Here is a 141707-nt window from a genome sequence, read left to right on the forward strand (position 1 = left end):
TAAGGACCTTGATCCCATCGTGGGCTCCATCCGTAAGACCTCATTTAAACCTAATCCCCTCCCAAGGGCTTCCCTGGTGGTGCAGGGGTTAAGAATCCGCCTGCCACTGCAGGGGACACGGGTTCGAGCCCTGATCTGGGAAGATCCCATATGCCGCGGAGCAACTAAGCCCGTGCATCACAACTACTGAGCCTGCACTCTAGAGCCCGCGAGCCACAACCACTGAGCCTGTGTGCCACAACTACTGAAGCCCACGCACCTAGAGCCCGTGCCCCACAACAAGAGAAGCCGCTGCAATGAGAAGCCCGCGCACCGCAACAAAGAGTAGCCCCCGCTCGCCGCAACTAGAGAAAGCCCAAGTGCAGCAACGAAGACCCAACACAGCCAGAAACAAACAAATAAATAAATATATTTTTTTTAAAGTGTTAACAAAACCCCCCAAAACCCAGCTCTACTGGGGCTGTGGGTTTCAACATATGAATTTGGGGGGATGCAGACATGCAGTCCATGAAAGGGTCCCTCAGTGTATTCAGCAGACAGCTGCTCTGGACTGGAGGGTCCAAGATGGCTTTGCTCATGTTCCTGGTGGCTTGGCAGGGTGGCTGGAAGGCCAGGCTCCACTGGGCCCCTCCCCACGTAGTCTCAGGGCATTTGCTCGTGGCCTCTCCAGCGGGATAGTCTAACGTCTTACCTGGCAGCTTAGGCATCAAGAGGGACGGCTTCAGGAGGCCAGAAGTAGGAGCTGCAGTCTCTTCTTTGCTTGCTGTGTTCCCTTGCTGAAGCGGTCACAAGCCTGCCCAGGTTCAAGGGGAGGAAACGGAGACCTGTCTGTTGATGAGAGGAGCAGCAGAGAAGTGTGCCCATCTGTTATTCAGTGTCTGTCTCCTAGGGCTGGGGAATATGATACCGTTTATACCGCACCTGTCCCGCTGACTGGCACAGAGTAGGTGCCCAGCAGATAGGAGCTGCCCTTCCGAATGTTTGTCTCATCATTATTATTACTGCTGCTACTGTCATACCCCCAACCCCATTGCTGGCCGCCCTACACATATGTTGTGTGTCGTGAGGGGGCCGGAGTGAGACTGACTGAAACCGTGAGCCTCTCTACGACGCACCTGCCCTCACCCATCAGGTAGCTGACAGGAGTCGCCTTCCACCCCCTCCTCCCCGAGGCTCAGCACTGCCCGTTCTTCCCCAGGTGTGATGGACCTCAGCTTCGAGGCCGAGAGTCCTCTGGCGCCCCCGGCTGAACTCCTGGAGAGGCTGCCCAGCTGTGACTGCCTTCTTCAAGGGGACAGTGAGTCTGTGTCCCTGGGGGCTTGGGTCCCGCAGCTTCTTCCTGGGGCCTATGCTGTTGTGCGGGCATCTCTGGAACAGGCCGGGCTGGGAGAGCTCCCCTGTCCCCTGGGGGCCCTGGGAAGCCCCTTGTCGCCATTGGGAGGGAACGGGAGGATGGGGCGTAGGCCCTGTGTCCATGGACATTCCGTGACCACGTCCATCTCCACCTACGACCAGGATGCTGCCGGTCTTGGAACCCAGGATGCCAGATATTCTTCCCACCTTCGGAGGCCCCGGGGAGGCCCCGGGAACAAAGGTGCTGGTCTTCGTTTCTGGAACACAGGTGAGCCCTGGCAGCCCCCACGGAGCCATTGCGCGGGGTCACGCGAGATGATCCTCAGGTCACCTTTGTCCCCCGACAGCCCTCCTCGGGGATCTCAGGGGCCACAGATTTCAACCCAGACAGTGCATCAGGACTCCAGACCCAGTGGACCAGAGTCTCCAGGGATGGAGCCTGGGAGTGTGTATTTTTCCAAGCTCTTCAGGTTGTTTGGCTACCAAGCCAGGGTTGAAAACTCTAGTCTAGATCAGGGGTTGCAAACTACGGCCCCCGGGCCAGATCCAGCTCACTGCCTCTTTTTGTCTGTCAGGTTTTATTGGCACACGGCCGTGTGTTTTTGTTTCCTTACTGTCTGTGGCTGCTTTTACCCCGTGACAGAGGAGCTGAGTGGTGACACAGAGGCCACGTGGCCCGCAAAGCCTAAAGTATTTCCTATCTCGCCCTTTACCGAAAGTCCGCTTGCTTGGAGGACCTGGGGCAGGGCTCCGGCTGTCCGGCCAGCTTTGTGCGGACAGGAGGAGGAGCCGTGCCCACTCTGGGTCCAGGGTGGCCGTGTCCTGCCGTCTAGGGTGCCTTCCCGGTGCTTCTGGCCCCGCTGCTGCCTGGACCCCCTCCCTTCTCCTCCCTGGCCGCCCTCCCTGCGTGCCTGCAGACGCCCCTTCTTCCGTGGAGTCGTCCTGGCCACTGCTGCGCCCACGCCCTCCATCTGCTGGGCACTGTCTGTGGGCACACGGGCCCTCTGTGCGCTGGGCCGGGGGTGTCGGCGACACAGCGTGCGTTGGTGAGGGCTTACATTTGGAGGCAGGCTGCCGTGGAGAAGAATGTGAAGATGGGAGGCAGGGCGGAGGAAGGGGCCTCAGCTCATGGCATTGGCGGGAGGGCTTTGCCGAGGAGGGACAGGGCAGTTGGGCCTCAGGGGAGTCTTCCAGGAGGAGGAGAGGTGTCCCGAGAGGGGGCCGAGAAAGGGTCCTTCCTAGTCTGCCCTCCCAGCCTGCACCACTGCCGTCCAGCAGGCTCACGGCGGGTCTCTGTGGGCGCCACTGTCAGAAGGTTCTCGGCTGGGGTCTTCCCCTGGGCGTTACTCACAATTCCTCTGGCTGAAGTCAACGTCCCAGAGGGCAGGAACCTCGTCTAGTCCTAACTCTGCCTCCTCCTAGCTGTGTGACATCTTCTCTGGACCTCAGTTTTCCTTATCTGTAAAGTGGCATAATTCATCTTTCAGTGTTTTGTTTCTGTTTTTTCATTTGAGTTCTAAGACCCCATCAGCCCTTCTCCGCAGCTCCAGACCTCAGCTAAAGTGGTTTTGCTGTCCTCTAGAAGGACCTGCCACTTTCCCACTGGGCATCTGTTCACACAGTTCCTGATGCCGGAGATGCGCTCACCAGCTGGATGTCCGAGGGCTCTACCACTGCTGTGGACACGGCCGGGGGACCCCTGTCTCCGGGCCTTAGTTTCCATTGGCACCGTGAGGGGGCTGGCTGGCCTGGGTGAGCCCGCAGGCTCTCCCCGACCCACCGCCCCTCTGCTCGGTCCCCACCAGAGTCCCCGTGGTGACAGAGGAGGTGGCCCGGGAAGCCCTCCTCAGCTTCGTGGACTCCAAGTGCTGCTACAGCAGTGCGGCCGCCGGTGACCTCGTCATCCTGGAGCTGAAGCAGCAGGTCCTGCGCAGGGTGAGGGCTGGCCGGAGGGCGCCTGGCGAGGCCGGGGAGAAAGGAGTCTTGGGGAACAGTGCGTGTGAATAGCGGTGACATTGTAGTGAGTTATAATACGAGGAATCATGGTTGTCAATCACCAGAGAACAGCTCGAATGCCCTAGGCGTCATGGATAGCGCATTACCTGTATGTCGCACCGAATCCTCATAGCTACCCTTCATGGTAGGTATCATCGTCACCAGTTAGGAGGAATTGGACATTTAGAGAGGTGGAGTTACTTGCCCCCAAACACGCAGCTAGAAGTGACCGAGCTGGGATTCAAACACAGGTTTGCGGGCACCGAAGCCCTGTTTTTAAAGACACAACTTACCTGCTTCCTGGAGGGGTGGCCTGGAACGGGCCGTCTCCTCCCCTGATCCCAGCTCCCTCTGCCTCCCCCAAGTTTCATCTGTGCCAGGGGTATTTATTCATCACCCCCAAGCCGGAGGCTCCAGGGAGGTCCTGTGCTTGGTACCAAGACCACACAAGGTGACCCCACCTGTGTCACCTTCTGCCTTGACAGGGACAAGTTGAAGTTCACATTTCCTAGTGTCACTGGCATAGCCGTCCCCTGGAGGGCACACAGTTGCAGAAATCAGCCTCGCAGGGAGTGGTCAGAGCAGGGATTTGAGGTACGAGGTCTCTGTGTAGCTGTGTGACCTTGGGAAAGTCACCTGACCTCTCTGAGCATCCCTTTCCTCACATGGAAAAGGAGGAGCCAGGCGATGTCCGAGATCCCGTGGATGAGGATCAAGAAGGAGGATCTCGACCTCAGGCAGATACATTCCCCCAGGGGTGCTCGGAGTGGCTGATTCCAGCAGCCTCCATCTGTCAGAGGGCAATTTTTGCTTCAGAACTTGCCTCATAGACCGTTTCTGTGTATAAAGAAATTATACACATTATCCTGAAGGTGCCCAGTGGTGTGTCTGTCAGGGGAGGTTTCCTGGGGCTGAACGACCCCCGGCAGGTATGTCCCAGGGCATCTGCGACGCGAGTCCTCGCTGCTGCCAGCCTGTTCTGAGCAGCCCTCGGGCGCTGGCCGTGCTTGGGAACTTCTGTTCTCCCTGCTGAGCCCAGGGGTGGGGAGCTTCATCCTTTCTCATGAGGCTCTGTCTTCTAAGGGCACGAGTGTGAACACACTATTTTTCCTTTGTAGTATCGACTAGAAACCTTCAGTGAATCCAGGATAAGTGAATGGACTTTTCGGCCCTTTACCAGTAAGTGAGTTGTCTGAAATCAGTTTAATTCGGAGTGAATATGGCCGGGATTGGTGGAGAATGTCAGGACTTGGCTTAGCCGCCAACCCCGAGGAAGATGCTCTGCTGCTCGGAGCCTCAGTTTCCCATCCCCCATAAAAAGAGAGGGTGGCCTTTCCTCCTGGAGACCTTCCAGGGCTGACGTTAGCAGACGCTTCCTGTCCAGGAAGTGGCTTGCAGGAGGTCCTGCAAAAGTCTAGTGTTTGCGTTTGGCCACAGGCTGGTGCTGCCACACGGGGCCAGACTGCAAAGGCAGCCAGCGTGCTCGGGCGTCTACCTGCCTCCTGGGCCACCCCCAGCGCCTCCCCGAGTCTCTAGATCCCCACCCCATTCAGTGTGCTGTGTCACCTCTGCTGGACCCCGTAGAGGCTTAAGGCTCTCTTTCTGGGAAGCTCTGTGCCCTATCTGTTTTCTGGTTCATCCTTCGAGACTTAGCTCAAGGGTCCCCTCTTTTATGAAGCCTTTGAGGATTTCTTCCCTGCTGTCCCCTCCCCAGCAGAATGAGTCAGTCTTCTGAGTTTTTCAGAACGCCTTATGCAGCTCTTGTCCAAAGCACTTACCATGTCATATTCTGTTGTATTGTGATGTAGTCTCTCTCCTTGGACGGAGGAGGAGAAAGAAGATGGTGGGGATGGTGACAGCAGTGAAGACAATCCTGGTTTATTGATCCCTCGGCATGTACCAGCCCTGGGCTAAGCTTTGGTACGCCTTCTGCTGTTCAGTTTTACTACCGTTCTCCATGGTAGGTGCCACCGTTATCCCTGGTTAGAGAGGAGAGGATTGCAGGGCAGAGAGGTGTATATAGGTGGAGGAGCTGGTGTCGAGTTCCGCAGCCAGGAAGTACAAGAAGCAGGAGTCAGCCGGGTCTGTTCAACTCCGACGCTTGGCTGCCCAGCCACAGGCTCTAAGGGGACCCTTACCTACCAGTCCCTCGGCCCCAGGTTCTAGCTTAACGCCTGCACCAGGTGAAGGCTCCGTACTATTTTGTGAATAAATGAAGGCTGGTCCTTGCAGCCATTTGCTGCTCTTTGAACAGCCCCTTTCTCTGTCAGACCACTCCGTGGATGGGCCACAAAGAGGGACCTCCCCCAGGCTTTGGGACATCAAGGTCCAGGTTCCCCCGATGTTTCAGGAAGATACCAGGAAGTTCCAAGTCCCTCACTCATCGTTGGTCAAGGTAATGTGTTCATTGGAGTCTCTGCCCTTCTCTCGGAGCTGGTTTTCCGGGCACCGTAGTTTCTTCAAACTTTATCCTTTGAAAAAGGAAACCCAAAATCCAGGCTGGTGGTTTATTCCTTGCCCATCAAATAAGCAGAATTGTAAGAAAACCCAGCGTATGGGATGTAGTCCCCTACGAAATTCCGTGCAAATTAGGGAGCGTTCACATAGCAACAGGATGGTACGAAATTGTCACCAGATTTAAATAGCGAGCATTCACGTTCCTACACCATCTGAGGGTTTTTGTCTTTTTAATTTTTTTGACCTGTTGGGAAACAGCTGAATGAAACATATAAAATTAAAGCATCCCTGGGATTTTTTTTTATGGAAGTCATTAGGGGAGTAGAATTTGACATTCACGCTGTTTTACAGAAATATAATCAGGACAGGTAGTGAGGGTAACCTAATGTGTTACAGAACCACAGCTGAGATGTTTTATGTTATGTGCTCATCTAATTAACTGCCTTGTTTTCACTTTAGAACTTGATTCAAGCGTATCATTTTACCCTCTGAGTTTTCATAGCATCATAAGACGAAGAGGACTTTGAGAGATCAAGAGAGTGTTTCATTCTGTTCTCCAGGGTGGAAAAGCTGTTTTGATTCAGCCATTGAATTCCAGTAGCTCGCTCGCTGCCTTTTGCAAAAACACCCTCTGTTTTTTTATGGCTTCTATTCCCAAAGACCACTTTAGCCACCTAATGGGCAAAGGATACTGGCTTTTGTGGTTTAGGCTGGGAGTGTGAGTTAGGACATGGTAGTCGGAGACCTGGTCTCCCCGTCTTAGCATCCAGGACCGACTGGGCTGAGGCTCTGAGGGGATGGTAATGTGATCTCCTTGGCTTGGTGTTCAAGGCCCTTTGGAAGCCTAGTCACAAATGGTCGTCTTCCCACCATGGCCTGAATTGTTATACCTCGACGTGGGATGCTGACATCATGGGGGTGGGGTTGGTGAAATCAGGAGCTGCTGGTACTTGGAAAACCAGACCAAGGAGAGCGTTCACTCTCAGGAATGCCACAAATGCCACGGGCACGGGCGCTACAAGTGCAGCAGCTGCCACGGGGCCGGCACGGTGAGTCACATGTGGCCGTTGGTGAGTACGTGATGTGGAGCAGGGCCATGTGGGGATGGAGGGCTGGGCTGGCAGCCTGGGGCTCCCTGCGCCAACAGTGGGCCCTCCAACAAGTCATCCTCCCTCTCCGGGCCTCCATCTCCCTACCTGTAAAATGGGAATGTTGGAGTGGGTGGTCTCTATTGACCTTATTTCCCTTTGATGGTTTATGATTTTCATTCTTCTCTCCTTTTCTCCTCCACCTACAAACATGTATTGAGTACCTGCTGGGTGCAGGAGGACTGAGACCTGGGGTCCTTCTCACAGGGACCCTCTGTCCGAGGGGCAGACTGGCAAGTGACCAGCACTTGTAGTGCAGGGGCCCGTGCTGGCCGAGAAGTGAAGTTCAGGGCCTTTGAGGGACACAATAGACTCGGGCCTTGGATTAGCTTCCTGGGGCTGCCGTAATAAATGACCACAAACTGGGTGGCTTAAAGCAGCAAATTTATTCCCCTAAGAGTTCTGGAGGCTGGATGTCCAATACCAAGGTGTCGGCAGGGTTAAGAGCCATCTCATGCCTTCCTCCTGGCTCCTGGCAGCGGCTGGCAGTCCTTGGCTTATAGCTGCCTCACCCCCATCTCTGCCTCCGTGTTGCTTCCTGGCTTCTCTGTGTGTGTCTCTGTCTCCTCACGGGCTTCCCATAGGGACACGAGTCATTGGATGTAGGGCCCACCCTTCTGCAGTATGACCTCACCTTTACTAATTACATCTGCAAAGATGAGTTCCAAATAAGGTCACATTCTGAGGTTCTGGAAGATGTAAATCGGAGCGGGGACAACCACGTATACTATTCAGCCCCGCGCGGGCCCCTCAGCGCCAGCCAGGCCCTCGTGGCCTCAGCGTTCTTTGCAGGATCCTCTAGGCTACTAGCCTTCCCGGCAGTAAGTCCACGCCCCTCGCGTGTTCTCAGCTCTCCCCACCTCCCTGTTTGTGCCTAACCCCTTGGACACACACTGACCACTTGCTGCAGTAAACCGGCCTCCTCTGTCCTCTCTCTGCCCACGCGCCCTTGCACCCACCTTCCGCCTGCTGCGTGCTCGTCCCTCTACCCGCTCCGCACCCACCGTGGGGCTCCGCGGTGGCTGCACCTGCTCTGTGTCCTCCGGTGGCCTTTGCTGGTGGCCTTTGCTGGTGGCCTTTGCTGCTCCCTCCCGCCCCTCCTCCTCCTCCCCCCTTGTCCCTCAGGCTTTCCCTGGAATGTCTCCGGAGCACACCCCAAGCCCACTGTGAGGGCATAGCCTGGTCCATCTCTGGGGGCTTCTCCAGCACCAGGGAGGGCCAGCCTGCCCCCCTCCCCCCGCCCCGGCCGTGGCTGTTTGGTCAGGGGACGGTCCCAAGGGTCATGGGGTTGAGAGAAGAGCAGGAGAGGCTGAGGTCTCAGGAGAAACAGGGATGTGAGGATGCAGAGTCTCTGAAGCTACAACTGGAGGGGTCCAAAGGTACACTACATTTTACAGACAAGGGGCGAGGCCCAGGGAGAGCAAGTAGGGAAGTGACAGCTTGGGGAAGGTCACAGGCTGGCTTGGAACCAGGTCTCAGGTTGCCCTTTGCCTGCTCCCCGGGAGGCGGGCGAGGGCTGAGGCCACGTGTGTCCGCAGGTGCGGTGCCCCGCATGCAGCCGGGCCAAGCGCAGAGCCAGGCCCGCCCGGCGGTGTCAGATGTGCTCGGGGTCCGGCAGGCAGAGGTAAGACGGGGCTCCCCGGCCCCGAGCTGAGTGCTCTCACGGGCGGTCTTGCTTTTTACTGCCTGCCCTCAGGAAGGCAAGCGGGTGCGCTGTCTTGTCACCCCTGTGTCCCCAGAGCTCTGTGCATTGTAGGTGCCCTGTCACCTCAGTGAGTGTTTCTCGAGACCAAGTGGAGCCCATCAAGCAATCTGTGGGTCGGGGGCGGGGGGAGGTACGAGGGTCTGCAGGGAGGAAGGGAGGCCATGGGTTCAGAGAGGAGACCGCTTCATGCTCACCTGGAGGGGAAGTGAATACAGAAGAGCACCCAAGGTGAGATTCTTATCTCTCTGAGGATCCGGGCCCGGGCAAACCCTTATTTATAACCCATTGCAGGGACTAAATGGAGGAAGAGTGAAGGAAGGTTGGTTGATTGACTAAACAAAGTGCCTGTTCACAGGGCTTTGCAAACAGTGGGTTGCTGCCTTTTGGGCTTGACGTCCTTTCATGTATTTATAAATCTTTAAAGGGAAACAAGAAACCATGAGGAGTGAAACTCTTCAAAGTTGTGTTGGGTTAATGATACCTGTGGCTCATCCAGGCCCAGGCCATCCTTCTAACAAGCCAGATGGCGAAGCTTTGGTGGACCTGCCACCTGTGGTTGGTAAAGGAGCTCTTTGATTTGGAAAGAAACTTAGATTTCTTTCACTTACAAGTAAAAGAACTCCAGTTCAAACTGGCTTTAGCAAAAGAGTAAATTTATAGGCCCATGTAATGGAAAAGTCGAGGAATAGATTTCTGGGATGACTTCAGGTACAGCTGGATCCAGGTGCTTAAACAATGTCACCAGGAATCTGTCTCTGTCCCTCACTCTGCTTTCCTTCATGTTGGCTTCATCCTCAGGCAGGCTGTCTCCTGTGGTGGCAGAGGAGGCCACCAGCAGCTCCAAGCTTGGTGACCTCAGTGGAAAAGGATGGCCCTTTCCTGATAGTTCCAGCAAAAGTTGTGGGGTGGATCTCAGTGCACTCCCCTGGGTCATGTGTCAATCTCTGTATCAGCCACTATGGCCAGAGAGATGGAATGCTCTGATTGGCCAGGCTGAGGTCCCAAGCTGGTCATAGAAGGGATGGGGGCAAGCCCACAAACCATGTCTCCAAAGGGAGATTGGGGCACTGCTACGAGGAGTGGGAGGTCTAGATGGTGGGCACGCGGAAGCAATCCGTGCCCACCACAGTGCACCTCTATGAGGAAGGATGTGAGGCAGGGGCCTCCGGAGCCACTGGGACACCACGACCATCTGAGTGGTACTGATGGGGCCCCTCTCAGATGCAGCACATGCTCAGGGAGGGGGAACAAGACCTGTGCCACCTGCAAGGGCGAGAAGAAACTGCTGCACTTCCTCCAGCTGGTCATCGTGTGGTACGTAGCACCTCTGAATGCCATGGCCTGGCGGGGTGGCCTGGGGGGACATGGCCTGGATTGGTTTCTGCAGAGAAGCTCCACTTGGTTGGGGCTTTCACAGTGCAGGGACCTGCTGGGAGAGACGGAGTCCCAGGGTCCTAAGGCCCCACGTCAGGGAAGCTCCCACGCATTAAGGGTTTCTCCTATCGGGTACCTTGCTAGAACAGAACTGTCCGTACTTTACTAGTTTTCCATCTTACGCGCGAGAATGCTGAGGCCCAGAGAGGCTAAAGCACTTTCCCAGGGTCCCACCGGTAGCACGGCAAGCCGTCCAGCCCCTATCTGCCTGATTCCAAACCCAGGGCTTAACCCGACCCCCGGGCTCTGTCTCTCATCCTCTTCACTTCCAGGAAGAACAGCCTGTTTGAGTTTGTGTCTGAGCACCAGCTGGCCTGCCCCGGGGACCTGCTTGCTAAAGCCAGAGGAGAGACACTCTTTAAGGATGAAAACACGATGGTAAGGAGGGCTTTGCTACCGCCCTAAAGGGAGCTGGGTCCCTCCTCCACCTGTGAGGCCGGGTCTTCTGGTTCTGCAGGCGATGCATTCATTCAGAAAGGCTGGGCGGGGACAGAGGCTGCTGGAACCCCATGGGGCAGTTTCTGTCTTGAATTTTACATATTCAACCCTCCTTTCTTCCCCTGTTCATTTTCTCTCCCTCTTTTCCTCCCTCCTTCCCTTGGACAAATCTTGAGACCCTCCTCCTATACCAGGCACCATTCTAGGCCATGGGGATACCATAAAACAGAATCTCTGCCCTCCGATCTCACAGTGGGTGAGGGAGAGGGTAATAAGAGCATTTTCACCACACTGTCAGCCATTGAGAAATACACAAGCGAGGCAGAGAGACAGGAAGGGGCAGGGTGTCGGTGGTGGAGAGCGGTGCCTTGGGGGAGTGGATGGTGTGACAGTATGGGAGTCAGGGTGTCCAGCAGAGGAAGCAGCACGACAGAGGCCTCGAGGAGCGGCAGAGGGCAGCGAGCTGGGCGGAGCAAGGAGCTAAGACATGACAGGTGCCAGCAGCCAGATCAGGGAGGGTCTTGTACACTAGCAGTTGGCAAATTCCGGCCCTTGGCCTGCTTTTATAAATAAAGTTTTATTGGAGCACAGCCCACTTGTTTATGTATTGTCTGTGGCTGCTGTCGTGCTTCGAGGGCAGAGTTGAGTAGTCGAGACAGAGACCCTATGGCCTTCAAACGTGAGTATCTACTCTGGCCCTGTGGCTCCCTGCTGTCGGCCTGGGAAGGGAATTTGGCCTTTTGGGACATCCTCAGTTTTTTTTGGTTTTGCTTTCTTCCTTCTTCCCACCCTTCCTTCCTTTTTTTTTTAACAGTATGTAGCTGTTTCAGATTGGCTTATTAGTTTCAGGTGTATATCATGATTTGATATTTGTATATTACTGTGAAATCATCACCACAATAAATCCAGTTCACGTCCATCACCACACAGTTAAAATGATTTTTCTTGTGATGAGACATTTTTATGAGCTACTCTCAGCAACTTTCAAATATCCAATCCAGTATTATCAACTGTAGTTACCATTCTGTACTTCACACTCCCAAGACTTATTTATCTCATAATTGGAAGTTTGTACCAATTGACCCCCTTTCACCCCTTTTGCCCACCCCTCCAATCCCCATCTCTGGAAACCATCAATCTCTTCTCTGTATCTAGGAGTTTGTGTTTAATTCCACATGTAAGTGAGATCATAGGGTGTGTATCTTTCTCTGACTTATCTCACTTAACATAATGCCCTCTTCCATCCATGTTGTTGAAAATGGCAGGAATTCCTTCTTTATGGCTTCATAATAGTCCTCACCTTCCTTTCTTTGCCCCAATCACTAGGCTCTCTAAAGGCTCACTTCAGGCATCACCCCTCTAGGAAACCCTGCGCCCAATCCTAGCCTGAGTTAGGCAGCAGGGAAGGCGCGCCGGGTGGGCGGGTAGTCTGTCTACGGCCCTCGTTTATTGGCTGGAGTTCCCGACGCTATAAGGTGGATGATCAATGGTCCGCTTGGGTTTAACAAGCCCCACCCATCCCGCTCGCCCCTGGCCCGGGCCCGTCCCTTTCCGGCCTCGTGCTCCCATCAGCCCTCCAAGGCTCCAGGTGCTGAGGCTCCGGGTCAGGTGGTCTGCGTCTCCCCCCAGGTGTACCCCATCGTGGACTTCCCCCTGCGGGAAATCTCTCTGGCCTCCCAGCGGGGTATCGCCGAGCACAGCGCTGCGCTGGCCTCCCGAGCCCGCGTGCTGCAGCAGGTGAGCTGAGGGGGGTGGGGTGGGGACCGGGGCTGGTGGAAGGTGAGGTGCCGGGTCTGCTGGGGCTCCAGGACACTGTCCCCGTGGACGAAAAGGAGGGAACGGGCTCCTCCCTTTGTGGGGAGGTTCCTTCTTGAGAGTGGCAGGGCAGAAGGAAGGGGGGGAGGGGTGGAGCACCAGTCGGAGGAGAACAGAGGTACTAGGCACTGACGTGGGGCCAGAGTGACCGGAGGTCAGAGAGCAGGGCTGGTCAGACATAAGGCCACGGGGAGAAGTTTGGACTGTTATATCCTGCGAGCGACAGGGAGCTTACAGGGTTTCACGCAGGAATGTGGCTCAGTGTCGTTTCGATTCTCACCACCCCCCCCCCCGGTATTCAGGGAAGGGGAGGGAAAGCTCGAGATATAGGGTGCAAGGGCAGGTTTGGAACCCAGCGTCCGGCCCCCCGGGGCACTTCCCAAATCCCAGGCCCCCAAGGGCAGGGCTGACGGCCCGCGCTGCTGTGCGGCTGTTATCCTGCTGGCCACTAGGTGGCGCTGGTGCCCGTCGCGTCCCCAGGAGCCGCGGTGGGCGGGGCGTGTGCGGCAGGGGACGGGGTAAAGGAAACGGGGATGGAAGATGGGGCGGGGGGTTGGCAAGGGAAAGCCCAGCGCCTGAGCTCCGTGAGGGCTCTGTCGGGGGTCCGAGTCTTACAAACTGGGCGCAGATCCTGGCTCTTCCACGTCCCAGAGTGGTCCCGGGCCAGCTACAAACGCCTTCCTGAAGTTCAGTTTCTCACCCGTGAAAAAGATATTACTACCGCCTCAGAGGGCTTGGTAGGGATGAGATCATTTGCTTTAAGTGCGTGGAACCCGGTGCTCAAAATGTCCCTGTGCCTTCCGTTCCCTTTGCAATGAGTATTCCGCTTCTCTTCCTGCACGCTTACCCTGTTTGCAGGAGAGAAAAGGATGCATTTAATTTAAAATTAATAATGACCGTCTTGGAGCTGGAATGCACCTCAGAGAGGATGAAACGGGGGCACTGCAAACTGAAAGGCCTGGGTGGGGGGTGCTGTGAGTAGGAGGCCCCCTTACCCAGAGGGCCCCGCCTCCCCTCAGCTCTGTGCAGTGCAGGGGCAGAGATTTCAGACCTTCTGAAATACACATTTTTACATGAAATCTTCCAGTTTTTCAATACTGAAAGCAAAATTTTAAAAATGCTAAGAGCACTGTATGGACTGCTGGGCCAGCTTTGGCCTGTGGGCATCCTTGGCTACCCCTGGTCTAGTCCAAAGCCATGACTTTGCCGATAAATCAGAGGAAGCCGAGACAGTGGAAGTAATTTAGGCAAGGTCACACAGCTTCTCAGTGGAAGAGCCCAGGAGTAGAACTCAGATTTCCCAACTCCAAGGGAAATGTTATTATCTGCCACACTCAAGGCACACAAGCGACTGTGAAAGCCAGCGTAGTTTTGCAGGGCTATCAGCCGGACGAGGCAGTGCCCTTGTCGCCTGGCAGATACTGCAGGGGCGAGTCACTTCCCAGGTTATGTCCTGCTTCCCAGCTCTGGCACATAGTCATGGCTCCTGGCCCTTCCATTCACGGGCCTCGATGTCCTCATCTGTAAAAGGGGCGCGGTTGGACCTTACCTTAGGTTGGGCTCCGCAGAAGCAGCTCTGAGACGAGGATCCGTGTGCAAGTCATTTTTTGTTTATTTATTTATTTTTTTTGCGGTACGCGGGCCTCTCACTGCTGTGGCCTCTCCCGTTGCGGAGCACAGGCTCCGGACGCGCAGGCTCAGCGGCCATGGCTCACGGGCCCAGCCGCTCCGCGGCATGTGGGATCATCCCAGACCGGGGCACGAACCCGCGTCCCCTGCATCGGCAGGCGGACTCTCAACCACTGCGCCACCAGGGAAGCCCGTTTGTTTTATTTTTTATCAATTTATTTTATTTTTGGCTGCGTTGGGTCTTTGTGGTGCGCGGGCTTCTCATTGCGGTGGCTTCTCGTCGTGGAGCATGGGCTCTAGGTGTGCGGGCTTCAGTAGTTGTGGCATATGGGCTCAGTAGTTGTGGCTCATAAGCTCTAGAGCACAGGCTCAGAGCTTAGTTGCTCCACGGTGTGTGGGATCTTCCTGGACCAGCGCTCGAACCTGTGTCCCCTGCATTGGCAGGCGGCTCCCTAACCACTGTGCCACCAGGGAAGCCCAAGACATTTGTTAAGGAAGGGCTCCCAGGGGAAACAGGTAAAGGGGTGGGGGAGCCGGAACAGGAAGAGGGTCAGACAAGGGGGCGGTGAGGGTAGTGACGCTCTGAGTGTCAGCCATACCTCAGCGGCTGTTTGCCTGGAGCTGACGTTTGTTCTTCAGCCCCATCCACGGAGAATCCCAGCCCGGTCTCTAAGGGGCCTTGCTTCTGCAGCCCTGGTACAGTCTGGTGGGCATTACAGTGAAGACCGCCCAGTAGTGAGCTGTGTACTGTAGCACTACTGTAGGACTGGCCAGAGGACGAGGCAGGATTGCAGCAGCTTGCGGACACAGGTGCTTCTCCTGGGACGTTTCTGCTGCTGAGGCTGACAATTTTGAGTCCTTTTTGGACCCTTCATTTGGCAGAGGGGCAGTGCCTGCCCAAGATCACACTGCGTGTTGGCAGCAGGCCTCTGTCTAGACCCTGGGGCTCCCGGGCTTTCCCTGATGGTACAGCCCCATCTCGGGCGACACAAGCCATCTGTGGACCAGACCTGGAGCAGGGAGGGGTGCACCAGGGGCAGACGTGCATGTTTCTTTAAAAGGGAGCATAAAGGGAGAAGAGGCCACTTCTGTGACTCTTTGTCCTAAATCGTCCTTGGGCCCAGGATCTACAGACAAAGGTTCATGCCGATATTTTGTTCAGGGTTAGGAAGTTAGCGAGTAGAATCCAGGGAGGGACCAGCTGTCACACGCGGGGCCCCGGCCCCTCCTCTCAGACCTGGAATCTGCTCGTCCCAGGGGCACAGTCAAGGGGTTCCAGCAGATACACGTCCGATTACGAGATGACCACTGGATGGCCGTTGATGTCCTGGCCAACCTGTGGTCCCCAACCTGGAGACCTTTAGAATCCAAATGGAGGCACGTGGGGTGGGGCTGCTGTGGTTTTGCTCTGTGTCGGGTAGTAGAAGAGTTTGGAAACAAGAGTGGTCTGACCCGCGGCCCAGGCTTTCTGAGCAGAGGCTGGCTCCCCTCCCCTCTTGCCCCGTGGTTCCCACGTTGGGTCTCCTGTGCCAACATGGCAAGAGGGATCGTCTACCTTTTCGTTCCGTAGTTATCCCCCTTGGAGGCCGCTTTCCGGCACACGGAGAAAACTCAGTCTCACCGTCTCATTTGGTTTTCTCAGCAACTCCATGACATAGAAGTTTTTGTACCCATTTCACAGATGAAGAAATGGAGGCCCAGAGAGAGGAAGTGGGAGGTCACGCAGACGGCTTCATGGGAAGTGCGTGCCCTGACCCTGAGTCCCCCGCCTCCTGCTACAGTGTCACTCCCTCTGCCACCCCTCCAACCCGCACCTCCCAGCGTAGGGAGCCCTCTGCTCAACATCCTCTCCCGGCCTGTTCCCCACTTTCCCCAGGGGCCTCAGGACCATCATCTCCCACGAGAGGACTTGGGCTCTTTTCCCAAGGAGGGGATCTTCCTGCAAGTAGGAGGGTCTGACCCTGGGCCAAGCACACCACCTCCCTCCAGGGTTGGGGTCCCCACATCCGAGTCTGGGACAGGGGAGCAGCTTGTGCACAAGAACTTAGGGTTTGGGCACCGAGCCTGGCCCACGGTACGTCCCGAGAAAGCTTTGCTGGGGCTGAGGAGTCACTTTGCTCTGTGGGTTGCACCCGTAGTTTTCCGTAACAAATCAGTGCCAAAGCCAATGACCTGGGTGTCTCAGCAGGAGTCAGTGTCAGCTCCGAGGCGGCAGGGCATCCCGTTCACTGCCCCGTGATTCTGGAAGATTGTTGAGTAAGTGCTCCGAGAAGGGGCTAGAGAACAAGGGATTTAGGACCCCTCTTCATGGGGGGAGTGAGTGCCCCGGGCTCTCGAGTAGACAGGGATGCCAGGGAGGAGGTTTGAGCCTGAAATAGGTCCAGCCAGGAGGTGGGGCTTGACCTGGATGATCTTGCAAGCTTGAAATTCCATGGGCCTCAGTTTCCCCATGTGTGAAAGGAGGGGAAAACTTGAGAAAGACTTTTCTCAAAGGAGGGTTGATGCAAAACTCTGGTGCAGGGAGGGAAGCGTCTGAGAAAATAGCCTGAAGCAGCCCACCAAACTTTGGAATTTCTTTGGTGTCAACATTTTATCTTAAAATTTAATTCAAATTGCATAATACATTCCCTAACATCTCCATGGTTGTTTTAATAGAAAAATTTTTAAAATGACTTTGTCCTCCACTTTTCTCCACTCCACTCTGTCCACCCTCCCATCTAAAAATTACCGCTTCTGGAAGATGTCCTGTTCGGCTGGTGGAGTTCCATACATCCTGCAACTCCCCTGGGGATTGCCTGTGCGCCCCCTCCCCCCACCCCACCGCTTCATGAAACTTAGAATGAGGTGGTGGTTAAAGACGAGAAGTCGGTTTGGGCCAGAGCTTAGGGTATGTGAAGGGGCGTAGTAAGAGATACATCTAGGAGGCAGGTTGGAGGCAAAACGCCAAGTCCAGAGCCTGAACTTCATTCCACAGGTAGTAGGGAGCTACTGAAGGTTCTTGAGCAGGCGAGTGACTTGAACAGAACCCTGAGGTTTTTCTTGGCCAATTGTTTCCTCAGCGCCAGACCATTGAACTGGTCCCCCTCACGGAAGTTCGTTACTGGTACCAAGGAAAGACGTACGTCTACTACATCTACGGCACCGACCACAAAGTGTACGTGGTGGATTACCCCGAGAGGTACTGCTGTGGCTGCACCATCATCTGACGTCGCACATCTGCCCCCAGAGCCCGCCACTCACGTTTGCCCAGGAGATTGGCCGAGGTCTCTGAGTTGACTCACTGTTGGCTCCTCTGGACAATTGCATGCAAACCCGGGTGTGTCCTTCCAGAGAATTCAGCTCCTCTGTCAAGCTACAAGTCCTTCTGGAGCCCGTCTGGCGGAATCTATCACGTGTCTAAGCTACAAGAATTCATCTACACACATTGCTTTAGGAGAAATAACTTAAGCAGTGGGGGCTTTGCCTCTGGCCTGTGAACTAAAGCCCTGATTGAGCGCGGGGTTGATTTTACTTTTCCCTCGGTCAGTCTCAGTTCTGGTGTGTCTCTGCTAGTCTGGGCCTTTTGTGGAGCTGAGTGATTCTGAAATGTTGAAAGATAGACAGAAATTAGCTGCCTCTTACGCACACCAACTAGTGCACTTAGGCAAAAATGTACACCATTTTACTCCTCATTCTGTGGGTCAGGAATTCAGACACAGCCATGGTGGGATGGCTTATCTCTGTTCCATGACATCTGGTGCCTCACCTGGAAGTATCAAAGGCTGGGGTGGCTCAAGGGCAGGGGCGCTGAAGGCTGGTTCACCCAGATGCCTGGTGGTCGATGGCGGCTTTCGGCTGGAACACCTACATGGGGCCTCCCCGTGCGGCGTGGGCTTCCTCACAGCATGGCGGCTCTCAGGGTAAGCACCCCACACGTGTGCCCCAATTAAAGAGACAGAGCTCTGTTCCCAGACTGGAGAACGAACCCGCTGTGTTGGATAGACCAAGGGTCTGTATGCTAATCTCTAACGTGGTGCCTGTGCATGGGTAAATTTTAGAGAGTGCTTTTGGGTATATGCAGGTTCTTACATCACGTGCTGACCTTAGAACCTGCGCACCGAGTAGAAGGTGACCTGGATGTCCTGTGTACCCAGTCCCAGGCAGGAACTCCCACCTGGTGCAGTGAGGCTGGGTGGGTGGAGGGGACACCCTGCACACTGAATGCCCGGTTGGCTTTGGAGGGGTGGTTCGGGGGCTGCGTGAGCCACCGTGTACCTGATTGTGAGTAACCGGATGTCCCTGTCATCTTACAATGCCTGCCCCCACCCGGAAGGGGAGTGCTACACCCCAGGAGGGCCAGTCCGTACCCTCTTGATCCCCAAGCTCCTGCTGGCCTGCAGCCCTCGTCCCCCATAGGGCAGAAGCACGTGGACATAAGAGGCCTGGCTGGGGAGGCTCAGGTGGAGGAGGGGTGGTCTGAGGCCATTCCCCTGGGGCCTCGTACAAATGGAGGGGACGGTTTTTGGCTGTTGCCATCGTTGGTGGACGGAGCCCAGGAAAGCGGCGCATCCCGCAGTGCTCGGGGACGTCAGCGCAGTGGAGTGGCATTCCACGGGTTACGGGGCTGGCAGATACCCCGCTGACACTCATGGAGAAATTACTTCTACAAGGTCTCATCGGTTATTGCTTAATGCAGTGCGGATTTTTATTTGGTGTTCGCCTCTGTTCTTTGATTTTCTGCTGTGTCTTGTTTGAAACGGCTTCTGATCCTCTCCCTTCTCTCACGTACAAACTTGGACCTCTGGCACCTTCGCTGGGGTTCCGCGGGCCGCCGTGCTTGAGCTTCACAGACTGAAATACATGTATTAAAACACTGCTTTCTTCTTATTTCTCCTTTATGTTTCCGTTTGGGCATTAAATTGCTTTTTAAAAATGGTCTGTAAGTGGGTTATGTCTAAATGTCATTTTAGGATAAAAAGGGAGCCTCACGTATGTTAGGGTTGAGGCCACGTGGCCCGTACATGCTGTTGGCATGTGAACTGGACCCAGCAAGAAAATCTGGCTGGAATAAAGTGGGTCATGGGGACACTGTTCTAATTGAGCCTCAGTGAGCCACCAGCCGTAGGGCCCCTTAGTTCTGGTGGTTCTGGCAAAATCCCAGATGGTTACTGGGTCCTCCGGCTGTTTGATAACTGTTGCGTGGTTTCCCCTGCAGTGTTGTCTGTTTTTATGACCTTTGCTGCAGCCAGGATCTGACTTAATTTGCTCTTTGTGCCTGTTATCCTAGGGCTGAGTTGGCTGTTGCTGGTAAGCCCAGACCCAGCTGAAGTCCCTGGAGGGCAGAGAACAGAATGCAAGGGCAGCTGTAACCCCCAAACTGGCCACTGCAGAAGGCGGCTCTGGTCCCGATTCAGTTTTGCTGGAGAAGGATGTGAGCCTCAAGCGGCTGGCTGTTTCTTTATGGCCCTGCCAAAGGACAACACCAGCTCTGTTCTTTACCAGTCACTGGCAGACGCTGGGCCTCTGCCTGGCGGCCGGAGCCACTCAGGCCTTGGTGAGGGTTTCCCGCGGATCTGATGTCTCTGCTCTGAGACTACAGGATGGGAGGAGAGGCTGTCTGTAAGCAGAGGATAAGGAAAGAATCCATGTGAGTCAGGTGGCTTTACAAGATGAGGATGCTAAGAGGCAAGATGGTGGTAGCGGTTACAAGCATGTGTATGAATGTGCCTGTGTGTATATATGTGTGCATGCATTTGTACATGAGCATGTGCATATGTGTGTGTGTGCATGGTGTGTGTTGTGTGTGCGTGCATGATGTGTGTGTATTGCATGTTGCGTGTACATGGGGAGTGTGTGTGTGTGTGTGTGTGTGTGTGTGTGTGTGTGTGTGTGTGTGTGTGTGTGTGTGCGCGCGCTTGCCAGGGGGAGAGGATCACTGCTTAGAAGGCAGGAGGGACTTCCTCCCCCACCTGGTTTTCCTCCCTTCTCTCCTGGTCCCTGTCATTCGCTCTAGTTCCCTATACCCTGGCCTTCAACACCTATCAGCTTGTTGTACCACAGCCAACTTCAATTTCTAGTTCATGTTCAACCCTTGATACGGAACATGATGAGAGAATTGTGTTTTCTCAGGACTGTGGCATTACGTTTCTCAGCAGGAAAGACCCTTCTAGATTCAGTGGCTGGGACCTTCAGCTTGAATTCCAGTCTCCTTTTGCTGACATTTCATAGTCAGGGATTGTGGAAAGAGCATATACACTCTGGTTCAAATTCTGGCCCTGCCCGTTAATCAGCTGTGTGACACTGGGCAGTTCTCTTAACCTTGCTGAGCCTCAGTTACCTCCTCTGTGAGATGGGATGATACCACTTGCTTTGCAGGGCGGGTTCAAGAGACATCAGGCGGGCAGAGCTCAGCCTCAGTAGGTGCTCAGTACCTGGAAAGGCCATCTCTTCCCAGAAGGAAACTCCTTTGTGGCGATGGGCAGGGCCTGAATGCTTGTCACAGCGCCTCTCCAGGTGACCCTTGAGCAGGGCCTCCTGCACCAGAGTGAGTGCGAGTGACCTCTATTCCGCCAGCTCCCCTTCTTCATCCTTCAGCTCAGCTCACACGCACTACTTCCCCGCGTCGTTTTCACCTTGCCCTCGGGTGGGCGGCATCCAGCGACCCCTCCTCTGCGCTCATGCGGGGCACAGGTGCATGCACTGGTCCCTGATTTGCCTTGTCTCGGCCTCCGCTGGACCGCCGGCCGGCCGGCGGCTGGGTTTTTGCTTGTCACTGCCTTACGTGAGAGTGGTGCGTGTCAGTGATGACCGCCAAGCATGACCCAAGGGCTAGGAGGAGGTGCCACACGTTGATTTAACACAAAAGATACCGGATTTTCATTCCAGTCTGGCCTCTGTCAGCTGTGTGGCCCTGGACGAGTCGTTCAGGCCCCTCTGGGGCTTCAGTTTTCATTGTGTACTTTGGAGAGTTGCATCTGATCCCAGTTTTCCTTTTAAAATGTCACCTTTTCTCCCGCAAATCTGTGGGACCCAGATACATAAACCCGGCTCACAGATCAAGTGGGGCTGCTTTGGTTGGTGAGGGGGGCCCAGTGGCCTCCCGGGAACCTGCACCCTCCTCGCCTCCAACCTCCGGCGTCTGGGAGCCCACGGGACACGGCCAGGCAAGCCTCTCGCTCCTGTTCTGGGAGGTGGGCTGCATCTCTAACAGACCACAGGCCAATCCTGAGAAATTTCTCTTGTCTTTTTTTTTTTTCCTTCAAAGAATTAAACCTTTGACCTGAGCTTATGTTCTGACTGTATATTCCTCAGAGTGAAACATGCGTAGAGGAAGGCACCATAGAATGTTCTGTCTAGCGGTGCTCTAAGCAGTTGATAATTTTCCTGTACTTTGGAGCAGAATGGCCCTGGGGCGTTCAGACTTGGGGTCCCCTCCCTCTAGCCTGGTCCCCAAGCTGTAGGAGTGTGTTGCTACTTGTCTTTATGTCTTCAAGTCTGGGGCATATCTTTGCTTTTTCCCCATCAGCTGATGGAATTGGGATTTCCTGCTAAAAGAAAGATGGGACCTGGACATGGGGAGCTCATCTTTGAGGCCAGAATAAGTCACTGTCATTTTAGTGACCATCTGTTTTTGTCCCACGATCAGAAAATCTGGCAGAACTTTAAGGGGGCTGGGACACAGGATGGGGCGATACAGGGTGGCACAAAGCCACACAGTGTGGTCTCCGTGGTCACGGCCTGGGGTTCACAGCTTGCAGCTCACTCGTGCTTGCCCAGAGGCCTCCATCTGTAAGACGGGAGTCCTGACCATTAGGGCTGTGGGGAGACTAAATGAATAGTGTGCACGGTATGCATGGCACACGAGTTCTCAAGGGATTTGGGCTGTTAGTAGTATGAGGGGATCCAGGGAGAGGCGCATGTTGGGAGGAAGAGATTAGACCCTTAGCATTGGGGGTAGAGCACAAGGAGGGTGCTGTAAACTGAATGTTCCCCCCAAATTCGTATGTTGAAATCCTAACCCCCTAATGTGATGGTATTTGGAGGTGGGGCCTTGGGGAGATGCTTAGGTCATGAGGGCAGAGCTGCCATTTATGGGATCAGTGCCCTTATCAAAGAGACCCCAGGGAGCTCCCTTGTCACGAGAGGTTAAAGCTAGAAGATGGCTGTTTCTGAACTAAGAAGCAGACCCTCACCACACGCCGACTTGCTGGCCCTTTGGTCTTGGACTTCCAGTCTTTAGAGCTGTGAGACATGCATTTCTTTTGTTTGTAAGCCACCCTGTCCATGACACTCTGTTCTAGCAACCCACACAAACTCAGAAGGTGTCTAAGCACAGAGTCTGAGGTGGTGTGATATCAGGCAGTGTTTTCCAAAAGCCATCTGCAGTCAGGTCCAAAAGTATCTGGACCTGACTGCACTTAGTGTCACCTAGAAAGTTTGTCGAAAATGCAGATTCCCAGTCCCAGCCCTAGGTATTTGGGGTTTTAGTGGCTGAGATTCTGTAGTTTTACCCAGTGTTGTCCCAAGATGATTCTTACAAATGGCTAGAACAGGAAATTGACATTTGGAGTCAAAAAACAGCTTTGGAATCAGAACTTGGAGCCTGAAATTTCAGTTCTTAGCTCACCGTGGGTTGACCTTCTCTAAACCTGTTTCTTCATCTGTGAAGTGGGGAGAATCCCTGTCCTACCTCCCTTGCACGGTTGTTTGAAGGCTCATATAAGACAGGGAATGGGAAAGAGCTTTGCAGACGACAGCACTGCACACGTATGTTTCATGTTAGGAGTGGGAAAGACAACCTCCACGGTTTCCAAGGCTTCCTGCTGCCTTCGACTCTCTCCACCAGGGTGCCACAGGTGCACACACATGAAACCTCAGAGCGTTTCTCCTGCACGCGGGAGGAGCACCTTATCCGGTAAAATCAGAACCTGTGAGGGCCCCTCACTCTCAGCGGTCCTTGGGCTATCGGGTCATCTCAGGGAACTCAGGGTGGCTCCAGGAAGTTTCTTCAGAGGTGTATTTAGTATATCTTCCATTATTCATTGGTTGCAGTTAAAACTGCTTTATCCTTCCAAAAAGACACCATGGAAATCAATAGTGACGTTTAGGAAGGCAGACTTGAGATGCCGGACTGGAAGTTAGGGCTTTAGGTCAACACATTAGCTCTCGAATCTAAGGGCAAGCAGAGGTGGATCAGGCCCTGATCTCGCCTTGAGGACCCTCGGTGTTCAAAATGATGGTGAACGTTTCGGGAGTACTGCCCACGTGTCAGATGCTCTCTGGGCTCCTGACGTGTCGTCTGATGTCAGTACTGCAAGGGAAGTATGAACCGGACCTCCACTTGAGAGAGGAACGACTAAGGCCCAGAGGAGTTAAGTCAGAGTCCCACATCGAGGGGAGAAGCAGGGATTTGGACATTTGGATGGGGGCAGTCTGGCTCCAGAGCCCATGCTCTGTCTTGTTTGGTGGGGGAGGGAGATGTGACCGTGACTTAGCGATAAGCATGATGGGAGACTCATGCCTTTGTCACTCCTTGTCCCCAGGCCTGCTCCTGACGGCTTCCTGAGCTAGACAGTGGGGCCCTCATCTTGTGAAGGAAGGTAGCTCGGTGACTGGCTGCCCACCTTCACCCCCCTCCCTGGGTGCCGGGTAACCCTTCAGTCTGATCCTTGCCCTCCCTGTGGCGCTGCGGGTTCCTGCAAGGGATCAGAAGGAGAGAGACGCTACTTCTTGCTTGTTGTTGTTGTTTTTTTGATGTGGACCATTTTTTAAAGTCTTTATGGAATTTGTTGCAATATGGCTTCTGTTTTATGTTTTGGTATTTTGGCCACGAGGCATGTGGGATCTTAGCTCCCTGATCAGCGATCGAACTCACACCCCCTGCATTGGAAGGTGAAGTCTTAACCACTGGACCGCCAGGGAAGTCCCATTCGTTTTTTTTTTTTTTTCGGCTGCCCCCAGGTACCTGGTAGAAATCCAAGCCTCTCACCTTAGGGGCTTGTGGCCAGTCATCGCAGTTCCATGCAGGAGACCCAGCCCAGTGTCTGAACCTTGTTATACTGACAGAACTGTTGTCTCTTCCCACCTCAGTCATATTACAAAGCTCTGTGAGATTCCTCTAATCTAGCCTTGGGAGGTGGTGCAACCCCTCCCAGTTCCTGTTTCGCTTTTTTACTGATTGCAACCGGGAGTAATTATGGCAAATATAAGACTTTACTAAGCTTATCATGTGCTGCTGTAACCATTTTATACGTGTTAGACTCTAAATCTTCTCAACAGTTCTAGGAAGGAGGGAGGTTTTTTTTCTTTATCATGATTAATGTAATCCTCCAACACTTTCTATTGATTATTTAAGGTATTCCTAAACTGTACTGTTTGTTTAGGAAAACCAGTCCTCTTGTTCAAAGCCTTAATTCTAACTTTATTATTATTATTATTATTGTTGAAGTATAGTTGACTGACTTCAGAAATAAGTTGATTACTTATTGTTGAAGTATGGTTGTGTTAGTTTCAGGTGTATAGCAAGGTGATTCAGTTATACCTATATATATATATCTGTTCTTTTTCAGATTCTGCTGTATTGTAGGATATTACAAGATATTGGGTAGAATTCCCTGTGCTATACAACAGGTCCTTGTTGTTTATTTTATATACATTAGTGTGTATCTGTTAACCCCAAACTCCTAGTTTATCTGTACCCCCCTTTCCCCTTTAGTAACCATAAGTTTGTTTTCCGTGTCTGAGTCTATTTCCGTTTTGTAAATAAGTTCATTTGCATCATTTTTTAAGATTCCACATATAAGTGATATTATATGATATTTATCTTTCTCCGTCTAATTTACTTCACTTAGTATGATCATCTCTAGGTCCATGCATGTTGCTGCAAATGGCATTATTTCGTTCTTTTTTATGGCTGAGTAATATTCCATCGTATATATGTACCATGTCTTCTTTATCCATTCATCTGTTCATGGACATTTAGGTTGCTTCCATGTGTTGTTTAATTGTAAACAGTGCTGCTGTGAACATTAGGGTGCATGTATATTTTCGAATTAGAGTTTTTGTCTTTTCTGGATATACACCCAGGAGTGGGATTGCTGGGTCATATGGTAGCTCTATTTTTAGTTTTTTAAGGAACTTCCGTACTATTCTCCATAGTGGCTGTACCAATTTACATTCCTACCAACAGTGTAGGACGGTTCCCTTTTCTCTACAAGGAGGGACTTTTTTTTTATCCCCATCTTACAGGTGAGCAGATTGAGGCACAGAGAGTTTAAATCACTCTCCCAAAGTCACAGAGCAAGGGCGTAGAGCCAGGCTATCTTTTGATCCTGGGTACATATGCAGTGTGCCGGTGTAGCTGGTATGCTTCTGTGTGGGTGTGAGAAGGGGCGAGCCCCCGGCACTCCTGGGGATAAATGTGCAAAGCAGCCAATACGACAGCAGGCTCCCCGTCTAGGGCCCGCCCTCGGCTGGGTGGGCAGAGCAGCCCGGGGGTGACTGGGGGCAGCTGCTGAGTGGAAGTGAGTTGTTCTTCTTGGGTAGAGGTTTGGGCCCCAAGTTTCTCCAGGTGGGTTGGTTCCAGGTCACCTCTTCAGCTACACAGGAACGGCTTCATTTTGGAACGCACATAAGGGTCCTGTCTGTGGCTTCCTGTTGGTGTCATTGTCCCGGGCGAGGTGGCTGACAGAGCCCCGTGTCATCCTTCTCTTGCCCATCATTCTCGGGACTAGAATTACTTAGGTATCAGACAGTATATGATAGCTGTAGCACACACGCTCACAATGTACATATGATACATTGGAGAACCAGCCCTGCATCTGAGTGAATCCCAGCTGTGCCGTGCTTGGCCCTGTGACCTTGGCTTATCAATGCCTGTGAACTCAGCCTGTCCAGCTACAGGATGGGGAGTTAATTAGTTCCTACTCCTCCTAGAGCCACTGGGGGAACTAGAGGTAGGAATTGCCTGGAAAGCCCTTAGAACGGGGCCTAGTGCATGGTGAGTGCTCAGTAACGAGTACTGTCATCAGTCCAGCGTCAGCGATTGTCGTTATTACTACCGTTACATCTGGGAGCGTTGCTGTGGGCCGTAGGTGAGACAGTGCCTGGCCCAGAGCAAGTGCTTATTAAAGGGTAGGTACTACTCTTTTTCTGTTACTGTATTTTACTGAATTCTTTTGTCTTCATTTGGTCCTCACTCTAGATCTGAGGGAAAGCTGGAATTCTTTTTCTCACTTGAAAAATGTTGAAACAGATGCAGAGAAACCCAAAATGTCTTGTTCCAGGTTTCCTAAAGAGTAAGGGTCACAGTCACATCTAAAATTCACAGTACTCAGACTCAGAATCCTTCGTCCCTCCTCCCAACCACCATGCATTCCTACTTTGGGATAAAGCATTGACGGCTCCTTCAAGGGGCCCTCCTGTTAGGCGGGAAAGAACGTTTTAAATCATATGGGCTACCAACTGCCTATTTACAAAACGTTTTTCTTTCTGCCGTCTCAGTCTGATTCACTTTTTAGTCCTCTGAAGCCCATTTACTTTAAGACCCATTTCAAAAATGAGAAAACAGGTTCACAGAGGTTGAGCTTCCTGCCTGCAGTCATGTGGCAGGTCGGACTGGGGCCAGGTCTTCTGGTTTCTAGTTCCCTTGTGTGGATTTGAAGGGAGCTCCTTTAAGCCCAGAGGAGGCTTGGGACTTCCCTGGTGGTCCGGAGGTTAAGACTCCCCGCTTCCGCTGCAGGGGGCGCGGGTTCGATCCCTGGTCGGGGAACTAAGATCCCACATGCCGCGCAGCACGGCCACAAAAACGAAAGGCTTGCGTGTTCCAAGAAGCTCCTGCCTCCATGGAGCATGGTGCTTCCTTCCCCGTCTTTGCCTCCCTGGCCACCCTGGCCGCTCCGATTGCCCGTGAGGTCACTGCCTCTGATTCTAGCTCTGTCCCCTCTTGTAACTGATGACTCCTGGTGAGCCAGCCATGACCTAGAGCCCAGACTCGCCTCACTTCTCAGGGCACAGACCTCTTTGGACATCCCCAGCCTCGTTTCCTGGTGTCTGACCCCCGACCATCCCTGGGTCCAGCTTCCATGCTCTCGTCCCGGAGCCCCCAGCTTGCTGTCACCTGTCCACCGTGTGGCTGAGCTCAGACTCGTGCCCATCACGTCCCACTGCCTGTAGATCAAGGCAGGATACCCAGAGATGAAAGAGGACGGTGCGCAGAGGACAGCTGTCACTTAGAGACAGAATGAGGTCAAGCTGGGCTGCAGAGCCAGTGTGACGTGGCGCTGGGCAGGTGGCTCCGGGTCTGTGTCTCTTGGTGGGTGCCAGGGGATCTAGATTCTTTCAGGGACAGACCAGATCTGATGATACCAACATGAAACTCTTTCCAGCTCCAAGCACCTGCTTATTTTTCTCGTTCCTCCAGCTTGTCTCGGAGAGGACTTTCTCAAAGACAGATCCACTGAGCCTGCTTGGCGTTGCCCTGGGGTGTATAGCTGGAGACGCAGCAAATGATCCGTGAAGGGATGGGATCTGTATCGACAGACACATGTTTATCCAGATCAATTAGGGAAAATACGTTTTGCAACACTCCCCAGATAAGGCTTTGCAGCGAATAAGGAGTTTGAGCTGTGCAGCGCGAATGACAGCAACGTGAAATGAGACGAGAAGATAGTTTGCCAGGTTGCCTCCTGAGGAGAGCGCTGTATGGTCAGGAAGACAGGCATGGTGACCCCTTGGACCAGAGGGCAGGATGCTCTCTAAACTGCTCTGCATGATGAAGGAGGGAGGGGTTTGCAGCTGGGGAGGGAGCGACTGGTTTACAAAGCTGGCCACCAGGTGGAGGAAGGGCAGGAGAGAGGGAGAGAAATAGCGTTGCTGAGGTGAGAGGGGCCTAAGGAACGTAGACTGCCAGGTGGGGAACTTCCCAAGGGAAGCTCAGGGTGTGCTGGCTGACGTGGGCCTTCCCTGTGAACACACACGCTGCCGTTAGAAATTATTAAGAAATCTCCTAATGCTTGGTGGGCAGCATCTCTTCTCTTTGCTCCCCTCGCCCCGGGAGGCCAGCCTGCATGGGCTCCTTGCCCTCTGGCTTCCTTTGGGTTTGGCCAACAGGGAGGTTTGGGTTCGGCCAGTGGGGCGTCCCCATTTACATCTGGTCAGGGCATCAGGGGGAAGGAGGAGAGCGATGAGGGGGGATATTTGTTTTCCTACATCCTCATCACCTTGGGTGGGCTGTTGCTAATGACAGAGAAGCACATGGTCCCTGGGGGTGTCTTTGCACCCTGCCCACACCGTTGTAAAATTTCCCTCAATTAAACATTCCCTAAATGATCCTAATTTGAGCATGCTGGCTGTTTCCTGCCGGGACTCTGGCCAACCCACATGGGGTGAGTGCATTTCTCTTGGAGGTTTGTAAAGCGATGGCTTCTGCATCCCAGGCAAGAGGCTGAAGCAGGAGTTCACTAGATGAAGGAAGAGCTGACTTGGGTTACAGCAAACACATTCAGAAGCTCTCCGGGGATCTGCTGGCATCCTGGCTGCCCCTCGCGGCCATGGTCACTTGGAAATGTGAGTCACAGAACATCAGAGTGGCTCCGGGAGGTCACCCAGGCTGGGACACCTTGGGCCATTATGGAGTGGTCCTCCTTTGACGGAGGCTGGGAACAGCCAGGATCTTAGTACACAGAGGGTGGGGAATTGAGATGAGCTGGGTGTGGTCATTTCACTGATGTGGAGACTGAGGCTCTAAGTGGTTCAAGGTTACATGTCAAGTAGAAGACAGCATTGAAGGAGCTGGAGTGAAAACGGGGCCTGGCCCAAGATCAGAGGAGATGTCAGACGTAAATTCAGAATGGGGCCGCTGGGAGTTCCCCGGGTTTGATCCCTGGTCAGGAAACGAAGATCCCACAAGGTATGGCCAAAAGAACAAAACAAAAAAAAACCAAAATAAAAAACCCACCCAGAATGGAGCCCCCAGGTAAGGGAGGGGCAGAGCCAGGGCGTTTACAGGGCTTGCAGGGTAGGGCAGCTCAGAGGGCTCTGCGGTGCTGAGACTGAAAAGATGTTCCTCCCTTTTTCTGATTATAAAAGCAATTCAGATTCATTACAGGCCGTTTGAAAACCACAGCATAAAATAGAAACCATCCAGGATCTTACCATCTAGGCATACCATAGTTACTATTTTGGTTTATTTCCTTAGAGGCTTTTTTCTTCCACAAAGTAGTTGTTCTGTTCTTATAACTTTGCATTCTTTTTCTTTCTCCTGGTGTTATGAGCAAACATTATAGATAAACATGATTTTTTAAGCTTTCAAAAATTTTAAATATCATATAAATTGACAAAATTTGTTTATGTAACTTTTCCTGTGACAGGAGGCATCTAATTTTTTTCTTTTCTAATTTTTATTTTTCTGTTATTGTAGATACATATATATATGATATCTATATATGCACATATATAATATATATTGTTCAATATATAATATATGTTGAATATAAAATATATATTGAATATATAATATATATTGAATATGTAGTATATATTGTTCAGTACACATATATATGCACATGGCCTTTGATGCCGTCATTCCACTTTTAAATTCTGAATGAAGGAAATAATCAGATAAACACAAAGTTTGTGTGCAGCATTGTATGTCGTTTTTGAAGTCCCCTGTTGTATGCTGATGTCATGCCTTGCAGAGGAGCTGTACTAGCCCCATTTCAACTGCCTGTCAGCCAGGAGGGTGCAGGTCTCCAGGTAGCTTTGCCTATGGGGAATTTGGTACAACCTCTCCTCAGGGCCTGGCCCCGCCCCCAGGCCCCAGCCCCGCCTCCCCCAGGTCCCACCTCCATAGGTCTTGAAGAGGAGCCAAATGCCTGTCGTGAGGTGAGGTGGGTGAGAGCTGCTCTGCTTCCAAGAGTAATACGTATCCGTTTTCTACTTTCCAGATGTTTCTTCTCTCTGGGGCCAATTCCATGGCTCCCTGGAAAGTGATATGATGACCTTGGGCTTGAGCCCAAAGAACACAGGAGATTTTTGGCAGGTTGAGAGTGGGTTGGTGCCAATCCACTTAGAACAAAAAACACTGTATGTTGTGCTCACGTGGCAGAACGTGTCTGCACCTGCCTCCCATGGGCTCGGGCATACCAGGAGACTGAGGGGGCAGCCAATCCCCATGGAGGAGAAGCAGCGGGATGTGTTGTAGAAAGAATTCATGGGTGGGAGTTTTATGAGAGAGCAGGCACGCACTGGCAGTGGAATCAGGACACCTGGGCTGTAGAGACCATTGGTGCAAAATCAGTGGTCACGTCAAAAGCAGGTATTTGAGACTTTCTGAGTCTCAGTTTCCTCACCTGTGTGGGTTAGTGCTGGAAGGGTTTCTAGGGCCTTTTCCATTGAGTGCACATGCACTCACGCACGCATGTGTGCAAGCACACACGCGTCCAAAATATATGTTCTAAAAAAAAAAGAAAACAAAATATATGTTCTATTGTATAATCCACTTGCTGGATAGTAGCTAGATCCCAGCTCATTCACCTGTAATTTTCAGCTTCCTCCTGCTGCCCTGGTGCTGTAAATGCACCTGGTGGATTCTTAGTAGCCGCTATGGAAACCCAGGGCCACCTTTCCCTGAACAAAGCCCTCTTCCTGTGAGTGCCCGCCGTGGCCCCATCGTTTCTCTTGGCTGGGTAGAGTTCATTTTAATGAACTCTAGAGTTTATTTAATTTTAATCAAATGAGTTTATTTTACTATTTTAATAGTAACTCAAAATACAAGTGAGAAAGTTGATTCTCAGAGCTTGTGTTTGGATTTATCCAGGGTTTATGCAATTACACTCCATTACTTTTCCCTCTGAGCACCGGCAACTTGGAGTTGCTGGATGTGTCCATCTTACAGATGTGGAAACTGAGGCTGAGAGAGGGGACGTGTCTAGCCCAAGAATGCCCACCCAGTGAGTGGTGGAGCCAGGACTAGCGTGTAAATCTCCAGGTTCCAGGCTGGCGCTCTCCTTATTTTACCTGTGAATGTTTTCTGGGAGTCCTTACAACTCAGAAACAGATGGGAGTAGTGGGGAGGGGGCTGCGTGTGGTTCAGAGCCTCATCCACTGGGGGCTTTTGAAGCAATTCCAAATCGGACTAAACACCAATGGTGTTCACCAAGCAGCCTGCCCTATTCATTCTCTTATTCTCTCATTCATTTATCCATCCAGCAAACGTGAGATGAGTGCTTATTTTCTCTTTGGCCCCATGCTTAAGTGAGCTACCTCGTGTCTTTCTAATACATTCCCTGCCCTTGCCTTTCTTCCTTTCTTAAATTACCCAGAATCTTTGTATCACTTTCTATCAAGGAGCCCCAATAGGTGCAGGGGGTTTATACCATCTAGTGGTGAAACAGCTTTGGAAGGTTTTAGGCAGGGGAGTCTCTGGGGCAGATTTGAGTGTTATATAGGTCAGGATGGTGCTGAACAGTGGATGGCTTGGTTCCTGTGGGGATAGGGGTGGGAGATAGGAGGCAGGTAGATTGGTTAGATAGTTTTGATGACCGGAAAAGAAATGCTAAAGGCCTAAGCTAGGTCAGTGATTGATTGCATTAAAGGCGGGAATTTGTCATGGTTAAGAGCTTGGTCTCTGATGGCAAACCTGGGTTCAAATCCTGACTCCACCACTTACTTGGTGTGTAAACATGGGCGAGTCACTTAACCTCTCCAAGTCTGTTTCATTATCTCTAAGATAGGCTGGATGCGATTATCTCTGCTTGTGGAGTGTTGGGAGGATTTAATGAGATAAGTGCCTGGCTCTTAGGAAGCATTCAGTAGATGCCATCCATTGCTGACGGTGATGCTAGTGAAGATGACGGTAATGGTGATAATGATGGTGATAACAGGAATGGGAATGGCAAGTGGAGTTTGAAAGAAAAGTCAGGGATGACTCCTGGAGTTGTAGGCCTGGCGACCGAGAAAATAAAACCCAAATAGAATATATTCAGATGGTTCTATACTTTTGTAGAATTTGAAAAGTTGGCTGTGGGATATCTTAACCCCAGTCAGCGAAGATGCCTTCCCTGTCCTCTCTGATCTCTGCGCACTGTCCCTTGTGTTGGGTGGAGGTGGGGCAGCTGCTGGAGGGGCCCGTGCAAACTTCATTAGCTCCATGTTAATTGTGTCTGTTTCTTCACACTTTGCAGAACACCTGAATTATATTTGCTGAACATTTCTTTGCCTTGTCTTACGGTTGTGCATGGGATGCCAGCATCATTTCCATACATGGAAAGCGGCTGCAGAATTAGACATGATAAAAATCAAAGTTGTTCTATCTTAGGTAGATCTTGTTGTCTGCAAGGACCCCAAACCTGAGGTTTGCTCTCTGTTTGTTAGAAGGGAAATTAGCTATTCTTAGAATTAAAGACTTACTGGCAGCAAAGTGAGACTTTTCCTTGCAGTAACCAGCATGATTTGGAGAGAACTGACGATGAGAATGGTAAATCTCCTGCTGTGTGAGCCAGTGTCATTTCATGCTGGGTCTGTGGACCACCCAGAGCCATCCCTGAGCTGCCAGTGGAATTCACCCTACACCAGGGACAGTCCTGTCCTGAAGTCAGGCTGTCCTATCACCACACCACATGGCTGCATGATTCAGGACCTCTGGAAATTGACATTGACAGGTGGATGCAGGTAAAAATAAGCTCAGGATTAATCAGCGTGGCCTGCCGGCCTGGCTTCCTCAAGCAGGCAAAGGGAGGCATCATCACACAAGCTTTCTATTTAGAGAAGGCATCTGAGCAACTGGGTTTGGATGGGCCAGGCTCTGTGGAGGGGTTGCTGGAATCTCCAAATCAGGCTTGCTGGTGACGTCACTGGAGCCAGGGTACAATAGCCCTGCTCCGAGACCACCACGGAGCGATTAAAGGGACGGGAGACCCGCCACATCTTCTAGGAGCTTCCCCAGAGGTACTCCCTTCCTATGAAGGAGGCTGAAACCAGCACCTTGGTCTCCTGGAAAAGAGAAGTGAGGATGAACGACGCTTTGGCCGTGTCTTTAATGAGCGCTTTTCTCAATTCCCGTCCTGCTCAATCGGAATGTGCTCACATGCCTTCCAGAAAAACTAATAAGCGCTAACATAATCACGGACCCCAAAATTGACCTTTGCACAATATTTGCATCCTTTACAGATTCTCTTTCTAGGCTGTGACATTAGCGGTGATGCTCAAAATATTGGCAACATCTCCTTTCTAAATCTTTAATTAGAATAAATTCCAAACATATCCAAGAGTAGAGAGAATGGTAAGTATAATGAGCCCCTTGCACCCGACACCTGATCTCAGCAATTATTAACGCAGGGCCAGTCTCGTTTCATCTCTTACCACCTCCCTCCTTCTGTTAATCCCACTGGGTTATTTGGAAGGAAATCCTAGAATTGTGTTATTTCATCCACAGATACTTCTGAATGTACAGTATTAAACAGAACCATATGCAATCGCTAATCGACAAACATATTTCTGTATAGTTGGTTTGCTTGAGTGAGGATTTGAACGTGGTCCTTCATGTTGCTGCTTCTCCTCCCACCACGTGTCGTGTCTCCATCCTTTTTCTCATGTCCCCCAGGTTTATAGTCATTCCAAGATGGGAATTTGGGAAGGAGGTAGATTTGTCTTTGGAACCCCCAAGCTCTTCTGGGGGTTATCTGCTCTGCAGGCTTCCCACCCACCTCCTTTACCTGCTTAGGAACTTTGATTCCCAGCAAATTCTGATCCCCTGAAAAAGAAGAGGATCCAGGGATGAGAGAGCCAGTGGATTGCTTGGTAGAAGGGCCTTCTTGGTACTTCTGGGCCTAGTGGGGCTGACAGTTCTGTTTAAGAATTGACTGAGGCCTCGGCACTGCTCTGTGACCCTCGCCAAGTTACTTAACCTCTCTGGGCTTTAGTTGCCTCAAATGTGGCAAGAGAGAATATCTGTTCACTGGTTATTCCTTTCTTTTCCTACTGTTAGACTCGAGTCACTGTAGCAGAATGCCTAGCACGTAGGGAGTGCTCACTCATCCGCTGGGTGAGTGGGTCAGATGCCCAAGACGCGCCAGTCCTGCCCCGCTTCAGGATGTTTCTCGTCCTACTCCTGGCTCTGGGGCATCTCCCATATCTGACTTTGCTTGGCTGATTGAGGAGAAAACAACTGCATACAACAGTGGAGGGAGAAGAGGTAGGCAGGGATGTTGGAGGCCACGTCCCCAGTGTCCTTGACTGGACGTCCCCTTCCTGGGTGACAGCCTGTATCCCAGCACTCAGCTCTATTTCGGTTGCCGTTTGGCATGGGTCGCCTTACAGGGTCCTGGGCTCTCGGGGACAAAAGGCCAAAATCCGCTACAAGAATGGTAATTTGAGGACCCTTGGCGCCTTGCCCCTGAGGCTTCGGTGTTCTTGGGACAAGTCAGTGCTGATATCATGGACTTAATTACTTTCTAGAGCACGTAGGGCCCTTGTCTCTGGTCTCCAGCCGGTGTGAGGCCCCAGGGAGCCTAATTTAGGAAAAGGAATCAGTGGGATGGCAGCTGTTGAAAGTGCTTGGCTCCTGCCTTTAGCCAGGGAATTTAAGGGCAAGGCCTTTGGAGACATGCCGCTCAAGAGAGAGGTCTTCCCTCCCGAGGTCTCCCAGGAAAGGCTCAACTCGGAGATGAAAGGTCCCACAGAGGTCATCTTGGCTGGCCAGTACCCTTCCCAACACCCCTAAGGAGGTGGTCATTCTTCTTGTACTTGATTACTTCCAATGACGGGGAACTCATTCTCTCTGGAGACAACTTGAAGTGCTAGACAGCACCAACCTGACTTCTGACAGGCCAGTTTGCCTTGATGCCACTTCCGTTGCCCTGGTTTCACCCTGTGGAGCCACAGGGAACCCACTAAAGTCCCTCTTCATTGTGACAGCCCTTCAGATACTGGAAAGCTGCTCTCCTGTCCCCTCTGAGCTGCTTCTCCAGGCTAAACATAGCTCTTGCTGCCATCGCTCGTATGACATGACTTCAGTCCACCCCACTGTCCTCATCATTTTCCTGTGGATGGGTACCAGCTCTTTGCTGTCCTTCTGAAAGCGTGAGGCCCTGGAGGCGCTGCTCGGAGCAGAGAGAAGCCGGGCACTTCCTTTATTCCGACTCTCGCGTAGCTACGGCCACAGCCCTGCTTGGCAGACACCCCGGCTCTGGACACACAGCGCAACCCCCATGCCTTTCTCACACACGCTGCTGCTGTCAGGTGCTCCGCCCCCTGTGGGATTTGGGCAGCTGCATTTCGGGGCCCAAGTACAGGGCTCCCGAGCATCTGTCCCATTAAAGTTTCGCCTTGTTGGATTCATTCTCTTCAGGCTGTCTGGATATTTTTGGGTCCTAATTCTCTTGAGGTTGGCAGCCCCTCTCAGCTCTGTGCTGTCCACGCCGTGGATGAGCACGCGGCTGTGCTCGCCCCGTGGCTGAGAAACACGATCTGTGGGGCTGGGCACGTGCGTCCCTGTCAGGCTCTGGTGAAGCCATCATTCAGCGCCCTTTTGCTGGGTGGTCATTCAGCACCTTACAGGCCGGACATCACGTAGCTCCCGTTTCTTCACTCACCCACGGGTGCTTGGGGAAGCCGGGCTGTGAACCAGGTAGTCTGTGTGTATGCATAACCCCCACCAAAGTGACTTGTCGTTGTGTTAAAGCAGGGAGGGGGTCGTCCTGTGCACGGTTAGCTGTGCTATTCCTGGTAGCCCTCGCCATCTGTCTGGAGGACCAGGTCTTCAGGTGGCCCTGGAACCCAGAGGGAGGCAAGCCCGACACAGCCGCCGCCTGCGTGGGTCCTGGGGCCTGAGGTCACCAGGAATGGCTGGGTCGGGGGTGACAGATGCAGGGAAAAGGGAGCCTCCTGCCTACAGGTCTGTTCACGTGTGGAACCTTTTCCAGGGGTTGGACTCAGTGGTTTTATAACTAGAGTGACTGTAGGTCTCACATTTCTCGGGTTTATTTTTTCTTGCTCCTTCCCTCCTTTTCCGCTTTCCCTGACTTCCTTTCCTTTTTCTCCTTTCTTTCAGTGTCCCCATCCCCAGCGCCCCCAGCACTGTTTGTCTCTGTACTCGCCATCACCCAAGATGCCTCTGTCCTCCAGGTTGCAGGCCATTGGGTGAGGCACATGTCAGTCACCAGCATCCATGCCCCGGTGAGAGGCGGGCCCAAGGTGTCACAGGATGCTATGGGAACGCGGGGTTCCTGGGTAATCCCAGTGTCTGAAGTTCTGTCCCGTGGTCTTCGTAAACCGTTGAACTCTCCCTGGAAGCATCACACTTTGGTGTCCAAATGACACCTTCCTAGATTGACTTCAAACTTGAAGGAGAATAAAATTCATCTGTTAGACTCTGAGCTTGTTTTTTGGTTTGGAAAATGTGTCCCTGTAATAGGTGACCTTAAAGTCAGCCCAGGTCATTTTGGGATTCCGAATGCTTTTGAATTTGGGAACAAAGCCTGATAAACTCTAGGTCGCTGTGATAAATTGGAACCAGGACCTCCTAGGTTGCTAGGAGCCTGGGAGAGCCAGGAACTCTTAGGACCTTATGGAAAGGATACGGATTCTGACATCAGTCTTGGGTTTGTATCGTGGCTCTTCCTTTCACTGTCTGTGTGACCTTGAGCCTCTTAACCTCTCTGAGCCTCAGTTTTCCACATCTGTAAAATGGGGGTAGTACTTTGCAGTATTAACTGTGAGGATTAATTGAGTTAGCGCAGTTTCTGGTATATAGCAGACATTGTATTTATAACTTCACTCTTATGCCTCTAATAACACTGTGAGCTCTTTCAGAAAATCTGACTCTTCTAAAAAGAAAACAAAATGTTGGAGAACATGAATAATATAGATCCCATAGGGTGCTTGAATTACGGTTTCAAAGTGATTTCTGATTTGTGTTTTTTATGCAGGTAACTGTAAATTGGCCTTTCTTTGCTCTTAGGTTTTGTTAGAGTCTTTTCAGAGGGGAAAGTACAACTGCCTCTCAAAAGAAAAATGCAGGCCTTGCCTTTGTTTGGGACAGCTGGACACCACGGAGCAGAGGTCTGGGAGTTTGTCCTGATGACAGCGACAGGTGGGCCAGGGCTTGCCCTGACCTGTGCTATGAGATTGGGGGAAATCAGGGCGCCCCCGGGGTGCTGAGCTAGAAGAGCTTTTGCATGGCTAGGACAAGAGGACAGATCAGTGCCACGGGGTGCCACACAGGAGGGACTTGGGGTTTCGCCACTGACTTCTCCTGGGCTCCCCTTGTCTAGGGTTTGGGGTGGAGGAGTGTCAAAGTGGGGACTTCCTCGTGCTCCTCTGACCTTCACCTCCCTCCCCCGTTTTCAAGGCCAAGATCTGAGTTCCATGTTCTCCATCCCAGCCACCATCCCCACTTATCTCCTCCCAGGACTCAGCGCAGCCTGGCTGCCAGTTCGCCGGAGGTCAAACGGACCCTTGTCTGAGGGTCATTACTCTCCTGGAGTCACCTCCTTCCTTCCCCTTGCTCCTGGGTCCCGGCCGTGCACCATTTTATTAGCATTTCCCAACTCCGAATTCCATGACACGGTCAGCCCATGCCATTCCTCACTGGGCCAAGGCAGCAGATTTCATCCTATTTATAGGATGAGGCACTTCAGACCTGGCAGCCACAATGGACTTTGTTTTCTTTCCTCTTTTTTCTTTATTCTCTGAGGTTTTAGAAGTAACTGTTCTCACAAGTGATATGCAAATATATTCTCACCAGAAAAGATTTTAAAGATAGAGAGATGGAGAAAGAAAACAGTGAAATATTTAGGTTACACTTGCTTCTATTCTGACTGTGCACAGTCTGTAAGTTTCCTTCCAGTCTTTCTTCTAGGCATTTATATACGTATCTGTGTAAGTACAAGCAAATACATGTGTGTATATGTAGTCAAGAGTTTCGCCTTGCCCCAGGGGAGCTCTGACCTTTACCCTCGGCTCCTGGGAGGCGATCTTTGTTTGCCTGGGTCAGCCAGACAGTAACAGTGTGATTTAGGGTGGGGCTGGCCATTCCAGAAAGACCAACAAGGTGATTTAGGGTGGGTAGGTGGGTCTACCAGTTGACCCGAAGATTAGACCAACCACGGGGCAGTCAATCAATTAATCAATCAGGTCTAATGGCGCCACAGTGAGCGTCCTCAACTCTGAGGCTTGGGTGAGCTTCCCTTGCTGGTGACCCTCTGCATGTCGTCCCATGTCAACGTCGGGCGAATGAACTGCCCATGACCCCGTGCAAAGGGGGCAGTGGAAGCTCCACGTTTGGCATTTCTCATGGGCTCTGCCTTACGCACTTCCTCTCCTGGCTGATTTCAGTCTGTATTTTTCCTTGTAGGAAACCATACCTGTGAGTCTAAGAGCTTTCATGAGTTCTGTGGGTTCTAGCAAAGTGTTGAACCTGAGGGTTTCGGGAACCACTCCGAGTTGGCAGCTGGTGTCAGAAGTGAAGGTGGTCTTGGGGACAGTGCCCTCTAACTCTATATTTGACTTACACTCATCGCAGTGTGTGAATTTACATGCATGTGTGTGTGTTGAAAAGTGCATAATTGGGAATTCTCTTCATAGTTCTGGGACTTGAATCCTTTCATCTTTCATATGCTAGGAGACCTTCTTTAAGGCTCCTGTGTCTTACTTAATGTGTAAAATGGGGTTAATAGCAGCACAGGCATCCGTAGGGCTGCTCTGATGAGCAGATGAATATTTGTAAAGCTCTTAGGACAGTGACTGCCATGGAGGTAGAGCTACATAAGTGACGATGATGGTGATCATGATGATTTCCACATCAGATCATTGAAATCTAGCTTATTGCTTTTATCAACTGATGAAAGGATATCACTTCTGTTAGTTCCCTCTGGGCTTCCCACAAAGAGAGTAGTAGGTTGGGGGCTGGACTGCTTTATGGGAAAGTAGTCTTTTTGCATGACAAGGTCGGGTGAATTAGCCAGCTGGTCTCGAGCAAGTATTGATCAAACACCGATCATCTATTGAGCAAACATTAATTTGCCCCCTCTCTGTGCAGAGGCCCCGCCCTGATAACTGTGAGGTCATAAGAATAGTGTATTAGGGGAAGAACGAGGAGAAGAGAATGACCCTCCGTGGGAACTTTGACTAAGCGTCACACACTGTCAATCCCTGATTTCATTTTATCCTCACAACACCCTAGGAGGAAAATGTTATGACCCCCATTATCCAGTGAGAGTTTCAGATTAAGAAATGGACCCATGTTGACACAGCCAGAATATGGCAGGGATAGAACTGAAGCCCAGGTATGTCTTGTGTCAAAGCCTGTTCACTTTGAGCTGTGTTTCACTGCTAGATAAGCCATGGACCTGGCCCTGAAAGAGCTCATTTTTTCTTTGGAGGAGGGGTGGGAGAGGGGGGAGACATGAGACAGTTAAAGAATGCCCAAACTTGGGGAAGCAAGGTCCCACTTCTAAAGTTGCCTTGTCACTCAGCATGTCATTGGACTGCTTAGAACACCTCTGACCTAGGCAAGCATTATGATTCCCATTTACAGATGAGAAGACTGAGGCCCAAAGGGCTAAGCACCTTGCAGCTGAAACATTTCATAAGAACTTGCAGTTGAGTCTGCCCGCTGTGTCATGTGGGGGTAATAATATTGTGAATGACCATCTCTGTGACCGGGAAGGTCATGCTCCTTCAGGCAGGGGGCTCTTGTTCAGCCCCAGGACCTCTCCCGCTGTCCCTGGAAGGCGGTCTGCATCTTCTTTGACTCCCAGCTCCTTTCTCCTCTGGTCTAGCTGCTCAAGCCCTCAGGACCCTGAAAGTAGATTCCTCTGGGCTCTTGGTAATGGAGCATTCCAAGATTGAACCCAAATTAAAAATAAAAGCCTTAATTAGGTTCCTTTGCAGCTTTATCTGACGACAAATAAATGGCTGCCTCTGGAGGGTTTCCTTCGTTTTTTCCAGGCATGATTCATTGTCAGATATACACATCCTCAAGATACAGTAGAAAACTAATGAGAATTTAATCTCTGCTGAGCAGAGTAGGAAAAACCCAAGTTGAAAGCAAGGATGGCCACAGGGCAGCCAGTGAGAGAGTTAGAATGCTTCTCTACATGACCTGAGTGTGGGCTTCGAAACAGGGGCTGAGCTCTGAACTGCTAAAATAAGGTCCTGAGTGACATTGGCGTTTAGTTTTCTATGTGAACTTCAGTTCATGAGGCACCCCATAGACTCTCCCCGCCCTGTGGAGGGGGCCTCCGAGGGCAGGCGGGGTACAAGCGCCACGGCCTTTGCAAGGATACCAACCGTTCCTCCCTCTGGCACAGCTGCTGCCGGCAGAAAGGTGTCCTGGTCTCTCCTGGATTTTTCCTCTTTGGAATCACAGCTAGACCTGGGACAGATGTTGTGATCACCCTCTCAGGCTCTTGTCCTGAGAACCACAGGATTGCTGGGATTTGGGGAATTATTCAGGAAACTTCCGCTCTGAGCAAAACAATTAATTTGCCCATTCATCCAGCTTCTTTAAATTGGGTACCTGCTACATCGCCATCCGAAGTGCTAGCGACTGGGAGCACAATCAGGAACACAACAGATGCAGACCTCCCAGGCAGCTTGCGTTCTCTTTCATCATGACAAAGTATTGCACAGCCACAGTCTCAGCAAGGACGCTGAGGATGCAGGGATCGGTTACTCCCAGCTTCCAGATGAGGAAACAGGCTGGGGAGAAAGCAGAGTGACTTGCTGACAATCACAAACCAGTGTCGGAACCAGGTCCTCCAAGTCACAGCTTTTTCTAAACCCTAAAATTCTCAGCCAATAAACTGTGCAGACTTCGGGGAAGTTTATTTAATGTTTCAAAACCTGAGTTTTCCCTCCAATAAGGGGGATGATAGAATATGTTCTGCAGAGTTGCTGAGATGGGTTTAATGAGGTAGCTGGATATTAATAGATAGACGTCTATCTGTAGAAAGAGAGAAAATAGACAATGATATGCTTAAAGCCCTTGACATACTGCTGAGACCGTAAGAATAACCACCAATGGGCTTCCCTGGTGGTGCAGTGGTTGAGAGTCCGCCTGCAGATGCAGGGGACGCGGGATCATGCCCCGGTCCGGGAGGATCCCATATGCCGCGGAGCGGCTGGGCCCGTGAGCCATGGCCGCTGAGCCTGCGCGTCCGGAGCCTGTGCTCCGCAACGAGAGAGGCCACAACAGTGAGAGGCCCGCGTACCGCAAAAAAAAAAAAAAGAAGAACCACCATTACAGTAATAATACTAGCTAATAGTTATTAAGTGCTTCCTATGTTTCGGTCAAGTTCCACTAGTATCTCCGTTTTACAGCTGAGAAAAACTAAGTGTAAGGAAGTGGGGTCACTTGCCTAAAGTTACACGGTTTATAAGGTGATAGAGCAAGGATTTAAGGTTTATAATACAGGTATATTATATATGTATCTCCATCACCTCCTTCCCCTCTTATTTGTCCAGTGGAAAGAAAAGGCAGGGCTTCCCTGGTGGCGCAGTGGTTGAGAGTCCGCCTGCCGATGCAGGGGACACGGGTTCGCGCCCCGGTCCGGGAAGATCCCACATGCCGCGGAGCGGCTGGGCCCGTGAACCATGACCGCTGAGCCTGCGCGTCCGGGGCCTGTGCTCCGCAACGGGAGAGGCCACAACAGTGAGAGGCCCGCGTACCGTAAAAATAATAAAAAGAAAAGAAAAGGCAGTTATTTTGGAACCACCAGAGGAAAGGATACAAATTTTCCTCAAATAATTTTTAATACACATAGAGTTTCCAGGGCTCGTGTAGGCTCCCGAAGGAAGACTGAGGCCTGTTTTCTTATCTGTTCCATGGGGACTATTGTAATTCTCTCAAGGTGGTTTTGAATATGAAGTGAAAATGCCTTGCCCCGGAAGTGCTGTCCACGCTTTGTATGTCTTTGCATGTCCAGCTCCCAGGACCACGACGTTTTGTGTTCTAAGTGGGTAATGATACCATTTGACACAGAGAGAAATCATTCTTCTGAGTCTATAGCCCAAAAGATGATACCTTACTGGGGCAAAGGGACACCCAGCTGGCCACCCTGGGAAAGTTCAAGTAAACTATTTAAATTAAATAAAGTAGATCACCGAGGTTATTGATGCCCCCGCTAGTCAAACGGAAGACCTGGCTTTTTTTTTTTTTTTGGCGGTACGCGGGCCTCTCACTGTTGTAGCCTCTCCCGTTGCGGAGCACAGGCTCCGGACGCACAGGCTCAGCGGCCATGGCTCACGGGCCCAGCCGCTCCGCGGCATGTGGGATCTTCCCGGACCGGGGCACGAACCCGTGTCCCCTGCATCGGCAGGCGGACTCTCAACCACTGCGCCACCAGGGAAGCCCATTTCAACCATTTTTAAGTGTACAATTCAGTGACATCTGTAAATGTGCAACATTTACAGTGTTGTACAACTATCGTGACTATCCATTTCCAGAACTTTTTCATCGTCTCAAACAAAATCTCTGTAACCGTTCCGTACTAACTCCCCATTCCCCCTGCCCTCAGCCCCCGTTAACCTCTATTCTACTTTCTGTCTCTATGAATTTGACTATTTGGGGTACCTCATATAAGTGAAATCACATTAATATTTGTCCTTCTGTGTCTGGCTTATTCGTGTAATGTTTTCAAGGTTCATCCATGCTGCTGCATGTTAGAGCAGGATTTGGTATCTCTCCTCCCCGCACCTGCTAAAATTCATAAGCTGAAGTCCTGACCCTCAGTACCTCAGAATATAACGACATTTGGAGAGTGGGTCTTTACAGAGGTACTTAAGTTGAAATGAGGTCATGTGGATGGGCCCTGATCCAGTATGACTGGTGTCCTGACCAGAAGAAGGAATTTGGACACAGACGTGGACAGACGGAAGACCATATAAAGACACAGGGAGAAGAGGACCACCAAAAAGCCAAGGAGACCCTTTCCTCACAGCCCTCAGCAAAAACGAACTCTACCAGCACCTTGATCTTGGACTTCTAGCCTCCAGCACGGAAGAAAATAAATTTCTGTTGTTTAAGCCACCCAGTCTGTGGTACTTCGTTATGGCAGCTCTAGCAAACAGCATGTAATAGAAAGTCCTTCCCTTTTATGCCTGAAAAATACTCCATTTGTGTATAGACCACGTTTTGTTTATCCATGTATCTGTTGATAGACACTGGGTTATTTCCATCCATTGGCTGTTGTGAATAATGCCACTTTCAATATTGGTGTACAGGTGTCTCCTTGAGTCTCAGCGTTTGATTCTTTTGGGTATATGCCCAGGAGGAGAATAGCTGGATTGTATGGTAATTCTATGCTTAGCTGTTTGAGAAACTGGCAAACTCTTTTTCTGCAGTGGCTGTGCCATTATACATTCCTGCCAGCAAAGCACAAGTTTTCTAATTTCTCCGCATCCTTGCCAACACTTGTTATTTTCCTTTTTTTTTTTTTTAAGATATGTTTCTTTTAAAATTCTTTGTTCCATCAGAGATGTTAAAATCAACAAGGACTTCCACTTCTGGGATGGCAGAGTAGGCTCCTAACAGGCTGATCCTCCCTCAGAGAACAACTATAAACTGAATAAAATACATAACCATGGGCTTACCCGGTGGCGCAGTGGTTAAGAATCTGCCTGCCAATGCAGGGGACACAGGTTCGAACCCTGGTCCGGGAAGATCCCACATGCCACGGAGCAACTAAGCCCGTGTGCCACAACTACTGAACCTGTGCTCTAGAGCCCTCAAGCCACAACTCCTGAGGCCCACGTGCCTAGAGCCTGTGCTCCGCAACAAGAGAAGCCACCGCAGTGAGAGGCCCACGCACTGCAACGAGGAGTGGACCCCACTCGCCGCAGCTAGAGAAGGCCCGTGTGCAGCAACAAAGACCCAATGCAGCCAAAAATAAAATAAATTTATTAAAAAGAAAAAGAAGAAAGGTCAGCCAGAGGAAAGCTGACTGTTTAAAAACAAAACAAAACATAACCAGGACCTCAAGCCTCTGGAAAGTGCACAAAGTAAGTAGATTTTGGAGAAAACTTGAAAGAAGGGACCCAACATTGAGTAGTTTCCAGTTTTTATGGCTTTAGCTTGAAGGTACGGTGCAGTCATGGTGAAATAAACAGTAGCTAAAACTCCAGTAGAAATCCTGCCATATCTCTGGGCTGGGAATCAGAGCTTGGTTCTGTGGGGCTACTGTGGCCACTGGAGAGTGACGGAGTCCTGGGCAGGAGAGAGCTGGAGGGGAGAACCCCTAAATTCTCCATATTCTCCAAAATGTCTCTGGCTGAACCTGAAAATACATGTGCAGGGCAGATGTAGGCAGCTTCCAGCTAAGGCTAAACAAGATCACCTGTGTTTTTATGTATTGGCAGTAAACAATTAGAAAATGAAATTTTTAGAAATTACAGTATCACCAACAATTTAGGAATAAATTTAACCAAAGATAGCCAAGACTTTTGTAATGGAAGACATCTGCAATAAGAGAATGAAGGAAGACCTGAATAGATGGAGTGGTATACCATATTCATGGATTGGGGTACTCAGTGTTGTTGAGATAATTTTTCCCAAATTGAGCAACATAGTCCCAATCAAAATCGCAGCAGGTACTTTTGTAGGAATTGATGAGCTGATTCTAAAGTTTATACGGAAATGCAAATGACCTAGCATCAACCAAAACAATTTTGGAAAAGAACAAAGTTGGGAAACTTCCTTTTCCTGGTCTGAAGACTTACTATATCAGAACAATCAAGACAGTGGTGTAGTATTGGTAAAGGGTAGACACATAGATCAGTGGAACAGAAGAGAGTCCAAAATAGACCTACATACATATGATAACTGATTTTCAACAAAGGTGCCTAAGCATTTGGGTTGGGAAAGAATGGTCTTTGCATTCTGTTGGCCAAAGCAGGTCCCAAGGCTAATCCAGGTTCAAGGAATAGGGAAACAGACTATATCTCTTGGTGGGAGGGCAGCACATTTGCATTGCAAGAAGTGTGGAGACAGGCAGACACAAAGGACTGGAATCCTTCATGATGAAGGATGGATGAAGATCCATCTTTAAGATTCATTGGGAGCACTCAGGAGATAACTCTGCCCATGCGAGTTTCAGGTCAAAGGCCACCACCTCTGAGAAGCCTTCCCAGATGGCTCTACCTCAAGGTGACCCACAATTACCATTTATCACACTGCCCTGTTCAGCTCTTTCATATCTCTTTTATAATCTTGTTCATTTGTTTCTTTGTTCATTGTCTGTCTTCCACATTAGGATACGATTATAGTTTAAGATGGCTTTGAAGAAAGCCAGAAGAATTGAGGCTGGAAAAGTAGCCAGAGGCTGGGCCACAGCGGGTTAGGATGCCCCAGTAAGGAGTTTAGATATGAAGTTGTAGAGAAACAGAGAATCAGAAGTTCACAGCAAGGGCGTGACCTGACACAATTGATATTTTCTAAAAGGTTCTTGTGACAAGGGCAATGGTGTAAAATTCTTCTTTGGGAGATGTCTCAAGGGAGGATTAGAGGGGGTGAAAACAGGGGCATCTGAGGCTGTGACAGTCTGAGTGAGGGTGGACAAAGAGTCAGTGGGAATGGGGAGGCGGGTCTCTGAGCTCTGATAAGACCAGACCTTCTGATTTTTCAACAGAATGTGGACATTTAAATGTTTTCTGTGGAATCTCACAAGTTTTCATTGTTGGCAGCTAAAAAATGCTTAAACTCTGTTGGTGGGGAGTGGGGCTGGGCTATGGCCTGAGTCCCATTGGACAGCCTCTCTGCCAAGCATAATATAGTCATGATTTCACAGGCGTAATTGTAGTTTAACTTGAACACCCGGAATCCAGGTCATTGCTCCGAATGGCTTGTGTGTGCAGCCCAAGATACGGCACTCAGGAGAGCAGGTCAGGAGGTGGGCGGGCGAGGAGCCAGAGGGGGCTGGGGGCCCTCAGGGGGGTGGAGGCCCAGCTCTTGGCCCTGACTGGAGGAACCTTGGATTCTAATACACGATGAATAGTCAAGGTACAGCTCTGCCACTTCTTCGCTTCAATGTCTTTCTCTGCAAAATGGGAATAGTAGTCTGTCCTCAGAGCTGGTTGGTGGAGAAAACAAGGACATGTAATTACATATGTGGTGATGCCCACATGCCACACGCAGCTCTGTACCCCCTGCCTAAACAAATTCACTTAACAGTCACAGCGACTCTCTGAGGGCATTATTACCTATCCCTTTTCCCTATGAGGACGCACAGAGAAGTTAAGTAACTTGTCCGAGTCTACACAGCTAGAACGTGGCAGAACAGGATTCAACCCAGGCTTCGAGATCCGTGCTCCCACCCACCGTGCTATCCTCCCAGATGGGAATGTTCCTGGCACTTAGTCCGCCCTTATTATTCATTTATTCAACTGGTATTTCTCATGCGCCCGCTGTGGGGTGGGCAGTGCGCTAGGCTCTGGAGGTAGAGCGGTGGGCTGGGTGGGCATGGCTTCTGCCCTTGTGTGATCTTTGTGGCATGTTTGTTGAGTGCCAGGCTCTGTGTTTGGGGGTAGGAGACTGCATGAAAATGTAGGTTTCATTACTATTTTTGTAGGATGAGGCCAACAGATCAGGAGAGGATGGCCATTGAAAAGAGAGTTGGGGGACTTCCCTGGTGGTCCAGTGATAAAGAATCCGCCTTCCAATGCAGGGGACGCGGGTTCAATCCCTGGTTGGGGAGCTAAGATCCCGCACCCCGTGGGGCGACTAAGCCTGCACGCCACAACTACTGAGCTCGCACACCTCAACTGTAGAGCCTGCGCGCCACAAACTACAGAGCCCACGCACCGTGGAAACCCACGCGCCACAACTAGAGAGAAGCCTGTGCGCTGCAACGAAAGATCCCACCTGCCTCAACGAAGATCCCATGTGCCACAACTAAGACCCGATGCAGCCAAAAATAAATAAATAAATAAATAAGTAAACAAATGATAAATCTTGAAAAAAAAAAAGAAAATAGAGTTTGTTACTCATTCCCAAGAGGAGGGGGCACACCACGCCATGGGGGGCTAGGCAGGGGAGCGCCACATTCATCAGGAGGTGAAAGGAGAGAGGAGAAGGCGTGGGCAGGGTCCTTTACTGTGGTTTTCATGGGAAGGCACAGGAGGCAGGGTGAGTAAGCTCTGCTGCCGAGGGCTGGGTAGTTTGGATAATTTGGTAGGGCTCTGGGCTACAGGAGGGTTTTGTGAATAGCCAGCATCCTGAATTGGACAAACAGGGTTTTCCTTTAGTTGGTGTAGAGGACTTTTTCCATCCCAGGGAGGGATATGGCGCAGAATGACCAGGGACGGGACTTCCCTGGTGGTCCAGTGGGTAAGACTGTGCTCCCGGGGCCTGGATTCGATTCCTGGTCAGGGAACTAGACTCTGCATGTATGCTGCAACTAAGAATTCACATGCCGCAACTAAGAGTTCACATGCCGCAACTAAGAGTTCACATGCCGCAACTAAGAGTTCACATGCCGCAACTAAGAGTCTGCATGCCGCCACTAAGAAGTCTGCATGTTGCAACTAAAAGATCCCGCATGCTGCAACGAAGATCCTGTGTGCCACAACTAAGACATGGAGCAGCCAAAATAAGAAAAAAAAAAAAAAAAAAGAATGACTGGGGATGGCCTCTCTGAAGAGCTGGCATCTGAGTCGATGCCCAATCGCAAGATGTGTGTGACGATCTGGGGAAGAAGGAGCATCCCCTTACACAGCAAGTGCAAAGATCCTGAGGCTGTTACCTCTCAGTGCCATGGAGAGGCCTGTGTGGCTGGAGCGTAGTGAGTAAGGGAGGGAGTGGTGGGAGATGAGACTGGGGAGGTTGGCGGGCACCAGATCATCCAGGCCGTGACACGGGGACTGGACTTGATTCTACGGGAGACACCACAGGGCTGTGAGTAGGGAGGGACTTAGGCGTGTCAATCACCAGCTGTGGAGAATGGGTCATGGGGGGACAAGGGTACAGACCAGTTGGGAGGCGACAAGTGCCAGGTGCTACGCCGGACGATGAGGGTGCCCCAGGACAGGTCCTCCGGACTGAGTGGAGAACAGAGCACCAGGGAGCAGACCCGTACAAACCGGGGACAGAGACATCCCCCCACCCCGTGCTGGCTTGGTGAGCTTGTCTTTCTCACTGGGCCATGGGGTTCCCAAAGTGCTCAACTTTCTCTTCAACATTGCTCCCCTGCCGGGAAACCAGCAATGCTTCTTATAAAGTGGCCCCTTGCAGAGCCTTCTTGAGGGCTGGCAAAGCTGGGCTCTTCCCTGAGTGCCAGGGAAGAGCCCATGATGGAACGTCCTGGGCCCCGAGCTTCCCGCTCCACTGCCCTTGGAGTGAACTGTGAACAGAGTCCAGGAACCTGGGCCGGTGCCTTGATCTGGGCGGCTCAGCCGGGGTCGTGAGCCGTTTTTCTTGCCTCCTGTTAACACGTCCTCATTGGAGTACGAGGCTCAGAAGTGTTTGCCGGGCCAGCCAATATTTTAAGGTGGATTCTGTGAGAATGGAGGTCATATTTGCCTCTCGGTTCATTGAACGGCAGTCAAAGTGGCTAACACAGGGTTTCTGTGAGCCCCTGGGGACCGGGCCAATGTGGATGAAACTAATTGGGGTGGTGGGATTTTGTTTACTTTTAAATTGAGAGCAGAGGACCAAATTGAACTGCAGGCAGAATATATGGGCAGAATTACAATAAAACAAGAAAAATGTGAGTGTGTTGAGGATCAATTCCTCCTTTGCTTGCCAACCTCAATTAAATTCTCTGAACTTTGGTCAAAAAATTACAAGGAAGACAACAAAAATAGTGGCAAACACATCCTTAATAATTGCTACTTGCTTCGCCGGTTATTAGCACTGCTTTTACAGAGGAGGTGAAAAATCTCAGGACCAGGAACCAGGAAAACGGGTGTCCAGTCCCAGCTCTGCTACGTCCCAGTCGTGTGGTCCTGAGCGAGTCACAGTTGTCTTGGGGCTTCAGTTTCCTCATGTATAAAATCCCTACCACCCAAGTTATCACCTCTCCTGCTTTGCCAGCTCTCCACCAAGTGACCCTCGGCTTGTTCCATAACCTGTCTGAGCCAGAGTTTTATCATTTGCAAAAAGGAGATGAGTCACCCCTACTGCGGTGTAGGTAGAACATGTGTGAGAGTCGCCAGAAACAGTGTTTCTAGGCTGCGTTACGGTACAGTAATGCCTGCCTACTTGAACTGTCCTTACATTTTCCCCGGTGTAATCTTCCTCAGCTCCACACTGGATATCTGGCAATGTTCAGTGACACGATCAAGGAAATAAACACAGTTGTTTCGAGCTTGCTTTTGCAAGAGCCCCAGGGTGTGTCGATTTGGGGGAAAACCGGGACTGAGCTAGTAGCCCTTGCTAACTATGTGAGGCCAGGAGCTGTGATCATGTTTCACGTTTAGGACCCGTCGTCTCCTGATCGAGTGTGAGGTCGGTCAGACAGAAGGGGCGACCCCCAGGGTAGCTCCAGGTCCTTTTCGAGGCTAGCTCGCCTCCTGACATCAGCATCGTGGGTGGGATGGGGCCCCAGTCCTCTACCTGCAAGACCCTGAAACTGGCCTGGGAACCGGCTACTCCAGGGCCAAAATGCTTCTCCACCTGGTTGGCTGGTTAAGAAAATGGAACACGTGGGAAGTTCCCTCCGTTCCCCTCGCGTCCATCACCACGTGGGCTGTCTGGACAGAGCTTGGGTGGTAGTTTTCGCTTGCAGCGTGTGACGAAAGGCTGAGCTTGACAGGACTTGAAGGGGAGTCATGAACCTGACCTTTACAACCTGGGCCCAAGTTGCCAGCCTCGTTTCAGGCCATTGGGCGTTTCGGAGTCCTCGCCCCCAGTGACACCCCTTTCCGCCCCTCTGATTTGAACCATGTGGTCAAATAAATGGTCTGTTCTGCCTTCTCTTCCCTCCCAACGTCCTTCCTTAAGGAACTTCCAGAAGGAGATGGGTCTGGCTTCTGTTCCTGTCTCTCAAGGATGAGCCTTAGGGCACGATCTGGTCTAGAGCTCCCCCCCCCACCCCCGGTTCCTGGGAGCCCTGGGGTCTGAGGGGAGGCCTCAGCTGTTGCCGTCAGTTTGATGCATAAGTGGATTGGGTGGGTCTCTGGCTGCCTGCCTGTAGCTCGTGCTACAGCCCTGCTTTAATTGATTTCATATACGAGGAAGCTATATAAATATCATTGACATGAAGAGTTCGAAAAATGTTTGCACGTGCCTGAGTTAGCCCATTAGGGGCTGCTGAAAGAATGTTCATCTCAAACCGGATCGGGAGAAAGCCAGTATTTCTTCTGAGAATGTCAGATAAGCAGACTGTGCGTGAATAGGGCTCTTTACGATTCACACACATCCTTCCTCTCCTGTCTCCTATTTGGTCCACAGCAGTGCTGAGGCGTGGGCGTGAGGGACGCTCAGCCCCACTTTGCAGGTGATACTGAGGTGAGAGAGCTCCCGTGACTTGCCGGGGCGCAGGAGAGCCCAGGGCTGAGCCCAGGCTTTCTGCTTTCTGGGCTGGTTCCCTGTTGTCCCCTATCTAAGAACCCCCAAGAAAGAGGGCCCTGGCTAGAAAAGGTCTAGGTTAAGGATGCTTGTGGGAATGCACCACCCCCAAATGAGCTGAAGGCCATGAAGAAGCAGCAGATGCAGGAAAAGCTGTGAAAACAGGGCGCAGAAGGACGTTTGGATTCACAAAGGAAACTTCTATTTGTAAAGGTAGCTCCCTGTCTCATCGTTTGAAGAGGAGGACTCTTAACAGCTGTGATTAATGGAGAACGCTTGGCCTTAAACCTGCCTAACAAACCCTCCTCAACAGCTCTAGTTCATTGGACTTGTCCTGGTTACCTTCCTGTAACTGCCCTGCCCCCATCCCCCAAAGCCCAAACCCCTTTGTTTTTGTTTTTGTTTTTGTTTTGCGGTACGCGCCGCTGTGGCCTCTCCCGCTGCGGAGCACAGTCTCCGGACGCGCAGGCTCAGCGGCCATGGCTCACGGGCCCAGCCGCTCCGCGGCATGTGGGATCCTCCCGGACCGGGGCACGAACCCGCGTCCCCTGCATCGGCAGGTGGACTCCCAACCACTGCGCCACCAGGGAAGCCCCAAACCCCTCTGTTTTGTCTAAGATGCTCCATAAGCCTCATTCATCTGGCTGCCTTCTTGAGCCACAGTTTTCTTTGTGAACTCCTGGGCACAGGTATGAAATTAAAAGATTTTGTCCTCCTATTAATCTTTCTTTCATCAGTTTGATTGGTGGGCCCCAGCCAGTGAACCTAAGATGGGTAGAGGGGAAACGAATTCTTCCCTGCCCTACCCTAGTCTGCCAGCAGGGCCCAGATACCAGGCCAGCAGAGAGATGGGTGTAGAGTGGTGTCCTCGTCATCAGGAACCTCAGAAAGTTCCTCTCTGTATGTAGCAGCTGGGATTCACTCCTCCAATGGGTCATTTGGGGCTGGGGTAATAGTGTGAGTTCTGTTTCCTCTTCCTAAACCTTTTCCTGCAACACTGCAGCTAGAGTGTTTGCAGAAGGGAAGGAGAACCCAGATGTCTGGCCTCCAGATGTTATCTAATGCAAGTTCGTGTGCCTGACACACGTCGAGACCAAACCAACTGAAATGTCGGAGTTTGGAGCAGAGAAAGGTTTATTGCAGGGCCACGCAAGGGGTGGGGGGTGGCTCGTGCCCAGAAAAGCCCAAATCCCTGAAGGGTTTCAGCAAAGCGCTTTTAAAGGCAAGGTAAGGGAGGGGCGTGGTTGTTTGTTGCAGACTTCTTGGTGTTGGAATCCTTTGTTCTTGCAGCTGTCTACCTAGGTCGTAGGTCAGGTCGTGACGTTCCTGTAAATTTCCAATAAGACAAATGTTATCCTCTGTTCTGCAACTTTTTACCTCTATGTGAATGGAAAAGTGTTATAACCTTAAAGGTCAGAGCCTTGAGCATGGGTTATCCTATATATTTCAGGCCATTTATATATATATATATATATATATATATATATATATATAAAGGTTTTTCTATATATTTTATATATTTATATATATATTTTTCTATATATTTCAACATTCTTAACTGAAGCAAAAGCAATAGAGCACAAAGGTTAAAGTAAAAGAAACAGATGTAATAGGGAGTCAAATTTGTTCTTCCCTGTTACAAAGTTACCAGGGAGGGGGGAGGACAACCTGTCTTCTACCCCGCCGACAGGAAGCCCAGCGCTGCACGCATTTCTAATAGGGTCCCTGGAATAATCATTCAGGTCACTGCACGGTTGCCCGCAGATGACTTAGCCTTTTGAATAAAAGCCATGTAATTTTAAAGGATTAGAGAAAATATCTGTAGTTCTTCATTATAAATGGAACAGATAAGGTTCACCTTTGCTCTCTTTCTAAAGACTATTCCTTTCCTCTTGGAAAGTTTCCTAGCATGGAGGATGTCACATGGTGTCATAAAACCTTTGGAAGTGGGTTTGCCTTTGGGATAGAAAGAAGTTTCCTAGAGTGAGCAGTGCCCCGACACCAGCGTGAGCTTCATCCCCAAGTCACTCTCCGTATGAAGCCGATGGCCGATTTTTAGGGCCAGGTGTGCATTCTCCTGCAGGATTCTCTCGCCAGACGTTAGAAGGCAGTCACAATTTGGGCAAACCCTGGAAGATCTCACCCTCACTGGCAGATGGACAGCGTCTCAACCACCGAACCGAAACAGACACGTTTACCCATCAGAAGGCACTTGACACTCTGAATATGGAAGAAGCAATAAGAGTTAGAAGAAAAGCCGGCCTCCAAGGCCGTGGCGGGCTGCCAGGTATTTTCTGACTTCACACCAGTTCAGTGGACGCGTCTCTGGAGCCACGTAAACTGCTGTTCGTCCTTCCAACGTGAGGTGTTTTCGCTTTAGGATGTGGGTGTTTCATCTAGAACATTTGGCATTTTCTTCCAGGTCCTTATTTTAACAATCTTTTGATTCTAAAAAATGCTTTCTTAAAAAAAAAAGTGAATATATAGATGCAATCATGGCCCATTCCCTCAGGCCCACATGCTCATTTGGAGCTTGTGATAATTCAGCCTGTACTGAACTGATTCCTTTTAGAGAAGTTACACCGGTCATATATGGTGGGAAAACCACTTTGGCGGAAGTAGGGCGTTGTGGTGGGTGGTGGCGGGGAGACGTGCAACTTCTGAAAGTCGACGACAATTTTCAGTCTCTGGTTCCACGTGAATCCCGTCCGGTTACCAAAGCCAGCCATGCGGTTTCTCCTAGATGGAAAAGCGCTGGTTGCCCTGACCTAGAACTCCGGCTTGCCACACTCTGTCGTGCTGTGACAGAAACCAAAGAACACCATGTCTTAGAGCAGCGCCCTTGGAGGAAGATTTCCTTACGTGAGTTCTTTCCAGTTGATGTGATGTCACCTCACCTGTGGATTTCAGCTCACTGCACGTACCATTCACTCAAGTGACAACTTTGTAGGGGGCTGGAGGGCGAAACTCAACCACGGTGAACGTGCATCGTCCCTCCGAGATGAGTCCCCATTCTAGGAATGCCGTGTTTTCATTTCATGTGTACCTTGGAACCAAGGAAAGAAGATAGTTAACCTCTACAGATTCACAGAGGACAGCACTTTACATTCACAACTCTGTGTGTGTGTGTATGTAGAGCAGGATGCTGAAATGCCTCTCTCCGCGGGTAGGTTGGTCATATTTGGGCATTCGCCAGGTCTCAGAGATGAGAAATAAGAAAAGGAAGTTTGCTGATGAACTTAAAATAAAAATACAAAATTAAAAACAACAGCAGAGAAAGCAAACCACTGTTTCCAAGAGTAGAGGAGATTCCAATTAAGCTATCTTCTTCCAAGGTCCGCTGTTGGGTAATAGAAGCCACAGCGATGATGAAAGCCAGTACTTACTGAGCACTTACTGTGTGCCAGGGGCTGTTCTAGGTCTTTTAACATGCATATGCCCACTTAATCCTCAGAACAGCCCTGTAAAGGAAATGATATTACTATCCCCATTTTATAAAGGAGAAACTTGGGAACAAAGCGAAATACTTATCTAAGTGACACAATGGAGTTGGGTTTATACTTGAGGTACCTAGCTCCCAAGCCCGTGCCGTCAGTGGCTGTGCTGGCACTACCAGACGTGTAGGATCTATTTGGTGAGCAAGGGAGAAAGACCAGGCCCCCTACTGACCTATTTGCGAGGAGGCTGGGGAGACTTTGGGAAGGAACGGAAGCTGGGATTCTGCTGGGCTGCAGGCGTGTGTGAGTAGATGATGGTCTGTTACTGGTTGCTCTCCTCTGATAGATGTTGATGCCATGAGTGCAGAAACCATGTCTCCTTTGTTCACTATTGTATTTCCCAGGCCTAGCACAGTGCCTGGGGCATAGGAGGCCCCCGGTAAAAGCATGGTGCATGAGTGAATCAATGAACCAGTGAATGAGTTTTGCCTGTTTTTCGGAAGACAAACGTGGAGTCTGACATAAGTACAGTCTGGTCAAGGGCCACATCAGGTACACAGTTGGTTGAGACTCTGAACATCTGGAGGAATCAGGAAGGGCTTCCTGGAAGAGGGAGCATTCCTGCTGAGCCTTGAAGTGGAGGCGGCGGAAGGGTGGCTTTTCGGGTGGGAACAAGCGCTGAAAGCTCAGTGTTTACAAGCTCTGGCCTAAGATGTCACAGACACCTCCCCTGCAGAGGGGACCACACAGGCCACATATTGAACAAACACCTTCCTCCTTGGCCGGGGGCTCTGGCTGGAGCATATTCTTCTGTCCAGCTTTGGCACAGATGGTCTCTGCATTGGCCAAAGATGCCCACCCACCCGCTGGCTCCTGCTTCCTCTCCCCTTATCAGCTGAAGATGAACTCCACAGAGCTCTCCTGTCAGACGATGCACAAACCATTCCCTTGTAGGGCAAAGGCTTGCAATTCCTTGCAACAATCTTGCATAATTTATATATTTGATTAAAACCCAGAACCTGTGCCAGCAGCCTGCATAATCTAGCATATTGGGATCATTAGCTGCTTGTGTCACTCTTCTATTTTAAAACTTGCCATATTTGAACTCCTGGAAGTACATCCTTCACATTTATTAAACTTTTCCCATAAAGACCGTTTAGTAAGTCTCCATCATCTTTCATGTCATTAAAAAAAAAAGGTCCCAATAAAATCCTTTAGGGAATACCATTTTATGCAGACCTTTAAAAACATGTCTTTTCTTGCCAGTAATTTAAAAAAATCAAGACAAATGAGAGTTTTAGTAGCATGATAATTAGTTCAAGATGAGTGTTGTGACTTGGCTTCTACCCTTGCTGTTTGCTGTGCTCCCCCGGGAGCCTGCATTCCCCAGTCCCGGGATGGTCTTATCCTTAGATTCCTTGGCTTGGCTCTCTTCCAACTTCTCGAACTGCTCCTTCTCTGTGCTTTGCTCCTGTAGTTTTATCCATCCAGCCTCTCTTTGCCCAGAAGGATTTCCTTTGCCACCTGCAGTTCTAACAGGGACTCTGTTTTCTACAAGGGGCCTGATTTACGTGATTTGGGGGTGGCTGTCTATTCTTTTCTTTTTTTAATTAATTAATTTTTGGCTGCACTGGGTCTTCATTGCTGTGCGCGGGCTTTTCTCTAGTTGCAGTGTGCGGGCTTTTCCTTGCGGTGGCTTCTCTTGTTGAGCACGGGCTCTAGGTGCGTGGGCTTCAATAGTTGTGGCACATGGGCTCAGTAGTTGTGGCTCGCGGGCTCTAGAGTGCAGGCTCAGTAGTTGGGGTGCACGGGCTTAGCTGCTCCATGGCATGTGGGATCTTCCCGGACCAGGGCTCAAACCTGTGTCCCCTGCAATGGCAGGTGGATTCTTAACCACTGCACCACCAGGGAAGCCCCAAGGGGTGACTGTCTTTTCAAATCCCTTCTCCTCCCCTCAGGGGTTGGCTGGTTGGCACGTGATCAAGGCACTGCCAGTCAGGGTACCCCGGCTGTCTGGGCACAATCATTGGTCGAGGGATAGGCACATGACCCATGTTGGGCCAATCAAAGTCGTTCCCAGAAAGCCCCAGAAAGAGACACTCCCCTTTCATTGGGCTCACTGGCTCCGAGGGTGAATGTGACCTTTATTGGGTTCTGGGGGCCGCCATCTGCTACCATCTGGGCTGGTCTGCCTGAGGACGAAGCTGACATGGAGGAAAACAGAGGCGAGAGATGGAGAAAGGAAGCAGATTCTCAACGAGAACGTAGATTCTAGAATGTGGATTCCCTCCAGGTTCTTCTTTTCATTGTTGTTGTTTAAACTGGTTTGCATTGGACTTCCTTCCCTTGCAACAAGAGAGGCCTGGATAATATTTCTTCTGTCTGCAAGTCCAAATCCTTTCTGCTGTTTAAGAACCAAAGTTGTGGGACTTTCCTGGTGGTCCAGTGGTTGAGACTTCACCTTCCAATGCAGGGGGTGTGGGTTCGGGGAGCTAAGAACCCACATGCCTCGTGGCCAAAAAACCAAAACATAAAACAGAAGCAACATTGTAACAAATTCAATAACGACTTTAAAAATGGTTCACAAAAAAAAATCTTAAAAAAAAGCACCAAAGTCGTCCCAAACTCAGACCAAAGAAACACGATATCTGATGCGTGTGGATTCTATTATCATAGGACCGAGGGAATTGGTCCAGGAGATCATTTTGCTTCAAACAAGTAGCATCTGAATGAACACAGATCATGGTTGAGAAGGAGCAAACACACTTCTTCCTTCAACATCGTCATCTCCAGGCTCAGCTCGTCAAAGGCATGGGTGGTCTGCACACATGCCGTGGCACCCTCTCTGCTTCCATGGAACTGTCTCATATGTGAAGCCAAACTTTTGGAGCCAAAGTCTCATAACCCAGTGAGTCAAGCCCTCATGTCACTATTGCCTGTGTCCTCCCCAGACAGATTTGTTGAAACATCCAGATGAAGCAGAGGGTGTAATGGCTTCAGAAATGTTTAATTCACTCGAGCTAAAATGTGAAACATCTTGGGTATTAGTCCCATCGTTTCTGGCTACAATGAATAAAACCTCACTAAAGGGAAACTATATGGTGAAGAAACGTATTACACAAGTAATAAATGTATAACGCAGCATGAAGAAGAAGGAAATTGTCTCAAGTAACAAGAAAGCCAGAACTAAGTTCACTGGCTTGAGGATATAACCAAGGATCTAGACACTGTTTGAGTCTCAGCTCCATCACTCTCAGCTTATTAGCTTGGTTCACTTGTGTCTTCAAGGTTCTAAGACGTTCCAGCCTGACAGCACCCAGCTTAAGAAGACGAGACTCCTTGAGAAATGGCTGAATCCAAAACTGGGGCAGGAGAAGTATAAGATGAACTGAGAGTTCCTTGTGGTGTCACAATGTAAAATTATGTTCAAAGGAGGGTGGGGACCTGTTAAAAGGACATAGCAGCCAGCTTGTAAAAGCTTTTCATTGGCCTAATTTGGGACAGTTTGAACATCAAAATAAATAATGGTAATAATAGATTATAAACAATTTAATAAAATAGAAATCCATCACTCCAAGCTGATGTAAAATATGAATAAATACATAAATAGGGAGAAAACAGAGCTTTTCCTTATAGTAGAATGCTAAGTAATAAACATGGAAGGAATGATTGAATTAGAAAAAACATCAACATTTGGCAACTGTCATAGTAATAATTCAGTCAAGAAACCTCAGTGGATTCTGACAACCTATGGGTGGAATTTTGATGAGGAACCAGGATGTTAACATAGTCTCAAAGCACCTTCCCACAAAATGCTCATTAAACACCAAGGGAAAAGGAGTCACTTGACAATGGAAAAATTCAGTATCATCAAGTGTTGAAAATTAATAGCAACACTAATGGAACAAATAAAAATCTTGTATTATCCGACAGCATCACTTGCATGGCCTTCCTGCCAAAAAAGCATAACCTGCATCTGATTATGAGGATATCAGACACAGCCAATTTGAGGGACATTCCACTTACTATGTGGCTTTTAATCTTTTAAGATGTTGAGATCATAACTGTCAAGGAAGGAACTAGAAACACTTCCCAATTGAAGAAAACTAAAGAGACAAGTTAACTAAACGCAGCGCATAATCCTGGAGTGGATCTTTTTTTTTTATAAAAGACCTTATTGGGACAACTGGTGAAATCATTATAAAAGACCTTATTGGGACAACTGGTGAAATTATTATAAAAGACCTTATTGGGACAACTGGTGACGGGGATCTGAGGATCAGACTGGTAGAATGTTAGTCCCTGATTTTGATGGTGGTTTCATGGTTAGGTAGGAGAATGTCCTTGTTTGTAGGAATCACACACTGAAATATTGATGGGGTGATGGGGCATAGTGTCAGCAACACCCTCAAATGGTTCAAGAAGACAAGTTCTTTGTTGTGGCTTTTTTTCTAAGTTTGAAATAATATCAAAAGAAAAAGAAAGTAGGGCTGTTCCCTCCAGAGCAGCTCTTTTCATCAAGGAAGAGAATATTTCTAAGCAGCTCCCCAAAGGTGAAGCCCCGTTGGCCAGCCTTGAGTCACACGCTGTTTCCCCAGCTGCAGAAGAAGCTGGGAAAGTGAGTTTGTATCGCGGGAAGTGGGCTCTCCCCACAAAGAAGGAAATGGGGCGGAGGATGGCCGCACATAGGCAGCCAACGGCGTCTGCCTCATTCTGAAGTTTTCATCGTTGATTTAGGCCCTTTTGGAATCCAGTGCCATGAGCAACAGTGAATCCTCGAAGGGCCCTCGGCTGTTTATTCTTTGATTTTGTTGCTAGGCATTATTCTAAGGATTGGAGGCTAAAGATGAGAGTATTTTCTCAAGAAGTGCATGGGGGAGCCTTTCTCAAACTAATACTTATAGCACAGTAGAATCAGTGCCGTTATCGCCGTAAGCCTGGGGTATTTTGAGAGCACAGATGAAGGGCAAGGGCCCCTATGATACCCTTGTAGGGAGGGTGAGGCTGGAGAAGGGGAGTGGTGAGAATGGCAGCTGTGCTTCCTGCCGACATGGGGGATAAACCATGCGAGAATTAACGCTGTTACACTGTAGAGCATATGTCTTTCCAGTTTTGGTGCGGCGTCCCGCTCAGTTATGGCAGCCCCACGGAAGAGGCAGTAATAGGGCACCGTGTGGGGAACTCCAGGCAAAGGGAACAGCCGGGGCGGCGGGCAGAGGTGGGGAAGGCTGGGTCCCAGAGAGGAGCCTGCGTGCTATGCATTTGGCTTCTGGAAAGGGAGCAGTAAGCAAGGTGGGTTGGGGCCAGGAACATTAAGAAACTTGATTGCAAAGCTAAGAAGCTTTGACTTTCTCCCACGTGCGAACAGGGAGCCCCTGTTCTGTAGAGGAGAGTGCACGGTGAGGATGTGTTTCTGAAGGGTCCACCTGAGTAGTGTGTGGACAGGGTGAGTTCGTGGCAGGGAGACTCACCAGGAGATCGTTGTCAGTCTGGGCCGAAAATGTTCAAGGTGAAATACAACGTTGGGGACGGAAGGAAGAGGTGATGGGAGAGAGGACTGCACTGAGTGACCATCAGAGGGGAAGGGGGGTGTCAGAGAGGATTCAGTGTTCCAAGTGCAAGGTTGGTGTCATTAGTAGACACCAGGAAGGCAGGAGCACGTTCTGGGTGGCATCCACTGGGGTCTGTGGGGGACATTACTCCTGTCCACAGTGGTGTGGACAGAGGCACCAGGACAAAATCGATCAGGCATCACGCTGGGATTTCAACAGAGGAGAGATCATGTATCCTGTAATCTCTCTGTCCCGCCATCACCAACCCCTGCTGAAAACTCTCGGAAGACTCCCCGTTGCTCGTGGGACAGAAGCAGGTCTTTTCTGTTGCCCACAAAGCTGGTGACCCTCTTGTACCTCAGCATCCATCCTCCGTCTGTGGACCTGCCACACCCATCTTCTTTCAGTCCCATTCATGGTCACCACTGTATCTCCAACAGCAATAAGTAGATATTGAATGAACTGGTGCTGCTTCAGCCACAGGGTCTTTGCACATGCCATCCATGCATCCATCTTTAACCATCTTCCTTTCCCTCTTTGGCTACTCGGCGTCTATTGCCCTTTAGATCTCAGTTCAAGTGTCACTTTCCCAGGAGCACCTTTCCTGACATCCCTGATTAGGTCCAATCTCTTTCATTTGCTTTATAGAGACCCGATTCCCCACCCCCACCCCACCTCATACCATCCATAGAAGCAGTAATTTTACATCAACTTGTGGGAATATTTGCCCGAGGCCCATTTCCTGCACAGACTGTAAAGTCCAGGGGCACTGTTCTTTCTGTGAGCGCTGTACCCCCTGTACTCAGCATGCGCATTGGAATTCTGTAGTGCTCAGTGAATACTTGTGAATGAATGCATGAGGGAATGAACAGGTGCCTATTCCATTGGCGCTTCAGGGAGGGCTGCTGAGAAGCAGGTTATGTTTCAGAAGCTCCTTCTAGGACAGGTAGAATTTCTGTAGAAGGAATGGGTCTTCAAGGACCCAGCACAGACCAGGGCAGTGGTGGCAGGGGAGAGGGTCTTGATCAAAAGGAGTTTCTGAATGTTTACGTGAAATAGGGAAGTCGAAATCTAGAGAAAGAAAGGGTTTTAAGACCAGAAGGACAGCTAAGCCAAGTGTTGGAAGGACTCACATGTCAGGACGAGGACTTGGTTGTTAAGTTGAGGGGCAACAGGGATCCTGGAAGGATGGGTCCGAAAGCTCCTCTTGGAGAAGGTGGACATGGCAGAGAAACACGGGGGCTGGAGAGATGAGCTGGAAGCAGAAAAACACCTGCGAAGGGTAGGGCAATAGCTTTCGTCCAGCTTGCAAACCACATGAATGGAGGTATTGTAGACGAGGTAATGCGAGCAAAATGTGGGTGGTGAAATGAAAGAAACTGGGCAATAGACGGGCAGTTTAATAAAGAGAGGCCAGGACTTCCCTGGCGGTCCAGCGGTTAAGACTCCGCACTCCCAATGCAGAGGGCGCGGGTTTGATCCCTGGTCGGGGAACTCATGGCGTGACTGAAAAAAAAAAAAAAGGAAAGAGAGGCTGTGGTGATGAGACTGTGAGCTCCTAAGCCTCAGGTCTTTTTCACCTTTATATCCACAGTAGAAAAAGAAAGGTCTTTTTTTCTGAAATTGTGGGGAGGAAACGAATTTGGAGACTGTAAGTGCACAGAGAGGCCATAAAAGAGAGACAGCCTCACCCGAAGAGCTATTCTGTTCGGCTCATTCAGTGTTCCGTTGGCAACGTTTAAAAAAGGGAGCGATTTCTCTTAAAAGCCATATTTCTTCAGGTTGGCCTGCACTGGCCACCGTGTCCCATGTGGCGCCCATTGGTTCAGCTTAGGTGGCCCTGTTTGGTTGCTTTGAGTCCCCTGCCTGGTCTTCCACCCAGAGGGGCTCACTCGTCACCTGCCGGGACTTGGAGAACACCTGAGTTGCTGCTCCCCAGTTTTCAAGAGGCTGCTCTTAGGTGTCCCATGAAACACGACACGCTCGTTTCCATCAGTGCTCTGGGGGTACCTGGAACTGGGGGGATGGGAGTTCTGCCCCGAGACCCTTCAGTCCCCAAAGGAGTCTGATGAGACACAATTGATGAAGAGGCACACCTGCATTTCCAGTGCCTTCCGCTAGCACCGGCACTCAGGATCTTGGCGCAAAACAGATGCCGTGAAATGACTGCCGGGTGTAAATAATGAGATCAGGGCATGTGCGAACTTCGTAAAACTTTTATTGATATATTTATCATGCCAACATTTTTTTATTTAAGATTCAAATTCCATTTGAAAGGGAGGCAACAAACGAGATCCCAGGCTGCTCCTGGAGGAGCCCCCAGCTTCACGAGAAAGCATGCACATCCTCCAGCTGTGTGATTTGATCTCTCAGAGTTGCATTCTGGGAAACTCCTCCTAGAGAGCCCGGGCAGGATGTGTTTCGTTGGTAGCTGGGAAACAACAGCAGCAAAAACAAAATAACTGCGTCCTAAGACTTCTCAGAACATCTCCGGCTTTGAAACTATTGACCCTCAAGGATCCCTCCCCACCCAATCTAGAATATGTGTGTGTATGTATATATATCCACTGAAGAAAGATCACTGTTTTTGTTGCTTGCTGGCTGTCTCGCCAGACCCTTAGGATGGCCTTGGCACACGTGGCTGTGCTTCTCGGTGGGATCCTGTGGATTCCAGCCGTGGGTGCACAGCCCTTCAGGAGCGTTTGGACTTGCTGCATGCTGGGCACAGAAGCTGAGCCCTGGAGATGATGTACGCCCGGCCGCCCAGCTGCTGCTCGCAGCCCTCGCAGACAAAGTGCTCTCGGTGCCAGGCCAGGTCTTCCACGCACTGGTAGTCCTCTGAGAATATTATCTGGGGAGGGGAGCAGAAGAATCGTTCAGCTCAGGTTTTTTCCCTAGTAGACAGGGCGTGGGAGACAAGCCGTAAGATGGTGGTCCCTCGTCCCCCATGCTTGTTTTGACCTTTCAATGCCTCAGTGGAGAAATCTGACATAAATCTAAGACAGTAAGTACAGTATTTGGCGAAGGTCATGGTTGCATCTTAGCTTCCGGGATCCAAAAAAAAAAAAAAAATCCTCCGCTATTGACAGGTTTTACGTATCTGACATCTATGATGCTGTCTGGGCCAAATCCAAAGCCCAGTTGCTTGGGCTTGGAATAAAGGAACATCTGTACAATCTGGTGAGGAACCAGAGAGCAGAACAGCATACTGGTTAAATGTGCTTTCTGATTTTGGGGTCAAACAGGGACCAGGTACGTGTTTTCACTTAAATACCAGCTGCATGACTTTGGGCAAATTACTCAACCTCCCTGTGCCTCAGTTTCCACATCTGTAGGATGGGGATATAAATATTACCCATCCCATGGGGTTTTATGAGGGCCGCGTGTGTTGCTACAGATGGAGTACTCGGAATGGCAACAGAGACAAAGTCAGTGCTTTCTGCTTATCGCTGACCTCTCTGAGCTGCACTTTTCTCAAATGTCAGATGGAGATAATGATTCTCTGTCCCTGAAAGACTGTTGTGAGATGTCACGGCACATCACATACAACGTCTGTAGCACATTAGGATGAGGTGTTGTTACCGCGAGCATACTGTTGATCTCACAGAAATGAGGTGGGTGGGACCAGGCCTGCTGACAGCCCTTTTCCTTCTGTAACATCCTTGCCCACACAGGTATGAGGTAGGACGATTACAGGGTCTTAACTTCACACGGAGACCAACACGTGAAAAGTGGGAGGAGGCAGATATTGGCTTAAAGTGAGGAAGACACTTCTAACCCTCGTATGTGCCGCAGATGAAGGTAGTGAGTTTCTCGTCACCAAAGGCATGCAGGCGGTAGTTATTATTGTCATAGCCATTATCGTCACTATTCATACACCTTAGAGTTTCTCTAGTCTAAACCCATGTTGGAGAGCTGAACCCCTTTCACAGCATCTCCTAACTGTCCGATTGTGTTATGTTACTGCTCCATGATTTTATTGTATCATCTTGTATTACATTCCCTAAGACTCACAGCGGCTTCCACTTCTTAGTTACCCGGGCCCCATGCCAAGCATTTTCAGGCACGATCTCATTTATCCTCACAGCAATTCCATGGGATGGGCACTGCTACCCTCCCATGTGGTAAGTTATAAAACGGAAGCACAGGGGTTAGGGACACACACGCCTCACAGATGCAGAGCCCAGTTTGAATGTGGGTCGTCTGCCTCCTGGCGGCAGCCCATAATGTTCCTCTGAGCCCTTACTTAGTGCCAAGGATGAGACTTGACAGGTCCTCTGTGTCTGACCCATCCCAACAGGCCCGGGGGTGGGAGCTAATTTCTGCCCCACTCTGCAGATGGGAAACCAGAGGCTGAGAGTGTTAAGGGGGATCTGAGCCTCAGTTTTCCTATCTGTGGATCACATCATCACGAAGCTACACTCTCCTGGGCCTCTGGGTCCCCTCCTGCAGTCTGGGGGTGCCCATCCCACTGGTCCTCACCTCGTCGCAGCCGGAGCACCGGGGCCGCAGGCTCTCGCAGTAATGACGGCCACACCAGGGTGCCCCGTCCTTCCAGAAGTAGATGAGGTCCACCAGCGGCTCGGAGCACTTGGTGCACACGAAGCAGGCAGGATGCCACTGCTTGCTGTAGCCTGCCCTGTCCGAGTAGACCACAGGGCTGTCGGCGGGGGCCACCCCCTTGCAGAGCTCACAGACCTGGAAGGGTGGGGGAGGAGCCCCAGGACACAAGGTAGTCAGGAGTGCATCGTGACCTGGGTTCGAGTTTCAACTCCAGTCTCTTTACTTCCTGGGTGACCTTGAGCAGTTACTGTACCTCTCTGTTCCTCAGTTTTCTCATCTGCAACGTGGGATAATAATAATACTGCCTACCTAGTAGGTAGTTGGGAGGACTCCATAAAGTATCAGTTTGGCCACAAAGTTCATTTGGCTTTTTCTGTAAGATCTTATGGACAAACCTGAATGAACTTTTTGGCCAACCCAATACTTGTTTAGCACAGTCATTCTCACACTTCTTGTTCTCAAGACCCTTTAGACTCTTAAAAATTTTTGAGAAGCCCAAAGAGTTTTTGTTCATGTGGGTAATAGCTATTGATATTTACCATACAAGAAATTAGAACTGAGGAAAAAAATTAAATAACTATTAATTCATTAAAAAACAGTAAACCAACAGCATGTTAACATAAATATTTGTAATGAAAAATAACTATATTTTCCAAAACAGAAAAATTGAGTCAGAGTGTGGCATTGGTTACATTTTTGCAAATCTCTCATGACTGGCTCAGTAGAGGATTTCTCGATTCTTATAACTGTTTTAGCTTTTTATCTTTTGCATCATGTGGTTTTCAATGAAATAGATGAAAAAAAATCTGACCTTACACTGATTAGAAATTGAAAAAGGGAGGCAGGCATTTTAAGTAGCCTTTCTAGATAACTGTGGAGTATTTTTCTTTGCCATTACATCAAAATTAGACAGGTGTTAGTTTCTCAAAGGTTAGTTAGTGTAGAGTATCAACCACCCTTTCATCCCGGTTACATTAAAACCCACTGGTCCACCTGGCACTTTGAATGGCTCTTTTACCTATGGAGGATTCATTTTTAATAAACTTAAAATTTTAGAACAGTTTTCGACGTACAGAAAAATTGTCGTCATAGTACAGAGAATTCTCGTATACCCCACACGTGCTTTCCTCTGTTCTTAGCACCTTACGTTAATATGGTGTACTTGTCACAATCAATGAACCAGTATTGATATGTTGTTATTAACCGAAGTCCAAACTTTATCCAGATGTGCTTAGATTCTACCTACTGTCCTTTTCCTCTTGTAGGACTGGATCCAGGATCCCACATTACAGGTAGCGATCATGTCTCCTTAGGCTCCTCTGGGCTGTGACAGTTTCTCAGACTTGCCTTGTTTTTCATAACCTTGGAGGAGTACCAGTCAGATATTTGGTAGACTGTCCCTCAGTTGGGATTCGCCTGATGTTATTATCATGACTGCACTGCACTGGGAGGAAGACCACAGAGCTAAACGGCCGTTCTCATCACGTCCTATCCAGACGACATCCTCGTTCTGTAAAATCCAGTCATTTTGGAGTTCTCACCTCCTCAGAGCTCTGATGACGAGGATGATGCTGGCTGGCATCTCCCTGGGGCAGTTGTGTGTCCAGCTCAGGTGTTTTCCCTCCCGACTGACACCCTTACGGAAACCCGAGAGAGTTACTTGCCCTTCTAGACTTATCTCCCTTTTAAGGAGACCTGTATTTCCCCCCAGACATGGCCAAAGCCAGGTTCACAGAGATTCAGTGACTGCCGAGTAGAAATAGCTGACGAAAGGCAAAGCTGGGATTTGAACACAGGCCAAGCCTGACCCCAAAGCCAAGGTTCTTTCTGCTCCACCGTGCGGCCGTGACATCAGGGTCAGCAAACTACCTGCCTCTGCCTGTTCTTGTAGGAACCATCAGCGTCGAATGGGTTTTACATCTGAACTCTAATTTAGTGAAATGTTTTCTCCCAAAAAAGAATTCCATTCTTCTCACAGTAGACTGGGGTTTTGGACTGAATGGTGCCCCTCCCCCAGTTAACATGTTGAAGCCCTGACCCCCAATGTGACTGTATTTGGAGATGGGGCCTTTAAGGAGTTAACTGAGGTTAAATGAGGTCATTAGGGTGGGGCCCTAATCAAATAGGACTGGTGTCCTTATAAGAAGAGAGACCAGAGATGGATGGCTGTCTCTTTCTCTTTCTGGGTGTACACACAGGGGAGGCCATGTGAGGGTACAGTGAGAAGGTGGCCCTCTGCAAGCTAGAAAGAGGGGTCTCACCAGAATCCAACCCTGCCAGCACCTTGATCTTGGACTTCTAGTCTCCAGAACTGGGGAAAAAAATACATTTCTGTTGTTTAAGCCACCTGGCCTGCGATGTTCTGTTATGGCAGCCTGAGCTAGCTAATACGGCCTGTATTGCAGAAACCTGTCTTAATTATACTACTGTATTTTGAATTTCAAAAAAAATTTGTGGATATTTATTTTCTCTCTTGTTACATAAAGTACCTACGTGGTATCGTCAACTCCGGCTCTTGGTCCACAACACCTGAGAGATAGATCAGCTGGCCCTCTACAGAAAACATTTACTGATCCCCGGCTTGAGATGAACACTCTGTCTTACTAAGCACAAATTATGTGTCAGCCCAACTAGAGATATTTATTGTTTTGCTGTGTAAAGATGAATAGGCCTATATTCAGAGCCTAAACACTTAGAATTCTTTACATACTTTAACTGCATACTTAATATACTCTTGTGTACGAAGAGGAAATAAAAATTAAAATGGTGGCAATTGGGGAAAGAAAACCAAATGACAGAATCCGTCCACGTACTGAGTGTGGTCCCTAAGCACGGTCGTGGCTGAGCTCGTGTTCAGGTGAGGAGTGTGTCTGGTTAACTGCTCCTGGCTGCCTGATGATGACGTACCTTAGAACGTGCTGGAGTTTTGGTTTCAGTTATGCCCACAAGAATGACGGCTGTGAGTCCTTCACCAAAGTGAACCCTGTCCTTCTGTATGTGACTGAGCCCCAGCTCGCCTGGAACTCATCAGAGGGTCTGAACCGAAAATAGGTGATGGGGAATTCCCTGGTGGTCCAGTGGTTAGGACTCCACGCTTCCACACCAGGGGGCACGGGTTCGATCCCTGGTGGGGGAACCAAGATACCGCAAGCCTCACCGTGTGGCAAAGAATTAAAAACAAACAAACAAAACAAACCAAAAATAGGTGATGGATCCGCGTGCATTGACTGTCACATCTCCAGAAGTGTAAACTGTCTGGTGAGGGCTGTTTGAGAAGCAAGTGAATTTTCTGTCTGTTGGTCTTTCTAAATTTCACAGAATGAAATTTCCGGCCCCTTTCCTCCCACACAGAAGGGGCTTACTGTCCATCCACCACACCTGGTCGAGTATCACCAGGATACATCAGTGGGGCGCCTGACTCCAAGTTTCCAGATGTGCCTAACACAGAAGTGGGGAAAGGGAGGGATAGAAACGCACCTGGATGTGTCTGGTGGGTACCAGCAGGCGCCCGCGACCCACAGAAGGAAATAGAGGGATGTGAGGTCAGGAAGCGGTTTGGGGGTGATCACGGGTGACTCTGAACTGTGGGTTGGGACTTCACTTTGGAGATAGTGGGAAGCCACTGCTGGTTCTGGAGTGCTGGGGTGTGGTTTGCACTGTGAGGGGATAACTCTGGGGGCACTGTCTGAATGGGCTTTGTCAGGAGCCTCTCTGAGGAGTGTCTCTTCCCTCCTTGGCCCCCAGCATCCCTGGCTGTGCACCCTGTTACCACCAGTAGCCAGTCCTTTTTTAAGCAAACAGTGTCATTGACGTTTTATGGAAACATGCTGTCAGAGTAATGAGTCCTGTCAACATGCATCAGGAAGCAATTTCTTCTTCTGGCCTCTGAGCTATTTTCCATGCCCCCTTCCCTGTGGTCTCAAAGGACAAGAGATCTGACAGTGTCTCGGCTCTGTCAGCTGGTGGCCCCTCAGCCACTAGGGGCAACCTCACAACCAAGAGTCCGACTGCCCAGCCTGCCTGGGGTCCTGTGATCCTGGTCCTGCCCTTCTCTGCACAAACTTATTCTCCTACCATCCTTGGAAGGGAGGTTTACAGTTTCTAAATTGCAGTGGGTGGTTGAGAGGGGGGCTAGCTGTGTGACCTTGGGCAAGTTACCCAACCTCTCTGCACCTTAGTTTTTTCACCTGCCAAATAATACTCGGAACATCACAGGTCTGTTGCATGGATTAAATGAGATAATAGAATTAATGAACTTGACAAGGGTTCAGTAATAATTAGCGAAAATCTCCTGTTATCCCTACAAAGCCCTCCTTATAGAAAGTTGAGGAGCTAAATCCATTTCCTAAGATGACAAAGACGTCGAAGGCAGCATCTGCTTCTGGTTTGGAGGCCTGGGTTCCTTTCAGTAGCACCATGAGCACGTAGCTTGGCAAGAGGTCATTCCTCCCACCCATGAGCTCTGTGTTTTTCCATCTCTGTTCTTTCCCTCTGTGCAAGGCCAGAGAATCACATCATGTGAGTTTCATCTTCTGTCACTACCCCAGACTCAGCTACAATCAGTGCCCGCCTTGGTGGGCCTGCTTTTCTCCCTCTCCCATCCCACCCCCTCCAAGACAGCGTTCTCAGCCTCGAGTCTGCCCCAGCATCCCTAGAGGGCCGCTCAGAGTGCTGCATCTCCCCACCCCGAGTGTCTGATTAGTAGGTCTGGGAGGGGGCAGGGGAATTTTCAGACTCCCAGGGGATGCTGGTATGGTCAGGGGACCGCACTTCGAGACCCACTGTCATAGAGCGTTTGAACATGACCTTATATAAGAACTCAGCAAAAATGACATGACCAATTAGGTTCCATGACAGCAAAAGCCAATTTGAATTCCTGGTATGCTTAAATTCTAGACCATTTTGAAGAAAGCCCAATGTGGTCATTCCCAGGTGACTTCCCCTCTAGAGAAGCCACTTTTGGTCGAGTAGAAGTGCTTTGGAACTAGGCTAAAAGGCACAGAGAAGACCATTGATCATTAGCATGTCAGTGGGTTCTCATTCAGACTCCCAACTGTCTAAAACTAGAGCCTTCTCATGGGAATCTGTCCAGCCTTTGCCTCGTGACCTAGTTTGCAGACTGTGGTCCCTCTGGGGGAAGGAGCTGTAGCACAGACCTGTCGTAGGTAGAACACATGTGACGTTTCTCCGGGTGCCACTGAAGTTCTGTCTTGCCCCGTTCAAATGGTGAGAGATTCTTCATCACAAGCGTCTAAATGAAAGAGTTCGTATATTCTGTACTTCGGGATTTTGTAAACACTTGCACTGAGAAAGCTGAGGAGCATTCTAGATTCAGCTGCCTGCAAAGCTCAGACCCTGCAGGGCTGGGGTTCCCTCCGCCGTGAGGTGTGGAAATGATGCCGGCAACTTCTCGGACCCTCCTCCAACCAATACCCGTATTCCCTTTCTTTGCATATGGTCCCGCCGTAGTGACTCGCTTCTGTAGAACAGAATGTGGTGGAAGGGATGCTGTAGATCCCTGAGGTAGGTCACAAAGGCAACACAGCTTCCACTGGCTCTTTCTTGGGAGTCCTGAGACCCGCATCCTAGGGCAGCCACACGGAGAAAACACAGAGATAGAGGGAGAGGCCGGGGCCCCCGCTGGTCCAGCCCTAGCCGTATCTGTCTTCCAAGCATCAAGCCCAGATGTCAGGGACAGAGACAAGCTCTCCCGCTGAGCCCTGCGCAGGTTGCTGATCTGCGAGAAAACAGACGATTTGGAACAGGTGTTCTAAGCCGCAGCATCTCAGGGTGGTTTGCTGTGCGGCCCCAGGTAACAGGAGCAGCACACGTGGGCACGCAGAGTTATTCAGGCTTCTGAAATGGAAGTAACCTAGACACAGAGTGTTTCAGGAAGCAGCAGATTCAGGACAGTGGCCCCGGGTTCCACAGCCAAAGAGCTGTCTCCAGGGATGAGCCGAGCTGGCCTTCAGGGGCAGATCTGCAGATGCTGAGAGCCCGTTAAACCAGCCGTAATCCGTCTGCCGCGGCTGCCAGCAGTTCTGTTCCAATCATGCGGTTCTTTTCTGGAAGGCCCTTATCCAAAGGCCTCCCCAGTCTAAACCCAGATTGCCTTGTGAAAAGCGCACCATTACAATACAGTAAATATTGACTCAGGGGCCTTGAATTCAGGCACTGGGTTCTTTCCAACACAAATACTCAACAATTTATTTATAAACAGCATCTCTCCATTTCCTCTTATGGCGATTATTCACCATCTTTGCTTTGCAGCCTCGTCTATCGGCAGTTTTTTGGGTTTTTTCCCTCTTTTCTGGCCCAGTGTCACGGCTGGCATCTTTAGCCTCTTGCGTTCTCTTGCCCCACACGGGCACCTTCCCGAGGTTCCTTATGGTGCAGAATAGGTGGGTGGCCGCAGGCGCTGCGGTTAGGGTCCCGGCCTTTGCACGAGGTCCCGCCGTAGCTTCATCTGGGGGGATCTGCGAGCCTCAGTTTCCGCATCTGTGACACACGGTGGGCCCTGATCTTGGGGATTGCTTTGCACGTGGGGTCAGTGCCGTGGGCCCACCAGTGCTTTGTCTCCCGCATCTTCTAGGGGCAGGTCCTTGAGGAGGGGCTCTCTCCCAAGCAAGGCAGAATGCAGGCATTTCTAACCGCGTCTCCCTCACTGGTTATCTGGTGAAGGGGGAGGATGGGGCCAGGAAGGCTTCCCAAATGCGACACTTGGACGAGAGAAGGTCAGCCTGGGGTGTTCCCAAATCCGGCTTTGACAAGTGTATCCCTACAGCGGGATGCTGATGAGTAGGGACGAGGCTTACGTGCGGTCATCTCTGTTGCAGGGGCCTCGCAAGGTGTCTGGGCCACACGGGGGCTCTGGAAGCGGGAGCTGCCGTCCTTTGGAGTCTGTGCGGGGTTTGAGGTGCGGCAGGCCTGAGTTCCAGTTCTGGCTTCACGGCTCACCAGCTAGACAGCTAGAGAGGGGGATAATATATCTTGCCGGGTAGTTCTTGGGATTGAATGAAACCACCGTGTGAAGCCTCTGGCGTGCTGCGTGGCACAGTGTAGGTCGTCAACGAATGGCAGATGACACTATCCTCAGAATTATCAGCGTCCCCAAGTAACCTCCAGTAGCAAAATAAAAGGGAACAAAGCCCAGGTCATTCATAAATGGTGAAAACCATTTATTATGGTTCTTCTAGTTCCAGGGTCAGCAAAGTACATCCCTGGGGCCAGATCCAGCCTGCTGCCTGGTTTTGCAAATAAAGTTTTATTGGGACACAGCCCTGGTCATCTGTTGAGGTATTGTCTTTGGCTGCGTCAGTGCCACAAGGACAGAGGCCAGTGGGTATGACTGAGACCTCGTGGCTCGTAAAGGCTGAAATATTCACGATCTGCCCTTTATAGGAAAAGTTCGCCAACCCCTGTTTTAGTCAATGGACTATTACGTAGCCCACTTTGCAGGGGCGGAAAAAGATAGTTGTGAAGCCTTATGAGGCAACACGGCAAAGTATTTACAGTATGGAAAGCAGGATAAAAGGAATTTTCTGTGGCAAATCAAATCTCCTTTAATGTCATTAAAATATCTCCCCTGTGAACAAGGTGGTAGGCAGATGCTGAGAAGCCTGGTAACCATGGCAATTTGCGGGGGTGGGGGCTTCCTTTGATCCTCTGTCCTCCAGCTCAGGCATGGCTTGCAGGCCTGGGGGCGCACAGTGGTTTCAAATTCGCAGAGAGGGGCTGGCAGGAAAGCCAGCCTGCCGGCCCACAAGCCAAACATCTGCTCGGACCAAGCTTTGGAAGTCCCTCGCCCACAAGTATGTCCCTTGTCGGGGCTGGAGTCGGGCTGAGCCGCCAGCGGCTGTTAAGTTTCCATCTGAGAGGCCCACCTCGTGGGAGGGAGGGGACCCACACCTCCGGTCCCTCCTTTGTGCATTCTTGTGGGGAAAGGGGGCAGGGGCGTTACACTGTAACTTGGGACCAAATTAACACATCTTTAGGACTTCCAGCAATGTCTTCACTTCTTTCAGTCTGTTCTCCTCTTAATCACTTTCTCTGGGGCCGCAGCTTGGCCCATGAGGCAGGAGCTGGGGTCTCCCGGCAAGGATGAAAACTACGAAAGGGCGGAGATGACATTAAATGCTATGTCCTGGCTTTCTTTCGTCTTTCTTTGGTTACAAGTTTGGGGTGTAGGGAAGGGCGGAAATTCCTGGGCAGGATGACCATGCCCAGGAAATTGGTATATTTAATTTCGGAGAAAACATCCAGTAAACTTTCTAAACGCAGAGAAATGGTCTGGTAGAGCTGTTCACCGTCCGAACATTGAGGTCCAGTGTCCGTAGGATCCATCCAGGTGGGAGAGGTCGGGAGTGGGGGCCTGGAAAGCAGATATGGGGCCCCACCGTGCTGCTGTGGAATGGTCTGGGCTTCTGGGGTGGGCAGCTCCACGGCCGCGGAACACTTCGAAGCCCCCAAGACCCCCGAGAACCCATGGTGGGTGGGACTGGGGCGGGGCAGGCACGTCCTTCCCTTGTTCTTGGCTCGCAGACAAGAGGCCCTCAAGTTCTTCACCAGGCTGGGCTGGGAGTAACTCTGCACACTGCCACCCACCCCAACAAACATAAATGCACGTGCCTTTGCTTTGTCCCCACCCTGCTGGGACCCTGCAGGGCTGGTGACACAGAAGGACCTGGGCTGGAACCTCACCGGCAAACCAGTTAACCTGTCTGTGCCTCAGGCTCCACGTCTGTGAAATGGGCATAACGACCCCAAGCTGTCTTGCTGGTCGTTCGGAGGATTCAAAGAGATGAACGAGCCTGCTGTGAAGTAACAATTCCCCACCACCCTCGCCGCTCCACGCACACACAGGGGGGCAAATCAGGGAAAGAGGCTAAATATCGGGGTGTCTTTACTTGGCCTCACTGATTCAAAGGGCCTGCTTTGGGAGTGACAGCGCTTGGTTAGTATCTGGGATTTTTGTGCCGTGGCGTTTCCTCATGAAGTGGGATGGCTCTCAGGGTCAGGATGACACTTGCAGGGACCTGCCCTGAGGTCGGCATGGGCGGCCGCAGCTTTGGGGTTCATTCCCAGACGTGCCACAGCTGATTTCAGGCCGCCCGTCCTGTCACGGGGCCCGTGGGAAGGCCTGGCGGAGGGCCTTACTCATATCTGAGTAAGTGAAGAGTCCCGGCCATGAGGACGGGTTGGCTCAGAGGCCGCTGCTCCCATCACCCAGCTGGCCCACCGCCCTCCGGCTTCACCCAGCGCTCAGCCCGTGGGTGGGGATTCCACACAGGCGACTTGGAGAAGCCTTCTGGCGATAATGCTCCTCTGGTCTGGACAGTCTGGTGGAGGGGCCTGGGGTTGGGGGGAGGACTTGGCAGCCAGGGTCTCCGAGGAAGGGCACGACTGTAACAGGCCGCCCAGCAGCAGGACAGAGCCGAGCGAGCTCCTGGGAGAACCGCCGTGGGGTGTAGGCTGCCGGCAGCTCAGAGAAAGCAGGGCACGTGGCCTCCGGCTACCAAGTGTGGAGTGTAGTGCGCTCTAGGATGGGGCATTCGGGGTGGGTATAGATCAGGGGGCTACGTTCTGTGCCTGTGTTTCCACCACTCCCTGTGGAGAGTTCAAGGAATTCGAGAGTGCTGTGCAGTGTTCTCAAAGCCGGACACCCTAAGCCCGGGGGCCACATAAATCTAGAAAATGCCCCCGTTAGCATCTCTCGGACCCTCCTGTATACCAGATCGGCAGTATCATTTTGACTGAGCTTAAATGTAAGGTCATTTTTAACCCTCTTTAGCGGCGGTTCTCAAAGTGTGGCCCCCAGCGTTGGCATCAACCTGGAGACTCATTAGGAATTCAGATTCTCCGCCTGCACCAACAAGTCTGGGGTGGGACCCAGGCCTCTGGATTTTAGCCAGCTTCCAGGTGACTTTAGTTTGAGAACCACAGCCGTGGCCTCCTAAAGGCTCTGAGAAGTCCAGCCCTAAAGAAACCCATTTCGTTTTGTTTAGTCTGATGTCCCCTTTACATGGCCACATGGCCCGTTTATAGCTTCATGGCCATGAGCTTTCGAGGAATAAGCTTTGGGAAACAGGAAAGAGGGGTTTGGGGGCTGAGTTGGTTCGAATCCTATAGCCTCCCTTGGGCGGCTGGGAGCTTTACATCAGATACCCTCCTGCTTAGCTCTGTCCTCGGTCCAGAGAACGCCCGCTAAATGGTAGCCGCTAACAACAGTAATAACGTCGCCGTTAGGATGATAAAGTGTGACACGTTACCATCGTAGCTCCAGTGCAATACATTTCACGTGGCCTTCTTTTTGCTGCCTTTTCTTTCATAAATCACTGTTGGATTTGGGGTGTCAGTCCTATGCTTCCTCCCTGTCCCTGGGTTCTCAAGTTGAATGCCCTGACTACTTCTAGCAAAGTCTGTGGCCCTCGTCAGGGGAGCAAAAGTCAGGCTTCGTGCTTGATGCTTGTCTGTGGTAACTGTCCTACCTGCCCTTTTATGAGAACAGGAGGAGCCCAGCACACAGGACAGCCAGCACCCATGTCCCCTTGATATGCCGCCCCCTGGGGTAGAGCAGAGCAGTTCAGGCAGCGAGCCCACAGCCAGGCCCAATAGCAGGGCTGCTGGGGACAAGCCATCTATGGCCTGGCAGGTTACTTAGCTACCTTAATAGAATTTGCTCCCCGGCTTCAAGGAGATAAACAGGGAGTTAAATACAGATAACAAGCAGGGTTTTATAACTCAGCATCACGCAGTAGAAAGAGTATGATGATCCAGCTTCTGCCCTTTAGAAACGATGGGGCCTCTGACAAGCACATTCTTCTCTGAATCTCTCACTGCTCACCTGTAAAATGGGGCTGGTGAAATCCACCTACCAGGTAACAGTTCGAATTAATCCAAGACCTGGAAGTACTGAGCACAGCACGTGGCACGTAGCAGGCGCTTCAGGCATGTGAACTTGAAATCTCATCGTCCTTTCAGGCAAAATGGCCACCCTAGTGGTCCCCATCTTTCGAGGATCAATTTAGTTCGAACATGGGACTTCCCTGGTGGTCCAGTGGCTGAGAATCCGTCTTGCAATGCAGGGGACGCCGGTTTGATCCCTGGTTGGGGAACTAAGATCCCACATGCTGCGGGGTAACTAAGCCTGCGTGCCGCAACTACAGAGCCCACGCGCCACAACTAAAGAGAAGCCTGCACCCCACAACGAAGGATCCTGCGTGCTGCAACTGAGACCGGACGCAGACAAAAACGGAAACAAAATTTAGTTTGAACATTCATCATTCATTCCTTTGTTCGGTCATTCATGGATCACATATTTATCCAGCACCTATTCTCTATATTATACTGACGACTGCTGCTGCAGATACAGAGATGGACAAGACAGGACCTCAGCATTTGGAGAGGGTGATGGACGTGAGTCTACTAATGACATAATTTGTTATCTAATTAAGATTGGGGTTCGGGTCAGGAAGGAAAAGTCTGTCTTCCCAGCCAGCCCGACCCACCAATATCGGCTTCCTTCGCATTCCCTATTTACTGCCTGGTCTTGTTTAAATGCTTCCAAAGTGTCACAGCCATTTCCTAAAGTTGACTGTTGCCAAGGCCCTGGGATCTCAGGCCGCCTCTGCCCCACTTCCACACTGTCCAAACCCGTGGGCTGAGTCCAGGATAAAATACGTTCTCAGACCAGCATTTCTCTCTTGGGAATGGCAACTGGGAAACGTCACAGACTTAAAGATGTTGCGTTCCAGCTTGGAATTACACAGTACTAATGTGTTAAAGATCGATGGCTGCTGGAGGGTGGATAGAAGGCAGGGCTGGGGACAAGGCTAGTTTATGAAACATGGTAACTGGATCTGATGTTTTCAGAAGTTCCTGGCATGTGACTTCTTCCTGAGAAATGGTCTTTTCAAGACCATCACCAATCTGCGCTAGTGAAAATCAATTTCATTCTTTTGTCTTTTTGTCTCCTTGTTCTTTGTGTTGAATGGCAATCCCAAATGAAGGGGTCCAGGGGGCGGGGGTGGGAGATGCAGGACGCAGGTTTTGGATAACAAGTGTGAGTCGCTACAGAGAAGACAGACCCGGCCCTTCCGGATGTGCTGACGGCATCGTTCGGGCTGGCATTTCCCTGGGGTGTCTGGCTCACGCGGGTGACGGCTAGCCTGTTCCCAGCAAGGCAGGTGCTTTGCCTGAGGACCCTGTATATTGGGACTTTTATCTCCAAATGTCACGTAGAAGCATGAAGCTTCTTGGCTGACAGGGGTTGGGGGCCCATGAAAGTTAGCAAACAGCCCCACGTGGCCCGAATCTCAAGCCCGCCACCTCTCCCTACGGCCCTTGGAGTAAAGTCCTAAATCTATGGCATCCCAATACGGGGACAGTGTCCTCTGCCTCTTTGATTTCCTGGGGCTCGGCGGGCAGTACAGGCCAATCAATGCTTGAGTGATGGATGGACGGAGGGCATGACCCTTCCGGAAGCGTGCCCCTGCTGACCTCGCCAGCCTTGGGCCCCCCTGCACCCTGGTACCACACTTCCAGCCACCTGGGACTTCATTCAGTCCTCTGACTGTGCTGTCTCAGACTTTCACATTTTTTTGCACATGATCACCTCTTTAAGGCAACACAGGTCTTCCCCGAAGAGCCCGAAGGCCTGGAGCACTCTTAATTATTCTTCCAAGGCCAGCATGGGCCTCACCTCCTCCCCCAAGCCTACCCTCACCCCCAAGCAAGGACAGATGCCCTTTCTCCGCACTGCAACCGTTTGCTTGCCTGTGACCTCTCCTGGATCATGACCACGAATGAAGGCAGGAATGAGGGAACAGAGCCTGGGGCTGGGGCCCTGACCCTGCAGCCCTGGCCTGGGCGGTTTCAGCCAGACCCGATGGATGGATGGATGGATGGATGGATGGATGGATGGATGGATGGGAGAGACTTACGTGTTCCTTGGACGGGTCGCTGATGCTGCCGTTGGTAGTTGGGGCGGCTGTCTCTGCGCCCTCGGGCTTCTCCTGCTGCTTCCCCTCCTCCTTGGGCAAGCCGCCCTGCCCGGGGAGGGCCACTTCGCCCACACCCAGGGCCTCGCTCTTATACTGCTTCACAAACTCCTCCATCACTTTCAGCTCGTTCTCCAAAAGTCCGCGGCAGCGAGAGGGGTCCTGGTCGTAGATAGGGAGCTGACGCAAGAGCTGACGCCGGCGGTAGTAGGCGCCCTCGGTGCCCGTCACTGGCTGCTTCTCCTTGGGGATGAGCTCCATGTACTGCAGGCCCTGGGGAAGAGGAGACCCAGCACCATGATTCCCAAGCACTGGGCAGAGATCTGAGCCCTGGCGAGACCTGGGCTTCTTCAGGTCTCTGCAGAACCCAAGGATTATTCTCAAGGAAGAAACGGGGTGAATTTGGGGAACACTGGAGAGAGACCTAAATAAGCTTCCGCTCTCCCCTGAGTCACACTCACAGATTCACATTCTCGATGAGAATCGGGTAATTTCAGTAGACGCTCCTTTTAGATTTGCTGGCTTTGCAACAAGGATTTTTGTTTCCTTCAAAACTGAATATTTTTACCTCATTTACCTCGTGGCCATGCTTCTCATTTAAAAAAAAAAAGTCGATCTAGTTTAAAATCGCTTTTCTTGGCAAAGTATAATTAAATCACTATAGGCAGAAGGTATTTCATAGTTTATTAATTTAAAAATATGCAAGGGCACCTTCTAATAGTAGAATCGACCAGGTCTCAGGTCAGTCCCATTGCCACACCAACAGGGCTGGCACAGATGCTAGACCACCTGAATATTCATATGTCCGTGGATGACTGTCCAATGGCCTTCTGTTGGCTGGCTTGCTTGCTTTTGTGAGAGGAGCAGAAATCTTACACTCGGGTGGGTCCCAGGGACGGGGAGATTAGGGGAAGGTGAAGGTCGAGGCCACACAGCATGAGAAAGTGTGAAGGGCCAGTTGTTGGTCCTGGACTGCTGTTCTCCACCACTGTGCCCAACCCTAACCCTGACCCATACCTGACTCGCCCACCAGACGGCCTCATTCCCACGCCCCCGTGGCTGCGGCCGTATTTACCCTCTTAGAATCTGCCTGCCCCATATCTCGTCTTTGAGGCTGGACTCACCCTGGAGTTGTGTTAACCAACATGGAAAATGCGATTCATAATGGACAGTCCCAGCTGCGGCCTGTCTGTAGGGAACAGGGTATGAGAACCTGGGGGTGGGGGGTGCGACTCCAGAGCCTGGTTTGCTGAATTTCATAATAAATGAATTCCGGATAAGAGCCTTTTCAGAACAGGGAGAGGCAGGTGTGGGAATGCAGTTGGCGGGGGGGGGGGCTGTGAGCACCCCACCCTCGGTGGCTTAGCCCTGGATCCCGGGGGACCCAGCCGAGACCTCCCGGCCCTGCGGGCTCACGCATACCCTCTTCGTCCCTGTTCCTCTGCACAGCCCCTCCTACTCTCAGGGCACCTTCTAGACGCAGGAAATGGCCTGGGTGGTGCACGGAGTCCTGGGGTGCCGGGAAATCTGGGTTTCTAGCTCCGGCCCTGCTGCTGCTCTTCGTGTAAGATCAAGAAAGCACCCAGCCTCTCTGGGCCTCCGTTTCCTCATCTGCAAAGTTCAGGGTAGAAAGCATGATCGTTAGGGTCTGGGCCATTGTGAGAAGTCAGTGGCCACCTCACTTGATCTGCCTCACAAGTAAGAGGAGAGCAGTGTCACTCAGCCGAGTCCGCAGCCCCGAAAAGGGGCCAGAGTAGGCTGGCTGGCCAGAGTCCCAGGCCCTTCACCCAACACTCAGAAGAACCAGAAGCTCCGGGGGGGTCCCCCAGCTGACGACACGTCTGGCAGGGGCTGATCCCTGCTGTGTCTTGGGAAGACCGTGGCTTTTCTCTTGATCAGTGTGAAACTGCAGGTGGCCTCCGACGAGAACAGGCCAGACGGGTGGATCTGAAGACCCTTGTCTCAAACCTTGCGGTGCATAGGACTCACTTGGCGCCCCTGTGGGAGAGCTTCCCAGGCCCGCTCTGTTTTAGGAGCCTGCAGGGGCCTGGAAGTGAGTGCTTGTATAGGTCCTCCTGGGGGAGTCTGAAGTAGGACATCCGAGGGCAGTGGGTGGGGGAAGGGATGGGACCAACAGAGGATGGGAAGCAGCAGCCCAAAGCCAGCAGGCTGGGGTGGGGCACAGGGCCCTGAGGAGATGGATGAGGGTACGGTAGGGCACAGGACCCTGGGGAGATGCAGCAGGGGCGGGGCAGGGGAAATACCCCGCCAGCCCTTCCTATTTCTTGCCTGGGGTCTGCCCGGCTCCTAGAATCTCAGGAAGGATTTTGCAGCAGTGGAAACAAGAGCTTTGCTCATGCTGCCAGAATGGGCGTCCAGACCTGGCCAGTATCTCACTGACTCTGAGTGCTGAAGCAGCCCCATTCGCACGGAGGATTCGGCTGATGGGAGAGCAGCCTCTTCTAGGAAGCCTGCTTTCTTCCCCCATTGGAGTGGTATGAGGAACGGTAGGGACAGCTAACACCTACGTGCTGCTCGCTGCGTTCCAGACCTTCTTCTAAGTGTCTGACCTATGTTAACCCATTTAATTCTCACAACACCCCTAGGAGAAAGGTACTAATATTATCCCTTGGGAAACTGAGGCACAGAGAAGTTAAGTAACCTCCCGAAAGTCACACAGCTAGTATGCGGTAGAGACAGCTTTGAACTCAGCAGCTTGGGTCTCGACTTCTTCTATACTGACTGTCTACAAGTTGGATGATTTGCAAAGAGAAAAGAAATGTCCCCCAATCTCTGGGGGAGTTTCCTTTTGTCATCATTTCAGGGTGAGGGGGCTGTGGAAGCATTGCCTGGTGCCAGGAGGCTGTAGTCCCTGGATCTGTGTGTGGCTCTGGTCTTCTAGGGCCTGCACCCCTCCCTGCCCGACTTTATAAGTCAGCCCTGTGGTCGAGGTTGCGCCTGCACTCACAGTGTCCTCAAAGCCCCAGCCGGGTACCGGCTCTCTGCCTTTGCTCTGGCAAGGCCCCAGCATCTGGCTACCACGGGCATGTGTTTCGTGATGGCTGGCCTTGCCTGGCTGGCCTGAGGCCCCTCCCACACTCCCGAGCCACACGCTGATGGCAGACATTGCTAATCAACCCTGATGAGGGTCTCAGAACCCACCTCAAGGCAGCCCTCAGGCAATCACTATCAGTTGGCAAGGACTCGGGAAGGGGAAGACGGGGAGGGAGGCCGGGTCAGAGTGAGCTGCCGGTGGTGCTCAGAGCCTGCCAGAGAAGCTCTCAGGTGTTTCTCCACGAAGCCGACTACGGTCATGTTCCCAAACCTTTAGCAAGATGCCTTTTCTAGGATCAGTTGGAAAGATTGGTTTAGGTTTTAAGTTTTTCGTGAGAAACTCTCTGAACCATTTGGTGCTCTGCTGTCTGGCACAGCCATACTGGGTGAAGAGGTTCCTGGAACCAGGCTTTTTCAGGACAGAAATCAAAAGAGCAGAGAGAAAAGTGGAGGAGAAGGATGCTCTTTTCCCAGGGTTGGGCAGTGGGACACACACAGACTCTGGAATCAGAAAACCCAGTGCTGATTCTGTGCTTTCTGATTCTTCTCCAGCTGTCAGACAAAGAGAGCAAATGGGCTTCACGTTACACGTTAATCCTGGTCAATCATGGCAGCCTGGAGTGCTGTGTTGAGTAGGATTCTGAGGCCCAATGAGGGCTCAGTGGGAGACAGTGCGCTGACTGCCACAGGTAAGGGAGCAGAGGATGGGGTATGAGTGAATGCCAGCCCTGCACGCGCTCCTCAACAGCTTCTGTTTGCTCTCCTGTAAAATGGGGGCAGTAATGCACCCAGCGCACAGGGAGTGGTGAGGTGTTGATATCCTTCATGTACAAATACTCCATGGATGCTGGTTCCCTTCATCTTCTCCGTCTTGCCTCCCCACAAATTCCCGGCTAGCTTTCAAAGACCCATTCACCTCCCTGAGCCTCGGTTTCTTCTTCTGTAGATGAGGGTAATAACAGTACAGCCCTAACAGTGTTGGAAAATCAGATGCGATTGTGCATGTGTGGCTCTTAGCGTAGTGCCTGGCTCATAGTAAGTACTCAGTACATACTAGCAATTAGGTTTCTTGTGACTTTAGTCTTTGAAGACTTTAGTCTTTGAAGCATTTCTCTGGCTTTTATTCTGGTTGGGAAGGGTGACAGAGAGCAAGATTCAGTTCCACTTCCAAAATGTAATCAGTCCTGATCACTTGGTAATTAAAAAAAAAGTCGGAAGGGTGAGTGGGAAGAAAGTCGTCCAATCTCAGAAATGTGATTTGCTCGGGCAGGCCAGACGCAGGGCAGACAGAGCGGCCTTTATCCCATGTGGTTTTATGAGCCGGCATTAATCACGGCCCGACGATGCCTCCCTCTGATTAGTCTGGGGCTGAAGCGTTTGGGGTTTTCACCAGTCAGTTCCTGACGCCCACAGCTGGCTCTTTTATGAGCTGCTTGCTTCAGTTTCCGCTCACATCTTGGAGACCCACTGATGGCTCACCCAGGCCCGGGTGCCGGAGGGCAGACCCGCGTTCGGAACCACCCGGCACTGCCGCTATTCCGTGCCGCCCCCCGTGGCCCCCGACCTGCCCCTGCCTACCCACTGGAGCTGTCGAAGTCCAGCTCAGTATTCTGTGTTTCCTCACACGTAAACTAACCCTCACTTCACAGGGTGGCTGAGCTCATGCAGGCTGACCTGTTCTTTTAAAATATGCTTCTCAAAAAGCAAAGCTTTAAAAAAAAACCCAAGAAAACTTTGCCTCTCTTCGCTTTATCTAGAAGGGATGTTTTTCCCCCTCTTAAGCTCCAGCTTAGCACTGTGCTGCTCGAACCGTCTATGGTGAAGGATCAAGATTTGTTTGGTGTTTTTTCCACGGATTGCAGGATGATTTGTGGGCTCAGTGCACGTGATGAGAATGTAGCTCAGGCCACATGAGATTTCCACGTGAGGCTGACCACGCGGGAGCTCTGATCAGCCATCACGCACTTGGATGTCAAGTGCCACAACATTTTCCCAACATTTATTCTCAATTTCTGTGCTTCCGATCGGGGGCCAGTCACAAGGATTTTGTGGAGCAGTGCCAGTCCCCAGACCACACGTGGAATGTCCTTGGCTGGGAGACGACGTGGCACAAATACGCCTCAAGCCTGCTGCATGCCCTGTGCAGTGGAAGGCGAGGAGTGAGACGGTACACAGGACAGGCATGCGCGTGCTCTCGTGGGCCTGGCTTCACTCCAGTGTAGGGGAGAGGTGATGACGAAGCACAGACACGCATGAGACAATGGCAGCTCGAAATAAGAGCTTCTAAAGAAACCATGGAGAACTGGGAGAGAGAAGAAATGTAGCAGAGGGATGGGTGACATCTTCCACAGGTTGGGTAGTGAGGGACGGCCTGTCTGAGATAGGACTGGCAGAAGGAGCCAGCCATGCAGAGAACCGGGAAAGGATGTTTCAAGGAGAGGGAACAGCATGTGCAAAGTCCCCGAGGAGGGCAAGAGCCTAGGGAGCCCAGGCCTGCCGTAGAGTGGTCCAGGGCAGGAAGGTGGAAGGTCATTGCCATGCAAGGTACTCAGTGAGGGGGCGTAGCAGGAGCTGTGGGGGGAGTCCGCAGGGACAGGGACACACGGGTCTCAAAAGGCTGTCCTTTTCTCCCGGGAGAGATGGAATTCAGCGTCAGGCTTGCATCTCTAACACGGTAGGGTTTTTTAATCTCACTAACCTGTAGAAATCATCTGGGTCCTTGCTACTCCAGGTGTGCTCTGGGAGCCGGCAGCGTCGGCATGACCTGGGAGCTTGGCGGGACTGCAGATTCTCAGAACGGCCCTGAGCCTACTCGATGTGTTTCTGCAAGCTCTCCAGATGGCTTTTACGCTTGTGGAAATTTGAGGGGCGCTGGTCCACTGCTCTGGGTCTTGAAGGGGGCCCACATGGGGTATCACCTGGGGCTTCGTTTAAAGACTCGTGACTGAGAATTCTGATCCTGCCATCTGGAGCTTCCGATTTAATGGTCTGGGGTGAGGCCTGTGCATGGGGACTTTTCTTGGGTCCTTTTAGTGGGCAGCCACGGGGTGACCTTGTGCAAGTCACCTGCTCTCTCTGGGCCTTGTCCTTCTCTGGGTGCCTCTTCCCTAGGGTTGTGTAAAGCCAATTTTAAGCCCAGGAGTTAGGGAGAAGAGAGAAGTGTTCCTGTGCTCTCCCCGAGACTTGCAAAGGGCACATCCCAGGCCACTCTGAGGGAAAATGAGGAACTTACGGATGAACATGAGCACTCTGAGAGTTCTGAACGATAAACCATCCTCTGTTCAGAAGTGGGGAACCTAAAGGGAACCATGAGCAACCCTGTACTAGAGCTGAAAGGGCCCCTTAGAATTCACGTGAACACCTCTACCCATTTCATGGATGAGGAAAACTGAGGCCCAGACAGTTTTCACTTCAAGATCACAGAGTGAGGCAGGAGCAGGTTCGAAACCAAAGCTATGTTCCTACCATTTTTGCAAACTTGCCCACTTCTTACCTCGTCTTTGACGTCCAGGAACCTATGGCACGGCTCCTATTTACAAGGGCAGGGAAACAACCACTTGGTTGCAGGAAGCTCTCTTACCAGTTTCTGGGTGACTCCAGGGGGAGCCCACTCATAGGTGATGGTGTCAAAGGTGGGATCTTTCCCGGTGGCAATGGGGTTGGTCATGATCATTCGGTTCCTCTTGTAAATCCGGATGCCGTCCCCGCCTTTCACTCGGGCCGTGAGGGTGGAATACTTGGAGTCCATCAGCAAGCGGCCAATTTTCCGATCGTCTTCCAGGTCCGAGCTCAGGCAGTGGTCCTCCTGACTGCATTTGCATGACTTGCACATTTTCCTGGGGGGTGGGATGGGGACAAGTGAGATCAACCTCCAGAAAAGAGAGGCAGAATCTCCCGCTGGCAGCGCCTACGCTTTGGAAAGCAAGCTCAAAGTTTAACTTTAGTAACTTGAAAAGGTTAGCAGCAGACAAATGGTAACCGGAGCCCAAAAGGCCTTTGACGTCAGAAACTCACGTCTTCCTATCTATCTGTGGGGAATGTGGGTGTGACTTTCGTGGGTAAAAAGAGCAGCACGTTTTTCCTCTTGGTCACTGGGGTGGCAAAGGCTGGTTCATAACTGGAGATGTTCTACAGCAGGAGTCTTTACAGCCTGTGGGCTAAACTCGGCCCACAACTTGCTTCTGTAAATAAAGTTTTATTGGAACACAGCTATGCCCATCATTTACATATTGTCTTTGGGCGGCAACAGCAGATAAGTAATTGCAGCAGAGATCACGTGGCCCACCAAGACTAAAATATCTACTCTCTGGCCCTTTATTAAAAAAAAGTCTACCAATCCCTGCTCTAAAGAATTATTGAAATTGTCTCCCAAGATTCATGAGCCTCAGAGCTTCAGCAACTTGTAAACTCTTTAGCACTCATCCTGAAGTTAAAATACAGCTGGAAATTTTCTTCAGGAAACGGGTGGACAGGACCTGGGGGGAAGGGAATGAGTTTAGGAAACCCCTCGGGCTGGAGAGATGGATGTCCCTTGCCAAGCCTTTGTCCTGGGGCTGGGAAAAGAAAAAGCGTCCTGGGGAAGCTTCACAGTGACTTAAGGCCTGACACTTCCCTCCGACAATTAAAAACAGAAGCAGTTGGCTGCTTTGTGTCCTGCTGTTAAGGTTTAGATACCCAGGGGGTTCCCAGTGTGAGAGGAAAACCGCTCCCCTCCCTTCCTGGCCGTGTCCCCTCAGGCGTGCTGTGTCTCAGATGCTGGAACACACGCGATTTAGAGCTTGTCAGGTCAAGTGAGCTACATCAAGACCTACCGCGGGATGGGGCAGGCCTAAGCCAGAGACGTGTCAGGGCAGTTGCATGGGTGCTTCACAGCCAGGCCTGCCTGGAGGAACCCTTCTTTTCTCTTCTAAGCTCAGGAGACTGATGCATTTAATCATTTAGCACAAATTTTGACTGTGGGGCTACCAGACGCATGCCTTGATGGTCTATATCAGTGGTTCCCAGCCAAGGTCAGATCTGTCCTCAGGGGGCATTTGACAATGTCTGGAGACACTTTTTTTAAAAAAACTTTTTATTGGAGCATAGTTGATTTACAATGTTGTGTTAGTTTCTGCTGTAGAGCAAAGTGAATCAGTTATACATATACATATTCCACTCTTTTTTTTTTTTTTAGATTCTTTTCCCATATAGGCCATTACAGAGTATTGAGTAGAGTTCCCTGTGCTATACAGCAGGTTCTTATTAGTGATCTATTTTATATATAGTAGTGTGTATATGTCAACCCCAGCCGCCCGATTTATCCCTCCACCCCCCATACCCTGGTAACCATAAGATTGTTTTCTACATCCATGACTCTACTTCTGTTTTGTAAGTAAGTTCATTTGTACCCTTTTTTTAGATTCCACATATAAGCAATGTCATATAATATTTGTCTTTCTGGGTCTGACTTACTTCACTCAGTGTGACAATCTCGAGGTCCATCCATGTTGCTGCAAATGGCATTATTTTGTTCTTTTTTAAGGCTGAGCGTGGAGACACTTTCGATAGTCCCAATGGGGTGCTATGACGTCTATAGTGTTGGGGCCAGGATGCTGGTAAACATCCTGCGATGCACAGGACAGCTCCCTCCACAGCAAAGAATTATCCGGTCCCAAATGTCAGTAGTGCTGAGGTTGAGAAATCCTAGTCTAATGTGAAAAGAAGGAGACCCTATCACAACCTTCAAGGAGACTGCAGTTTGGGTGGGAGAGGCAGAGAAAATCAGCTGGAAACCATAACATAAGGTAGAATCAGGTTGGGCCGCGTGGGAGTCGCAGATGCTCTGGGTGGGTGGGGGGGGCGGTTCTGCTGCCTGGACCAGTTCACGTGGGAGTTGCGGATGCGGGGGGGGGGGGGGGGGGGGGGGGGGGGGGGGGGGGGGGGGGGGGGGCGGTTCTGCTGCCTGGACCAGTTCCCCCAGGAGGTCAGGATGTGGCCCAGGGAAAGGGCTCAGCGGTGATGGAGGTCAGCAGGCTACAGAAGGTTAAACACATTTCTTCAGTGCAAGGCACGGGTGTGCAGTGTGACATTAAGGGGAAGAGAAGGCAGCATTTCCAGCGTTATTTGAGGAGAAGCTTCCAGTCCAAGTTCACATTCAGTGGGCTGCCATTTGAGACATGTTAAAATCGCAGATCTCAATGATAATTCCAGAGAAATTATCTCTCAAGATGAACAGGACCCTAAAGACGGTACAGGGCAAATGCAAGAAGGCTTTTCTTTTCGTGCTCGTGAGAACGGGTGGCTTGTTTTATGGAACTGGGGCATTTTATTCATGACCCAATAATATGCTTTATGAGCCAGTCATGGAGGAAACGGATTCTTTAAGAAGACAGGTGAGGGCACTTTTGGTTGATGGGGCCGGGTGAGGGAGGCAGCAGCAGAGCAGGAAGTGGCGAGAGGAAGGCGAGGAAGGAAGTGAAGGAAAGCCCAGTGTCCCACCGGGTCCTCTGACGTCCCCAAACCTTCCATACGTGGAAGTGGGGGAGGAAGCTGCTCTCTGCTCTGTTGGTTCATGTAGACACTCAGGATGTCCACATTATTTTTCCTTTCTTCACGCTCTTCATGTCACCAGACACGTTTCTGAGACTTTACAGATGAGGCGGACACCCCCTTGGTCCCACCCCGCTCTTTCCAGGCACCCAGATTGCAGGGGACACAGACACATCTGGAAAGATCCTCAATGGTGTCACCACGGCCATTTCTGCAACCTGTCATAGTCAACCCGGAATTATGGAAATGGCATGGCCTTGGGCTCTAATCCCAGCCTGAATACTAGCCCACCACAGACCCCTGGCAAGTTTCTTATCTGTAAAATGAGAGGGTTGGTCTATATCAGGGGTTGGCAAACTACAGCCCACTGGCAGAATCCAGTCCATCACCTCTTTTTATATGGCCTATGAACTCTTTTGGGACACATGAAAATGATGAGAAATTTGAATTTCAGTGTCCCTAAATAAAGATCACAGTCACATTCATTCATTTACCTACTGTCTATGGATGATTTCCTGCTACAAGGGCCAAGCTGAATAGGTGTGACAGAGGCCATGTGGCTTGTGAAGCCAAAAACAATTACTATCTGGCTCTTTATTTATTTTTATTTTTTGCGGTACGCGGGCCTCTCACTGTTGCGGCCTCTCCTGTTGCGGAGCACAGGCTCCGGACGCGCAGGCTCAGCGGCCATGGCTCACGGGCCCAGCCGCTCCGCGGCATGTGGGATCTTCCCAGACCGCGGCACGAACCCGTGTCCCCTGCATCGGCAGGCGGACTCTCAGCCACTGCGCCACCAGGGTAGGCCTATCTGGCTCTTTAAAGAAAGTTTGCTGACCCCTGATCTAGTTGATGAATTTTCAAGCTTTGCTGCACACCCAAATCACCTGGGGAGCTGTGTTAACTTGGGGATGCCCCGCTCGGCCCCCGCCAGTTAGATACACGCGTCTGGAGTGCGATCTGGGCCCGGGCACTCGTGACCCTGTTCCAGAGGGGATTCTCACGCACCCCAAAGCGCGAGAGGCATGAGTATGTCCCTTTCAGGAACTTAGGCACCTCAGGCTGACTTTCTATAGGTTGTCCCTCCAAGAGCACAGGAAGCCCAGCTATTGTATTACTGCGCCGCCATCTATGAAGATCCTGACCCTGGTGAGAGGAGCAGAATTAACATCAAAGGGGTGCCGCGATGAGGAGATTGGGGGAATCTATCCAGAGAGACCCCCAAAGGGTGTAAAATTTTGTAATTTGCAGAGCCAGTGGTCTCCCTTCCATTTTTCATAGTATGTCCCCTGCTTCCCTCAGATCAGGGTTTTTCCCTCTGCTCACTGAAATTGGTGCGCCTTTAAAACATAAAGCTATTAGAATGATGACGACGATGATGATGGTAAGTCTCTGCATGCGAGGGAGAAGCCGTGCCCTGGGCTCTCTGGAAAGCTTGGCCTTCCGGAGGCCCGCTTCCCTCCGCCGTGTACCGTAGCTCAGCATCCTGTGAGGTTGGCCCCTGCGGGCAGGGAGTCCGGCACGGCCATTTGGAAAGCGGGATGCTGGAGGCTGCTGGGGGGACCTCCCCTTCCGTTTCCGTGACATGTTTGTTCTGAAAGTCTGCTTTTGTCTTCACTCTGTACCCTCCTCTCTAAGTAATTCTACTTATTCTGTGCTGCAAATATGAAGACCATTCTAATTCTACCAACCATGTGAATCCGTAATTGAATTCCAGACAGTTTGCCTGAAACTATGGAATTGTAAAGCTGGAAGGGGATCCTAGGGCCCACCAGCTCCAAGCTTCCCATTTTTCAGATGGGAAATCTGAGGCTTAGAGAAGGGAAGTGTCTTATTCAAGCAGAGTCAGCACATGAATTCTGTCCTGTGATTATTAGTTAGGAAACTTTCCCATGAAACCAGACTGGCTGCCACTCTGACCCTTTAAATATCTTTCAAACTATTGAGAACATGAGAACTGAAGCATAAAAACGGTTTGACACGGTTTCCCTGCTAAGGCTCTGCGACCTCACTGCTCCACGAAGCCTGAAATTTAGGTCCCTATTAAGGTTGTTCCAAGGTGACACTGGATGGGCAGGACCTAAAAGCTGCAGTCTGTGTTTCTCAAGGACAAGTTCGCTTGACGTTCAAAGAACTTGTAGGATGATGAGGAAGTGGGATGAAAACAATGCTGAGAGGCTTCTGCTCCTAGCCGAGAGGAACAGTGTCCAGAACTGCCCTCCTGCCATAAACAACTAGGAAACCAGACAAAATATATCAAACACCCATTTTCAGATGCCAGATAGCAGCGCGGGACTGTGGTCCTTGAGAGAATGGAAACATTACTGCACTGACGCCACGTGTGCATTTAGGGAACGTTATCCCTCGGGGCTCCAAGAACTCTTGAGGGAGGCATCCTTGCTTGTCTTCAGAGAGCTGATGAGGGGCCAGCCTTGTTCTCTGACACCCTGGTGGCAGATTCAGGACCAACGGGGTGAAACGATAGGGAGGCAGCCTCTTTTCAAGGCCAGAAAGAGCTCAAGTGGCCAAAATAGATGCGTGGGGAGCTCTTCGTCCTGGAAGGACATCCTAGCTGTGGGAGGAATTTGTGCAGGGGACGGGTGTTGGGATTGGATGACCTTGACGGTCCCTGGCGTCCAGAAGACCATATGAGCTCCTCCGAAGTGGGGACTGCCTGGGAATAGCGTCAAGGAACAATCTTGTACTTGGACCGCAGTACTGCATGCAGAATGGTTGACAGTGTGGGATGGGGCTTCCTACAGACCCGAGTCCGAATTCTGCCCTCTGGTAGCCGTTCCCCCATTACCCACCCTCAGTTTCCTCATCTGTAAAGTGGACATACTAGTACCTCCTGCTTAGGGTTATTTTAGCATTTAAGTAGAAAAGACTTAGCTCAGCTCAGTAAGCATTTTTGGTAACTGCTGTCTCACAGCGGAAATCAACTTCTCTGAGACAAACATCTCCCCAATTTTGTTCTTCCACTGAGTGCCCAAGGCAACCCTCTGGCAGTGGAGACAAAAGCTCCTTTTTAGCTCTCGTGCCCACAGGGCTTAGCCTCTCTCCCAGGGCTGCAGGGATGGTCCCGCAGGCTGTGCCCTGCACACCTCCAGGGCACACGGTCCACACAGATGCTGATGTGAATAGTGCCCGGGGACTGTGCAGAGCGGCAGCCCTACCTCTTGTTTTCAGAGTCCTCAATGAAAACAAAAAGAACAGCGCCGTGAGTCCAAGTCCAGCTGGATCTCACAGCCCTCCTGCCTTGGATGTGAATACCAGGTCCTGGTTTTTAAGCACTGTGGACACAGTGATTTTTATTTCTGTCCCAGGGGCACTCTTTGGTCAGAACCCCAGGGGGATGATGGTGCAGGAGGGGGAGATGAAGCCCATACCCCAAACCCCAGGACAGACAGGTCTACCCAGCGTGGACCAGGCACCAGCTAACGACTGTCCACCGCTTCCCAGAGCATCCTCACCGGGCTGAGCTTGGCAGCCTCCACCTGGAAATGGTTTATAAAGCCCTGAACTCCTCCTTCATCTTGGCCCCTCAAGGGCTTTTCTGTCATTTCTGAATTAAGCCAAGCAAGAAGGCATTCACCCCGGAGCCAGTCCACCAGCAACACATGCATCCTAAGCAGTCCCATCAGAGAATGACCAGGGTTCCCAGAAAGGACAGCCAAGAAATGAAGGCAGGCAGAGCCTCTCCTGACAAGCTCCGTTACCTCCATGAATGTGGCTCGAAGCCCGAACACGTCCCCTTGCATCTCAGACAAGGCACACCTCTTGCTGACTGCTGCTGGCCCAGGGACATCTGGAAAAGGAGACAGAAAAGAGGGTGTTTTCCTTCCAAACGTCTTGGACCAGGGATGCTTGACCTCTAAAGACTTGGCATGCCAGCAAAGCGATTGTGTGGGGTTCAAAGGTCTCGAGATGAATAAGCCATCACTTTACTGTTTACCAGGAATGGAGGAGACCAGTCGGGAAAGTGGCCATGGGTTAGGCAAGTGTGGAAGGGTGGAACTTTCCCAGCAGAAATGCCCTGGGGCTCATCGCGCCTTCCCCAACCCTCACCCGCTCCCCTGATCCACTTGTCACTGGAATGGAATCTTCCAGTGAGTGCCTCCTGTCTCTCATTTCTTTGTGACTTATTGATAGGGTGTGATTATACCAAAGCTACAGGCACAAACAAAGGTTCATGCTGCCAGATGTTTACAGCTCAAAGCATAGCTTAAATATTTTGCTAAATCACGGAAAATCAGGAGCATTTGAAATCCGGTCGTCTTTTGGGAGGAGCGCAACGCATGAGACAGGTTTTATTGTTCATTACCAGCCCCAGGTAACCAAAGTGCACGGCTGCTGCTTGCTGATGTATTTAGACCCGGCTGGCTCTCAGATGGGGTCTTCGAACCAGCAGCATCACCAGAAGCCTGCAGGAAACGCCCCACCCAGGAGGGTCTCAGCCCTTTCGAATTCGAACCTGCACTTTAACACAATTCCCAGGAGATTCATAGGACATGAAACTTGGAGAAGCGGTGGGTTAGTATGTGGATCTGCCAGCTGAGAAACTGACCTGACTCTCCACTGGGGGTGGTGCTGACTTGGGATGGGAACCACAGGTACTAGGATTTTATCAGAAGCAGTGTTCCATCAACTTGTGGGATAAAGGGATAAGCTTCTCATTCAACAAACTATTGATTCATTTAACCATTTATTTAGCATCTGCTATGTGCCAGGCACAGGGATACATGGTAAGACTCGCGGTGCCCTAGAGGAATACACAGTCTAGGGGGAGATGGAGAAACACATACTTATCCCCTTTCCTGGGAAGGGATTAGTTTGAGGCAAGGACAGCTGCCTGTTGTGTAGTAGAAAGACATGGACTTTGGAGCCTGAGAGACCTGGATTCCACACCCAGCTTCGTGACTTAACAGCCGTGTGGCCTTGGACAAACTGAGCCTCAGTTTCTTTACCTGTCAAATGGGTACAGAGATAACGCATGTAATGTGCCCAGTCACCTTAGCCACTACAAATGGTAGTTGCTATTATCTTGCACACAGACTTTAGGAGCACAGAGGAAGGTGTTAACCCGAATGGGAATTCCAGAGAGGCTTCTCAGAGGCGGTGACTCAGGATTGGGGCTGTGCATGGTGAGCGGGCAGAAAAGGAGGAGAAGGAGGTCCTAGCAGAAGGAGGAGGTACGCAAGGGCAGAAGGGTACAAAAGGGCTGGGTGGGTAGGGTGTCACGATCTGAGCATGCTCTGTGGGGCATGACACCTCTACTCTCTCTGCTTGTAAGTGGGGAGAAGACAAGTCGTGAGGCCGTCCTCATTGCTAGTATCAGAATTCAAAGAAGGACATAGGAAGAAACAGTTATCCTTCACAATATTTCTCTTCTCCCGCCCAAGTCTTCCCGCGATAATACCCAGCTCCACACCTCCTGCGTGGTGACTGCTGTTTATACCACGTCCTCAGACACTTCACTGTTCTGTCTAATACACCTTCACAGCCTTGGCAGTAAGAGCCATGTGGCACGTATTTGAAGGGATGCATGTTTCTATTTGTGCCTATTCAGTGCTAGAGTCATGTTAAAATGGAAAACCAAGATGATGCTCACCACCGTCTCGGTCTGAGCTGGGGAACTTTCATTCGTGGGTGGAATGCTTTGCTCCCTAAAGCTGTTGGCATAGAAAACCTTGCCTGTTGTTCCTGACACGTTGGATTCTACTAGCTGAAATACAACGATCCCATAACACTTCACGTTTAAATGATTTGAAGTTTTGCGGGGAGGTGTATGATGTATGAATCAGACTTCATCACTGGATGGTTTTAGGTTTACCCGGAGGCAGCAAAGCCTGAAACAGAAGAGCTATGCGGGAGAATTTCCTAAGTGGCAAATCACCCCGCCCACTGGAGCACTGTTCTAACGACTGTCGGATTTAACAGCCAGCCTACAAGGGGATTAGTCCTGATGCTTGGCCAGGAGAGCTGAACTGCTGGCTCAGGGTTTGGTTTAGATGCAAGGCGGCCCAGTACAGCCGAGCTCGGGCCCGTGGGTCGGGGCGCTGGCTCTATGGTGTCAACTCTGACATTTATTAGCTGTGCAGCTAGAGGCGAGTCGTTTCCCTGCCCAGCCCAAGGTGGTCCTCTGGGAAATGAGAAAACCGGCCTGGATCGGGGTGGCCCATATCCTGTTGCGTGGAATCCTCGTTCTGTGGGCTCTTACAAAGTGGCTTATGGCGGAGGTGGGAAGGATTATATGATCAAATAAAAATGGTGGACGCTGGATGGACCGGGGCGTCCAGCGCCTTCCAAGAGCTAGCTTATGACAGAGGCAAGAGAGATAGGAGAAGGCAACTGTTTCAAGTCAAGAGGTCCAGGCTTCAGAGTCAGAGGTGTGCATTTTCGTCCCAGTTCTGTCCCTTTCTTCTGTTGGACTTGGGCCAGTGAGTGATTCGTGGAGTCTGTTTCTTCATGTGTGTCATGGGGCCAGTAAGAACCACCCTGCCCCCTGGAGTCACTGAGAGGGTTCAATGGGCTGCCGCACGGAAAGGGCTTAGCATGCACTTATTATGCACCGAGTGTTTGCTGTTGTCAGTATACCTCTTATAAACATACTCTGAATCAGATGTTCTCAAAAAAATTTTTTTTCCCAGCTTCAGAGTTCTAGGCAACTTCAGAGGAACTACTTTTCTAACCGCACACCCCATATACTTTCTTATTGTCTACTTTGTTTCATGATTATAAATGTTGCCTCTCTCACTGGATGCAGGAAGCAGGGTTGGGCTGAGTCTCTATCCTGCTAGTGGGACAGTTTCCATGACAGCAGAAGTCCGTGGGTGAGAAAACTAAATGGCCTTGCGAGGAAGAAACCGATTTGGGCCCTCAGGCCACACTTGCTGCCGGTCTCCTGGCTGACAGTTTAACACAATAAACAGACATTTGTCCGCTACGTGCCATTCACCAAGGAGGCAGACAGACCCAGCTCTCCCTGATACAGAAAATGACCATCCTGTTTATCGAGGAAGGGAAGACGTCAACCAGAACAGGTGTTTCCAATGAGATATTCCGGTTTGTAAACAGTGGGTCTCTCTGATGTGGATGCCGTCTCAGATGAACGACGGCAAAGTGGCTCACAGCAGCTGAGAAGACAAGCGCTCCTTTTTCCCGAGGGGAGGGTAAAGTGTTTGAACAACTTTCTTTGGCTCGGGGTAGTAGGATGTGTGGTTCCTCTAATGCTGTGGAACTGAATGGTGTCGGGGACTTAAAAGGACGTGGATGAGACCAGAAGCCCCTGGGATACAAAGGGTGGGGAGTGGCAGGGTCTCCTCCCTCCTCGAGCATTTACCTTCAGTGAACCCCAAGGGAAGTCTGAGAGGGGAACAGTGCCACCGAGAGCAATGGGGGGCTGAAACGAAGGGGAGCAGAGAAGGGCAAGGGTGAGATGGAGTTTCAGGACGAGCATGAGACTCGGAATTAGAAGACGGGATTCTCCTCCAAGCCCAGCTTCTCTCTCTCCTCGTGTAACTCAGTTTTCTCCTCTGGAAATGAGTTTTCTCTGCCCTTTTTGCCTCAGTAGGGCTGTTGTAAGCATCATGTAAGAGAAAGGTTGTTTGTAAAGTGAGGTAAGTATTTACTATTGTTTAAAAAAAAAAAGTCCAAAACTCGGATGGAAGGCAGAAAGGTGGGCGGCACACCCTTCAATGTCATATGGTGGCAATATGCCATTTTCTCCACCCCACCCCATCCCTGCAGGGATTATCTAGAGAAATTTACTTCTTGCTATCCTTAGACTCGGTGAAGTTCCATGTTAACATGTAGGTTTTTGTCCAGTAGAGATATCAATACGAATAGTTTCTGTCCTTTTGAAAAAGACGACCCCAAGGGTTACGGTTGATGGTCCTGTAGGACATTAACTAGTTATATACCTAACCTATCAATCTTGTCCTAACATTAGATTGCCTAGGAACCCCTAACTCTTCAAATGCTTTCTGAACTGCTCTAAATAGCTTACTGGTTCCTTCATTACATAATGAGTCGAATATAATCTTTGCCACGTTTCATTTTATAGCTGCACAAGAATCATGCTTTTACCTCTTGAAAACTGTATCTTAACACCATCCCATGCCCTCCTGACTACCCGTGGGTTTGCTTTTCGAGCTGGGGCGTTCTGAACTGACACTAAATTCTCTTCCGAGCCAGGTATTCTGACTTGTCTTTTACAGGTAAACTCTATAAGCATACCTGTGTTACTGGTCAATGTGCTTTGTTACTTAAAAACGTCCCTTTTCCCCCGGGGTCCCAGGAGAGAAGGTGTAGAGACCTCTTCCTTAACAGTGATGACACCCCTGTGAGGTATAGTCATTATTCCCAGTCAGCAGGTGACGTAGGCCCGTGAGTCTGAGGGAGGAGAAGCACCTTGCCTCTTCAGAATGGCCTGGACTGGAGCCCCTCTGGGGAAAGGCGGTCTCCTTAGTCTGTCCTTATTTGTATTATAACTTTAAGCAAAACTGTTTTGTCTTTCTTAAGGGTCATGATTGTAGCTAACATTGATTGAGTACATCTTATGTGCGGGGCGTACACCAAGCATTTTCATAATATTTAATTTAAGCTTCTTGATGAACCCACCAGAGAGGCACTTTTAGTAACCTCATTTTCAGGCGAGGAAACAGGCCCAGAGAGGTTATGCCTCTGCTTCGAGATCCAATAGCCAGGAAGTGATGGAGCCAGGAAGTGAAACCATGCAGGTGTTACTTCCTTGCTATGCTCTCATCTCCTGTGCTGTGGCACCTTCCACCACAGGTACAGCACTTTAGAGTTCACAGAGTGTATTCACATCCCTTATCTCACTTGGTTTTCACAACAACCCTAGGATGTCAGTATCTTGCATTTGCCTCAGGAGGAAAACAGGCTCACAGAACTGATAGGGTACAACGCTCAGGCCATGCTTCACACTCATGCCTTTGGAATCTAGGTCCTGTGACTTATTACCACACTGGGCGTCTCCAGACCCCAGACAGCCTCCCACGAGCCTAGCCTTGACTCGGGCCTCGGGCCACTTGGGTCCAAGGGGATGGGCAGTGCTTCTGGAGGGATGGGAGGTCCTGGAAGGGTTAGGGGCAAGGGCGGTAGGACAAGGTCATGCTCACCTTGGTTCCAGGATTTCTACCAATTAACCCTGTTCTGCTAAATAAAGTGCAGATGTTCAAGGCAACAGACAGGCTTCAGTGGGAGAGGTGGCAGCCAGAGGAGAAGGAGAATCAGAACCACGGGCAGTGCCTATGGGGGAGAAAGCCAGGCCCTGGCTTCACCTAGTTTATCTGCCCTGCACTGGAGGCCTGAAATGACGGCTGGTCACGAATGCATAGGACCAGGCCAGGGAGCTGTTACTCACTGAAACTCTGAAGTTTACATTTTAATTTAACCCGTGCACTATAGGCAATGTTAAGAAACCTTTTCTAGATATTTTGGGGCCCGTACACTGACTTCCGTAATAACTCACATAGATATACAATTACAAATGCAATCCACGCCAGGAAGGAGAAGGATCTGACCTAGTCTGTGTGTGTGTGTGTGTGTGTGTGTGTGTGTGTGTGTGTGTGTGTGTGTGTGTGTGTGTGTGTGAAGCAGCGCTCCGCAAGTGAATCAGACACTCTGATTAGCATACAGATCACCTGGCATCTGGCTAGTGTGCAGATTCTAGTCTAGCAAGTCCGGGGGGAGCCTGATATTCCGTAGTACTCCTGACCTCCCAGAAGAAGCCAATGCTGCTGGTCTGGGGACCACACTTTGAGTAGCCAGAGACTCCATCAGTGGTTCCCAGACTCGTCTGCCCATTAGAATCACCTGGGGATCTTTTCGCACTTCCCAAGCCTAGGCTGAATCCCAGAGCAGTTTAGCTGCAATCTCTGGGGATGGACCACGGGCTGTAGGCGTTTTTGGAAGTTCCCCAGGGGATTTTAAAGTGAAGACAAGTTTGGGAACATCCAGGCCTCACCACTGGGCCCTCAGCTGTCCAGCGTGGACTTGAAGGCTCTCAGATCCTTAGCTTAATGTCTCCCCCTCCCAGACTCCACTCGCAGACCACCACCCCCTCCAATGTGAGTTTTTACAGGCCGCCTGAATTTTATTGTTGTCCTTTCATTTTGGTCCCATCTGCCCTGGCACAGGCCTGCCTCCCAGGCTTCCTTGCCAAATGCAGTAACTTTCTTAACAGCCACGCAGAAAGGAAACCACACCCTTCCTCTTCCTTTAAATTTCACTGGCTGCCTGAAGCCCCTCGGGGGCTCTCACGGATCCTGAGACCCTCTACCAGGCTTGAGGTCAGGGGTGGTCCTCCCCCTGCCCACCCGGGGCCAAAGCAGGGGCTGAGGGGTCGTGCCAGATGGAGGAGCGCAACCTGGCCATGGCTTCAGGTCTTGGCCAAGAGAACCCTGTTTCCCCAAATAGGAGAGGAAAGACTGGGATGTGTAGCCCAGACCCTGGCGGGTTCTGTCTTTTATTCCCTCCACCTTAAGAGGACTGGCTCAGAACATGGTAGCCACAGACAAGAGTGTGCACAACCGAATGCTGGCAGTCTCTCCCCTTTTCCAAATTTCCATCCTGCGCCGTCTGACCCACGCTCTCTAGGATGACGTGTAAGTCACCACGGAGACAGGTTTGGATAAAGTGCCCCCTAAAACCACAGTGAGTCCCAGAAGCAGAAGCAACATCCTCGTCTACATTAGAGGTCATATCTGGGGGCAGAGTGTGTGTGTGTGTGTGTGTGTGTGTGTGTGTGTGTGTGTGTGTCCAAATCTACTGTTTCTCCCCACGTTTGCTGCTTGGGAACTTCTCTTCCTCTGTCTGGACAAGCACGGATGTGAAGAAATCTCTCCAATTAGGAAAAGAGACTCTCTTTTCCTAAGTTGTGCAATGAGGATAAAAATGCATAGACTAAACAAATTCAGATGAGCCCTACTGATCTAGTGCTTAGAATTCTGTGCATGGAAAACTTTTTCTTTTTTCTTTCTGGTTTTAAAGACCAATCCTGTTTAAAGTGACAGAAAAGGAAAACATTGGGTGGGTGACGAACTGATTGCAGAAGTGGCTGAGTTGCTAGTATTTTAGGGTAGAGACTCAATTATTTTTCCTATTACATGTGTGTGTTGAAATTTATCCCATGGACTGGCTGTGGTTGGAAGAGTTAAGTCTGATGGATTTAGCTCAGGGTGTTAGGAGTGTCTGGTGTCCCAAAGAAAGTTGTTAACAAATGCCCAACAAGAGTACTTTTCACTTTTCACTCCTGTGAGAAATGGTGTTTCATCTGGGTTTTGTTTTGTCCATCAAGATACTTTGTACAGGTTCAGCTCTAGGAGAATTTGGGTTTGGGGTAAGATATACCATGTTCTCCTTTGCTGTCCTTTTTTTTTTTTTTTAAGTTGAATATAGTTCCCTGTGCTATACAGTAGGACCTTGTTGTTTATCTACTTTATATACAGTAGTTTGTACCTGCTAATCCCAAACTCCTAATTTATCCCTCCCACCCCCTTCCCCTTTGGTAATCCCAAGTTTGTTTTCTATATCTGTGACTCTATTTCTGTTTTGTAAATAAGTTCATTTGCATCATTCTTTTTTAGATTCTACACGTAAGTGATATCATATGATTTGTCTTTCTCTTTTGGACTTGCTTCATTTCATATGATAATCTCTAAGTCCATTCATGTTGCCGCACATGGCATTATTTCATTCTTTTTTATGGCTGAGTAGTATTCCATTGTATATATGTACCACGTCTTCTTTATACATTCTTCTGTCGGTGGACACCTAGGTTGCTTCTGTGTCTCGGCTATTGTAAATAGTGCTGTTATAAACATTGGGCTGCATTAATTTTTTGAATTAGAGTTTTCTCTGGATATGTCCCCAGGAACTGTCCCCTTTCTCTCAATACATCCATGTTTAACAGGTACAATTAAGTTAAAATCAGGGTGGCCAGGAAGGAGCATTGAATTCACGGATGCTCTAGAGCACGTGAAGGGTGAACAGGAAGCATGGTGGGCCCAGACCCTTTGTGGGGTGAGAAGCCTGCTGCTTCTGTATCTCCCACATCAGCTGTCCCTGAAGTGGGTCCCAATCATCTACTCAGGCTCCCCGATGAGCATGTCCCAGGAAAGTCCTAGAAACCACCATCCAGTTCCTCTTCTTGCTTCCTTGATTTTCCTAGACTAGGTCCCCTCCCCCCTCCCCCCTTAAGTTCCTGACCACCATATACGACCATTTACAGAATATTTCTGATAGTTGTAATCACTTATTTGGTTCTGTTCCCCTCCGGGGGAGGAAATGATCGGAGATCCCCACGGTTCGCATCATGTGTGAACAAAAAGGGTTAATCTGGCTATGAAAACCAAGTAGGAAAACAAATCCATATGTGGACAGGGAGATATAAAATGAAAGCCTCCTCTGTGTAAGACCCTGCTTCAGCCTCCCCTCCCCGAACCCTTGTCAGACAAGCCTCACTGATTTGAGGCTGGTTCCAGAAAGGCACGAATGCCCAGACCCCCTGCCTTTGGGGTGGCTGGTTCTCAAACCGCACTGCACCCCCAGAGCTGACCCCACGCGCAACCGGCTGCCTCCTGGAAGGTTCCCCCCGATGAAAAGCGAATGATTGCCGCCGTGATTGCCTCAGCTATCTGGCCTGCTTGGCTCAGTCTGTTAGTGATGTCTGCCTCGTACCACATCATCACTTGGCAGGACGGTGCGGACACCGAACGCTCAGGCAGCCGCGATAGGGGATTATCTAGCCCTTTTTTCTTTGCCTTCTTTCTGTCTGCCTTTTCGATAACTTGACTCTTCTGTGTTTTTAGCACTTTCATCAAAAAATAATCCAAGAGGCGACCAAGACTCAAATCAGGACATTTTTCAAGGGTTGGCAGCTCATGGAAAGGCCTGACAGGAAGGCTGTTTGGACTGAATCGCTGTAGCAATTCTGTGAACCAATTGAAGTGGCAGGGCTGGCACCGCCAGAGCCCTTGCAAGGGAGCAGCCTTGAAATATTCGCAGAGGATCTTTTATTTCCTTTCACAGGTGATGGGGCTGGGGTCGCGTCGAAAGAGAGCAGTACTGAGGGGGGCAAAAAAGTCCCATATCCTAAATTCAGTCGCTGACGGCTGGGGGCTGGATCTGTGTGACAGCTATGGAAAATCTAGGGAGTTGTCAGCCCCGGCCCAGGACTCTGACTCCTTTGTTTAACATTCTATTGGCAGGGCGGAAAGCAACCCAGCCTCTTGGGCTGCCAGCTTCTCGCTGATAGCTGATGTTTACGTGTGGTTGTATCCAAAGCGGGTCCACAAATCCTCTGTGTGAGGGACCCTGCTGGACTCAGGTGATAGGATTTTTAGGACTGAACTCTTATTTCCCTTTGACTCTAGCTCCCTTTCAACCAACTGCAGACGCTGCCCGGGGTACCGTGCATAGCGCATCGCCAAGCACAGACAGATCAAACCAGCCCAGGGGGCAAAACCCTTCTCTCCCGTTTTTTGAGAATCTCTCGTTTCTAGAAAAGCCCGCCCATGATCTGAACATGTCTCTGGCTGCTTACTTAGTCAATGTGAGGAGAGGTCCTCCTGCCTCGCGCCCCGCCCAACCCCCCACATTTTTTATGGACCTTTTGAGACACTCAGCTTCCCAGAGCATGCGCACTGTTTCTTCAGCTGTGAAAGGGATTTCCACAGGGCAGGAGCTGACCTGGCATTTCTTGCCTAACTTAAGTGTTTCCAGAGGCTCCGACACGATCTTTTTTTTTCCTTGGAGTTGTCTTTTTTCTTTCTTAGATAGGCCCTGCCAGCTTTGGGGGAGATGGAAGTAAAGCCCCTTGCTCAGAGCCAGAAGTTATCCGGTCCTCCTGGGAATCTTATTTACAGGTTTACGAAGTAGCTCGGGGGAGTTGAGATAAAAGAAAATAAAGTCCTTGCAGGGAGTCTTTACCGCCCCCCCCCCCGCCCCTTTCCCAAACGAGAGCAAGCTTGGTGCCCCCAGGTTACCCTCGGAAGTGAAAACCTCACTGGCTGCGTGGTTCTTAGGTTTGGACCCCTAGTAGACTCTTCCTCAAGTGTAAAACTGTGAGCTTGAGGCTGGCAATATTTACTCATTATCTCTCTCCAGTTTTCCTACGACTCTCCTGATTCTAGAGGCCTGATGTCTCAAGAACGGCTTCCTGTAAGGATGTAATTTGGGGTGTGTGCATCTGAATTCTGAACTTGCAGCATCACTGAGCTTTCCAAGGATAACGCACTGTTATTGGGGTTAATTTTGGAAACGGGGGCGGGCACTTAGCAAACCAAGTTGGAGGATTTTTTATCTTGCCTATCTGAATCTTAAAATCTTAAAAGGAAATGTGCGTGTAAATGTACAACACTGTTATTAAATGTCTGAAGGCTTTGCTTATATAAATGATTCCTGCTGGGAGTCTCACAGTTAACGTATAGGACAAGGGAAGCATTGAGACGCACGTTTCCTTCAGCCAACACTGGTGCCTTGATGGAAAGAAAGCACTTGTGTTTTTCATGAGACATTTTCTTGGTTTAAATCAAGTATCCTTCTTATAAATGACTTCTCTCTTCTCTCTTTATTGCTATTAAAACTAACATTAAATACACTTTCAAATATTTCATCCTTTCCTTGATCTTCCCCCTACATAAAGCACTAGTTGTCCATACTCTATAGAGTTGAATTCAGCGTTTATAAAAACCTGACACAGGAAAAGCACTGATTCTTAGAAAGGGAAACACCTTAGAGAGGGTTTAGGCCAAGTTTTTCACTTTTATGAAGCAAAAATTAGCAGATGGTCATTCACTTTGCCACTTTTCAAGGTCCCACCTTTGAAGGTCATGGAACACAATGAATATGTAAAATCAGAGATACTGAAGCTAAGTTCCTTTCCAGAAAATTATCTCTGGAGTAAATTTAGAATTATTCATTTAACCATATGCCCTAGAAAAGATGCCAAATTCCTCTATACCTCTAAGCCAGCCCATATGCAGTTCCCTCTGCTTGGACCATCTTCCTCATCTCTCTCCCTTCGCCTAACACACTCCTGTTCGTCCTTTAGCTACCCCTATCACAGGGTCTTCGAAAAGGCTGTATCTTGTACTCCTTTGTGGTACCCATCATGATTGTAATTATTTAATCATGGATGTAACTCTTTAACGTCATCCTTTCCTGCTGGGCCGTAAGTTCTATGGGGGCAGGGTCCCTGTGTGTCTAGTTCATTCCTCTATCACCAGTGCCTTTGGCAGTGCCTTGCACGTAGCAGCTCCTCAATAAACATGGGTTTCAATAGCTTCCTTGGTAACGCTTTCAGTTTTGCCTTCGAGCAATGCTTCTTGGTGCCGTAAGAGCTAACACATGATAGAGCTCTTCCATTTGAGGCGGCTGTCTGCAGGACAAGTTGGAAGAAGGTCCACCCTGGTTTCCTGTGGTTTCCAGAATTCTAGCCTTCCCTGGTCACCCAACCCGCCTGGGCAGCCCTTCTCCGCCCCCCTCACTTGCTCCCCTCCCTCCTCCAAGGTTCCAGCACTGGCTCTGGTCTCCCCTTGGTTCTCAGGATGCTTCTCTCTTATGCATCAATCTGCTCAAACGGCTTCAACTCTTCCCTCTGGCTCTTGGCATCATTTCCAGGAGTGTGTTCAGCTCCTGCAAACTCTCTGTGGATAGACTGATGGAACTGCCAACTCACCTCCTTTGCCACCCAAACCCACTGGTTCTCCCACGTTTATGGAATCCCTGCTCATCCAGTCACCTGGACCTGCGGTCTGAACCTTAGTCAACTGCTGGAAGAAATGCTCTTCTTACCGGGCGGAGGCTGGCTTTTCCTCTTTGAGGGGCCCATTTCTAGTTTGTGTCACCCCTTCTGTAGTGGGCCCCAGAAGGTAGGAGATGTTGCCCTGATGGGAGGACCAGTTTCTGAACCTTCTGGAAGGGGACTCACTAGAAGGAGAGTCAGACTTCTCTAGAGAAACCCAGAATGGAGCAAACGCAGGCTTGTCCATGAAATAGAATATATACAAGCACGGGGAACTTGTGAAAACTCAGGCCAATCGGGAGAGTCATCAAGTTCTGCAGACTTCCCTTGGCATTTCTGGCCTTGGCCCGTTGCTTCGCAAGAGCCCTTCATCTGCTCTTGCCCTTGACGTGATGCGCCGGCAGAGTGCTGGCGGAGCATCGTACATGCTGGAGTTGAACCTGAACTCCGGCTGCTTTCTTCACTGCCTGTGTGACCACGGTGAGCAGTTCCTGCTCTCTGAACCTCAAGTTTTTCAATGCATCATCTTTAAAACGGGTAATTCCTACCAGCTTCATGGGGTTGTTGTGAGAATCCAGTGTTGTAATTTATATAAGAGATACTGAAAATTGGAAAGTGCTGCAGAGATCAGGTATTATGAAGTACTAGGTGTTTATGAAGCCCTATTTCCTTCTTCCTAAATCCTATCCTCAGTATACCATCTGTGTGATTGTTTATTTATAATTTTTCTTCATCACTTTTAAAAAACCTATTTCCTAAAAAAAACCTTTATCCCTAAACTGTATAAAAATAGGAATTAAGCCACAGACATAGAAAACAAATTTATGGTTACCAAAGGGGAAGGGCGGGGGGGAGGGATAAATTAGGAGTTTGGGATTAACAGATATATACTATCGTATATAAAAGAGGTAAACAACAAGGGCGTACTGTATAGCACTGAAAACTATATTCAATATCTTATAATAACCTATAATAGAAAAGAATCTGAAAAAGAATATATATCTACACACACGTGTGTGTGTGTGTGTATAACTGAATCACTTTGCTGTACACCTGAAACTAATACATTACAAATCAACTATGCTTCAATAAAAAGTTGTTTGTTTTGAACGAATAGGAGGTAGCCATAAAAAATACAATAAATATGAAACAACAACATTCAATTCTAGCTAATACTCTTGCCATTTTAAAGCTCTGAACCTGAGGACCACTCTCCATCTGTTCAAAGTGACACTGGGCAGGTGATCCAGGTGTTAAAGCCATTTTAGCACCAGGTGCAGACTTCCTCCTGGATATAATCCAAAGGATGAAAGAACTGAAAAGGGAGACAAATTCTGACTACTGTGATTCAGCATTGTTAATGCATGTCTGGGTACCAACTCAATTCATCTGTGACCAACAGGTTCATGGCCCATAGTCCTGGAACCCTGTAAACATGTTCGGTATAGATGAGAAATGGTTTAGAGGGAAGACGGGGACCTGAACATTTAATTCATGTTCATCACATTAGCTATGTCACTGTGGCACTTTACCTCATCCCTCTGAACCTTAGTTTACTCATCTGTAAAATAGGACTTGCGTAAAGATTAGGAAGAAACTATGTAGCACGATGCCTGGCACGTAGCCTGTGCTTGATAAGTGCAGTTAATATGCCAAGCGCAAGGGCAAGGCTTCTGTTTTTGCCCCGCATACCAAGAGCAGGACTGGTTCAAGTTTCTGGTGATTTGGTCCCGAGGAGTATGGAATGACTAATAAAAGTGAGGAGAAAATGTGGGGCCATTTTTCCACTCGCAGAGTAAAGAGGAGAATTAAAGTGATTAACTAGACCATTCAGATTTTCAAAAGATGGGAAGAAATAGCAACCAGCAAAGCAATTTCGCCCAGCGGAGCTTTGAATAGGCTTATCTACTCTTTCAAAAAAGCGCTCACGGTCAGCACAGTGTCAAAGGCTGGGCTGAAGCTGTAAAGTACCGAGAGGTGTTGATACTAAGCATTTTTAAAGAAGGGAATGCCGACTCTTGAGCCTTCAGGATGAGAAGAAATATGATGGGTCCAGGGCCCTTCTCAGAATTTCTTGCACTTCAAAGAGCATGTGCTTGGCAGGAATCCTGCCACTTTCCTGAGTTTGTTAACGTGGCTGAGGGAAGGCAAAACTCTTAAAATCCACACAGATGGAACTTTTCCACTGGCTCTATTTTGGTATAAATATTCATTAAGGACTAGAAACTTAAAGTAGATATCGGCCTGAGCTATGAGTGGTTTGGACTAAATTTCAGCCAGTTTTCAGTCGTCCCTCTGGATCTTATCTCTCAGAAGGGCCAACCCTTCTGAGATGCGGCTGGCGTTGTTGAGAGGTCCCAGCCAACTTCCTCCCCAGATCAGAGAAATCACTGGAGTTTGGTCTCAAGAGACTTCCAGCCAGAAACAGGGGGCCTCAAGGTTCAGACGAAGGTTTCAGTTTGTTGTCTGAAGGAAGGGAACAAATGAAAGCTTGGCTCATCTGCCATCTTAAAGTCCATCCTTTTATAGATGAGTCTGAAGGAGGATAATAAAACTTGGGACCAGACTTCAAAAGTTCCGAGTCTGCTTTGGAACGGTGTCTTCCCCATCCCCCTCAAGAAGGTTTTAGATTAAGCAACGTGTATGGGGCTGTGGAAGAGGTTAATAGTCTCACCTAGTCTATTCCATGTCTGTCTGTGTCCTCCGACCCCATCTTCTCTCTCCCCGTTTCTATCCTCTCAGGATTCCTTGTCTCTGTCAGGAAGGAGAACCAACCTGCTCTCACTTCTTTTGATACCTTTCCTTCTCTCTCCTGTATCCTGATTCCATCCCATTTCCTTTTCTGTCCATAATATTACTGAGCCCTTACTGTATGCCAGCCTTTCCGAGGTGACACAAAGGAGAATTAAGGCACAATCCCTGCCCTCAAGGAGCTTACTAATGGAGGATGTAGGGACAAAAAAGATGTTACGGGACAGGAGTTAGGCGGGTGGGACAGTGATAACACGTGTTCCAGGACCATTTGGGGAACTAAACGTCCATTCAGTAGGAGAGCAAAATGCATGCTGGGAGAGAGAACTTTGTCTGCACTGCAGGCTTCATGGAGGAAGGAACGGATGGGACTTTGGCCCATGGAGAAGAAGTCCTTTTAGTATGCGAGTGAGGAAGAACAAGTGTTTTCAGGGAAAAATTGACAGATCAGGTTGGGTAAGCAGAATGTTGTAGTGATGGATAAGGCTGAACAGGGCCCCATCACGCAGAAACTTTAATGCCAGACTAAAGTCACTGGAGAGATTCTAAAGTGTCCTAGTGGCAGCTCCCTGGAACAAAGCTGTCTGTTACAGTGGTACCTCCCCGGGGCTGAAGCAAGAACTCAGCCCTCAACCTCTTTGTGCCCACATCCTTCTGCTTGAATGTGCAGCCCTTTCCAGTTATTTGTCAGATATTGTCTTGATTATTTTCTAACAGTGCTTCAAGGTAAAATTTACATGCAGTAAAAATTCAGAAATCCCACGTATTCACTTGAGTACTTTATATGTATATCCCCTGGGACCACCATCCAGATAAAGAACACTTCCTGTGCTCCAGGAAGTTCCCTCATGCCCCTTTCTAGTCAGTAACAACCTCTTCTTAGCCACTGTTCTGACTTCCGTCACTGTAGATAGGTTGTGCCTGTTTTTGAATCTCACACAAATGGAATTAGACAGTAGGTCGTCTTTTGAGTATGAGTTCTTCTGTCCAACTTATTTAAGATTACCCATGTTGATGCATATATTAGTAGTTTTTTTAATACTAAGTAGTTTTCTGTTGTGTAGATGTAAAATAATTTATTTATTCATTCTCCTGTTGACAAAAGTTTGAATTATTTCCGGAGTTTGGCTATTATGAATAAAACTTCTCCAACTACTCTTGTCCAAGTTTTTTGGTAGACATCTGTGCTCCTTTCTCATGGATATAGACCCTGCTGGGTCACAGGGTAGGTGTATGTTCAATCTTATTAGAGGTTACCGAACAGTTTTCCAAAGTGGGTGTGTCCTGTACATTCTCCCTGGCAATGTATGTGAGTTCAGCTGCTCCACGCCCTTATAACACTCGCTCTTAAATTTATTTTATTTATTTATCTTTGGCTGCGTTGGGTCTTTGTTGCTGCGCACGGGTCTTCTCTAGTTGTGGCGAGCAGGGGCTACTCTTCATTGCGGTGCACGGGCTTCTCATTGTGGTGGCTTCTCTTGCTGCAGAGCACGGGCTCTAGGCGCGCAGGCTCAGTAGTCGTGGCGCACGGGCTTAATTGCTCCATGGCATGTGGGATCTTCCTGGACCAGGGCTCGAACCCGTGTCCCCTGCACTGGCAGGCGGATTCTTAACCACTGCGCCAGCAGGGAAGTCCCTCAACACTTGCTCCTGTCACTGTTTAATTTCAATCATTCTGTAGGGTGTATAATGCTATCTCATTGTGCCTTTAATTTGTATTTCTCTGATGAGTCATGAGGTTGAGCACCTTTTCCTACATTTATTAGCCATTTAGACATCTTTTTTTGTGACATGCCTGTTGAAGTCTTCACCTATTAAGAAAAATGGATTGCTTTTTCAAAACTATTGATTTATAGAGGTTATTTATCTATTTTGGGTTACAGTCCTTTGTCAGATATATGTACTATGAATATTTTCTCTCTCTGGGTTGTCTTTCGATTCTTAGTGGTATCTTTTAATTAAATCGAGTTAATTTTGATGACCAGCTTTCATATTTATTTACTAAGCATTCTCTCCAGACGCAAGAGTCATAAGGATATAAAACTTAGACTACTTTCTTACTGTTCTAGCGTTCCATAGAGTAATAAGCTATGACAACGTTGCAAATCATCTTTAAAAGCTTTTCAGAAAGATATTACCCTATTTACCAAGGTTTTCTTCTTTTCCTTCATAGCTGCCTCTGATTTCCTATTACCCACCCCCCCGTTACTTTTGATCAATCAGGTACTGTGCATGTGGAACAGTGTTTATGATATGGGTTTGGAGTTCTTCCCTTAGTGATTTAAAATTTCCTATTTCCTTTCACTTGACATGTCTTTCCACTTAAAAAAAAAAAAAAAAACTCTCTTCCAAGGAACAGGATAGTTTGGTGGCACAGAAGTGGCCTTCCCTACTGGGTGAGGATGGAAGTACCTACCTGGAGGAGGTGACACATGTCCCAAAACTGATGCCAAAACAAAAAGTGCGGGCTGTCTGTGGGCCATGTCACTCCGTTAAAAGCATATTCTAGGCTTCCCAGCAGGTAGGAAGTAAGCCAGGAAATAGATGCTCTGACCTCAGTCTTGACCAACGTGTAGGACTTGGTCGGTGAACCAGAACCAGAATGTTAGAAAAACGTGGCCATTGCATCCTTGAACTAAGGAACTGAGAAAACAGAGAGAACCAATGGGGAGTGGTGGGAAGTTGCAGAGAGAGAGAGATTTTAGCTCAACATAAGAAAGAGCTGTCTAATAATTAAAGGGGTTCAAAAAACCAGATCTCTTGACGAAGTTTCAGTGCTTGCCAGTGGTTGTTTACAGCATCTGGCGCTCTGGTTCATCTCCCAGTTAAGGTTTTGGATAGGCTACTTGGACAAAATAGTTTTGGTTTTTTGTTTTTTTTTTTTGCGGTACACGGGCCTCTCACTGTTGTGGCCTCTCCTGTTGCGGAGCACAGGCTCAGGACGCGCAGGCTCAGTGGCCATGGCTCACGGGCCCAGCCACTCCGCGGCATGTGGGATCTTCCCGGACCGGGGCACGAACCCGCGTCCCCTGCCTCGGCAGGTGGATTCTCAACCACTGTGCCACCAGGGAAGCCCAGACAAAATAGATTTTAAGTCTTTCTGAACGTGAGATGCTAAGACACCCTGAATTCTAATCCTAGCTCTTCTACTAATTACCTCTGTGACCTTGAGCACATGACCTAACCTGCTGGATCTCTCTCCTTCTTTGTTAACAAGGAAGTTGACCCAGGGAACCTGTAAGGCCCGTTCTACCTCTTAAAAATTAATTCTAATTGCTGAAATATACAGTATAACAATTATTCAAATAAGGATATGATGATTTCCTTTGTGATGGTCTCAGCCCTGGGCTGGGTCCAAGGAAAGGTACAGGGTGGTGACAAGAGCCGTTCTAATTAGTGTGAATCTTAGTGTAAGGTGTGTTTTCTCCACAGGCTGTTTGGGCCTGTTGGCTGTGAATGAGGACAGACTCGAGGAAACACAACTTTTCCATCAAACCTCACCTCTTTGTCAGATCCTTGCAAACACAGGGATGATCCCCAGAATTTCATTTTCCAGATAACTGGCAGGGAATCAGCTGGGATTTTTATCCCTCCTCTGTTTAACGTACCACAAGCAACTGAAAAAAATCAACTGACAACACTCATCCCAGTGGCGTTTTGATATCCAGACCATATGGTTTTCATTTTGAGGCATCACCTGCTCAAAAACATGGCAAGAAGAGACCCACAGGCTCAGACCAAGTCAGAAATCTGAAGAACGGAGCAAAAGGAATTGTTTTGATGCAAGAGTCTGGATCTCGTTACTCAAGTCTCCATATTTCGAAAGGCTGATTTTCCTCCTCGCAGTTTATCAAGGAATCCTCTGTAGGATTTCTTTTCCTCTAATTACCATTTAAAGGACTTGAGAATTGGAAGGTGAATAAAACTTGGGGTGGACACACCATCCTACGGTCCTCTCAATTGTGTTTTCACATTCTGCTCACAAGGACCGCGTGCTGAATTTTGCAGAGTGTGCTGTGTGTGTGTGTGTCTGTGTCTCTGTGTGTTCCTTTCTTTCCATATATGTTGCATACCCTCAGTTAACTTTTTTTTCCTTTGATCACAACACAAATCTACATCTTCCTGCAAAAATTCAAACGGACTGGGGGCGAGCTTGCTGGAACTCCTTTGCTGAGCTTAGGAGTCTCAAGCATGCCAGCTGGCAGGCTCTGCTATCCTATCACCCCCAAGGGTTTTGGTTGAGAGGCGAGAGGAACAAGTTCTCATACGAGAAAGTTACAAGACATGCCTGATGGATGGATGGATACGTAGGAATGTATTTCTCTGTAGTTCAAGATGGGTGATATTCCCCAAATTAGAAATCAGATCAGATGGAGAATATGCGTCTCAGACTTGGAACGCATAAAACTGGCCTATGACCCGATCCCATTACTCATTCATCCTTGTCTTTCAACACGCAGCTCAGATGCCGTCTCCTCGGTAAGCGTTCCCTGACCTCCCCAGGTGAGGTTAAGTACTTCCTCTTCTGATCTCCCTCACTCCCTCGATTGTACCTCTGATCAAGGCCTTTGGCACTGCTTTGGTTCTCTGATGGCCAGACTGGCTGTTCTGTCTCTCAAACCATCAGCCTCTGGGATTTCTTTCCTTTTTACTTCTCCGCTTCCCAGCTCAGTCCCTGGCTTATAATAATTACATGGAATACGTGTTTGCGCAGAATAAATTCTTAAAGTCAGCCAAATCAGAGGTGGGTAATAAGTGTCATCAAAATAATGTTTTCATTCTCTTTACCATTTCACTCTTATTGGCTGTTTCAATAGTGATGATAATTCTTGTGTAACACACATTCATTAGTTGTCAAATACTGTGTTAAGAACTTAATAGATTATTGTTGTGAAGACAATTTTTAGGCCCACTTTATAGATGAAGAAACTGAGGCTTAGAGGTAATGTGATTTATCCAAATAGGAAACACGTGGCAGAGCTGGGATTTGAACCCAGTTTGTCCATTCTAAGGACCTCAGATCTCAATCCACTGTGGTTGTGTGTGTACATGTGTGTTTATATATGCATACATGTGTATATTTGCGCACGCATGTGTGTAGAATACTGTTAAAGCTTTATGTCGACAGAAGTCTTAATCTATTTGAGCCCTTTTGACTGTCTGATATGGAAGTGTCCCTTCTCAGAACCATGTTTTAAATGCACAAATTAAAATATGTAGGATTACAAAGGAAATGAATATTACTGAAATAATACCAATATATAAAAACAAGTCTGTAATTCAGTAACATACGGGCCTTTGTTAAATTAATTAACAAGACCAGCTGTGGATTTAATTACTGTTATTTCAGAATAAGGACAAGCATGAGCGGTATGCCCGGCATTTCTCTTGGCTGTAGTAGGATTATGAAAACATCAGATTTCCATCGGTATGAAGGGAACAGGGTCTATTTCCAGTTATCATTTTCTAACTTAAATGTCATACACAAAAACAAAACAAAAAAAGGCATAGGGGATGCTGAACTGCCAGGGCTTTTGTCTTCATTTATAATGGAAGGAAACGCTATATTTCAGTTAGAGGTTGGGTATACAAGGATGCAACAGTTTTCTTAATTTACGTCCCTCAATTCTATCCACGGATCCCCGGTTCAAAACCTCTCCTCTATCTACTAACAAGATTAAAAACAAAATCTCCCTCCCAGACTTCCTCTAAAATAAGCCTCAAATGCTGACCCCTCCCCCCATCAGAGCCAGCCCCCTTAACAAGGACACTGGTGGCCACAGGGCCAAAGCTGGGGTGGGGAGCACAGGTGTGCCTTGGCAGGTGGGTGGCTCTCTTCCAGGATGAGGGCAGGGCTGGGCTCCACGTTCCCTCCACCTCTTCTAGTCAGAGGATTAGCCAGGTCAGTCACCTTGGTGGGCAGCCTCGTGAATCAGTACGTGGAAATGCCTCTTAGTCATATAGCCCAAATAGACGCTACCTTCTTAAGGCAGGTTTCTTATGGGGCATTAGTCAGCTCAGAGCTCTCACCCCATGCTCCTGCCCTTTGGTGCCTCTGACACCAGCACCAGGAAGGAGAGAGCCTGGGGTGTTGAGCTGCCTGAGAACATGGGCTGAGCACAGACAACCGGTCTACCGCCAGTGGCGAGGGGGCTGACGGGGCCGCTGCTTACCAGTGGTACGTGAGAGCTGCCACTAGCCCCCTTGCCTCAGACTTCTCTTCACTCAGTGCCCTGTTTAAAATGCAACAGCTGGGGGCAGAATTGTCGTACTTATTTCACTGTTACACTGTAGAGATGACTGAGGTTGGGAGTGGCTCAGATGTGTGCAGTGCTGAAATCTGAGGGTAGACAGCAAAAGAGGAGGAAGAGGGGTGTGTGTGTGTGATGGGGGAGGTCAAGGAACACACAGAGTGAAAGAACACTGCCATTATTTGGTTCTTCTCTTACCGTCATGTAAAACACATTGCACTGGACTCAAGTTAACATGGCAGGAACCAAAACTTTCTTATTCATTGCCCTGTACTGAGTGCTCAGCCCATAATAGGTACTAAATAAATATCTGCTAAATGAAGAAATGGGTGACTGTTACCCTGTCTTATAAGCAAGACATCCGAGGCCTTGGCGAGGGTAAGTGCCTGGGTCAGATCACCCAGCTGGGGCCAACGAGTGGTCTCAGCAAAGGGGAGGGCTCCTTTTTGCAAGTGTGGCAACCACACTCCCAAGGCAAATTGTTGCCATTGTCATGATTTTTGCAGACGATGTGACCAGAGTCTATTTATGGCCAGGTCTAAGTTTAGCTACAAAGAGAAGGTCCTGCAGTCTGATACCTTAGAAGCCACCTGTGACGTCAGTGAGCTGAACTTGGTCTTCCACGTTCTAGAACTTAACTACCTATGGGATTTCTGCACTGGGCTGATGAGAGGGCATACCAATAGCAGGAGGCAGTATTATTTTCAGAATGTACTACGCATCCAGGCCCTTTACCTGCTTTATCTCATTAGACTCCTGCTTAAATATAGCACTGTTATTAATTCTCTTTCTCAAATGAGGAACTAGAGGTCCAGAGAGGACAAGCAACTTGGTTGCAGACCTAGGAAATGTCAGCACTACGTGTCACGTCTAGATCTCCACGCTTGCAAAGGCTGCATGTTTAGCCACTTCTCCAAATGGCCTCTGAACCATGTGGCGAAAGCTACGTTCACAGCCAAAATGTTCACCTGACCTTCTGAGCTTTGAAGGTATGAGGGTGACACGAAGTCAGGGTACCATGGCCATGGAAGTGACGGAAGAGAGAAGATACCCTTTTCTCCTTCATTCTTAAAAGATGCTGTGAGTCAGTGCATCTCTGCTGTGTCTCATGTAAATTTTGGATGTGACATTTTCCCCGCATGTCCCGTCTGCCACATGAAGGGATTGACCAAGCAGATCACTAGATCTGTCTCAGCTCTTTTATATAATGATTCCTTCACATTTTCTCCAAAGATTAATTTTAAGGACCCCATGTTTTAAACTAGGAGGAGGAAAAAACAATCAGTCCATGCACACATCATGTGGATTTGAAACAGCCGCCATGGGCTGGACCGTGGCACTAACTTTGTCCTTCAAAAGAGTGACTTGCCAAATACAGCCTTTGGTTTCTTCTCCCTCGGCAATCTTATTTCCTTTTAAAGCATGTCCTGGTGGGGGCTTGGGCTGTTTTGCTTGGTCCTGATTCCCGTGTTATTGGGTAGACCGTGAGTCAGGCTGACCAGGCACGTAGAGATACACATTCCAGAGGCCAAGCTTATCCCCAGGACAGAATTTCCTGGAAGCTCTGGAACTTGGATCTCTAGGATTTTTTTTTTGTCAAGTATCATTGCTTCTTCAGTAATTTCTGGATAATATTGTATGATTCTTTAGATTGTCTCTCTACCAGCTTTCTCTCTAGACAGTTCTATCAGACTTCTAGAAACCCAGGAAGAGAGAAATCTAGAAAGTCCTTCTTCTCTACCTGGGAAATAGCTTTGCCTTGGCGTGGGTGATGGTATACACCTGGCCGTGGCCGAGAACTAGCAGAGAGGCGCAGATGCCTGGTAACCTTTGGCAAATGCTGGGCCATTCCTGAATCACACTGTCAATGTGTAGGAAGACCTTGATCTCTGTGTGAAGCCTGTAGTAATAATCCTAGTCCTTCACCAGATTTCTGCTTCTGATGAAAGCCTCTGGTTTCCTCCTGTAGTGGAAAGAGCTTCAGTTTTAGAATCGGAGAAGACCGGGTATGAGTTCTTAACTTGTCATCATATGATCTTAGGCAAGTCATTTAAACTCTTAGCGTTCATTTACTCATGTGTAAAAAGGATATTAATATTTTTGCACAGTAGTCCTAAAGGCGAAGAGAGATAGGATGTGAGAAGACATCAAGCATCCTGAGTGTACTCAAAAGACATCTTTCCTTCCTTTCTTGTGCCCTTCCCCAAACTTGTCCATCCTAACAGAGAACAGATGAGTCTTCCTGCAGATCCTTAGGGGACAAGAGCCCAAATGGATGATGAAAGTAAGACCAGCACATCCTTTCTGAGAAAACATGTAAACACGTCTCATATAAAAGAGCAGACAGCGAGCAACTGGATTTCCACATCAAATATTTAGGCTTGATACGAAATACAAGTTTCTGCCACTAAGAGAGTCTTGGCCTACATAGAAGACCTGACTTCTTGTTTTACTCTTTCTAGAAAAGCTATCTAGACAGCATTTCTGGCGCATCTGCAGATCTGTGCCATGGATATGTGCTCAGCTCCCAGAATGGGTTCAGGATAGCCCCAATGTTGCGTTAAGGAAACGGTTTGATCTTGAGGGTCTCCTGTACAAGTAGCTGGTGGCCCTGCATCTGGTGGGGTCACGGCAGCTGCCAGCCAAATCCTCTTCCTATTAGCAAATGAAAGGGAAGAGGGGGATACTTCCAAACAAAGCCACTTAGAGAGCAGCAGCTGTCTCTTCTTTCTGGAGGTCCCGAAAAGCTGTTCCCCAATTCTGCTTTTAGTGGAACTGAGTTTTAGTCCTGTCTTCCCATAAGCATGTGTTATTTGGGAGACAGTGTGGTATCCAGGAGAGGTCAGTGGACTGCAGGGGGAACGAAGTCCAGTTGTCATTCAAGGTCGGCCACTTCCTAGGGAAAGTGACCTACCCAAAGTCACCAGTAAGTGCTTGCGGTTACTGTAATGACTCGACCCCCGCCCCAGCCAGAAAACTTTTCTTATGATACATATTTAAATGGTGTCGGATAAACACTGGGGAGATAAGAACTCCCAGGGTCTGTGCTTATCAGGACAGATTTCCACTTTATTATACAGACACTATTTTGAATGTGCAAATTGGAAGGAAAGATTCTCCTTGCCACAGTCAAATGTAATACCTCTTGTGGAGCCCAGTTGACCCTAGTGCGGGGTGGCGGGGGGGTGTTACAGGAGGAACTATTCCCTGACTTGTCTGCTCCTGACTTACCCTCACCGGAAGTAGCAGGAGCGGGGGTGGGAAAGGAAGATGCCCATGTGAGTCTGTGCACCTGTCCCTCCTTCCTGGTCCCCAGGCCTTTGCTGAAGGTAGCCCATTCTTTTTCTCCCTCGTCACCTTTAGTCAGTTAACATGGAGAGAAGATCAAACTACGGGAAGATCCGTAAGGGATACCACGGGATCCAGAGGGGAATACCAAAGTCATTTTTCCCCTGTCCTGCCTGTAGAACTGCTGGTAAGCCCTGGGCTGCGAGAAGGCCTTGGAGCTGAGATGGCTTAGAATAAAGCCGAGAGATGATCTGTGAGGTACCTTTCCCTGCCTTCCACCACCTCAGGGGGTGGATGCATTGGTGCAAGTCAGCTGTCAACTGCAACCCCATATATTCAGACGTGTCTGCACAACATGACAAGCATCTGCAACTTACAAGCAGTGGCTTCAGCATCTGTTTGGGGAGATCTTTAAGAAGGACTTGGATAATTTCTTTCTTTCTTTTTCTTTCTTTTCTTTCTTTCTTTCTTTCTTTCCTTCTTTCTTTCCTTCCTTCTTTCTTTCTTTCCTTCTTTCTTTCTCTCTTTTTCTTTCTCTCTCTTTCTTTCTTTCTCTCTCTCATTCTTTCTCTCTCTCTCTCTTTCTTTGTTTCTCTTTCTTTCTCTTTCTTTTTTTTAATATGGCTCTCTTTGGGCCAAGTTGTTTATACACCTATGGGCATGTATCCAATGGCTTGGCTATTAAAGTCTTTAAGTGACAGCTTAATATATTTCTAAGATGGAGGAAGCCAAGGACAATTCTCGAGGAGCCGTGTTGATGTTGGATTGGCTGGCCGAGGCAGTGTGCCAGCAGTTTTGCATGCGGCAGGAACTGGAGGTGAAAGCAGGAAGGGCTGAATTATGGAGGGGAGGGCAGAGCTGGAGGACAGGAAAGCCAGGAGGGACGTGATGTGGAGAAGCGTGGAGGGGGACGCCCAGCTGAACCTGGCAATGCACTAGGACGAACCATTCTTTCATGCTCCTCTGACATGGTGCTGAGGGGTGAGAAAGAGAACCCTCCGGAGCCGGTCCACTGGCACACTCACAGTCAGCAGTGAACGTGCTCTCTGATCTTTTTGTTCTAGTCCTTTCCAAACTCCTGCAAATGGCTCTTTGGCAGCCAAGGGGCCTGTATTCTTACAGAGCCTACTGGGCCCTGGCCCACCTTCTTAGCAATCTCAGAGAAGGGGCTTGACCTGTATGGGTCTCAGTTTCCTAATCTATAAAGTGAAAAGAGCTCTGTGTCTGCTTCCAGGCCTACCATTCCAGCACTCCAGAGTGAAATGCTCAGTGACTGATGACCTCTGTTGTGTAAGCAGATTTTGTATCTGTTGGGCTAGAATGAAGACAAGGTCATCGGTCATTGCTGTAGGTTATCAAGGCTGAGCAGCTGGCTTTCGCTCAGCCGAATGAAAATTAGTTACTCGTCAGACGGGTCAGTCAGCTGAAGAAAAAAGAGCACGTCCCTCATTCCCCAAAAGACTCCTTTCAGCAATCACACACCCGCTGAAATACACAACCACCACTGACAATAACAATGGCTACATCTATTTGCGCTCGTGTGCTGAGCCCTTTGTACGCATCAGCTCATTTCACGATCACGGGCCCCTTGGGAGGGAGATGCTTTTAGTGTCTCCCAATTTTCAGATGAGGACGCAGACTCAGAAGCTTACCCAAGAGCACACAGCTAGTAAGTGGTGGAGCTGGGATTTGAACCCAGATCTGGTTACAAGAATACTAACTGCTTAATAAACAAGAGAAGAACACATCCACAGTGGTGGTTGATTCCACCAAGAGAAATGGCATTTGGCCTTCCAGGCTTTTTGTTACCAGGGCATGGTGGCTAGTTCCTGATTCTCAGGGAAACTCTCCATGCTAGGAAACCTCTTTCCCAGTTGAAAAACAAATCATGACTCAAGAGCCGCCAACGGGAGCATTCGACTCAGCACAGATGAGAGGACGTAGGGAACTATTTCTACGCCCTGCCACGAACTATGGATGTGACCCACGGCCAGTCCCCCTGTCTGCCCGGAATTGGATAGATGGTCTCAAAGCCTACTCCAGGTTTGGGATTTTATGTTCTCTCTCTTGAAGACTTTTTTTCTGACTTTCCAGCTGCTAGGGATTCCCTGCAGCGCCCATCCCTTTGGGGGCAGGGCAGTGGAGTCAGCTTGTAGCCCATTTGAAATCATTTCTCATTTTGTAAACAGGTCCCTTGAAGCTCTAAGGGGCTACGAAATTGTTTCAGAATGCCTAAGTGTGATTATGCCTCCTGAAGCCAAATGTTAGAAAACCCCCACTGTTGCAGATTTTGAAAGTAAATTATGCAATAAAAGTTGTGCAGCGTGCTGTTGACGTGACCCAGTGTTTAATCACCGCTGTACAGCTCAGGAAGCACAAGCTTATACAAAAGCAAGTGGCGCTTTCCCCCCGTTCCCTTCCCTTTTCTTGACTTTCTGAGTTGATGACATGGGTTAATCAACCAAGTGGTCATCCTCCTCTGTCACAGTCCCAAAGGGTAAAAAATACCCGCCCTTTCATCTCTACCCACCACATTCTTCCGCTAAGCCTGTAATTGGATCTAAATGGAAAATAAACGCTTTGCAGGCCAAGGAAGTTGGCACTAGAGGGTGACAGGTCGGAGGCTGTGTCCCACCTCTAATCCGGATAATCACACGCTCCCATGCAAAGGAAAGTAAAAGCAAGCCTTCCTCCGAGCGGTGGCCTGGGCTGGTGCTGGGGAGGGGTGTTCCGTGTATCCTGTTTCCCTTCACCCACTAACCGTCCACTAGCTTGTAGTGAAAGCACCCCGAACCATCTGATTTTCCAGGGGACAGTGAGACGCTGCCCCTTTAGCTCTGAACTCTTTTACGTTGGCTGAATTTGGGGAGGCAGTTCAGACACACAAATATCCCGGTTGCCGCCACAAGTTAGAAAACAGTAACGCACGAATTGTACTGTCCGAGAACACCACGGTCTTAGCCCGTTCACTTGTAGTTGATTGAGTCCTGCTGTGCGTGGCGTGCTGCATCAGGACAGAGATGAGCGACAAAGGTTTGTCCTCCAGGAGTTCAGAAAGGTGGGTAGAGAAGTGAGAGCAGTGTGTGCCTGACTCTCTGGTGGTAGAAATTACCGGGTATCTTACCAAGGTCTAACATGCGGTGAGAATTCCAAAGGAGGAGAGGTGACTGGATTCTGCACATAGTCTGGCAAATGCAATGGGGGCAGGTACATTCCAGAGAGATGCCCTGATGAAGTCTGCCCCGGTGTACACATTCACAAGGGTCTGACGCACTCTCTGTACGCGAGTCTGGGGCAGGCCAGCCATGCAGTGGCGTAGCTGTAAATCAGATGCGTGAATCCTGCACCTCTAAGTGGCTGGCTTGCATCTTGATTCTGACATAGGTTTTTTTTTTTTTTTCCCCCTTCTCATTCTACTCCTGCATGCCCCCCTCCACCCGCCCCCCCCCCCCATGCCTCTGGTAATGGCAAATGTCTAAAGAGGAATTTGCCCTGTAAGACCAAGTTCTCTTTGGGAGATGACCCTACAGGGGACCATCGCTGTTACTGCTTCTGTGAGGGAGGTGGGACCTATCATCCCCCCATGGGAAACAAGGGAACTGAGGCTCAGAAAAGGGACTCGGTCATTGTGATGCAGCTAAAAGGTGGCAGGGCTGCGGTTTCGATGCCAAAGGTTTTCCTTAGGCTCTGCTGCCTGCTGGGAGCAACTCTCTGTGACGCTGGGCCTCAGTTTCTCCACTGGTCTAGGCTGTCTCTCGGCTTCCTCCCAGCTCACAGGTCCTCTAAGCCTCTGGCCTGTGCCCCCTCCCAACTGCCTGCAGGTACGTAAGTGGCGGTGGTTGGAGCTAGGGCACAGCTGCAGGCCCCTCAGGCAGTAATTCACCCCTGACCTTCTGGGCTCCCGGCCAGCCCTTCTTGAAAGGGAAACGTGCAGACCCTGGGGACAGAAATTAGTTCCCGTGTGCTGGAATTGCTGCCACTGCCAATATCACCAACTAAAGAAACGTGTGTGTGTGTGTGTGTGTGTGTGTGTAAAACACAAAACGCTAGGATGACGTGTGTGTGTGTGTGTGTGTGTAAAACACAAAACGCTAGGATGACAGCAAAAAGGGAGATTCCTTGTGAGTAAATATAACCCCCTCCCCAAACCTTCACCTCAATCACATTTCAGAAAAAGTTTTACCTTATTTAAATTTTAATTAGCATCATCAGAGAACTAAGATCCTTGGCAAAAACTTTACACGACGGCCTTTAAGAGTAAAATTTGGAGGGTGTGCCTGTTAGCTCAAACATGTATTCCCAGCTTTTCTATTTTCTGTTAAGTCTCGGAATTTAATGAATTTCCTTCTCCTTACTTCTAGGTAAGCCGCCTCAAACACAGAGAGGGAAACGGGGAAAGAAAGAATCTGGGTAAGTACAGACAGATCGCAGCTCACCTTCTGAACTCCTGGGTTGAGGTCCATGGCCACCTTTGCCATCCTCTTCTGCGGTGGACAAACAGCGCCTGGCTTCTCAGGCAGAGGCGCGAGGGCGCGCAGCGGGGACAGTGGTGGCTGAATGGCCAGGATCGCTGGCCCAGGGCGAGCTCTGCTCGCAGCCCGGCGCGGCGGGGCCCTTTAATTGGAGAGCGGGACTCCCTCTAAAACCTCGCCAGCCAATCGGCGCGGGCGCTCGCGCTTGGCCAGCCAATCCCAGCGCGCGGCTCCCCCCTCCCTTCGGTTGGTCTGGGTCCGGCCGGGAGGCTGTAGCTGAGTGAGTGAGCGCTGCCCTTACGTCAGTGCGGCCGCGGCCCCTGCCTGCCCGGGCGGCGCACATCTGTCCCTGAGCGGCAGGAATCCGTCCCCACGCCCTTCTCCTTTAAAGGACAATGGGCAGAGGGTGGGGCGGGCCGCCGGCCCCGCGATCCATTCAGGTCAAAAGGGAGAGTGATCAAACAGGAAGGCTCGGGTATTTTTAGTGAGCTGGGTCCAAAAATAAATGCTGAGCTGTGTTCCCCTGCCCACCCTTTCTGCCTTGTGGTAGAGGGGTGGGCAGGTGGCGTGCAGCAGCTTTGACTAAGCTGGCTAGCTTTTCCCAAACCTGGGCAAGTTTTCCAATCATCGGAGAGGAGGTGAGATTGCAGTGAGTTGTGATTTGTGTTTTAAACTTAATGTTTGTAAAGTATTATTCTGCCTTTTATAACTTGCTTTCGTGTCAGTCCTCCCCGTTCAGGGAGGAAGAGAACACCGTCCTGATTTTATAAGTGGCAGCGTGTACATCTTCACTCCTGTAGTCATATTTTCTCGTTGTTATCTAATAATCATCTCAGGTATTGCTATTGCTACCATGATAATGATGATGATTGTCACTCCCATTTAACAGAGGAGGGAATAGGATCAGAGAGGGTCACTGGGACAAAGGCGAACTCTTCAGCAAGGCTTTAACCTGAGAGAGGGAGCCTGAGAGCTCATCTGGGGAGAAGGAACACAGGATAACAAGCCATAAACTAGGAAATTCCTATTTTTTTAGATTAATTGAGTCATGCAGGTCTGGACAAGCAAGATTCCATCTGTGGATTTCTCACATCCTTGGGAGGAAGTCTCTTGCAACATCTAACATCACAAGTCCTAGAAGACAGAATCGGCCAGGGCTCACTGTGTCATGCTGTCTGCCTATAACCCACAGCTGTTAAGCCAGTTCCACAGACCTGGGTTCCCAGAGCCATTTTCCCTGCCTAGACAGAGGATTAAACACAGCCCCTTTTCACCTTTTTCCCAGACAAGAGAGTACTCTGTCATGAGGTTTCCGTCCTGTAACCCACATTGGCAGTGCCCCCCTGCTGGAAACCAGGGCTCAAGTGGGCCAAAATAAAACCCGGCTGCAAGAATGCAGGGTGGTTTCAGAGTACGTCGTGTGGGACTGATGTGAGGGGACAGGGAAGCTGCAGGTCACTTTCTAGGGCTTTTTCTCTTATTGGAGATGCTTTCCTTCTTAAAGCCTCCTCCAGTTTGGTTCTTAACACATCATCATCCTCAGCAATCCCGAATCTTGACCCGTGATCCCAAGTTGTGGTTCTTTTTTCACATTCCTGGAAAGGGCTTTCTATCTGTGACTCCTTTTTTCCGAGACGCGGGATGATCTTTTTCTCCTTTCATGGATTTCCGCTCTGATTAGTGTTTGTCTCCCTTGCTCCCACCTGTAGCCCCGACACCTAGCCCATGATTGATGCTCAGAACACATCTGGGGAATGAATGGAGGTTGCGTTCTGGCTTTGAACCAGCAGTGAGCTGGCAAGGTGGGACTGGGAGAGATGGCTCAGTGCCACCCCTAGTCTGGTTTGTCCAAATTTCCTAGGTGGGCTGCATGATTAAACCAGGGTGTAAATTAACCGTGGCTGACGGACGGAAGCCTGGACTGGGAGAGGTTTCCACGTGAATAGCCCTTTCAGTAGCAAATCTTAGAAACAATGGTGTTGAACTGGGATGTCCTGCCAGAAGCCTTTAGACTTCAGAGCTGTGGGAACAGAAGCCAGGAGAATAACAAAGGCAGGCTTTATCCCTTGCAAACTAGGCAGAAGCCTACCCAGTGAAGTCATTTCCCACTCTCTTCCCAGCCACCCTCCCTGCCCCATTTTGAGAAATTATTGTTCCATGGAATAATTTGACTTTTATGAACTGTAACACTGTTTAGCTCCAAAAAAGACAGTCTTCCCCTCTTCTTATTTTTACCCTTGGCTACAGTTCAATTAAGGAAGCAGGTATTGTGGCTCTTTCTCAGAATATGAGTATCAGAAGCTACTGCTTGACGGCCTCCCTGGTGGCGCAGTGGTTATGAATCCGCCTGCCAATGCAGGGGACACGGGTCCAAGCCCTGGTCCGGGAAGATCCCACGTGCCACGGAGCACCTGAGCCCTTGTGCCACAACTGCTGAGCCTGTGTTCTGGAGCCTGCAAGCCACAACACTGAAGCCCACGTGCCTAGAGCCCGTGCTCCACAAGAGAGGCCACCGCAGTGAGAGGCATGTATACCGCAGCGAAGAGTGGCCCCTGCTCACCACAACTAGAGAAAGCCTGCACGTAGCAACGAAGACCCAACACAGCCAAAAATAAATTAATTAATTAAAAAAAGAAAAGAAAAAGAAGCTACTGCTTGGATGGCCTTGTCTCTCCTTTCTGGAAAAGAACCTGTCACAGGCAGAGAGCTGCTCCCTGCTTCCTGTAGTGCTTAGTCTGTTCTCAGTTGAAGATGCTGACTCTGACTCTTTAAATCCTACTCTCAAGCCAAAGGTTCCAGGGGACCTATAGTCAGAGTTTTGACTGGACACCTGGACAGAGTCTTATAGTCCGGACTGTTCTGGAAAATGGAGGCAATAGGGCCCATTATATCTCAGCCTCACTCCATCTCTGGGGTCCTTTTGCTTCTCTTTGGGAGAAAATGGGGTATCTTTCCAGGTTGGAACAGCAAAGAGATCTGATTTCCCCAAGGTTCATTGCTTGGTGGTGCTGGGGCTTATCAGAAGCTTCATTCATCCATCAAGTAGTTTTGGGGGTGCCTGCCTCAAGCCAAGCCCTGTTTTAAGTGCTGGGGACACCCAGGTAAATAAAAGAATTCTTCCCCTTCAGGAATGTCTTGGTCTGATCAATTTCACTGGGGCTTTTTGATTCACAAAGCTCTTATCTTACTTGACCTTCAAGACAACCGTGGTACAATTCTAATTATTCCATAATAATTCTAATTATATCTCTGGGAGAAAATGGAGATTTGGGACAGTCACGGGTTCCATCCAAGGTCATACTCCAGCAGGTGGCAGAGGTGAAATTCAAACTCAGGGCTTTTAGCTCCGGACTGTGTCCTCTGAGTTATCACGCTGCCTCCCATAGTGACTGTCAAGGATTGATTACAGGACAAGAGTCAGCATTCAGAGCAAGGTGATGGTGTCGTTATCCTTGTCATTGGGTTTGTCCTAAGTGGGACTTTTTGACTCTGAGTTTCATGCTCTTTTCACTGTTCATTCATGCATTCAACAAACATTGAGCTGAGAACTCTAATGGGTGAGGCCCTGAGCTGTAGATATGACATAGACTGAATAAGACCGGAAAGGTTCCTGCCCTCATACAGCTTCTATTCCGGTTGGGGGAGACTGGCGTGGAACAGGTGAACAGATCATTAGATGAGGGAACTAAGAATGGCAATGAGGGCCTCAGAGGAAATAAATGGAGGAGTGAGTCACTGGATGTGTGGTCCCTTGAGATCAGGTGGTCCAGGAAGGCCTGACTGAGGAGGTGATGTGTGAGATGAAACCTAAAGAGGGAGTTCGAGTCAGCATGGCGATGAGCAGAGTTGCCACAGAAAGAACATTCCAGAAGGATGGAGTCATGAGTGCTAGGACCCTAAGGTGGGCATGAGCTTGATGTGTCTGAGGGATCATAGGGTCATTACAGTTGGAGAGTAATGAGGGACAAGGAGAATTTGTGAGGAGACCTTGTGGGAACTGGATCACCTTGGATGCTGTTAAGGAGTTTTAAATTTTTTTTTTAATTTATTTTATTTATTTATTTTTGGCTGCACTGGGTCTTCGTTGCTGCATGCGGGCTTTCTCTACTTGCAGCGAGCGGGGGCTACTCTTCGTTGTGGTGTACGGGCTTCTCATGGCGGTGGCTTCTCTTGTTGTGGAGCACGGGCTCTAGGCACGAGGGCTTCAGTAGTTGTGGCACGAGGGCTCAGTAGTTGTGGCTTGCAGGCTCTAGAGTGCAGGCTCAGTAGTTGAGGCGCACAGGCTTAGTTGCTCCGTGGCATGTGAGATCCTCCCGGACCAGGGCTTGAACCTGAGTTCCCTGGGTTGGCAGGTGGATTCTTAACCACTGCACCAGCAGCAAAGTCCCAAGGAATTTAAATTTTTTTCTGAGGACAGTAGGAAACTATAGATCAGTGCTTTCCCACTGAGATATAATATGAGCCTCATATATCATTAAAAATTTTCTAATAGCCGCATTAAAAAAGAGTTATAAAAAGGTAAACTATATTTAACCCCATATATCTGAAATGGTGTCACATCCACTTGTGAATGATGTAAAACATTATTGAGATGTTGTATATTCTTTTTCTGTGCTACATCTTTGAAACCTGGTACGTATTTTATACTTACAGGGCGTCCCAGCTAAGGTCAGCTACTTTGCAAACGCTTAATAGCCGTGCGTGGCCAGTGGCTACCATACTGGACAGGGTGTTATAGAGCTTTAAGTAGGGGAGTGGCAGTATCTGATTTGCTAGTTAACTCACAGCAAGGACACCCAGGAGTTTCTAATAGAAACTCAGTTGGTAACTAACAACCTCTGATTATCAGAGTGTGAGGCTGAGAGGCTGGGAACCCACAACTGAGTTTCTGGCCTCCTATGTGTGTTTCAGGCATTGAGCTGGGAGGGAAAAGTGATTTCCTCAAAGTAAGAGAGCTAGAAAGAGGCCAAGCAAAACCTGGAACCCAGATCTTTTAGTTCCATGCCAATTTAGAAAATCCCCAATCATCATGGCTCACAAAGATGATGTTTTTACTGTTATAATGTAGCAAATGTGGCTTAGTTGTTTTAATATGCAAACATGCACGGTGGCTTCTATTTGGTTATGATTTTCGTTAACATATTGTTTTCATTAAAAACACCGAACACTTAAGAGTAGGTAGATATCAATAATCCGTGAACCACATAGTATATTTTAATGTGTATTAATTGATATAAATATACCATGAACTGCATCATATATTTTAATGTGTATCAGCTTGGACCATCATTTGTACCATATGTGAATTGTTCACGACTTGAATTTTTTGGTTTCTTTCCTGCCATGCTTACAGTAACTTTAATTTTAGAATAACTATGTAATCTTCTCCAGATTTTTGGATGGACTGACTCCTAGATCAAGAAAGGCTTTGCCTGTAAGGCCAAAGCATCTGGATGAAAACAAAACATGATTCTTGGACCCAGCTATCCTCCTGCCTTAGAGCCTGTCTTTGACAGGGACAGTGAAACGCACAAGAAGATCTGTCCATTGCAAAGGAGCACTGGGTCACGAGTCCAGAGCCCCGCATTTGATTCTAGCTCTGCTGAAAGCGGTGTAGCTGCTGTCATCCACAAGGCCACTTGCAACTCAAATTTGTCATTAGTTACTGGGAGCACGTGATCAATTTCCTCTGAACATCAGATATGTATTGCGCCTGATGGTGCGATGGAGCCATTCCCTTCTTTGCCAGGTTGACGAGGGAGTGGAAGGAGCACGAGATTGAGACCCAGAAAATCTCCGTGTGTGTTTCAGCTTCATCACGGGCGTGAGCTCAGTGATTTGGGCAATATATTTAAGAGTGTCTGAGTCCTTGAAAAAAATGAGGATAACAATATTTATTCCTCTTGCCGTACAAGGCATATCCGTACGTTCATCTATAACTATCTGTAGTATCAGAATTCTAAGATGCTGTCCAATGACCCAGGCCCTTATATAATCCCTTCCCCGTGAGTGTGGGTGGTACCTCTTAACTTGCCTCTAACGAACAGAATGTGGCAAAGGTGATGGGATTCCACTCCTGTGATGATGTTGAGTCTTATGGCCAAAGTGAAAGGATTTTGCAGATGTAATTAAGGTCCCTAATAGGGAGACTATCCTGTGTGGGCCTGACCTAATCAGGTGAGCTGTTCACAGGAGGAGCCAGAAGTCAGAGACAGAGGAAATCTCTACCTCTGTCCTGCTGGCCTTAAAGAAATGCGCTGCCACGAGTTCCACGTCTGTAAGGAGGTGAATTCTGCCAACAACCACGCGGCAGGATGATATACGAGTACCGTTGTAAGTTGCTAAGTTCGTGGTGTATTGAAAACCAACATACTATCACCCTCTTCGCTCTTGGATATGGTTAAAAGATTTACTTCTCTGCTACTTCCTGGGGAGAAGATGTTTGGTACCTATTTTTAAAAGAAATACATCTGCTCCCCTCAATTCTTTTTTTTTTTTTTTTTTTGTGGTACGCGGGCCTCTCACTGTCGCGGCCTCTCGCGTTGCGGAGCACAGGCTCTGGACGCGCAGGCTCAGCGGCCATGGCTCACAGGCCCAGCCGCTTCGCGGCATATGGGATCTTCCCGGACCGGGGCACGGGCCCGCGTCCCCTGCATCGGCAGGCGGACTCACAACCACTGCGCCACCAGGGAAGCCCACCTCAATTCTTAACGCTTCCTGGGGCAGTAAGTTACATGAGTGTGGCCTTTGGAAAGCAGCATTTACTCTTACCAACGAGAACTTTCTAGTTATGGTCCTGGCGGACTGAACCTTTTCCACATATAATTTCCATAGTTGTAGTATTTACTGCTACCTTCCGTCTATTCATCCTCGCTGTGTGCGCGCGTGCGTGTGCGTGCGCGCGTGTGCGTGCGCGTGCGCATGCGTACGTTTGTGTGCTCGCACGTGTATTTGCGTGCGCGCGCATGCGTTTATGTGCGCAGGTGCGTTTGCGTGCGCACGCACGCATGTGGCTGCGTGGTAGGAAGGAAGTGAACAGGTGCTCGGTGTTTTTTCTGTGCCTGTCAGCGTTTTATGTGGTTAAGCTTTAAGACCACCCCAGGTGGTAGCTATTGTTAATGCCATTTACAAATGAGAAAATGAAGCTCTGCTGTGTTATGTGAGCTGCTCAAGCCTCAGGGCTAGTTGGGATCCACACCCAACACGGATCATTGAGGAGATGCCTGGCTTCGGGGTAAGGGCTCGGCCTGGACGATGGCGTAGAGATAGGACTCCTGACAGCTGGGGATGTTCCCTGTGACCCCTCCAGAGCCCCTTTTCCTGTCGCCTCCAGCTCTGGGCCTGGGAGGCCGACCCGCGTTCTTCATGCACAGCTCAGCCAGCGCAGGAGGCCCCGGTTCGAGATTAGAGGTGGGTGTCTTAAATCTCCCCGCTTCTTCCCTATTGGCCTGGGTTTTGGAGGTGGTCGTGTTACTCCACCTGCAACCACAGCTCCTGTCAGCCTGGGGACAGCTCTCTCCCTCTGCCCCTTCAGGCTGGGCGTGGTCCCTGCCTCCTGTGGTCGCTGGCCCCGGGATGCTTGCTTCTCCCAAGTGGGTTCATGGAACGGTGCTATTTTCTCCCTCGTTGATTTGCCCTTTCGTTAAACCCCCTTCAGTTACCCCTTCGAGTGTTTCCAGCTAGCCCCGTGACCCAGAAGCTAAAGTGGGCTTTAGAGAGGACCCCTTCCCTAGGTTGTGGGGATACGGGCTGCCCTGTGGTCTCCCACGTTGTCGTTTTGGCTCTTGGCATGTGAGTTAGTTAAAAGAATCTGAGGCTTAGCGATTAATTAGAATAGGAAAACCAGATAGAGATGCTAGGAAAGGCAAGACAGAAACTTGGCAGCCTTCTCTTGGGCAGCTCTGCCGGCTGCTTGTGAGTCTCGAGGAGAAGACTGACCGTGGAGTGTCTTCGGCTAGTGATGGTGACTTGAGGTCTCTCCCTCCCTTGTGCCTTGGTCCCCTGGTTTCTGAAAATGGCTTGAGGAGTGAATGCGGGGCTGTGTGCAGCAGCTGGGTCTGGGCCCCGATGGCCCTTCCAAACGTGAAGCATTCCCGTGCCAGGCCCCAGCGAACAGGGTGCTCGTCTTGAGTATTTGAGGATGAGGCTTGCGCGTGAGACACTGGGGAACCTGGAGCAATTTGCCGAGTTGGACCCTCTTCCTAAACTGGAATCACTGGAATTTGCTGACCTGCGTGGAGTTTGCAACCAAGCGGTAGGTAGCAAAATATTGATGCTTGTGTGTGGCCTGGCACACTGGCCCAGGGTGTTGATATGACTCACTAAGGATTAAGGGGCAAACGTGCAGCTCTGAGTTCCTAGCCTGAGAATGATTGTGATCTTGGGGGTAGGGGGGTCCTGGGAGGGGTGGACGAGCTTGCAGGGGGTGGGGTGGAGGATTTACAGTGGCCTATCCAAGGGGGAATTCCCAGCTTCGAGGGATGTGCGCAAGGTAATTGGTCCAAGTGCCCTTTCTGAGCTCGCATCAGCACAGCTCTGCCAGGCTCTGTCCCTGAGCGATTTCACTGCATCCTCCCAACACCTTCCTGAGACGGTGGTCTTGTCCCCCTTTTACAGTAGAGCAAACTGAGCCCTAGGGACGTTACATAATTTTGCTGAGGTCACATAGCTGGTTGCAGAGCCTGAAATTGGACCCACATGTGTCAAACTCCAAAGATGGTATGAATAAAAACTACAGAACAACAGCTAAAGCAACAGCAACCATTTCTTGGGCTGTTCTCCATGTGTCAGGCTAAGTTCATCACATTTAATTCCTACGGTGTAGGGTCTGAATCCCTAGCATAGACATAAAAAGCATTTCAGCCCTCTGTGCCCACAACACATACTTAAAACCTGTGGTCCAGTTGTAGGTAACCCTCAACAAGCTAATTATTGCAACTGTTTAGAATAAAATCTATTTGAGAATAACTTTAATGCCCCAGATAATGGGGAAAATCAGGCCTGTTCGACCCATCGTGAAATCTCTAATGAGCGAGAGGTCGGGGGGAGGCTTGTAGCACCGCGGTTTCCCAGGAGAACTTAAGGAACAGAGAGGAGATAAAAATCAGTATAGTTAAAGTAGTCATTAACATCCTTTCTCATCATCGTGTTTTCCATTCTGTCTGCCATGTTGGCATTTTAATTTTCCAAAGCCTTGTGAACCTGTGTTACCTGGTAACATCTCCTCATGGGATGTTGAAATCATTCTGTACTCTGGAAAAAAATGGTGACGGTGCTTTTATATGTTACCTTTGAGGGCAAAGTTGACACATGTGGGTTTCGTTCAGATTGAAATGCCTGACGTCCTGTCTATGAACCTGCATTATTGGCAATTTGGAACCAGTTTTGTAGCTTGGGCTGTAGGCCAAAATTAGACTGAATTGTGAAGGAGGTGATTTCTGGTTTGATCCATTTCGTGTTTCTTGTCTTTCCTCAGTGATTATAAATTAACTTGTCTGAGCAGCCCGTTCTGACCTGCTCCCTGTGTCTTATTCTACGCTGCAGACTTATCATTCCTTTTCTGCCCTTCACAGCCTACCTGTCCTCAGTGCCATGCTCTCAGGGCTCTGCTCAGTCATCCCCTCCCTGGGTTCAGCATGTACTTTGGAGAAAAGAGGGATGGTTTTGAAATCAGGCATATCTGAGTTTGAACCAATTATTAGCGATGCAGCGTGGGCAAATGAACTTCTCTCTTAGATTGTTCTAGCTGTAAGATGGAAATGAGGAACCCCACTTCAAGAGGGTGGTACCCAGCTTTAGTAAGGGAGTGTACCCAATCCATTGCAAACAGTACAATGTACTGTTGTACAATGTACAATCCCAAGATTCCTGTCCCTTCTAACATCCACCCAGTTCTTCCTTGTTTATCACAAGTAGGGTCAGAATAATGGTTCCCCATGATTGCTTCCTCTGTCCTGAGAGAGATGAAACTACTGCTATGGACCAGTTCTGCAAAGATTGTTTTACTTGCATGCCTGCAGCAGATGGTGGTCGGGCGCACACAAGGGTGACATTGTCAGATGCTTAGTGAGCATTTCCCCAGAGCCAACAGAGGGACTGGGAGTTGGACAGGACCTCCAAGGTACCCCGTCCCCACTTCTGTGGCACCCACGAGGGTGTTTCCTGCTGTGTGCTTGAATGCTTTCCGTGTCCAAGAGCTCATTCGCTGACCAGAGAGTTCCAGCAGTTTTGGACAGCGCTCACTGTTAGGAGGGGCTTGGTTACCTTGGGCTGACATCTGCCTTCCAGGATGTCACCCATCTGTTCTTTCCAGCCTTTGGAATCTCTTTGGAGGGCTCTCCTTTTCTCACGTGTTGACGGTTGATCTATTAGAAAACTGTGGTCCTGTGTTCAGTTCTTCCCCTTCTCCCCTCCAGATTTTAGGTACCACTTTATCCTGCCTGAGTTTCATCCCACCCTTCTATTCCACTTTGTCGGCGGTCACCCTTCCCTCCTATCTCGGTGGGCTGTGGTGCAGCCTCTAGAGGGGTAGGCGCACCAGCTTTGATATTAGACAGATTCGGGTCAAATCCCTGCTTGGGCACCTACTGGGAGCCTCAGTTTACCTATCTGTAAAATGGAAACAATAATACCAATCTTATAGTACTGCCACGCAGGTTAAATGTGCTGATGTCTAGAAAGCATGCTGTCTAGCGCCTGGCATGGAGAAGGTGTTTGATACCTGGTGGCTATGTAATTATTATTTAATTATTATGCAGTTACTGTTTGCTTAGTTTCAGGTAGGTAGTCATCATGCTTCATTCACTTAAAATCTTCCCAGGGCCCCTTAAGGTTTTGCTCAGCCTGGATGTGGGGGTCCTTTCCTCCATCACAGCAGGAAAATGGCCTTAAGTAAGTGTTTCAGTTATTTCGTTACAATCACAGATTCTCAGGAGGATAGGATAGTCAAAGTACCATCCAATGGTCATTTTCAGTCTGTTAGTTTGAGGCAGGTTATCATTTAAAAACAATTTGCATCTTCTCTGGCTAACTGTGTATGTCCTGAGAGGCCCTCTGGGAATGCAGCACAACGTCCAGATGTCCGTGGGCAGGATTCCAGAGCTTCTGAAAGATGAGCGTGTCCTGTGGCTGATGGACAAGGTATGAAGACACCAAACCCCCCCGATGGAGTCCAGCAAGGCCTTGCCCCTGAGCTGCCTTTCTGGAAAGACTGGATGAGTTCACCCAGAAGAAGGGGTGGGCGATTTCAGGGAAGATTCTTCGTTTTCAGAAATTAGTCACTGAAAGATCTGGGGCCTGCTTCCTCTTGATTCTCCCAGTTGTTCTCACAGCCCAAGACAACATCGTTTGGCCATGATGTCATCTGACACAGATAGACACGCCGAGGCCAGACGCTGTCAAGCAGATCCCGGGTTATGATGGAGTGGGGGAGGGATGTGCAGTTTGAGGGCCACATGAGTGTGGAGTGAGTAATGTTTTCCAGTAGGGTATTATCACCCGTCCCATCACTGATAGCGGGGAGGAAAAATTGGACTCCTTAAGATACTGAAAACCAACTATTTTATATCCCCCCAAAGATCCTACTTGTCCAAGTTAAAATCCTGTATTTAGTAGTCTTGTGTTTTGTCATGCTAGGAAGTATTTTCAGATCATCCGTTGAATGTAGATGATTAATTTCAGTCATTCATCTGTTCATTCATTCATTCAGTCACTCAGTGGGTCATTCAGTCTTTTGGTCTGCGGTTCATTTGGTCACGTGGTCTCATTCCATGGATCCATTGATTTTGCAGTCTTTCAGTCATTCGACAAACAACCATTGCACATCTCTTTCTGTACCGAAAGCTCTGCTGGGTGTGGGGCATGCAGCAGTGATAAAAAAATTCACAGGATCTACTGTCCTGGGGAAGACAGATGTTAAACAAGCAATTACAGCAAAAGGTGATGAATGGGGATCATGGCGATAGGAAAAACATGGGCCCCGAGGGGAAGAAGATCAGTTTGGCTGGATATTACAGTTCTCTATTACCTAAAACATCAGATTCCAGTGGCTTAACTTCCAGGGTGTCTAAATAAATGACTCCAGACAGTCCTCCGTTAGAAAGAATCAGAGCTCACATTTATGAAACTCTTGGTATGTGGCCAGGTACTGAGCGAAGTCCTTTACAAAGATGGTCATACTTAATCCTCCCAATAACTCTGAGTTAGGAACTCTAATTATCCCCATTTCACAGATGAGGAAGCTGAGGCTCAAAGAGGATTAGCAACTTGTCTGTAGTTGCACAGAGTGAAGTGACAGAGCCAGGATTGAACCTTGTTCTGTCTGCTCCCAGAGCTCATGGTGATAACCATAGATGCTTTTTTCCTCCCTGTGCCCAGGAACTGGGAAACCTGTAACAAAGGCACAGAGAACTCAAGGCAAAGAGAGCCTCTGGACCTTCCTAGCTTACTTCCAAAGAGCCAAGCGGTCTGCAATGAGGCTGGCAGCCCACGGGAACAAGAGCAAGAACTTGGGGTGACCAGGTCAGAGGGCATCTTGGTGTGAGCTGTGTTCCTGCCTCCCAGAAGGCATGAGAACGCTTTGAGGGAAGCTACATGTAAGAGTAGAAAGACCTTAGGCAGTGCACCCCAGAAATAACTCAATGTTATGCTCATACGTGCATTTTAAGTGTAGCTAGAGTAATACAAACTGAGTTAAGAACCTACTGCCCACATGACATCTTTATTTGGTTGTAAAGCACTCCGTTATACGCACTCGCTTTCCTTTTCGATGATCAGAAAAAGAAAATGAGTCAGTCATTTTTGCATAAATAGTTCCTCTATTTCAAAAGAAAATAGTTTTCTTAGAGAACATAGCCTTCTTTCTACTTTTTCTCTCTCCTTATGTCCCCTCGTCCAGTTCAGTAATAAATATCTCCCATCCAGATGTTAGATGACTGTGAGCTAATTTGGAAATCTTCATGCTTAATTTAGAAGTGATTCATCTGCACATCGAGTAGTACCTAAGTTTGGCCCGGGATGGCGATAGTTGTAGCAGTGGTGGTGATTCAGGCTTGCCAGTGAGTGGTCAGCCTTCTATCACTCGAGATGTGACTGAACTGCTGTGATGACTCAGCTTGAGTCTGTACAGTTGTGAATATGATGGTGAGCGCGCTCAGCAGCTTCTCTTGGTGTCCCCCACGTGGTCTGAGCTGACTCTGTGCTCACAGGGGCATATTCTCAATGGAGGCATGAGTGAGTCATGTTTCCTCGTGTCTCCCTGTCCTTTCTGTTCGGTGTCTGCAGTTACCACAGGCTTAGTTCATCCATCATCCCTTCCCCAAAGGGATTCTTTTACCCGATGTCTCATTATCATGAAAGATGGTCCATCATTAGAGAGGGATAAATTTGGAGTCTGAGATTAACAGATACACACTACTGTATATGAAAGAGATAAACAACAAGGACCTACTGTATAGCACAGGGAACTTTATGTAATATCCTGTAATAACCTATAATGCAAAAGAATCAGAAAATGAATATATTCTTTTAGGTATATATTCAGTTATTATATATTTAACTGAATCACTAATATATATATATAAACGTGTATATATAAACTGAATCATGTTGCTGTACACCTGAAACTAACACAGCATTTTAAATGAACTATACTTCAATAAAAAAAAAGACGCCTCCTTCTTTTCCAGATTCACAAACAGTGAGACTCAGAATCCAACTAGTCTGCCTAAATCCCATATAATTATAGTGGTACTGTCTCTTCTTGACAACTAGTCCTGCAGTACTGCAACTATCACCAGCACTCCTCTTAGTGCCAGCAGGTGATACTTGGTAACACTGTGTTACAGCCACTGGTTGTGTTACAGCCACTGGTTGAGTTCTTTATATGCTGTGTCTAATTTCATCTTTGTACCGATCACATATGGTAGGTGCTATTTGGATCCCTCTTTTGCTGAAGAAGCAAAACCAAGGCTCAGATAAGCAAAGTTACCCACTTGAGGTCTCATCGCGAGTAAATGGAATTATCTGAAGCCAACTTGTTTGGCACTGTCCTTTAAGCACCACAGCAGTGCCTTCCACCTTCATGGTCTGTCTCACCACCTCGTGTCAAATCACCTCTGTGCTGTTACTTATGTAACAGTGATGGCCTGGCACTCAGCACACTCAGGAACAAGGCTGCAGAAGCAGCAGTCATTTCCAGAGTGCATTGCTTTCAATACACTGGTACTTGGACTGCAGTCTGCATCACCCATCGAAGTAAAGCCCATGAAGGAAAACAGAAACCTGGATTAGCGGGGACGCTGCAGGAGGAGCTTGGCAAGTTCCCAGTGTCCTCTCTGTCACCGATACTTTTCTTATCTATCTGCAGGCAAGAGAGCCTTTCTCTAAGAACTTCCTTTTTGCCTCATGACTTTTCCCCTTCATCACACTATAATTTTGTTTCCTGTAGAGAGGACCTTAGTTCCTTCTCTCTAGGAATCATCTAAGGGCATCCAGAAGGTTTTGTGTAAGCTTTATTTCCCGGGGTTGGTCAACTCTGACCTCTGCCCGGGAGGACCTGGTGTGTTTGGACATTGGAAAGTATTCTGTGGTTTCAATTTCAACGGACCTCCAGGGAGGGATGAGTCCCAAGGGCAAGAGTGGCTCCTGTCCTGGGGACCCCACCCTGGCCCTCTGGTCACCCACTCCTTCCAGGCCAGGCTTAGGTTCCTTAGACCCCAGAATTTCCTGCTTGAAAGACTCTAATGCCGCTTCCAGAGCAGAGCGGTCCTCTCCTCTGGGACCATTCTCCTCCGAGGATGGACCTTGGCACAGTTTACCAGTAGGCCTGATGGCGAACCAAGAGGTGGCCCTTCACGGCACGTGGATAACGTTTGAGAATCTGCGTATGTGTAAGCAAGATCCCTTAGAGTGTGGGACAGCTCTCGGGGTGGATAAAGAAGGTGGAAACAGAAGTCACAGGAAAATCCAAGAGCTTGGGATTCAAACCTAGCCTTCCAGGTAGTTTTAAAGACATTTGTCACGGCCGGAAGAGAGACCGTATTTTTATTGAGCAGCGTGTCAGCTTGATTTATAAATTCTGTATATTTGGACATACCGTATATAGGCCTCTGCCTGTACCCTTTTCTCCTGGGTTCCTCAAGTATTAGGGATAGGCCTTCAGCTACCACTAGGGCGACCAGTTTGTCCTGGTTTATCTGGGACTAAGGGGTTTCCCAGGATGCAGGATTGACCCTGCTAATGGAGAAAGACCCAGGCAGATTAGAACAAGGTGAGTTGATACCTCGAGACCACCCACTATCTGTAATACACTGATTGCTGTTGGTTTGTATAACTCCACAGAACTCCTTTTTGGGGCAAGGAAAAGCTATTTACATTTTCATCATAATAGCACACTAGAAATTCCATTTAATGAGAGATCTGTTTCTCAGAGTCAGGAGAAAATTAAAGGTCATTTTACCACGGGCAGGCCTCCCGTCTCCAGAGCAGGATGCTACCCTTAGCTGTGGCCTTTGCAGAATTCCCACAAAATCAGCAGTGAGTGTTTATTGACCACTAAAAGAAGTTGCGTCATAAAAAGGAAATCAAAAAAGTTTTCTATATCTTGGATGGTCTTTCTCCCAGAACATGGAGCCTGGGCTGGTGCCCCTGGCGTTATCCCTCTCCCAGTTCTGACCTTGCTGTCCACAGTGACTCCGTTCCAGACGGAGTCTACAGGTAACCAAGGGCTGTGGATGTTTTGGGGCATTTGGACCCTGAAGGAAGACTAGGTGGGAGCACCTTTAACCAGGCAATATCGGGAGGTAGGCAACGTTTGTCTCTCCTCATGCTGCTGTTTATCTACTTTTCCTGAGTTCTTGTGAAGAAGACATTCATTCATCCATCAGCTGAGGCCAGGAGTAGTAGTTTTCCAAGCAAAAGGGACTGCGAGAGCCAAGGCCCTTTGGCAGGGACATGCTTACCTGAAAATCTAAAAGCAGACAGAGGGGTGTGCTGGGAGAGGGGGAATATGGAACAAGATGGGGTCTGAGGGTCTGAGAGGTGGGTAGGGGCCAGATCACAAGGGACCGCAGAGCCATGGTAAGGAGTTCGGATTTTAGCAAAAGGGCAGTGGAAACGTAGTGTGGTAGGCTAAGTAGTGATCCTCCCACAGATATCCACACCCTCGTCCCTAGAATCTGTAAATGTCATCTGATAGGACAAAAACAGACTTTGCAGGTGTGATGAAGTTAACGATCTTTCTTTCGGTGGAGAGATTAATCCAGGATTATCTGGGTGGGCCCTGAGTGCCACCGCATGTATCCCTGTGAAGAAAGAGCCAGAGGGGCCATTGTCACAGAAGAAGAGAAGGCAGTGTGACCGGGGAGGGGGAGATTGGGGTGATGCGGCCACAAGCTGAGGAAAGCCAGCAGCCCCGAAACGCTGGAAGAGGCGAGGAACAGATTGTCTTCTAGAGTCTCCAGAGGGAGCGTGGCCCTGCCAACACGCTAATTTCAACCCAATGACACTGATGTGGACTTGTGTTCCCCAGGACTGTGGGACAGGGCATTTTTATCATAAGCCACCATGTTTATGGTAATTTGTTACAGCAGCCAAAGGAAATGGATACAGGCAGTTCTTAACTTTAGGCTGGGATGTGACGTGATGGGACTTGCATCTTTCAGGGACCACCTTGAGTGCTTAGTGGAGCAGAGGCAGGCAGAAGTGGGAGCGGAGAGACCAGCTGGGAAGTTCTTGGCAGGCACACGTGAGCTGTGACGCAGCAGTGGACGTGGAGAGAAGTGGAGCTTTCAAGGTTCTCTCTGGAGGTAGGTCGAACGACAAGACTTGCTAACAGATGGCCGTGGGGAGAAGCAGGCTCTGAAAAGGCTCATCACCGACTGGGTCTGAATGTAGATGTGCTTTTTCTTCTGGGGAAAGCTTATAATTTTAAAAAGAAGCACAAAGAGACCACAGTGATGGGCTTTTAGGCTCTTTAATAGCCCATGTGTGGAGAAATGCACTGAGTGGGTTGTGGGCTTGGGGAATTGCCCCACAGTCCATGGTGTCATGTTGCTTAGCTGGCCTGCTCTGTTTATAAGCTATCACCAGTCCTTTTCCAGAAGTAGGTGGGCTACATGTCAACTGATGATACCTTTCTTGCCATCTCAAAGGAAATTTTTGTGTTGCTCCTGGGTGCAGGAGGTATCTGAAAGATGTGGTTTGAATGCCACAGTGATGGTGTCCTTAGGACATTTCAAAGCTCTCCTGTCCTGGTTTTCAGTCTTCAGCACGTATCTGATTGACCTGGGGAGTTTGTACATCAAGCAGATTCGAAAAGTATAGCTTCAGAGGTTCTGATCCTAGGTTGTGGCACCGTGTAAGGCAGGGCTTCTCAGGCTTTAAAGATGCTGATTCAGCAGATGTGGGTACAGCCTGAGGTTCTGCATCTCTGACGAGTTCCCAGGTGATGCTGTTGTTGCTGGGCTCTGGACCACACTTGGAGTAGCACGATACAGGGATCATTTTCAGATTGTTAAGCCCTGTGTGCCAAGGATGAGCCGAACCCTTACTTTGGGTGCGACGCTACACGTATCAGAAACAAAGGTAGCCGGACACACTGCCACGCCCTCCCCGTGTGAGGGCCCGGCTGTGATGGGGACGCAGCAGATCCTTTCCTTCTCTAAACCAGGAACACTCAGCATTCTCTCCTGCTTAGCTCATAGATGCCTCCTTGCCAGACCCAACAGGGGCCGGCTTCCCAGACTGGGTTACGAGGCTGAAGTCTACCAGGCTCACCCCTTCCGGGAGAACCGTGGGCCAGACAACTTCCTCGTCCCAGCGGCGTCCATCTTGCTTGGGGCCTCCTGAGGGCTGGCTCGCCATCATCAGCTTGCTGTTTCTAGCACACAGTCCTGGCCACACTCCTTCCCCAATTCAAACCCTGCCCTGGCCCGGATTTGGCCAGGGTCAGGCCCACTGGTCTCCCCACCAAGCTCCACTCCCATCTCCAGCCTCTACAACTCACCCATGTATTAGTTCCTCATTTCATATGGTCGCTTTCTCTTCTCTCTAGGCCTGAGGAGTCACAATTTAACTCAGAAACCATCCTTCATATCCCATAGAAGGGTATCTGTAGTCATGAGAGGGGCAGGATTTGGGCATAAAGAGACAGGGCAAACTGGTGGTTAAGAGTGCAGGTTTATCTCAGTATACATCCCAACTTGGTTGTACCTCAACTGTGTGACCTTGGGCAAGTGTTGAGACCTCAGTTATCCCATCAATAAAATGGGGAAAGTGAGACCTTTTTCTCAGGGTTGTTGAAAAGAGTCACTGAGCCATTGCACAGTTAAAATTAAAAGGCTTTATTTTGCAAGGGGCACATTTTAAGGGTGGAAATGAGCCGTTCAGATTAGCTGCCGCCGTTTGTCCTTCTCTCTTCTCTGCTAACCTTGCCGTCTTCTCCCCTCCTCTCCTGGCTCTTAGGCTCTTGGGGCCTTCACTGAGGTGCAGTCCTCGGCATTTCCTCCAGGTGAAATTCCACAGAGGTGGGAAGAATTGATTGTATTTCAGAGACTGTTTTTGAAAATTGCCCGTAGGCATGGTTTGGGGCTGTCCACTCGGCTGGGCTAAACACAGCCCTTTAAAAGGAAATGAAGGGAAATGCTCACGATTCCGGCTGTTCGTCCAAACTTGGAGCACACAGGAATCTCTAGGTCCAAACATTTCCCCTGTAAAGTTTGTTTACCTTGGAGACCAACATCAACACAATTAGGTTTCAATATCAGCTACGTGGAGGTCAAGGGCAGCGGAAGCCTTTTATAAATCTGGTGTCGGGGCCACAGTTAACACCTTCCTTTCTAGATGGGAAGGAGGAGACATTTCAGGGTTGCCCATCAGATTAAATAGTCAGGAGCCGACGTAAGTTCCAGATGTGGTCATCCCTAGACATTTAGAGGTGACTCTTTGAATCCGTGCAGATAAGGTCCCAGGAGGAGCCCTGGCTGGGGCCCTGCCTCCTCCACGGCCGTCCAGGTGAGACATCGTGGTCCATGGGTCACCTTAGGAGAAGAAATAGAGGCTTTGGCTGGCGTTCATTCACCTACATTCATCAGCAGATGTTCCTCAAGTACCTAGCGCGTGTCAGTCACAGGTGGAGATGCCACAGCCGTGCAGGAAAGGCAGAAATCCTTGGCTTCCTGGAGCCCACATTCTACTTAGGGTAGTTGTTTGAGTCTAAGAAAATATCTGCTTGCTTCAGCCTGAATTCAGAGACATAAAGGATTCCAGGACCTGGGGCCTGGTTGGGGGAGGCACCTTAAAGATTATCTGGTCTGTTGGTTCATCATCTTTCTTAGGGTCTCTTGGGCTGCACCCTACAGGCATACAAGCCCTGTACTTGCTCAGCTTTAAGACCAGAAGAGCGAGCCCGGAGTCAGCAACAGAGACATCCATGGTTTAATGAATGGGGGAGCTTGTATGTCTGAAGCAGGGTCCTGGGGCAACACCTCACTGTGTGAGACGGACAGAGGGCAGGACATGGCGGCAGTCTTTGCTCTGGGGTGGGGGAGGGGAAGGTTACCAGTTACAGGGGAATTGATGTCTGGTTGGCTCATCAGTTACCAAGGAAACCAGCAGAGGGGCACACTCCTCACTGCCCCTCTGATAAGCTATCATGGTGGCTGAAGTTAGACCAGTCATTATATGGTGCCTGGGACAAGTATGTAGGAAGGTCGGTCAGGCGAGTAGGGTGTAGGTGAAGCAGGCCCTGGTCCAGCAGGGGATGTACAGAGAGCAAGAGAACAGCTATCTTGGGTCACACGCTTCTTTGAGAATATTGTAGAAGCTGTGAACCTGCATTCCAGCTCTGCAAACTTCTGCCTTTAGTTTCAGAGGGTTTGATTTCATCCTCTCTACCTCTAGCTTCCAGCTTCTGATCTGGTTCTACCAGAACATTCCGCATTCCTCAGCATCCTTGCTAAGAGGGACTTATCACAAGGTATGGATTTTTTTTTTAAGAGATGGGAACTTGCTACCTCTCCAGGCAGCCTCTGCGGACCGCAGAACAGTTTCTTCTTCGACCCTGTTCCCTGCCTCTAAGCCCTGAGACTGGGCTCTGGTACAAATACGTCTGCCACCCTATTCACGGGTGTCCTGATTTTTTTCTTGAAGGGGCAGAAAGAAATGCCTGCTTCAGCTGCACTCCAGGGCTTGGGGCTTGCTGTGGGCTTGGCTGCCATCCTTTTCCCTGAAAGGGAAAGGCTCCAGTAACATTTCTCCTCCTGGTCTCTCGGTAAAGATACTGGCCTAAGATGGGTCTCCTTCATCTCCTCCACCCCTCTGTTTGCCTTCTTAGCTGAAAATATGAGTGGATTTGCAAGTCAGCCACAGGAAACAGAGACATGTTTTTAAGGCTGGCGACTTGCTTTTTGAGCCTGCCAGTATGCATAAAGCTTAAATGACTTCTCTGTCCCTTGTGTTACGTGGGAGGAAAAACTCTTTACCTGCAGCTGCTGGGAGAGCGGTGTCAACAAGCACCCCGACACACACACACCCCTTTCCTGCTGAAAGCCAGCTTTCTTTTAACCCGAAGTCCAGGCCGGGTGAAATCCTTCAAAGGGCAGGGCCAGAGGCTCGCCTGTGAGAGTTCTTTCTGTAGGGAAAGCGCGGGCACATCACGAGCTTTGAAGAGGTTGCTATCCAAAAAAATGTCAGCTGACGATTTTGGAAGTAACCGGGTCTTGTCATCTACTGGACAAGAGCTGGGTGATATTTAAAAGCACGAGGCCCAGGAGAGCAGAAAGGTTGTAATGATTCACAGGATCGGTGGAGCCCTGAGGCCGAGGGAGTCAGAGTGAAAGGAATTTTATTTTCTTTAGCTCACTTGAAGCTGTCTTCCAGCCACATGCAGATTATGGGCGTGTGCCAACCGCCAGCCCGCAGCTGGTGCCTGGGAGCCGGAGCCTCACAGCATCCCGGCCAGAAGGAGTCACTGTTGTCGTTGTCACTGGTCCTCAGCTTCGCAGGATTAAATTAATAACGACTCTAAGTTCATGACATGTGAAAACTTACATATTTTAATAATGCAGTGACCACTCATGGCCTGGCCTTCAAGCGCAGACACTAACTACATCTCAGTATATTGGGGTCCCTCCCCTATCTCATCCCTGCCACCGGCTCCGAGGTGGCCATTGTCCTGAACCCCATTCCCACCAGCCTCTGGCTTTTCCTCTTGATACAATTGTATCTCATGTGTGTACATTCATACTACATGTGTATATTTCATTTTCGTTTTTTTAACTTTGTATCGAGGGACTCATAATTAGAGGGCCGTGGCCGAGATCATCTGTATTGTGCCCTTCTCGTGGTATATCTGTAGAGATGGCCTTAGACGATTCCACTGGGGACTAGCCCACAGTTGATGCAGTCACTGTTATGCTCCGGGGTTTTGGGTGGTTGCCAGACTTTTGCTCTTGTCAACACTGTGGCCTTTGAACATTCTTCTGTGTCTCAGTTTTCCAAAGCGGTTGTACCAATTTACACACTTACCAGCAACTTATAAGAGAGCCTTCAGATTACGTCCAGTTCAGTGTTTGGAATTGTCACATTTAAATGTGTTTTCCAGGCTAATAGACATAAAAACGTTGGTCTCCCATTGTGGTACTGACTTGCATTTCTCGATCGCTAATGACGCGGAAGATCAATTTATTTATTTTCGGCCTCATGTTTCCTTTCCTGTGAACTGTCTGTTTCTTTTCCCTGCTTTTTCTATTGCATTGGTTGTGTTTTACTTACTGATTTTTTGGGGGGGTTTGTTACTAATCCAAACGGAAGAATTAATATCTGAACTTCATCAGTGGAGAAACCGAGTGTCCTAGAGGTGAAGTGACTTGCTTGAGGTCACGTAGCGATCCACGGAGGACCTGTCTGACCCAGTGTATATCCAGGATCTCAGGGCCACACTGTCTTCCTACTACAAAGTCCGTGGGCCTGGAACGCGAGGTCTGGCTCCAGCCCCTGTGGCCCCACCCGTGGGCTGGAGGTCGTTGGATGGGTCCCTCCATCTTTGGGCTTCAGTTTCTCCTCGGAACCACGACAGCTTTTCTTCCAGCAAAGCTTCGGGACCTACCTCCAGCTTCTTTGATTCTTCTGCTTGTAGTACCTGTGTGGAGGATGCGTTGGGAGGGACCATCCCCCGCCAACCCACACTCCGGCTTGTCTGGTCCACAGCGTGGGGTGGGTCGTCTTGGGAAATTGTGTCTGGATTGGCAACACCGAGGAATTTCCTTGCTTTGGGGTTTGGGGGTCCCGGGGTGAACAAAGATAGTGTTAACGTCTTTCTTACTCTTCCTTGATTTCATTTGCTGTCTCTCTGTTTTCAGGAAGCCATTGACTCTACCTAGCAGAGGGAAAATTAAGGCTAATCATCAGGATAGCTTTCACTTCTCTTGTGCATCCAAGAGATAACTTATTAAGCACCGAAAATGGCACTGACGATGGACCAGGCACACTGGGCGCGTAGTATACTTAGGGTAACAGAGACTTGAATTGAATACCTTTTGCTAGTTGTGGGAACCTAGACCAAGTTCTCCCATATTTTGGGTGGCTTCCGT

At 49.6% G+C, this 141707-nt stretch overlaps 2 protein-coding genes across 5 annotated transcripts; one reads left to right on the forward strand and one right to left on the reverse strand.

Annotated features, from left to right (window-relative positions):
- The first annotated feature begins 1187 nt into the window (after positions 1-1187).
- Positions 1188-18876, forward strand: SSUH2 (ssu-2 homolog). The gene is made up of 11 exons (XM_027093902.1): positions 1188-1297; positions 1516-1621; positions 3159-3288; positions 4467-4527; positions 5619-5743; positions 6792-6854; positions 8492-8577; positions 9880-9972; positions 10365-10470; positions 12160-12267; positions 17034-18876. Exons 1-11 carry the CDS (start codon positions 1204-1206, stop codon positions 17178-17180), a joined length of 1119 nt encoding a protein of 372 aa, XP_026949703.1. The 5' UTR covers positions 1188-1203; the 3' UTR covers positions 17181-18876.
- A 42766-nt stretch (positions 18877-61642) lies between these two features.
- Positions 61643-119249, reverse strand: LMCD1 (LIM and cysteine rich domains 1). Of its 4 annotated transcripts, XM_027093919.1 has the most exons (7): positions 90304-90394; positions 85511-85746; positions 84074-84240; positions 83640-83895; positions 76949-77278; positions 63927-64142; positions 62118-62295 (listed from the first exon to the last, which is right to left on the reverse strand). In XM_027093919.1, exons 4-7 carry the CDS (start codon positions 83889-83891, stop codon positions 62137-62139), a joined length of 957 nt encoding a protein of 318 aa, XP_026949720.1. In that variant the 5' UTR covers positions 83892-83895; positions 84074-84240; positions 85511-85746; positions 90304-90394; the 3' UTR covers positions 62118-62136. The 4 variants fall into 4 exon arrangements, with proteins under 4 accessions (XP_026949719.1, XP_026949721.1, XP_026949720.1 ...); XM_027093918.1 differs by lacking the exons at positions 84074-84240; positions 85511-85746 and adding an exon at positions 119083-119249 and having other exon boundaries at positions 61643-62295; positions 90304-90392; XM_027093920.1 differs by lacking the exons at positions 83640-83895; positions 84074-84240; positions 85511-85746 and adding an exon at positions 119083-119193 and having other exon boundaries at positions 61643-62295; positions 90304-90392.
- Positions 119250-141707: the final 22458 nt, after the last annotated feature.

Source organism: Aethalodelphis obliquidens, unplaced genomic scaffold, assembly GCF_003676395.1.
Source record: "Aethalodelphis obliquidens isolate GAN/ISIS:26980383/991018 unplaced genomic scaffold, ASM367639v1 scaffold86, whole genome shotgun sequence".
Lineage (NCBI taxonomy): Eukaryota > Metazoa > Chordata > Mammalia > Artiodactyla > Delphinidae > Aethalodelphis > Aethalodelphis obliquidens.

Excerpts from the sequence above, each read along its gene's own strand:
- SSUH2 (XM_027093902.1), top strand. The coding sequence starts at position 1,204 with ATGGACCTCAGCTTCGAGGCCGAGAGTCCTCTGGCGCCCCCGGCTGAA. Across the intron at positions 5,744-6,791 it reads CTCACTCATCGTTGGTCAAG|GAATGCCACAAATGCCACGG; the intron begins GTAATGTGTTCA and ends GTTCACTCTCAG. Across the intron at positions 8,578-9,879 it reads TCGGGGTCCGGCAGGCAGAG|ATGCAGCACATGCTCAGGGA; the intron begins GTAAGACGGGGC and ends GGCCCCTCTCAG.
- LMCD1 (XM_027093918.1), bottom strand. The coding sequence starts at position 119,124 with ATGGCAAAGGTGGCCATGGACCTCAACCCAGGAGTTCAGAAG. Across the intron at positions 83,896-90,303 it reads TTCGAGCCACATTCATGGAG|GAAAATGTGCAAGTCATGCA; the intron begins GTAACGGAGCTT and ends CCCACCCCCCAG. Across the intron at positions 77,279-83,639 it reads CTGGAGTCACCCAGAAACTG|GGCCTGCAGTACATGGAGCT; the intron begins GTAAGAGAGCTT and ends CCTCTTCCCCAG.